Below are 130,525 nucleotides of genomic sequence, written 5' to 3'. Positions count from 1 at the left end.
GGGAGGATAATTATTTTGTTCTCATAGGATGCCGAAGCTACAGCAGATTGCATCACAGTATGGGTATCGATATTACGCAGACTAGGCAGAATGACAAAAATAGAGTGCCATGTAGCCAAAGGTCATGACTGAGCCTTTACTGAACTTTTTTCTGAATCTCTGCAGCTGGAGCTCCACTGTCACAGGAAATGTGACCTCCACAACTCCACCTTTTTTATTTTTAAATTAACTTTAATGTAACAAACAACAAATAGATGAAACTACAGGAAGTGGAGGTCACTTGTTTCCTGTATAATTTCTGTAAAGAGTGGAGCTCCAGTAACTGTAGTCTGCAGCAGATACTGAGGCATCCTCATGGGATTTGCAGAAATACAATATATTTTTGGGAGGTTTTGTACTTTCTGTCCTTAAAGTGGAGAATTCAATCTGGTTTTTTTTTTTTTACCTAAAATCTGGAAAATAATAAAAAAAAATGTTGAAAAAAATTTTTTATACTCACCAGAAAGGGCTGTTGCTATGCGGAAGTAGCTGTTCTGCCTCTTCCTCCACCGTGGTCCTCTTCTTCTTCATCCTCCATCGCAGTGTCTTCTGGTGAATGGGGTGCGCTGCCTTCTGGGAACTGTGTGTATCCCAGGAGGCAGCCGCCCATTCACAAAGTGCCATGCAAGTCGCGCATGCGCAGTAGGAAACGGGCACTTTCCTTAGTCAGGATGGAGGCGACGGACCGAGCAATCGCCGTCAGGGGCCCATCATCGCGGGTGCCTAGGACAGGTAAGTGTCCTTATTAAAAGTCAGCAGCTACAGTGTTTAAAAAAAAAATTGGAATCCCGCTTTAAGTTAACTTTGTAAAAAAATAAAAAATTCCAGTACATCCCACATTCCAGTACAGTTTGTTGGCGCTATCCCTTTCAAGCAAACCAATCATTATACACTTATTGGGATTTTTTGTATAAAAAAAAAGGACCAGAATACACTTAGGACAATATTTATGAACCAATTTATTTTTTTCAGTTTACACTCATGGGTTTCATATGCAGGGTGGATATGGAAAGATATTATTGTTGTGTGAAGTTTCTGCAGTGCGGAAAACACCACTCCCCTCCAATGCTGATCCCATCATCCGCTGCACCTTCTCTAGTGCCAATCCCATCATCCACTGCACCCTCTCCAGTGCCATTCCCATCATAGGGGCCATATTTAATATTGATTGGAACCTGGGCAAACATTTTCTTGGACCCCCCTCCATACAATTTTGCCCTACACCTGCTCTGAGTCACAAGAAATAGCAGCTATACTCAAAATCAGTTGATTAAATAGTATCAGGCATCAATTTTGATTGGTTGTCAGAGGTTACAGTGTATCATTGCAGCTCACTGACTGATTAAATTCCAAGTGATTAAACTTAAAGTGTCCAAAAAAAATCTTCTTAAACAATCTTGCTTGAAACCTTTCACCACACCTTCAATCTTGAATCCTATTGAAGAACTCCTGAGCGACGAAACTGGTCTAGGAGTGGTTACACGGCATACTACTCGTATTCCAGGAAAACGTTCAGAATACCGACCATCGAGTGTGTAGTGCTTTGAAGTGAAGAGGGGAACGAACGGAGCAGGGGGTGAGACTGACGGTTTACCTTAGGTCCACCGAGACCATAATACAACAAGCTTATTGCGAAATTGTCTTTGGTTTGGAGCCCACTGCCGAGTTCATTGTTGAAGTGCCTCTATTTGTTTTGCTAAATGTGAGTGTAACGTGTGAAGGTTTCTTGTGCTGCTTTTAATAAATTAGTTTTGATATACTTCACTATTGGAGCCATTTTTACTTTTACATGAGGAGCAACTTCTAATTTATTTGAACACTGGTGGAATGAATTATTTCGTTTGGAGATTCACTCAGCTATATTGCAAAGCATGCAAATGCAAGGCATATTGTATTGGTAAGCGCAATTCCTTTGGGTGTGGAGTCACTGAGCACTATGGTGTGGTGGAAGGTTTCAAGCAATATTGTTTAAGAAGATTTTTTTTTGGACACTTTGGCCCGGATTCACAGACACTGGCGCATATTTATGTCGCCTTAGCGTATCTCCTTTATGCTACGCCGACGCAGCGCAGAGAGGCAAGCACTGAATTCACAAAGCACTTCCTCCCAAATCTGCGCTGGGTTTCTCAGGCGTAAGTCTGCATAAGTGGAAGTGGGCGTGAGCCATGCCAATGGGGCGTGACCCCATGCAAATGATGGGACAGATACGTATTGCAAACTACGCATGCACCGTCCCGTGGGCGCAAGTCAGTGCGCATGCTCACCATCACGTCGGAACAACTGCCTAAGTAACGTCGGATCACTGCCTACGGCGTGAACGTAACCTACGCCTAGTCATATTCACGTCCTACGTAAACTACATAAAATAAGTCGGCTTGTGTTCCCTGGTGCAGCCCTTTGCATGGATGCTGCTGAGTTACACCTCCTTTATGGGGCATAACTTTACGCCGGACGTATGACTTTACGCACACTGCTCTCACTGGATGAACATTTTTTTTTGGAACATTTTATTATTTATATATTGCTTTTTTCATTGTTTTTCACTTCTCACATATACCTATTATGGTTTAATATGTGTATACTTTGTCACAGATTTATTTTCACATTTATTTAGGATTGTTCAAAATAATTTTTGCACATAGCGCTACTATTTTGTTCATTCAGAATTTTTTACATATTTATAAAATGTATAAAAATGCTTATTGGGAGCGCAGTCATTACCCAAAGGCCTCGATGCGCTCATAGAACCGACATATACAAATACAAACAAAATCTCTTATTACATTCACATTTTTTAAGTAGTTGCTTTTCTTTGGGTTTTTATATTGATTGGCGCAGTGGGGTGGAAGAAGGTTGAAGGGCGCATATAATTTCCTTTTTTCACTATTTGTTTACAGCTCACTGACTGGCTGCTAGAGGTTACAGCACACATTATGGCTCACTTATTATTTGCTAGAGGTTACAGCACATGACTTCTGCCTGTTGATTGGTTGTTAGAGATTACTATACATCAACACTGCTCACTGATTGGTTGCTAGAGATTACTGGACATCCTTACTACGCACCAATTGGTTGCTAGAGGTTACTGCACATTATTACTGCTCAATGATTGGTTGCAAGAGGTTAGTGCACATCATTACTGCTCACTGATTGGTTGCTAAAGGTTACAGCACATCATCTCCTCACTGCCTGCGTAACATAGACTGGGGAGGTGGGGGTGACCCATCAATAGACAGAAAACTCCTAGGGATCCTAGGACTCCTAGGATCAGTGGCAATGCTGGGGGAGGGGGGGTGTGATTAGTGGCAATACAGGGGAGTTGATGGGATCAGTGGCAGTTGTGCACTGTGCAAATTCTGAATCATGTAGAGCAAAGCTGGAAATCTTTGGCAAGTATATAGTGGGGGATTCTACACTGACCACCAATGTAATGGAGAATTTACAATGACCACTAGGGATGAGCCGAACACCCCCTGGTTCAGTTCGCACGTGAGAAATCAAAAGTGCAAATTTTAAAGCCTAATATGCAAGTCATTGCCCTAAAAAGGGTTTGGGGACCCAGGTCCTGCCCCAGGGGACATGTATCAATGCAAAAAAAAGTTTTAAAAACAGCCGTTTTTTCGGGAGCAGTGATTTTAATGATGCTTAAAGTGAAAAAATAAAAGTGAAATATTCCTTTAAATATCCTGCCTGTGGGGTGTCTATAGTATGTCTGTAAAGTGGCACGTGTTTCCTGTGTTTATAACTGTCCCTGCAGAAAATGACATATCTAAAGGAATAAAATTCATTTAAAACTGCTTGCGGCTTTTAAGTAATGTCTGGTCTCGGCAATATGGATGAAAATCATTGAGAAAAACGGCATGGGTAACCCCCCCCCCCCGCGCCCATTACCAGCCCCATTAGGTCTTGTATGGATATTAAGGGGAACCCCACACCCAAATTAAAAAAAGGAAAGGCGTGGGGCCCCCAGACCTTATATACTCTGAACAGCAGTATACAGGCGGTGCAAACAAGACAGGGACTGTAGGTTTGTTCTTAAGTAGAATCTGTTTGTAATTTGGAACAGGTACATATTTTAAGTGTAGCTCCAGCCCAAAAATCTATTGTTAAGTTTTATACTCTGCAAAAATTTGGGCCTTAGGTGTTAGTGTTGCCACAACACTGTAAGCCCTCACAGTTACTTTTGGTGGGCGCAGGAACTGTGAGGGCTTACAGTGTTGTGGCATATTAGATCAAGAATTGTAATTACATGCCTCTGTTGAACTGGGTTAGAAAAATTGGGCCTTTGGTGGTGGACAGTGTGGTGGTGTTGTCACAACACTGTAAGCCCTCACAGTTACTCTTGGTGGGTGCAGGAACGGGCCCTGCTGTGAAATATTAGATCAAGAATTGTAATTACATGCCCCTTTTGAACAGGGGCCAAAAAATTGCCTTAGGCACTGGTGCTGGTGCCACAACACTTCAACCCCTCACAGATACTATATTTGGAGGGCAGGAATGAGCCCTGCTGCAAAGTATTACAGCAAAAATTGTAATTACATGCCCTTGTTAAACAGGGGCAGAAAAATTGGGCCTTAGGCACTGGTGCTGGTGCCACAATACTGCAACCCCACACAGATACTCTAGTTGGACTGCAGGAATGAGCCCTGCTGCAAAGTATTACAGCAAAAATGTTAATTACACGCCCCTGTTGAACAGGGGCAGAAAAATTGGGTCTTAGCCACTAGTGGCGGTGCCCAGAACCAAAAATGTTCTTACAAGCTATCAACATGAACATTGAGGAGGAAGAAGATTGTCACTTGCTTGGTAGTTGGTGATCCAAGACTGATTCATTTTTAGGAAGGTCAGCCGATCGACCGAGTCGGTGAACAGGTGCACCTTGTGATCAGTTACAAAGCCTCCAGCAGCACTGAATGTGCATTCCGAAAGAACGCTGCATGCAGGACAGGCCAGTAGCTCAATTGCATACTGTGCAAGCTCTAGCCTGTGATCCATCCTCAAGACCCAGTAACCCAGAGGATTTTCGGTGGGAAAGGTGTCCAAGTCTTATCTTGCCCCTAGGTATTCCCGCACCATGTAAATCAGACGCTGGCGATGGTTGCTGGAACCGATCATACCTTGGGGCTGCGGACTAAAAAATTGTCTGAACGCATCGGTCAGACGGCCACCTTCTCCACCGCTCCTTCTGTGACTGAACAAAGCCTCAGCAGAACGTTGTTCAGGACCAGGAATTTCTAACCTCCCAGGCTCTGGAAATGCATTGCACAATCCTTTCTGCAAGGCCTCCCGAAGATGTTTCATCCTCTGCTCCCTCTGCGACGGCTGGATAAGGTCCGCAACCTTACCCTTGTAACGTAGATCAAGGAGGTTTGCCAGCCAGTAATGATCCATCTCCTTGATACCACAAATCCCGGGATCCTTCTGCAGGCTTTGCAGGATCAGGGAGGCCATGCAGCGTAGGTTTGCTGAGGCATTCGGTCCAGAGTCCTCTGGGTCACTAAGGATAACATGATCCGCAGTCACCTTCTCCCAGCCATTTAAAGTTCATGGGTTTCTGGGGACTGTAAATGATCCCTTGAAGACTGTTCCTGATGCTGAGTGCTAGGCTCCACCTCCATGTTGACAAAATCCTCCTCCTCTTCCTGTGTGATCGGTGGGCCCGCAGGAACACTGTCTAAATAAAGGGGGCCTTGACAGGTAAGGAAGCCCTCCTCTTCCTCCCTCTGTTCTTCCTCAAGTGCCCTGTCCATTATAATACGCAGCGTGTGCTCCAACAGGTGGAAAAGAGGGATAGTATCACTGATGCATGCAGTGTCACTGCTTACCATCCTTGTGGCCTCCTCAAATAGTGACAGGACAGTGCTTGTATCCCTGATCATGACCCACTGATGTGGCGAAAAAAACAAGCTCCCCTGACCCTGTATTGGTGCCATAGTCGCACAGGTACTCATTGATGGCCCTCTGCTGCGTGTGCAGCTGCTGCAGCATGGCCAACATTGAGTTCCACCTGTTGGGCATGTCACAGATTAGGCAGTTTTTGGGCAGGTTAAATTCCTTTTGGAGGTTAGCCAGCTGAGCACTGGCATTATATGACCGGCGAAAATGCACACAGACTTTCCTGGCCTGCCTCAGGAGATCCTGTAAGCCCGGGTACTTGCCAAAGAACCGCTGCACCACCAAGTTAAGGACGTGAGCCAAACAGGGCACATGGTTCAGGTGTCCCTGTCGGAGGGTGGAGAGGAGGTTGGTGCCATTGTCGCAAACCACCATTCCTGGCTGAAGCTGGCCGGTGAAAGATAGATAACGTCCCTGTCCATGCCTGCTGGACCATGAGTCAGCGGTAATATGCACCTTACCGCTGAACGCCCTGTCCAGCGAGGCCAAGACATTGCCTTCCACATGCCGCTAGAGAGCCGGAATCACCTTCAGTGGTGTTTGGGAAACTGCCACTGTGGTACCGCACATTCCACAAATTCACAGAAGGGGGCAGAGTCTACCAACTTAAAAGGCAGCAGTTGAGGTGCTAGCAATTTAGCCAAGCTAGCATTCAAAAATATTAATAAAAATGCCATAAAACGATCCCCTTTTTTGTAGCTGCTATAACTTTTGCGCAAACCAATCAATAAACGCTTATTGCGATTTTTTTTTACCAAAAATATGTAGAAGAATACGTATCGGCCTAAACTGAGGAAAAAAATATGTTTATATATTTTTTGGGGATATTTATTAATGCAAATATTGCATCTTTTTCTAAATTGATGCTCTATTTGCGCCCACTCCTTAAAATTATCAGTAACCAGGAGTTACTCTACCATTCCTATGCTGATGACACCCAGCTTTATTTTTGCATCAGCGGTAAAAAGGATCATTATCTCGGACTAGAGAAATGCCTTACTTTGATAGAAAATTGGATGACGGAGAGTTACCTTAAACTTAATGGAACAAAAAAAAGAACTTCTGCTGTTCCACGCTAACCGCAAGAGACCAGCGACGGCGTCATGGATGCCCCCGCCCATTTTGGGACAAATCATTACCCCTAGGACCAATGTCAAAAGCCTCGGAGTCACCTTTGACTCCGACATGACAATGGATGCACAAATAGGCTCAGCGGATCTCACCATCTGCTGCGCCTGCTAAGTAGACTCATCCCCTTCATCCCAAAAGAGGACACAGCGGTCGTCGTGGGAACAATAATCAACTCCAGACTCGACTATGCAAACGACCTGTATCTAGGTCTTCCAAAATACTAGGTTGCTCGTCTACAAATCGTCCAGAACACGGTGGCACGACTGATAACAGGGAAAAAACCCTGGGAATCAATCACTCCCTCTCTTAGGTCCCTTTACTGGTTGGCCATGAAGGACCAGATCACGTTTAAGGCCCTCTGCCTGACGTACAAATGTGTTCAAGGAACCGCTCCCCAATATCTATGTGAGAAAATAAAATACCACAACCCCAATCGTGTTCTCAGGTCAACTAACCAAAATCTACTTCAAATCCCAAAGGCCCATTATAAGACAAAAGGAGAACGGTGATTTGCATTTCAAGGACCCCGACTGTGGAAGGCATTACCAACCGATATCCGAATGGAAATTAATCACCAGGCCTCTTCAGAAAGAAACTCAAGACCCATCTATTCTGAAAGGCCAAAATTAGAAGGAAATAGATACCAAGCGCCTTGAGGCAATTCAGTTTGCATATGTAGTGCTATACAAGTTTTTCATTCATTGATTCATTCATTTGTCTATAGCGCAAAAAATAAAAACCACAGAGGTGATTAAATACCATCAAAAGAAAGCTCTATTTGTGGGGAAAAAAAGAATGTCAATTTTGTTTGGAAAACATGTCGCGCGACCGGGCAATTGTCAGTTAAAGCAACGCAGTGCCGAATCGCAAAAAGTGGCCTGGTCTTTGACCAGCAAAATAGTCCGGTGGCTAAAGTGGTTAACAGAAAGTACAAAACCTGCCAAAAATATCTTGAATTTCTGCAAATCCCAACAGAATGGATCAGTATCTGCTGCAGACTGCAGTTACTGGAGCTCCACTCTACACAGAAATCATGTACAGGAAACAAGTGTCCTCCACTTCCTGTAGTATCATCTATTTGTTGTTTGTTAAAGTTCATTTAAAAATAAAAAAGGAGTTGTGGAGGTTACATGTGAAGCTCCAGCTGCAGAGATGTACAATAAGGTTCAGTAAAAAAAGAAGTGGAGTGGAGGTCACATTTTTTTTTCTTTTTAAAGCTTTATTTAAACTTCCACATTATATACATAGTAACATTACTCCATTTGAAGAAAAAATTATTTACAAAGATTTGTACAATGCCATTTTACATACTTTTCCCATATCATTTTTGCAAATCATATTATATACTGGCAAACCAACATTTCCTTTTAGTATGTTTCCAGAAGAGCTCTGCCTTTTCATCTCCCATTTGTTTTTGATCCAGAAAAAAATAAAATTCACATTTACAAATTACAATTTTGCATGCCTTGCTAACAGACATGACTTTTTTTTATGTTGCACTACCCCCGTAGGAGTTGCTGGTTATTTTTGAGTGGCACGTTACCTCTATGTTCTCGCTGTCCAGGGTGAAAGGAGAGTCTGAAGAATTTCAATGTCCACACAATGCACTTGTTTTCTTTGATTTATTTTGCAGAACTTTAAAAAAGAAGGGATAAAGGGTGGAAGGGTAGGTAGGTTCAGGTGCGTAATCACAAATAGGGAAACACTCCTGCTTCCAGCAAATAGTTCTCGTTGCCACTCTAGCCAGAGTGGGTATTGCTCACCTGGATAGGTCCCTCTCACTGGCCTAGCAGCCGGGATGGAGCACAAAGTAAAGTAAAGTAAAGTACAGTCTCTGCCACAGACACTTTGGTCCGGAATCCTCTGCCACAGGATTCACCACCCCGATCTCTCCAGATTAGCTTTGGTAGAACTTTTAGATTCGACAGGCGACACCGTCAAGCCTCTCGGTGCACGGTGCATCCTTCGATTAAGTTTCCAGGCCTTCTCCCAAGGTACCAGCCTCTTGCATGGCCCTCTCCAGGATAGGTCCTCCCCTGGCTTCCTTCATCAAGTGGTTTCCTCCCGCAGGACGGACAGCACAGGATCACCTTTGCACGGCAGGCCCCAGCCAGACTACTGGGCCCACCAACAAAGTCCTAGCCTCGGGCCAACGTGGTCCCGAAACCAGGATTCAGGACATGCACCTCAGGCCAGGCGGGCCATGAGGCGTGTGGGACGACAGACCGACGATGACCCCGCCCTAATGGCGTCTGTCCCATAAGTACCCCTCCCCAGCATGCACAGCGAGCAACCGATCCCACTGTTTTACTGCTGAATATACCTTGACCCTGCTGCTGCCACCCTTGGCCTGGGGTGGTAATGACACCCCCAGGCGAACAATGGTGGATACTTCCAGCACATTCACGGCTGAAACAGAGGCCAAATTGCCCCAATCACTCTTGTCTGAGCCAAATAACAGCTCAAACCCCACTAAATTTAGAGCAGCGCCTGATCAACAGGAGCAGGGCGCTACATTTAAAAACTAAAAGGTTACGGACATCCCATAAAACTTCTTTAAGTATGCAAAAGAAAATCCATGCCGTTCTTGCTTTGTACTTATTCTTAATTTTCAGTGCTGTGTTAAACAAAAAATAATCTAGACACCCCAGCTACTTCTGCCAGAAATGGCTTAAAGTTATCCCTGACTTTGGACGCAAGATCACAGTTCCAGAACAAATGTTTTACAGTTTCTCTCCCCCCAAAATCGGATCTAGGGCATTGCTCTGTTGCAGTAAGGTGTCTGGATTCCAAGAAATTTCTGGTTAGCAAACATTCGTGCAATCCCATCCATACAATGTCCCACTGTCTTTTTGTGACCCCTTTTACCTGTACTTTTTTCCACACTAAACTGCTTTGACTAGAGTTTAATTCCGATATAGGTGACACCAGTTCATATCTTCTTAGCCAGTTCTTGAGAAATAGTTTGTTCCCCATCTTTTCTCCTAGTTCATCCAAATGGTTTACTTCTGTAAATTTCTTGAGAATTTAGTAAAATGGAGGTACCACTAGACATGTGCACACTGAAATATTTTGTTTCGTAATTTCGTTTTTGTCCGAAAAATACATTTATTTAGTTACTCCCGAAAATCGTTTTGATTAATTTCATTTTTCGTTGGGAATAGCTTTCGTCAGAAAATCCAGATATTATACTTAGTTTCTGTCGAATGGTCAAAGAATATTCGACGGAACATCGAAATTTTACGCCGAATCGTACATTTCCGGTCGAATATTCCGCCTACAAGAATTCTAATGTTGTATGACTAGTATTCTGTGTATATAATGTCGAATCTATTCTCTATAATTTTGAATCTATAATCTCTCTATATTTGTGGATGTCGAATCTATTCTCTCTATAATGTCGAATCTTTTCTCTATAATGTCGAATCTTTTCTCTATAATGTCAAATCTTTTCTTTTCTCTATAATGTCGAATCTTTTCTCTATAATGTCGAAAAGTACCGTATGTGTGTAGTAGAATATCAGGTTCGATAGACAGATTGCTATTCAGTCAGCGTCATGTCAAATCTCCTTCTATATCGAATTGTTGTTATTCGCAACGAAAACGAAAATAAAGCATTTTTTATTACGGATCTCTATGTTTTCGTACTCTGCGCTTTCGTTATCGTTTGTTAAAACGATAACGAAAATACCTGAATTTCGGACGAAAATGCATTCGGACGAAAACGAATGCACATGTCTAGGTACCACTAGTGCATATGGTTTAGTTAGATCTTTTTGAACCAGTCCCCATTTAATGAACCACCAACTGCTAAATATCTTATCATAATTGCTGCCCCGATCACCCTCTTTCAACATTTTGAGAATAAGGCACCAGTAGTGTAAGTGTATAAAATTCCTTATAATCGGGAATTCAAAACCACCATTCGATTGTGTCAGCATTATTTTATAGCGGGATAAGCACTCCATTTTAGATCCCCAAAAAAATAAGAATATTTGTCTTGTGATCCTTTGTATCCATAAATCTGAAGGTGGAAACACTAGTGCGGTATACAGGAACAGGGGTAATATAATGGCTTTAACAAATAAAGTCTTCCCAGACAATATAAGTTCTCTTAATTTCCATAGGTTCAGCTTCCTATTTATGTTAGCAGACAACTCCTTTAAACTCGTGTCACCTTTCAAATCCCTATCAATGGTTAAACCCAAAACTTTTGTTTCCTTCACAAAAGAAAATCCTTCTGTCTGGACTTCAACCTCCCGCCCCAGGCTACATAGACTGCTTTTACTCCAATTAACTGCTATTCCTGATGTTGAACAAAATATTTTAACATGTAAATTGGCTCTAATCAGCTCTTGTTGTGTCTACCCCAAGAAGACAAGATCTTTAATATAGGCCATGGCTTTAACCCTTTGTCCACCACTCCCTGGAACAAACATACCTCTAAAAAGTTTGTCTTTTTGAACATTTTTCAATAGCAGTTCGATAACACTTATAAAAACCAAGGGGGAAAGAGGACAGCTCTGTCTTACTCACGATTTAATTATGAAGCTTTCACTTTTTTTTTTTTCATTTATGAGAATCGGGCTTGTTATTTCACTATAAAGACCTTTAATCACTTACAGGAGGTTTGCAGGGATACCCATCTTACGGATAACTTTGAAAAGAATAGTGTGCAATACTGTATCAAAGGCCTTCATCAGATCTATACTTTCAATTACAATTGGCTGGTTATTTATTTGGGCGTAATAAATCAGGTCATGTAAGAGAATAAGGTTTTCTGAGATCCTCCTGCCTGGTACAGCGCGTGTCTGTTCAGGGCCTACCATGTCTTTCACTACACCTCTGATGCGATTTGGAATTATTTTAGCAATAATCTTGTAATCTATGTTAAGCAGTGTTATTGGTCGCCAGTTTTTAAGATCTCTCTTGTCACCTTTTTTTTATATATTAGAGTGATGAAACCCTGCTTCATTGTATCCGAGATATTCCCAGTTAAAAAAATATATTGTACTATTTCCAGGATGTGTTCTGCAATAAAAATCCAGGCTATCTTATAAAATTCAACAGGAAGACCATCTCCCCCTGGGGTTTTCCCTGTCGCCATACTTCCCACAACAGCAAAGATTTCCTCTACTGTAACTGGACTAGACAAGAGTTCTATCCCTTCATGTTATACGTTTGAGTCAAGAATAGAGCAATACTCTGTAATTTTTTCTATACTTCCACCCATATGACCACAAAAGAGCTCCTTATAAAAGTTTACAACTGTTGGTACCATGGCTTCTCCCTTGACTTCCGCTTGTTCTGATGCTACTGATGTGAGTAAATCTTTTGTTTTAAGAGTTTTTCTAAAAAAATATCTAGTACATTTTTCCCCTTCTTCCAAATTCTGTATCTTTGCTTTGAAAATTATACTTTTGCCTCTCTCTGTAATCAATTGTTTTTTTCTCTATCCTCGCTTGTGCCAGTTCTTCCTCCATATCATGGCCCATGTCCCTCAATCTAAATAAAGTTTGAAGCCTCAGATTTATGTTTTTTTCCTTCTTTCGTCTTTCTCTTGCCATTATAAAACTTTGAGTCTGAAAGAATTTTTTAAGTTGTTTTTTACACCAGTCCCACCAGTTTATTATATTAGGGAAGTCACTTTTCCGTAGCACCCATTTAGAAAATCTATACTCCAATTTTCTTGGTTCATTAGCTTCCTCTAGCATTTTGCAATTTAGTTTCCACAAGCCTTTATCGTGAACAGCATCAGGATCTATTTGAAATTCTGCACTTAATGCGTTGTGATCAGAAAATATGTTTTCAACTAGAGAGAAATCAACAAGTTTTAAATTCTTTTAAAACTTACTATACAAAACGTAATCAATCCTAGATTTACACCTGCCACTATCTGCATAAAAGGTATACCTAGTTTTTCCATCTTTACCTGCTTCCCAAGCATCACAGTAGTACAGATCTTCAATTATCTGTGTAAGTAGAGTGGAAGACTTATCCAGCCTACTTTCACTTTTCCCCATACAGTCCTTCAGATCTCTAATTGTATTAAAGTCTCCTGCAATAATTGTGTGCATTTTCCCAGGTAGGTGCATTAATATTTCCTCTAAGAACTAAACTCTCTCCTTATTATCTGCAGGAGCATAAACGTTAAAAAGCCTTATTTTTGCCCCCAAGAACTCTAGCATAACTTGTAAACATCTACCAGGAACAATAGTTGTATAAGATACAATTTTTACAGCAATATTTAAGTTTTAAGTTTATTTTGCAAAGCAAATATACAAAAATCAAATACTTTCAACAGGGTACATTCTCTGTACTGCGACGCAGCGCATAAATACACTACATATCAATACAGTTGCAAGCATACAATTAAATTACATTCATTCAACCCATTCTGCGGTATGATGCCTGATGTGTTGCGCAGAGTTGTGAAACCCCAAAACATCACATCGTGCATGACGCCGCATTACCCTGAAAGCAGTAGTTCAAAAAAAAGCGTGTCAAGAAATGTCAATGTCAGGGGGAAGGGGAAATCTTCAGACGTCCTCTTCCTCCTTAAAGTCCCTCAAGGTATAGTCTCTCAGCAGACTGAAGGTCAGTCTGCGACAGTCCTCAATGGACATCCTCTGCCGGTGGTGTACGCGGCGGTTCCTGGCGTACCATAAAGCGTCTTTAAAGCAACACAGCACCCGCCAGGCACTGTCAATGTCCTCCTGTGAATGAGTTCCACAGAAGAGTCCGTTTAACACACCAAAGTGTGTAATAGCAGTCTGTGGTACAAAGTCTTTAAGTTCAGGTTCCAAGGCCGTCAACAGGCCCTGTGCAAAGGGGCACTCCCAGAAAACATGATAAGATGTTTCCTCCTGGATGATGCAAAAGGGGCAGTGCCTGTATCTGCACAGGTTTCTGGCATGCAAGAATGTCCTGAGTAGCAATCCCCCTTGGATTGCCATCCATGCCTGATCTTTGTGCCTGTTGATGAGTCTCTTTGAAGAAACATTCCTCCAAACCACTTTGCAAGTGGCTGAAGGGAGGCCTGGAATCGACTCCAAGATGTCCGATGCTCTGATCAACTTGTAGATAGTTTTTGGCTTCCACAAGTCAGGCTTAACTCCCTGCAGCCCCAGCTCCTTGATGAACTTAGATACAATTTTTACAGCTCTATTTTTTATCAGTGCCCCCACTCTCTCATTCCTAGAAGAATAAGCAGGTGACCATACAGCCTCCCCACCTGGCCACTCCTGGTACATTCTTGCGAGCAAATAATATTAGCTCTCCAACGTTGTAGCTCATGCATTACCGCCGCTCTTCTAATAGAGGAGCCAATGCTAACATTAACAGAAGTACCCGTAAACCCGTAAACTCATTACAACTATTAAAAAGAAAATATATGATCGATTAACGCTACCATCCATCGTTACACATCACCACCATCCTCACTACCCCTCATGTGTATAACATTTTCAAAAGCAGTTACTTGATCAAATATTACATAATCATTAACAGGCGACCCTGTAACATCAGGGCCCCCAAAAGATTACATAGGAGAGAATCCCCCCACAATGTCAGACAGGCCAGAGGTTCTGTCCTAAAACGTTTGGATGTAGAACCTTCATTGTCTTCCAGTTGGTTCTTAGTACAAGAGTTCTGAGCACAAGGCAAGGAAAAGGGATGAGCCGAACACCCCCCCCCCTTTTGGTTCGCACCAGAACCTTCGAATGGACCGTCCGTTCGCGCAAACATTTAGAACCCCATTGACGTCTATGGGACTCGAATGTTCGAATTCAAAAGTGCTAATTTTAAAGCCTAATATGCAAGTTATTGTTGTAAAACGTCTTTGAGAACCTGGGTCTTGCCCCAGGGAGCATGTATCAATGGAAAAAAAGTTTTAAAAACAGTTGTTTTTTCAGGAGCAGTGATTTTAATGATGCTTAAATAAAAAATAAAAAAAATTAAAAATGTCTTTAAATATTGTACCTGCTGGGTGTCTATAGTATGCCTGTGAAAACGTCTTTGAGAACCCGGGTCTTGCCCCAGGGAACATTTATCAATGGAAAAAAAGTTTTAAAAACGGTCGTTTTTTCAAGAGCAGTGATTTTAATGATGCTTAAATAAAATAAAAAATGAAAAATTCCTTTAAATATTGTACCTGCTGGGTGTCTTTAGTATGCCTGTGAAAACGTCTTTGAGAACCCCGGGTCTTGCCCCAGGGAACATGTATCAATGGAATTTTTTTTTTAAAAACGGTCGTTTTTTCAGGAGCAGTGATTTTAATGATGCTTAAAAAAAAAATATGAAAAATTCCTTTAAAAATTGTACCTGCCGGGTGTCTATAGTATGCCTGTGAAAACGTCTTTGAGAACCCGCGTCTTGCCCCAGGGAACATTTATCAATGGAAAAAAAGTTTTAAAAACGGTCGTTTTTTCAAGAGCAGTGATTTTAATGATGCTTAAATTAAAAAAAAAATGAAAAATTCCTTTAAATATTGTACCTGCTGGGTGTCTTTAGTATGCCTGTGAAAACGTCTTTGAGAACCCTGGGTCTTGCCCCAGGGAACATGTATCAATGGAAAAAAGTTTTAAAAACGGTCGTTTTTTCTGGAGCAGTGATTTTAATGATGCTTAAATAAAAAAAAAATATATGAAAAATTCCTTTAAATATTGTACCTGCTGGGTGTCTATAGTATGCCTGTGAAGTGGCACATGTTTAGAACTGTCCCTGCACAAAATGAGATTACTATAAGAAAAAAGTAATTTACAGCTGCTTGCGGCTTTAATGTAATGTCTGGTCCCTGCAATATGGATGAAAATCATTGAGAAAAATAGCACAGACACAGACAGTACAACACCACGTAGCTTTAGGTGCAAACTACAGAGCACACGTGCAGTACATACCAAGTAGCTTTAGGTGCAAACTACAGAGGACACGTGCAGTACACACCAAGTAGCTTTAGGTGCAAACTACAGAGCACACGTGCAGTACACACCAAATAGCTTTAGGTGCAAACTAAAGAGGACACGGGCAGTACACACCAAGTAGCTTTAAGTGCAAACTACAGAGGACATGGCCAGTACATACCAAGTAGCTTTAGGTGGAAACTACAGAACACACGTGCAGTACATACCAAGTAGCTTTAGGTGCAAACTACAGAGGACACGTGCAGTACACACCAAGTAGCTTTAGGTGCAAACTACAGAGGGCACAGGCAATACACCACGTGAGAATACTGCAGATAGCACAATCACCTGCCTGCCAGTAAATTAGGAAGTGCTGATCTAGCTAAACTATACAGTGTATAAATATATATACAACACCTGGGATGCATATATATCCTCTGAATGAATGAATGAATGAATTTGAATGAATGACTTGTATAGCGCAACTCATGCGAACTGAATCGCCTCTGGGCGCTTTTTCTGCTTGGCTGGTGCGGTCATTTTTCCCCTGTAGGATTGTGACACGCTTGGGACACACAGTCATACACACAGATATACATATATATACTGGGCCAATTTGGACGAGATCCAATTTACCTACCAGCATGTCTTTGGAGTGTGGGAGGAAACCGGAGTACCCGGAGGAAACCCACGCATGCACAGGGAGAACATGCAAACTCCAGGCAGATGGTGTCGTGGTCGGGATTCAAACCAGCAACCCTTTTGCTGCTAGGCGAAAGTGCTACTCACTGTAACTTTAAATGACTAGCCTGCCTGCCTGCCTGCTCTATCTACCTGCAAATAATGACTCTCTCTCTGTCTCTCTCTGTTCTCTCTTAACCACCGCAACACACTACACAAGGCCGACCTGCAGGTGGCCTTTTATTGTGTGGGGCGTGTACTAAACCCCCTGAGCCATTTCCTATGTGTCAGGCGCTCCTCCCCCTTGATATGAAAGCAGTACCAGTATAGGAAAACCTTCAGCATTTGTATATCCATAAAAGGGGTGTAGAGATGTTCTGTCAGTGGGATCTCTCGAAGTTGGAAGAGTGGCTCCACTGTGATCCAGCAGAGTACAGGTAGGTGTTTCTTCTTCTTGCATTCCTCATAAACGTTCAAGCAGGTAGATTCCCATTGAAAAGAAACATTGTAGGTACCATTCTTGGCAAAATCTTGCACAGTGTAAATTTGATGTACATCTAGTTCCAAGGCTTTAATCAGGACTTCTTCCACCATTATATCCGCATCCACATCTTTGATGTGAGCTGGTTCCACATGGAAACTAAGGGTTCTCTCCGCTCCTTTCGCAGCCATCTTGTGCTTATTATTTGGAACCTGTCCCTGGGAGAACCACCTTCGTGATCATGGTGTTTCCCCTGCCAGGTAAGTAGAGGTAAGGAGTGGAGGTCACATAATTCCTGTCATCCGCAGAGCTCCACTCTGCAGCCAGACCACCTTTAGAAAGGTTGCCTTCATGGCTCAGTCTTTATTCAAGCTGGACTAATAGAGATCTTATGGAAAGTAGCAAAGGACAGATGGACGGCCGCACACTAAAGAACTCTTGAGTTGTCTTTATTGAAGAAATATAAGCAAACACCGCAAATACACAGCAGGAATCAAAAACAGCCGACGCGTTTCACACTTAGTTAGTGCTTATTCATGGCCTTCAATAAAGACAACTCAAGAGTTCTTTGGTGTGCGGCCATCCATCCGTTCTTTGCTACTTTCCATTGCCTAGTGCATTGCCAGCACCCACATCTACCTGGACTTATCCACAATTGCACTTCCCTGGATTTCCCTGGAGCAGTGAACCCCACTTCGCTCAGTTCTTTGGATAATAGAGATCTTACATGGAGCTGGCAAAGAAGTCCAGAGCAAGTAGTAAGTCTCATATAGAGAGTCTTGGCTCTCCCTTGAGTCTTAAGGCCCATACACACGGTCTGACTTTTTGCCAACAAACTTCAAAATCAGCAAGTTTTCAAAATAGTCAGACCGTGTGTACGCTCCATCGGACAAACTTATTCGGGTTTCATCGGAGAAAAAGTTTGGTCTGCAAACGGACAAACTTTACGTCAACAAGAGTCCGATGGTGCCTAGTCCGACCATGTGTACAGCAAGCAAATGGACTTTTGGACAAAGTACAAACACGCATGCTCAGAAGCAAAGACCAGCCGGAAGCGTTCTGTCTGGTAGAACTAGCGTTCATATTTGAAAGAGCACATTCGTGACGCGGCAAGTTCTGAAATCAAGAAAAGCAGCGCACATTCTCTTCTTCTTTATAATGTGATAATACTAAAAGCTGCTTTGCTGGTGATACTGACGGAGTAAAAACAAATGTGTTTACTTTGGATTCGTGTATTTTGGTTATATGAATCAAACATATTTCTATATTTTTTTGTGGGTCAAGTTAGCACAACCCCATTGCGCAACATGTCTGCTTGACGAACGGACGTTCAGAAATGAACAAAATTGCACGAAACTGAAAATCTCGAGTGCACACAGACGAAACCTCTACTAACTCTTGATTAGCAGAAGGAGCCCAAAGGGTGACGCCAGAGAATCGAACTTCCTCTTTTAAACTCTCGTCAGTACGTTGAAACGTCACTATGTTCGTGTTTGTTGCCGAAAAAGTCTGAGCGTGTGTATGCTATGGGTGTGACCGGACAACTCCCTTCGGACAAAAATGCAAGGGAAAGTTTGTTTGATGTCCGACCATGTGTACCAGGCTTTAGATGCAGCATCCCATTAAGGTACTGGATGAGTAAAGACCCAAACACACTTGCTACCAGAGTTATTACACACTTTGAATTACGCTTTCTCTAAAGGGTACCTCCCTCCCTCCATGATGGAGGCAACAATTATCATAATTCACAAAGAGGGAAAAGATCAACTTGACCCCTCTTCGTATCGTCCAATTTCACTGCTCTGCACAGACGTAAAAATCCTTGCAAAGGTGCTTGCAACACGACTAAAAGGGTGCATTGAGAGTCTTATTCACCCTGACCAGTCAGGATTTATTCCTAACAGATCAACAAGCCTGAATATAAGAAGGTTTTTTTTAAACATACAGGTTCCCACCGATAACGAGGGCCCCAGGGCACTGTTGGCCTTAGATGCTGCTAAGGCATTTGACAGCCTGGAGTGGACGTATCTATGGTGTGTACTAGAAGGCTTTGGGTTTGGCCCATCCTTTATCAGGTGGGTCAAGCTCTTATATAATAAACCACGCGCAAAAGTTAAGATTAACGGCGAAGCGTCAGACCTATTCGAATTGGAGAGGGGAACGAGACAAGGGTGTCCTCTGTCCCCACTCCTATTCGCACTGGCCATGGAACCCTTAGCTATAAAAACCAGGCTTAAGGAAGACATTCTGGGATTCAAAAGGGGCCTAGTTGAAGACAGGATATCGCTGTTTGCGGACGACATCCTTTTCTTTATAGGGGATGTCAATAACTCATTGGCCCCAGTGGTCCAAATGGTTAGGGAGTTCGGCAGGTTCTCAGGACTAATTATCAATTGGGATAAGTCGGCTCTGCTGCCAATAGATACAGTAGGATATCGGACACAAGCCGATATGCCCCAGTTAAAAATCCTGACTATATTTAAATATTTGGGGATTTGGATTACCCGGGATGTCAGCGAATACATTGGTACAAACATGGCCCCCTTATTATTAAAGCTGAAGCAAAAAAAAGACATTTGGGGCCGCCTCCCTCTCTCGGCGGCCGGGAGATGCAGTCTAATTAAAATGATCTGGCTCCCCCAGATATTATACATTCTCCACAATTCTCCGATTTTGGTTAACCAAGTGTGGTTTAAAAGAGTGGAAATGTTATTTCGCGAACTAATGTGGAAAGGCGGGCAGGCCAGAATCGGGTTGCAGACTATGCAGCTCCCGGTCGGGGAGGGAGGGATGGCGGTTCCACACCCAAGAATGTACTCCCTGGCGTCTCAGCTACAGCATATCGCAGGCTGCGGAATCCCAGACCCAAGAAAGGACTGCTTTAGAATAATGCTAGCAGGGGCCCCACATAGAACGTTAGTAGAAGTCTTGGAGGCAAACTCATTTGCCCATAAGTGCCCGACCATAAATTTACTTAATAAGGTGTGGAGGACAACAAAGGCCCTATTGGGATATCTTGAAGTAACTGAATTTGCTCCCCTTTGGAACAATAAAAACCTCCCAGAAGTTGAGGGGGTGGGAAAATGCAATATTTGGGAGAGACAGGGAATTACGCGCCTGGTCCATTTGTACGAGGGGAATACTATGAAGTCATTTTCAGATTTGAGACAAGAATTCAATATCCCAAATAAAACCTTCTTTAAATACCTTCAGATCAGGCATGCCACTCAGACTCAGTTTAAGACCCAGTCACTAGATAGGACCCAGACCCCTATCCTTAATAAAATAGCCCAAAAAGATTAAACGAAAGGGTTTATTTCAGAGCTATATAATAAATTTGGGGCCAGGGCCATAAATCAATCGGGTACGCTTAGGAGTAGAGAAAGATGGGAACGAGACTTGGGACCGATAACGCAGGAGCAGTGGAGTAGGATTCTAAGCAGAGGGGTTCTAGTATCTATTGCCCCAGCACAGAGACTGTCTACAGGCGACCTTGTCCATATGTTCTGGAGGTGTCCCAAGCTCTTCAGGTATTGGACAGAGGTCATCAACAAACTTAACAACATCTTTAAGACCTCTCTAGAGCCAGATGCTAGAACCTGCCTCTTGGGAGACATGGAAGACTATAGAGTTCCCCCGGGTACATTAGAGGGCGTGTTGCGAGGCCTATTTCAGGCACGCAAATTAATCGCGCAGCGGTGGCAGGCTCATGACCCTCCATCTGTCAGGAACTGGATCGGAACTATAAACATGCTGATTGAGAGTGAGAGAGGGGCCTCTATTAAACAAGGAAATCACAAAAGGTTTGAAAAAGTGTGGGGACCTTGGTTGAGACATATAGGCTTCCCTCTGTAGAGGAAATAGGATTGTTATCACTAGAAATCTCCCCCAACCACAGAAGATAGCAATCCATCAACAGTCAAAAAATGTTTGTATCATATTTTGGTCCCTCCTTAAAAGGCACTATAAGCTAGACTCGGGAAAGAGTCAACTCCCTCTTCCACCTTGGCTGACCTCTCTTCTCTCTGGTAAGAAGACATAAGAGACACACTGGGGGGGTGGGATGAGGTAGGATAATTTATGGTATGTATATCATGACCAGTGTTGGTGATGGATGTTTACCCTGTTGTATGTATTACGCACCTTTTGTATGGGTGCAAGGAACTATGTCAACACTGAATATTGGAAAAAAAATAAAAATAAAGAAGAATTAAGAAAAAAAAAAGAAAGACCCAAACACATGGGCCGAACATCTAGTAGTATCAGCCGGTTCAAAAGAAACCAGCTGACATTCGGCCCGTGTATACAGCCGCTGGTTCAACAACAAACAGCCGAATGTCCGTCTTCTGTTGAAGGGGCATGACCTAAAAAAGTCTGTTAAGCACCCTCCGATCAGCAATCTCAGCCAATAGTTGAGATTGCTGACTGGTGTGTTCTGGCAGGGGCATGCCTCCTTGTCAGAATACAATAGTTCAGAGTTCAGAGATCACTGTAATAAGGATTGTAAGCAGGGCCGATCCACCCTATAGGCTCACTATGGAAGCCACTTAGGGCCCACGCAAAGCTGCGGAGGGCCCCCAAATTACTAGAGACCCCGCCTGGTGAGAAGTCATTTTCGGCTTCTCAACTCGCTGACTGCATGGGAGAAGAGGTAAGAAGCCAGCACCCCCTGCTTCTCACTTTAATGTAAGATGCCATTTTCGACAGCAGAACGCCCCTTCCCCCCGATTCTCAGCTTTAAGCTTTAATGTGACATGTCACTGTCGGCAGCGCCCCCCCCCCCATGTCATTTAGCTTAGGCCACAGGGAGGTCAGGATCGGCACTGACTGTAAGTAAAGCAACTTCTCTTGAGCTCTTCAGTTTTTTGTATTTTTTTCGCTCAGTCGGCTGGGTTGAACAAAAAAAAAAGCTGCTAGTGTGTACCATGCTTTAGGGATAATTCACCCATGAGTCTTTGGACATGACAGGGAATGCAAGAGATTTTCCCTCTAAGAGAGTTGAATAGAATATTCAATAGAAGTGCAGAATGTAACTGACCCAAGGACAGAACCAAAGGAAAACAAAGCAGTCAAAATTGAACAAGCTTCATCAAAATCCTGTTGTAGGAATAATAGATATCAGCTTAGAGGAAAAAACAAACAAGGTTGATCAACTTTTTCCTCTCAGGATGAAAAACTGAAAGGAGATGACCAAGGGTGAAGTATTTTACTTCAGAAGTTCTCATCTGAGAGATAGAAGGATTGAGTCCCAGTAACCTGGAACCGAAAGCAGGAGCCAAGGCCTGTTTGGCCAGTGGGGAATTAGTGTGATAATTGCCATTGTCTTTAATAAAAGCATCCGCTACCAGGCCTTGCTACCAGAGCAAAAGACTTTTCAGCTTTCAATTCTAAGGAGATGCAAGCCAATCTAACTCTGGAATTTTCCCGGAGATGAAAGCCACTGGAAGGAACCTGGATGTAAGAACCACTTGTCAAGTTGGGCCACAGAATATTGATTCCCCCCAGAAGGTTTGAATCCCCAGAATATAGACTTGCTAAAATAATTGAGATATTCCTCTCTACCCAGGAAATGTTCATCTTACCTCTCTCAGTAGACTGAACCTGCAAGTTTCGGCCTGCCTCTTAATATAGTATACTTTGTCATTATAGTATACAGCTGTCATGTTTTTTAGGTTCATTGAGACTAAAGAGTCTACTGTCGGGTGATGAAAGGCACAAATAAGAGCTGGCCAGAAATCTGGAAAGTTCAAAACAACTTCCTGAACAGGGGAGTTCCACTAACCATAGTCCACTAACCAGAAGATTTACCTCTCTCTCTCTCTCTCTCTCTCTCTCTCTCTCTCTCTCTCTCTCTCTCTCTCTCTCTCTCTCTCTCTCTCTCTCTCTCTCTCTCTCTCTCTCTCTCTCTCTCTCTCTCTCTCTCTCTCTCTCTCTCTCAATATGACAAATTCATAAAAATGTATAAAAATCTAAATTTGAATGGAATACACATTTAAAATGGAGTTTCCATCAAAAAAATGTTTTTTCATTATTGTGCTCATTAGACCTAAAAAATAAAAAAATATACCGTATTTGTCGGCGTATAAGGCGACCAGGCGTATAAGACGACCCCCTAATTTTACAGTTTTTTTAAGATTTTTTGCCTGTACTCACCATATAAGACGACCCCCATTCCGATGTTTCATATTTCTTTCTTCTGGAGCTATGGCTTCTTCTTCATTCTTGCTGGAGCTGGAGCCAATCACGGCAAGCGGTGTATTCTATTAATGAATACAAAGCCTGCTTGGATTGGCAGAGGCTGTAACATCATCAGCCCACGCCTCTCTGACTCTCAAAGCCAATCCGAGCAGGCTACTGTATGTAGGCACTCGGATTGGCAGAGGTTGTTATCCCAATCCAAGCAGGCTCTGTATTCATTTGAATACATCGCTCACCGGCATTGGGTAAGCGGTATATTACCGCACATCCAGCAGGCATCTGAGCAGCTGACCCAGCGTATAAGACGACCCCTGCTTTTTGGCCATTTTTTTAAAATGTAAAAGGTAGTCTTATACGCCAGCATATACAGTATATTTTTTACTCACCTGGAAATAAATGCCTCTTGCTATGTGGTCCTGCGAAATCTGCCTTTGGAATCATCTAGGATTCTGACGTCATCTCCCTCGGCTCCTCAGCGCGTTAATGCTCCTGGGAAATGTGTGTCATCATTTCCCAGGATGCAGTGCGCTACCCCTAGCCCTGGAATCGCAGGACTTTGAAACAGGAAGTGCCGCAATTCCGGCTTCTTACACTGTTACACTACGTTGTTGTTGGTTGCCATCACAACGGCGGGGACGTCAGAAGACGCTATTGCAATGCGCATGCGCGAGAATGGGGCAGGGCGGGGGGTCCATTATCACACCCCATCATAGACTTCCAGGAAGTAAGTGCGTGTGGGCTTCACAATGCCCACAAGCAAAATGACAACGGTCTGATTTTAAAATAGTAAGTGACCGGATTTATATCATAAAAACTTATGATGAAAGGACATACATTTAAAAAATGCTAATTATGGTTGGAACCCCGCTTTAATAATTTAAAAACAGGATGTGCAAACAGACAGAAGCGTGAAAATAGTGCAATGAACTCAAAATGTCCAATGTGCCACCTAAGTCACAGATAGCAATCAAAAAATTTGATAGTTTATAGGACAATCAGAAGATGATGGATAAGTGATGATACCCTTCACCATAAACAGTGAATAAATGCCTGATGCCTGGTCAATCCAATAAGGTGACACCTCAGTGTGCATTAGCCTCTCGCCTTACTGCTGTAAGGTAACAGCATAGAGTCAGATGCTCCAGACGGCCTCTCTGGGTGTCCCTCTCCAGTGGGTCTGGCTGATGATGCCTTATGATGGGTAAAGCCTCCTATATAGTTTTCTCTGTGCAAAATAAAGATCCAAAATAAAAATGTGGCTGATACACTCACTTTTAAAATTGTCTCACAAACAAACTATCCACGAGCAGCGATCTCGTACTCCTGTGTCACTTCCGGTGTTGCCTATCGTGCAATCCCAACGCGTAGCGTCACGCCCACCTGACTTCATCAGGGAAACAAGCAATGAAGTTGTTATGTCTTTACCCATCATGAGGCATCACTAGCTGAACGGTGTCTACTGCCACAGTTGGTTACTTATAGACTTAGCTAGCAGATAGCGTGAGAGTACCACTTGCCCATTAGTATTAGTATTATTGTAACAACAATTAAAATAAGGCATGATTTGGTCTTCTACCACAAGAAAAATATCTTGATCTATTTTAATTGATAACCTGAGGTAATCCTCACATCTTTGTGTTTTTTCTTGATGAGTTTTGCATTAAAATCAATGGAAACACTTCAAAAGGTATTTCAATGTATGCATTAAGACAGATAGCATGATACATGTTTGAATAGTATCCCTACTGGGGGTCCTTAAGATCTTCTCAGTCAGAACAGAAATTGGAGTGCCCACTGGGTGAGGTGGGAGTCAGGAATGATTCCATGGAGGAGGATTCCATTGGGACCAGCGCCTCCTGATTTGACTATGCTACATTGTGTAATCAGGGTCTGGGGACCCCCAGTGTCATTCACCCCTGGGAGTGGCATCCTGGGACCCCACTGTATGAAACAGCTCTAGGTCACATTACTAAAGCTTTTATCCTGCACTGCAGGGTAGTGAGCAAAAGCATGACACCAAATAGTGAACAATAAAGTGTACTTATGGTGTGTTATTAATCCCTTCTCCAGTAGAAATTACCCTTCCCTGACCTACTGGGGAGCAAGACTTTTGAAGGGGTATACTTTGTTTTGCATTAAAATATACAAAAACAAATACTTCAATGGGGTACATTCCACCCTGTACTGCTATGCAGCGCATAAATACACTACATAACAATACAATTTTGAAGCATACAATAAATTACATTCATCCTATATCATATACACTTTGAGAAAGTCAGGTGGACAGTGACGCAATGCGTCAGAAAAAGAGCCGGGTGACGTTTACTTCCGGTCGTGGCCGAGATTGGAAGCTTTTCTATGTGATAGACACTGTCTGTTTTTATACATTAACTCTAAGGCCCCGTACACACGAGAGGATCGATCCGCTGAAATTGATCCGTGGATCGGTTTCAGCGGATAGATCCGCTGGTGTGTACGATCCAGCGGATATTTATCCACGGATATATTTCGGGCCGACCGATTTCCAGCTGATAAAAATTTCTTAGCATGCTAATCTATCCGCTGGAATCGGCTCCAGCAGATCGATCCGGTGGTCTGTACAGACTCACCAGATCGATCCGTCCGAAGCCATCCCTCGCATGCGTCGTAATGATTCGACGCATGCGTGGAATTCCTTATATGACAGCGTCGCGCACGTCGCCGCGTCATCATCGCGGCGACGGCACGACATGTCATCGCGATGGGAATTCGGCGCGGATTTCGGTCCGATGGTGTGTACACTCCATCGGATCAAAATCCTCAGAGGATTTATCCGCAGAAACGGTCGGGAGGACCGTGTCCGCGGATAAATCCTATCGTGTGTACTAGGCATTAGGCCTCGTACAGACGGGCAAACATGTACTATGAAAACGGTCCGCCGGACTGTTTTCAGCGTACATGCCCGCCCGGAGATTTCTCTGCCGTCGCGGCGACGATGACGCGGCGACGTGCGCGGCCCTGGTAGTTCAATGCTTCCACGCATGCGTCGAAGTCATTCGACGCATGCGAGGGATGGCAGCCGCTCGGACATGTACGGTAAGTCTGTACAGACGACCGAACATGTACGACGGACAGGATTCCAGCGGGCATGTTTCTAAGCAAGTTTAAAAACATTTGCCCGTTTGAAAACGGTCTGGCGGGCACATGTACACTGGAATCCTGTCCGCTCGGCTGTACAGACGACCGAACATGTCTGCTGAAACTGGTCTGCGGACCAGTTTCAGCAAACATGTTCGGTCGTGTGTACGGGGCCTTAGTTTTATTACATTTTTTATAAAATTTACTTGTCAAAATACTGCACCATGGAGTCCTCCATTTCCTTTACATGCTACTGAGCGGCATTGTCTTAAGAGTCTGAACACCCTTTGGATAGACCTGTCAGAGTGGAAATTGACCTGTCATATGAGCGGTACTGTCTGGGGAGCCTGATTTTACCTGAATGCTCTGGGGACGAATCGGCCAGTGTGGATTTGTCAGTAAGGCATATTGTTCTAAAACATGAGGTAAGAGGCTGGGGTAAACATTACCACACTCACTGGATGGTGGAGATTGGCTGGACGGTGGCACTTGCACTTTATATCCAATGAACTTTATTACACATTTGAAGTGACTATCACAATTATATTGTTATTGCACCGTGTATGGGACTTTTTTTCATACTGGAAAAATTGTTTACTGCGCTGTTCCCCAAAAAATTGTGAATATTATTGCTGCAACTTTTATTTGAGACACACACACAACGAAAAATTATATGCTGCGCAAAATTGATTGATAATACAACTAACATGTGAATGTATATAATGTGCATACACATAAGGTGAAGAAACTAAGTTATAACTGAGTTATCACTGTAATATTAGAAATAAAAATATATTATAAGAAAGTGAGGGATGAAGAGCTTACTGAACACTAATCATACCATAGTCTCTCTGTAAAAAATTTTTATATACATTGAATCTTATATTTTAAAATTTACTACATCATTTTATTATATTTATATATTCATTTTGGCACATTGATTTCTTGCACATTTTCCATTTGATTATAGCTCTGGATTGTTTTTTTCACTTTATCTGCTATTTTTTGTACAACCAAATATGCACTATTTTTGCCAATGTTGCTCAATTATTTGCAATTGTTTTTTCTCTTCTATTTATTGCTGCACTTAATATTTTGCACAGGTTGAATTGTTATTTGCACATGGATCTCACTTTTAATTAAGATTTTAGCTTAATTATTAGGATGAGTAAGCACCACATTCCCTATATTTATCATTTGCGCTCAGTGTGAGAACACCTTTTTATGTTGGCAGCTGCTTTGTTCGTTTTAACGACTTTTTCATGTTACTAAATACATATTACTTAACCACTTCCCGCCCGGTCAATAGTAAATTGACGTCCGGGAAGTGGTTTCGTTATCCTGACTGGACGTCTATTGACGTCCTGCAGGATAGCAGCCGCCGCGCGCCCAGGGGGGCGCGCATCGCGGCGATCGGTGGTGCGGTGTGTCAGTCTGACACACCGCTACACGGATCTCGGTAAAGAGCCTCGACGGAGGCTCTTTACCACGTGATCAGCCGTGTCAAATCATGGCTGATCACAATGTAAAGAGGAAGAGCCGCTGATTGGCTTTTTCTCACTCGCGTCTGGCAGAAGCGAGTAGAGGAGAGCCGATTGGCTGCTCTCCTGACAGGGGGGTATGTGCTGATAGTTTATCAGCGTAGCCCCCCCTCGGATCACCGCACAGGACCACCAGCATGCTGCCCAGGACCACCAGGGATGGGCATCCACACTGGACCACCAGGTATGCCCCCTAGACCACAAGGGAATGCCAATCTGTGCCAAGGCAGCTGCCAATCAATGCCCAGGCAGCTGCCAACCAGTGCCACTCAAAATCCCTGCCAGTGCCCACCCAAAATCCCTGCCAGTGCCAACAGGGATACCCATCAGTGCTGCATATCAGTGCCGCATGTCAGTGCCCATTAGTGCCATTCAGTGCCATGTATCGATGCCCATCAGTGCACAGCAGTGCCGCCTATCAGTGCCCACCAGTGCCCAGCATTGCCGCCTATCAATGCCACCCATATGTACCCACCGTTGCAGCCTTTCAGTGCCCATCAGTGTCACCTATCAGTGCCCATCAGTGCCACCTATCAATGCCCATCAGTGCTGGATATCAGTGCCACCCAACAGTGCTGCCTACCAGTGCCCATCAATGCCACATATCAGTGCCCGTCGGTGCCACCTCATCAGTGCTGCCTTATCACTGCCCGTCAGTGCCATCTTATCAGTGCCCATCAGTAAAGGAGAAAACTTCCTTATTTACAAAATTGTATAACAGGGGAAAAAAACTTTTATTTTTTTTCAAATTTTCGGTATTTTTTTATTTGTATAGCAAAAATTAAAAACCCCGAGGCGATCAAATACCACCAAAAGAAAGCTCTATTTGTGGGAACAAAATGATAAAAAATTCTGTTTGGGTACAGTGAAGCACGACCGCACAATTGTCATTGAGCCTAGGTTCACACTGCTGCGAATTCAAAATCGCGGTAAAATGCGTGATTTTACCGCGATTTCGCGGCTGCGATTTTGCCACGATTTTGCCGCGATTTCGGCCGCAATTTAATGTAACTCGCGGCCCGAAATCGCAAAAAGTAGTACAGGAACTACTTTTTGAAATCGCAGATGCGGCGTCGCACTGATTAGGACAGTGCCATTGCCGACAATTGCCGTGTCAAATCGCATCTCAAATCGTTCCAAATCGTACCCAGTGTGAACCAGGGCTTAAACAGCGACAGCGCAGAAAGTTGAAAATTGGCTTGGTGAGGAAAGGGCGAAAGTGTATGGTATTGAAGTGGTTAAGCAAGTCATCAAACAGATTACAATTCAACAGACAATGAGCTTGATGGGGGGCGGGGAAGAGGGGTAGGGTAAGGGAAATGAGATCTCAGGCCTGTAGCTTTTTAAAAAAGACGAAGACACACAGGATGAGTGGGGGAAGGGGAAGTCAGCAGACCTCCTTCTCCCTATCAGGAGTCTTGTGCCCCGGGGGGGATCAGGGATGACACAACCTATTTGCACTTTTTAGTATGTCTTTCACATGCACTTTTTTGTAGACTATAGTGTTTCGTTTTAGGCTTTAAAAAAATAAATAAAAATAGTGTTTCGTTTTTGTGCACTGCACCGCAGGCTTGAAAAGGAAAAAAAAAAAATATGCATAGGCTTAATTCCAGGTGGAATTAATCAATGGGATAATTTAACACAGATTATGGAAAAGTTGCAATGTGCGTGTTAAATGGGGGGAAAAAAGCATTTCTGTTTAGTAACACTAGTAGAATGAGCTGTATATAACTACTTTATTAGCGTTAACAGTCATTTTGTAGCAATGTAAATGTTGGCAGCAGGTATATTGTGTACAGCGCCATCTATTGATTATACAATTCTATCAGCTGTACGAACAGTGGTAGTAATGGTGTAGTACACAGCGCCATCTATTGGTCTGTATACTATCTGTTGGCTTCCCTGTAAACGACTGTTGCAAGCTCAGTACACACAAGTGCCATCTATTGGTGTTAGATTTCAAATGTCATTAGTAGGAAGGAAAGGTGCTGCCTTAGTACACACAGTGCCATCTATTGGTTTTAGATTTCTAGTGTCAGCCCCATGAAGGAATGTTGCAGACTCAGTACACACAGTGCCATCTATTGGTTTTAGATTTCTAGTGTCAGCCTCATGAAGGAATGTTGCAGACTCAGTACACCCAGTGCCATCTATTGGTTTTACATTTATATTGTCAGTCCTGTGAAGGAATGTTGCAGATTCAGTTTACACAGCGCCATCTATTGGATTATACCTGGATACCCTGTGAACACTTTAGACTCACTATGCACATCGCCAACTATTGGTTTTACAATAAAAGATGTCATGCCTTTGTGGAAAAATATAACAGCCACTTTACACAGCGCCATCTATTGGTTATATAACAGGCTTGTTAGAAGATGCACTATTTATAACCAACACCATTTTCTGGAGTCCACACACAGGTCGAACTGTGGATTGATTTTTCGCGTGGAAGAACGATATGATTGGAAAATGGATTAGGCACCAATCCACAAATTAAACTTGTGGATTGGTCACTTCATGTAATTTTTTTTTTTAAATATACATTATTTTATATAAAATATAGAAAAAAACAAGATACTTTATCACGGTACATTCCACCCTGTTCTGCGACAGGGTGGAATGTACAGCATTACATTACAATACAGTTCGAATCACACGACAAATATATTCACTATGCGGTACGATACATAACAAGTTGCACAAAGCAAAATTCCCTGAACCATCACGGAATGCATGACGCCGCTTATCCCGAAAACATTATGTGGTCCCTAAGGTACCACTGAAATACCTAGCAGCACAATATCAGATGTGCAATGCCTGAGTTAGACCCCTGTGCTGCACATCACTGGTCTGCTTCCTTATTGTCTTGGAGGGGCATACCAGTACATCCTTCGGGAACTGCGCTCCTACGTGTGCAAAGTTCCGTAATCATGCTGTGATTGAGCCAGTGGTGCAGTGCCCAAAAACAAAACAGATGGGTGAACCAAACAAGAGTACACAAGGGTGTGCATTGGTCCCTTCCCTGCAGCTCATAAATACACTACATAACAATACATTCCTAATCATAATTAATTACATTCATTTTGTGGTATGATGCCTGCAGTATGATGTTTTTTTATATATAAACAAATTATATTTTTTTCAACAAAAATAGAGCACCTTACACCTGTCAGGAGCTTTGTGCCCCCGGGAGGTTCAGGGGTAGAGGTCCTTCCTGTTTGGGGGTTTGGCCATTTCTGTACCTTTCATGCAAGTTTTTTGTGCAGTGTGATTTCACAGTTCACTCTTTAGCTCACAAGGGCACCCCTCTCCACACAAAAAAAGCTTACACATTAAAACGGAGCTCCACCCAAAAGGGCAAGCTTGGCTTTTTCGCAACCCCTTCCCTACCACATTTGGCAATTGGGGGAGGACGGAGCGGGCTACCTGGTTTTGAGAGGTACCCACTTCAGAGTAAGATTGCTTACTGGTGATCTATGACATTTCCAGTCCCTTCTCCTTCCCCCTGCTTCTTTCTGGGACACACACAGGTCCCAGAAGACAGTGGGACCATTGAGAATGTGCAGTGTGACTCACGCATGCACAGTAGGAAACCGGCTGTGAAGTCTGAAGTCTTCACTGCCGGATTCCCTTACTTATTATGCCAACACCTGCACCCAAAGCTGATTGAGGAATCAGCTCAGGGGTGACATTACAGGATTCCTAGACAGGTAGGTGTCATTATATTAAAGTGATACTAATGACTCTTTCTTTAGTTAAAAATAACAAATATGTCAGTTTCGGAAGATTTACACCCCTTCCTGACCAGGCCATTTTTTGAAATACAGCACTGTGCGGCGCTGTACCCAGATAAAATATATGTTTTTATTTTTTTCCCACAAAAGAGCTTTATCTTGGTGATTTTTGTCTAGTACTTGGGTGGGTCTGTTTCGGCAGACCTTCCAGAGAACGGGGTCCGTCTGGTTTCGGCCAGATGGACCATGTGAAGTACCTCAATCCCCATCAGGAGCATAACGCCCCATGGGATCAGGGTAAGGTCCTTCCTAGTGGAGGACAAGTGTAAACACCCGTTGCACGTTTTGTGTTACTCTTTATGTGTGTGCACTTTTTTTGGCACCGGGTGGAGTTTTTGGGTGTGTTTCACACGCCATGGGCTTTAAAAAAAAAAAAAAAGAAACATGGTCTAGCACGCCAACTCTCAGTTCACCCAGCTGACAACTCCCCATCCAGCAGGCTGATTGAGGGAATATATGGGGGGCCCGCCCCCTGCCAATCCTATTTGGGGATTGGTCAGAGCTCCTACATGCCACTCCAACTTTCAGCCCTGCCCCCTTTCCAGAACATTCTCACTGGAAACATGGGAGGTGCCCAAAAGCTGAAGTACATGTCAGTCACACTCACTGCTACACTAAACCACTGCCTGCCCCCATATCAAAAACAAACCAGCCTAGCTCGTGGCATAGACCTGCTTAAATTTACCTGCACTGGCAGCTAACACCAAAAACCTCACATCTAGCACCTACCTATGGTAGATGGTGCTACCTAAATATATGGTAATAATATCACTGATAAATGTGAAAGCCTCCTCCTGGTTGTTAGGGAGCCAGCACTCATCAAGTACTCATCCCCATCCAGCACTTTTAGCTATCAGCTTGGGATTCCCAACTGATAGGTAAGTGATTGTAAACAAACAGCATACAAGGCTCTTTAGGTGTGGTATAGATTTTAAGGGGGACCCATTTAAAAAAGACATGCGGTCCCCCCAATTCTATACCAGACCCTTCAATTCTGGTATGCATTTTAGGGAGAATCTTGTGCAAAAGACAAGAAAGAGAAAAGTGTGAGGTCCCCCATAATCCATACCTGACCCTTATCTAAGCATGCAGCCTGGGTGGCCAGGAAAGGGGGAACCCCTGGCAAAGCACCTTACAGCCATGTTATCAAGGACAAGGGCCTCTTCCCTACACAACTGGCCTAGTGATTGTTGGTGTATGTGACTAGAGGATTAGGGGCCCTCTTAAAAAGGAGGGCCCCTAGATACTGTCCTCCCATGTGAATACTACACCTACTCATTCACAAAAAAGAATGTACCCTAGAAATAAACACACCCAAAATGTTTGACAAGTCCTTTTTATCCCACAATGTACATCCATCCATCATCAACCATGTTGAACTTTTGTCTTATACAACCATTGTGCCTGGGAGATGTTTATAAGTGATTTGGGAGGTTTTTTTTGGGTTAACGTGAGACTCTTTAATGCTAAAGCTCCTGCAGAAAAAAAAAAAAATTACAAAGGTTTTCAAGGAATTTATACATAGTTACATAGCTAGTAAGCTTGAATAAAGACACCAGTTCATCCAGTTCAACCTGTGTGGGTGTTGGTGTGTTTATGTCAAATTAAAAGATCTGTGAAGGACCATGACTCTGTAAGTGGGCTGTGCAGGCTGACGTTGGATCTGTGAGGGACCATGACTCTGTGTGGGTTGTGCGGGCTGTGTGGGTTGATGCTGGATCTGTGAGTAGGCTGAGCACAGGATCTCTGAGAGCACACTGGGCACAGGAGAACCCTGCAGGATACACTGAGAGGACATAGGAACTACAGGACACGCTGAGAGGTTAGAGGAAGCTGTGTGAGGCTGGGCAGCGGGAGCTGAGCTAAGTGGTGAACCCAGTGGTAATTGGCGGTGCTTTGAATTAGTGGCAGGAGGGAGAGCTGAGGCTTTGTGAGAGGATTGTGGGAGCTGGGACTGAGTACTGAGGAATATGACTAACTGGGAGCATTGTAAGTACTGAGGAATGTGAGTATCTGGGAGCATTGTGAGTACTGAGGACTGAGTAACTGGGAGCATTGTGAGTACTGAGGACTGAGTAACTGGAAGCATTGTGCGTACCAAGGACTGAGTAACTGGGAGCATTGTGAGTATTGAGGACTGAGTAACTGGGAGCATTGTGAGTACTGAGGACTGAGTAACTGGGAACATTGTGAGTACCAAGGGCTGTAAGTTACTAGAAGCATTGTGAGTACTGAGGGCTTTAAGTAATTGGAAGCATTGTGAGGATTGAGGGCTGTGAGTAACTGGGAGTTACTGGGAGCATTATGAGTATTGAGTGCTGTGAGTACTGAGGACTGTAAATAATTGGGAAGTGAGAATTGAGTAACTGGGAGCACTGAAGACTGTGAGGACTGTGTGTAATTGGGAGCATTGTAAGTACTAAGGAGTGTGAACATTAGGAGCGTTGTACTGAAAACTGTGGGTAACTGGGAGCATTGTGAGTACTAAGGGCTATGAGTACTGGGAGTATTGTGAGTACTGAGAACTTTAGGTACCGGGAAGCATTGTGAGTACTGAGGACTGAGTAATTGGGAGTATTGCACTGAGGTCTGAGTAACAGGAAGCATTGTGAGTTCTGAGGAATATGAGTAACTGGGAAACTTTATGAGTACTGAGGACTCTTTGTGAGTACTGAGGGCTGTGAGTATGGAACTGTGAGTACTGGAACGCTATGAGAGTGGAGGCACAGTGAGTAATTAGAAAGGATGTCTGATCAGGAAGAGAGGACTCCGGAGGTCAAGTAATGAGCAAGCAGGAGCATTAAGAGCGGACACCAGAGGTCATGTGAGTGGGTGCATAAGGAAGAGCACACCCCACAATGAGAAGGAGAAGCGGACACCAGGTGGCGTGTGGTCAGTGAGCAGGAGCAAGGGGAAAGATTGGGAACACTCATAGAATGTGACAGCAAAGTGTACCAGAGCAGGACCCGGGCATGTTGAAAACTTTTGTCTTCAAAGGTTCCAAAAGAATTAGGACAGGAGAGTAGGACATAGGGGGCCGTGTAATCAGTGATTGGGAAATCCCAAACAGCTTGGGAACAACTAGTGCTTAGAATACAATAAAGTCAGGAAGGAAGATTAATACTAAATTGTGTAAAATATAATTCCTAATCTTCATGGAATGGTCCAAAGGAAATGGTATTGTGGCTCAGTGAATATTTCATGTATATGTTCTTTGAACAACCTTGCGAGGGAGAAAACTGCTATGCAAAATGTGAGCAAGTTGTTTCCTTGGAAAACAAGATCCTGAATCTAAGAAAGCAACTGACAACACTTTAAAGCATTATCGATCTGAAAAGGAGTTTGGACTGTACCTGTCAGGGGCCAATACAGTGGAGGGTTGAGATGTGGAGGTGCAGGCAACAGAACAGAGTAGTGTGGCGACAGTTAGATGGAGCAGAGGGGAAAGCGTTATGGATATCAGTCCTGAGCTGACACATCCCAACCAATAGATACGCCCGGTTGGCTGATGTTGGGGATATCTGTCAAGGAGTGGGATTGCTGAAGCAGAGTGACTACTCTACTGCCAGGGGAACAACTCCTCCAGTGAGGATGGGGACAAGGTTAAAGGAAATGCAGATACTAGTGGTAGGGGGCAAAATTATTAGAAGGCCAGATAGGGCAATCTGTGACAAAGACAGTGATTGCCAAACAGTATGTTATTTACCAGGTGCTCGGGTTTGGCACATCTCAGATCAGATGGACAGATTGTTAGGTGGGGCTAGGGAGGACCTAGCTGGCATAGTCCATTTTGGCACCAATGACAAAGTTAGAGGAATAGGGAGCGTCCTAAAAATATATTTCAGGGACTTAGGGGGTGTATTAAAAAAAATATTCTTCAGGGCAGTATCCTCAGAAGTACTGCATGTACCTCAAGCAGAACCAGAGAGGCAGCAGGGGAATAGAGAACCTAACTAATGGCTGAGGAACTGGTGCAGAAAGGAGGGGTGTGGGTTCATGGAGACCTGAGCTGAGTTTTTGGTCAGTTACTGGCACTTTAGCAGGGAGGAGACAGAATCCCTCTGATTGGAGCTTTAAATGAAATAAATAAATGGAAAATGAATAGTGGGTGTATGCTATAGGCTCTCTTAAGTATAAGGAGAAGTCTGGTCCCCTGTCACAGTTGGGATTGGCAGCATGGCAGAGCAATGTTAACATAGTGGGGAACTTTAAAGGGGTTGTAAAAGTATTTTTTTCCCCTAAAGAGCTTCCTCCACACCGTAATGCGAGGCTTTCTCCCTGGTGTGGAGAAAGCCTCTTGAGGGGGGAGGGGGCGAGCAGGAGTGTCAGGACGCCCACTAACACACAGCTCCTTTCTCTATCTGCAAAGTAGAGAGTGTCCTGACCCTCCTGCTCGCCCCCTCCCCCCTCAACTGGCTTTTTCCACATCAGGGGGAAAACCTTGCATTACTGTGTTTATTTACAGACAGAAGAACAGGAAGTGAGGATTTCTCAGAAGAAATAAGGACATTTAAAAGAAAAATGGAAGGATGAGGTAAGTGAAGGAGGACTGCACTAAGGCAAAGGAAGCTATTTAGGATTTTTTTTTAACCTTTACAACCCCTTTAATTATCCAGATATCGACTGGGCTGACAAAACTGCTTACTCATTTAAGGCAGTGGATGCTCTGACTAAAAAATAATACATTGCTAGATTTACTAATTACAAATAACACAGATCTGATTGCAGATGTGGAAACATGGGACAACTTAGGAAACAGAGATCACAGGGTAATAATGTGAAGTATGGTAGCTGCGCTGTGGGGGAGGGAATGGGAAGTGAAAAGGGAATGCGAAGTAAAGGGATCGTGGGTGAACTAAACAGTGAAATAATATTTTTTTTTTTAAGGTATCTGATGATACTACAATGAACAATACAGATGAAAGTGAACAAACACCTATACTCCTGTAACGATTTAACAGTGAAAATACAAAGTAAAATGGCTACTACATATACAAACACCAAAAATAGAATAAAATAAGTGGGGGGAAAAAAATTTGCAAAACTATCAAAAATCACACATGTGATAAAGTACTGTCCATAAATAAGGATCAAATCTAGCAGTCCAGTAATTTCTCCACAGAACACTGTCTAGATAAAACACCTCCACCTCCTTTTTCTAGACAGTGTTCTGTGGAGGAATTACTGTACTGCTAGATTTGATCCTTATTTATGGATAGGACTTCATCACATGTGTGATTTTTGATAGTTTTTCACATGCCCCCCCACTTATTATTATTATTATTATTATTATTATTATTATTATTATTATTCTTGTTCAATATATTTATTGAGTTTTACATGAAGAAAAAAAAACAACAAAAAAAAGCAAACAAAATGTAATAAGCAACATATTATGAGATACATATACAGTAAGTAGAAACATGTCAATGCTTCCGTAACTCCATGCAACTCAAAACTAACAGGGGAGTAGGAAGAAAACTTCATGAGTAGCACATAGTTAACCACTTAACCACTGGGCACGAAAACCCCCTTAATCACCAGACCAATTTTCAGCTTTCAGTGCTCTCACAATTTGAATGACAATTACTCAGTCATACAACATTGTACCCATCTGAAATTTTTGTCCTTTTTTTCACACAAATAGAGCTTTCTTTTGGTGGTATTTGATCACCTCTGCGGTTTTAATTTTTTGCGCTATAAAAGAAAATAGACTGAAAATTCTGTAAAAAAAAAAAATCTAGTTTCTGTCATATTAGCAGGTTATTTCTCACACACAGCATATGCATACTACAAATTACACCCCAAAACACATTCTGCTATTCCTCCCGAGTATAGCGATACCACATGTGTGCGACTTTTACACAGCGTGGCCACATAGAGAGGCCCAACATGCAGGGAGCACCATCAGGCGTTCTGGAGCACCCAGGCCAATTTTGACATTTCTCTCCTACATGTAAAAATCATCATTTATTTGCTAAAAAAATACATAGAAACCCAAAACATTATATATGCTTCTTTTTCAAAGACCCTAGAGAATACAATGGCGGTTGTTGCAACTTTTTATCTTGCACGGTATTTTCGCAGCAATTTTTTGAACGCGTGTTTTTAAAAAAAAACAGTTTTGTGCTTAAAAAAAAACAAAACAGTAAAGTTAGCTCAATGTTTTTGCATAATATGAAAGATGAAGTTACGCCGAGTAAATAGATACCCAACATGTCACCCTTCAAAATTGCACACGCTCGTGAAATTGCGCCAAACGTTGCTACTTAAAAATCCCCATAGGCGACGTATTGCAAGGTATTGGAGTATTGAGGGTATTGCAGAGTATGGCGGGGGGGTATTGCAGAGTATGGCGGGGGGGTATTGCAGAGTATGGCGGGGGGGTATTGCAGAGTATGGCGGGGGGGTATTGCAGAGTATGGGGGGGGGGGTATTGCAGAGTATGGGGGGGTATTGCAGAGTATGGGGGGGTGGGTATTGCAGAGTATGGGGGGGTGGGTATTGCAGAGTATGGGGTGGGGTATTGCAGAGTATGGGGTGGGGTATTGCAGAGTATTGCACTCATACTTTAGCGCTTATTATTTTTATATTGCAGAGTATTGCGCAGGGATGGCTGGATCTGTGACTGCAATTGTCACAGATCCAGCCCACAGTGCCGCCCGCTCCCCCCCCCCCTCCCTCTCCTCTCACACTGTACCGAACGGTACAGAGAGGAGAGGGAGGAACCGGCGTCATTACATGACGCCGGTTTGTTTACAAGTGATCGCGCCGTCATTGGACGGCGCGATCACGTGGTAAGGAGCCGCTTCCATTGGCTCCTTACCGCGATTCGTGTAGCTGCGGGTCCCGTGGACCCGCCGAGCGCCGGTGATCGCGTGTGCGCGCCCACTCGGGCGCGCAATTCTGACTCTCTGGGAGGACGTATATTGACGCCCTCCTAGAGTTAGGGAACCACCTTGTAGCCGTATTTCGGCTATAGGGCGGTTACCAAGTGGTTAAACAACAAATGAGAGGACCCAATAATGGGTCAGATATTTTGGTAAATTTCTGTAGAGCATGCCTCCTGACCACTCAACCACCCCAAATGGGTTCAAACTGTAGATGAGTGGGGGCACGCTCAGTAAATGTACGAGTAATTAACTTAATTGAATAGTAAACCATGCGTTATGGAAAAGGGATAAAATGTTCCCCTAACAAATTATAATTTCTATAGTGGAGAGTTTATAGCTATCATACCACTGACTTGTGGGAACAATAAATTGAAAGTGGAAATACAAAACGTAAGAGTATTGATCTATCACACCGTCTAAATATAATTCTTCAGTGGTAGGATATGCCTCAAAAAAAAAGAGAGAAATAGGTATCCCTATATTATAAGTAACATATAGGGAAGGAGAGAAAAGAGAAAGAAAAAAATATGAGATTCACTGACATGTTTGATTATATCCCCCCACTTATTTTATGCTATTTTTGGTGTTTGTATATGTAGTAGCCATTTTACTTTGTATTTTCACTGTTAAATCTTTCACTTCCACCTTCCCATTCCCTTCCCCACAGCGCAGCTACCATACTTCAAAATATTATCACTTTTTCTGTTAGGATCAGATCCACAGGTGCTGCTGCAGTCCTCCCCCCCCCCCCCCCCCCCCCCCCCCCCCCCCCCCCTTACTTTCAGTATAGGCACTCTGTTAAAGTTAGTAGGGAATGGGAGAGTTACCTTGCTCCCATTCACTATTTGGTCAAATTTGGGGACTTCTGTCATTCCATAAATGTCCACTGGGTCAGTCTGTGGTCCAGGGATGCAATATCATCCCTAGCCAGCAGTTGGTACCAGAGGGGTTCTGGCAGAGTAAGTTTCTCCAGCAGCCAATCAGAGGAGTTTTTACCTCGCAGGGAGTGCTGGAGAGGAGTATATCTGTGACAGGTGTCATGTGTTCTAAAATCTTCGCGGGGTCCCGGTTCCAGATGTGGCATCCACCTTCAGGGTGCGCACATCCATGGACCATGCCGGCGTGGCCCACCTGGCCATGATTGCAGACTACTTGGGGCCTCACCCGGAGGTACCAGGGGACCCTAGCGACTTGCTGGGTTCCCGATTCCACTGAGAGGATCCCAGGCTGGGTGCCGTTCGATTGGGGAGTCGGTTTGAGGGGGACCCCGAAGCAGGTCGTCCAACAGAGCCTGAACAAACCAATTGGGGATCCGGTGACCAGAGTGCTGACAGGTATGTTTGCTGTCATCTGGTGACCGATGCAGAAATCTACTGGGAGGATTCGCTCCATCTATCTATCTAGCTCAGTTACTGTAATTGGCCTGTGGCAGAGGCCCGAGCCGGGCCTGTGAGAGTGGCCTGTTCCTTCCAGAAATCCTAAGTGGCATCTTGGCTGCCAGGCCTGTAAAGAGAGGTCTGTCCGGGGGCACTTTACCCACTCAGTCGGAGTGGCGACGAGGTACAAATTGGTACTTATCAGAGCAGTATTGACTGCTCTATTTAATATCGTAGCCATCCCCGCTGCCAGGGAGTTTGGCCCAACTCTTAGCCAAGCTAAAAGATTGGGTTTCCAAGAATCTTCCAAATTTTCCAAGAATTGTCTCTTTAGCTAACCTGTCTCTCCCTCCGTTCTCTGGATCCTGATCTACTCGGGGTAGTTGAGCTTTGAAAAAACATTGGGTTACACAGTAACATAATCATTTTCTTTAACATGTTAATAATTGACAAAGATATAGGATACATATACACTGTGGTTCTGTTTTGTTGTCAGACATGGATGTCCTCACGCTGTCTCTCTGTTCATTGCTGCTCCTCTACTTCATTATAACTGTATGGAGAATACAGAAGACACGGCTCCGACTTCCTCCAGGACCGACTCCATTGCCATTTATAGGTAATCTGCTTCAAGTGAGCTTCGCATTGTACCGGGTTTATCCCAAGGTGAGTCCTAAACACAAGCGTAGAAAAGCCAAGCACCCAAATACCTGAGTGTAGAGGGATTATCATTGATAAAATGGAACTGGATAAGTAGAAACTCTTTAGTTGATTTGGATAAAAGTCTCTCCAATAGAGGCTGCTGAGCTTACCTCTGCTACGTGCATTATATAGAAATTGTTATTATCTATTGTTAATTAATTCTTACTTTCCCTTTAAATGTTTTCTTTCTTTTCCCTCAATGTCTTACTCAGCTAGTTCATTTTCAGTAGGCATTGTTTAATTACAGTAGTTACACTTCATAATTCTATGGAGAGTTAGAGGACCATTCCTAGCAAAAACAACATTAAAACTATAGGTAGAGTCTGGTGAATGGTGTCGCTCACTAGCTTCTTATGTAAATCTGGGATGTGAGTGGCAACAGATTGTAGCTGTAGTTCCATCTGTCAGTATTGTGTTTTTCCCTCTTCTAAAGCAGGCCATAGATGGTGCAAATTTATTTCCTGCAACCACGGGTTGCACAATTTCCCATCAACACAGACAGAACTGAGGGGTTCCCTCCTGCCAAGACAGTGATTATTGCTAGCCGCTATAGCAGTTGTTAGCAATAATTGCAATTAAAATCTGGCAGGCTGGTTGTACCCAAATCCATTGATGGATCAACTTGGTACATTCAGCCTGCCCATACACGGTTCAAATATTGTCCAGTTCCTGCTGAAGAGATTTGAATCGTCTATGGCATTATGGTACCACCTTAATGGTATTGTCTGTGATACAACAGAATTTATTTTGCCTTTCTTCTCAGCCCCAACACCAAGGAGTAGTTTATAAGTGTAGCACTGGTCTCCCAATGAGTCCGACGCTATTGTAAATTTAGGGGTGTCCGAGCCATAGTTGGGCTCAGATTCTGTTAATTCTATTTAAAATTCGCCTCTGTTCTGGCTGTGGTTGTGCTCGGTAGAAGTTTTTCCTTGTTGCCTGTGGGTGGCGTTACCACTTCAGGCCCATGTTGGAACTCGGGCAAACCATTGTGTGTTAAGTGACCCTTCTCGGCAGAAGCCCAGTGGGAGTGGTGCTCCAATGTGCATGCTGGGAGGGGGTATTTAAGGGGAAGACAACGTTTTCTGGGGTCCCCTGTCTCGTGGCCCTCCTGGCGCGAGGTGGGTGTGCGGGATTCCAGTCTCGAGACCATGTTGGTCTGAGGCTGTGTTCCTATCAAGTAGGCCCAGCTATGCTGGCTGGGGCCTATGGTTCTACAGGGGATCCCAAGCTGTCCATCCAAGTGGAGGAAGCGTCTTAGTGAAGGAAACCGGGGGAGGACCTGCCCTGGAGGAGACAAGCAAGGCAAGCTGATGTCTCGGGATAGGCCTGGTGACCTTGTTAAGGAAAAGGGATCCATTACGCAAATTGTCTTACAGTCTGCCGGATTGGCTTAAAGGCTCTTTGGCTGTAAAGCAGGAAGTTCAGGACTTTAAATCCTGTGGCAGAGGATTCCTGACTATCCATTCCGTGTTTTCAGAAGGTCTGTGGCAGAGACTGTTTCTATACTGTCCGTGCATCATTACGGCTGCTAGGCCATGTGAGAGGGGTCTATTCGGATTAGCAATACCCACTCAGGAGTGAGTGGTGAATACTGGAACTTTGAATACTTTTTGTGCATTCTGTACCGTGTACCTGAACCTTCCCCTTCTCTCTATACTCTCTGCTTTCTTCACAAGTTTATGCAGCAAAAATAAAACCGAACAATCGAAGGTTTTACATCTTGTGTGGACATTGCAATTACTAAAGACTTCCTCCCCTAGACAACGAACTTAGAGGTAACGTGCAAAAACCAAATCTAAACCAGCAGCTCCTTCAGGTGTAGTGCTACATAAGCATCAGATTTTAGAAAGGGGAGCATACTTTAAAGCATATTCATGATATGACCATGCATCTCAAAATGAAAGGTTTGTTTTTAGCTCCCTCTTTCCAGCATGTTTCCTTCTTCCCCGCTGCTGTATTCAGCAACCAGCAGAGAAGAAAATTCCCAGGTATTGATGAGACAGTAATTCATTCAATATGACTGCGCTGGGCCAGTCACTACACAGCAGCACTGTCACATGTGGAGATTCCAAATCCATGTGTAAACTTTTACTTGACTGATGTTACTGCAGATATACTTGATAACATGGTTAGAGATTGTGGCCCGGATTCACGTAGATGCGCGTATCTTTGTGCGGGCGTAGCGTATCCTATTTACGTTACGCCTCCGCAACTTTTACAGGCAAGTGCCGTATTCTCAAAAGAAAGTTGCGGCGGCGTAGCGTAAATAGGCCGGCGTAAGCCCGCCTAATTCAAATGTGGTAGATGTGGGCGTGTGTTATTTAAATTTTATGTGACCCCACGTAAATGACGCTTTTTACGAACGGCGCATGCACCGTCTGTAAAAGTATCCCAGTGCGCATGCTCCAAATTAACCCGCAAGAAGCCAATGCTTTCAACGTGAACGTAAACGACGCCCAGCCCTATTCGAGAACGACTTACCCAAACTACGTAAAATTTTAAAAATTCGACATGGGAATGACGTCCATACTTTAATTTTTTAATTTCAATGTTTTTTAATTGTTGTTTGCGTATAAAAAGATACAAAAAGTGTTACACCATCGTATGTAATATAAACAATACACAACCATACGTTTTTCCCTATTTTCCCCTTATCTTTTCCTACCCTCGTTCTTTATAACATTGTGAATAAATGAAAGAACACTTGTTTCTGAACTGTCATACCTCGCCTCCCCTCCCCCACCCCGCAAATCCTCGTCCGCCCTCCCACCCTCCCATCACACCGTGAGCCGGTTTTTGAAGTTAATGTACTTCGTTAAATACGTCTTCCCCATAAAGGGATACCCGATAGGTTAAGATATTTATTGAATTTGAATGGCGATTTTTATACAGAACATCCTGTTTCGTCTAGCCAGGGTTTCCACATCCTCACAAACTTACTATAATTCCCCTGTCGAGTAAGTGTCACTCTCTCACTCCAAATCATTGTGTTAATAGTTTCAACCCAAGATTTGACAGTGGGTGGCATCTGGGCCTGCCACCTCAACGCAATTAACTTCCTTGCCTGGAAGAGGCATCTCAGTACCACTTCAAGGGAACTGGCTGACACTCTATTCTCCTCTATGCTGCCTAACAAGCATGTCTTAGACTCAGCTTCTAACTTAGTTTTAAACGTTTTATTTATTATGGTAACCACCTCCTCCCAGTATCTAAATAACTTTGGGCATTTCCACATCATGTGGATAAGATTGCCTGTCGCTCTGCACCTTGGGCATTCGTCAGTACTTCTCCACCCGAGATTGAACATTCTCCTGGGGGTATAGTATACTCTATGCAAGAGAAACAAGTGTGATACCTTCTGAGATGGGGAGATCGAAACCAATACCCCCCTCCTCAAGATCGCAATCCACTGTTCCGTGGTCATTTGACCTAAGTCTTTCTCCCATCCTGTCCTGCTCTTAATGGGGCCTGCCCTACTTTAGCTCCTAATCTAGAGTACAACTCAGATATCAGGCCTTTGGTTGTTTTTGGAGAGGTTATTTTCAGGAGGGTGGGGGCCGAGGACCATACAATGGGTTGTAACCCAAACTGAGCTTGGATAGCATGTCGTATCTGTAGATATCTGTAAAATGTTTTATTTGTTATATTAAATTCCTGTCGCAAGTCTGCGAAGGATTTCATCTGTTCTCCATTGCAAAGTTGGTTTAAACGGTTTATCCCTTGTCTCTCCCATTCTTTACATCTCTCAATGTCTTTTAATTCTCTTAAGTTTTGGTTGCACCAGAGGGGGGCGAATATTGTTATTCCCTTGTAGCCCATCAATGCTTTTGTTGTTTGCCACACTTTAAGGCTAAGTTTTATAGTTGGACATCTATGGACGAACGAACCAGCCTCAAGTGCCTCCACTATTGTCCTGTGTGGTGCCCCAGTTAGCATCAATCTACCGGAGTTCCCACCTCCCTCCAGTCCGCAGTTCGCAAGCTGTTGTAGCTGTGAGGCTAGAAAGTATGTTTTCAGGTGTGGTACTGCCATTCCCCCCTCTTTAGCTGGTAACTGCATGGTCTGGAGACAAATCCTAGCTTGTCCCTTCTTCCAAATTAACTCTCTGAAGAGGGATTCTATCTTTTTGAACCATTTTTGAGCTATCCAGACTGGGGAGTTATGGAGGATATAGAGTAACTGGGGCAACCATAGCATCTTTATCAGATCGTCCCGCTATGGATAATGGTAGTGTACACCAGACATCTCTTTTATGTTCCCATTTAGACAAAAGAGGAATCAAGTTATTTTGGACAAAGCTATTAATGTCCCTCGTGGTCCATATCCCGAGATATTTCATCATAACTACTACTTTTAACTGAGGGATTCCATGAGGCATCTGGGCACCAAGGGGGTCAATTGGCAGTAGTGCTGACTTTTCCCAATTAATGACCAACCCGGAGCATAGCCCAAACTCGCCCACTACTTTGATCACATTTTTTAACGAGGTTTCAACGTCTCCCAAAAAGAAGAGGACATCGTCCGCAAACAGTGCGATCTTATCCTCTATAGGCTGTCTGTGGAACCCCTGTATATCTTTAGTTTTCCTAATTTTAATGGCTAATGGTTCCATCGCCAAAGCGAACAGTAGAGGAGAAAGGGGACAGCCCTGTCGCGTTCCTCTCTCTAGTTGAAAAATTTCTGAAAATTCATTGTTAATTTTAATTTTTGCTCTTGGCTGATTGTATAACAACTTCACCCAACTCATGAACCTGGGGCCAAACCCGAATTTCTCTAGGACCTTCCATAGGTAGTCCCATTCCAGACTGTCAAAAGCCTTGGCAGCATCCAGGGCTAAGACGGCTCTAGAGCCCTCTCCCTCTGTTGGAATTTGCATATTCAGGAACACTCTTCTGATGTTGGTACTGGTTGACCTATTGGGGATAAAGCCGGATTGGTCAGGATGTATAAGCGCTTGGATATACCGGTTAAGGCGTGTGGCTAACACTTTGGCCAAGATCTTGGCATCAGTACATAGGAGTGAGATAGGGCGATACGATGAAGCCTCTCTTGGATCCTTCCCCTCCTTATGCAAGACAATGATAGTAGCTTCTGTCATAGAGATGGGAAGTATTACCTGAGTCAATGCCCAATTTAGTGTCTTTTGGAGTTCTGGTAGCAGGATATCCCCATATCTTTTATAGATCTCTACGGGCATCCCATCTGGGCCTGGTGACTTTTGAGTTGACATCCCCGCCACTGCATGTTTTAATTCTCCTAGAGTAATTGGCGCCTCCATGTTAATGTTTTCTTCCTCCGATAGGGTTGGGACGGGCAGTCCCTGGAAAAATGTTTCCAGTCCTTCAGTCCCCTCCCTTCTCTTGGAGCTATAAAGGGATACAAAGAATTCTCTAAAGGTATTTAATATCATGGTTTTATCGAAGGAGATTTCACCGCTTGATAACTTAACTGCTGTAACAGTGGAGGGGGGAATTGGTTCTAATAAGCAGAGATAATAAACGCCCCACTCGCTCTCCCTCTCCAAACTGATTCTAAGTCCATTCTAAGTCCATACTTAACATTGGTACTCCGCATGTACGCCTCATATAGCAGGGGTAACTTTACACCGGGAAAAGCCTAACGTAAACGGCGTATCTGTACTGCGTCGGCCGGGTGTACGTTCGTGAATTTGCGTATCTAGCTGATTTACATATTTCTAGGCGTAAATCAGCGTACACGCCCCTAGCGTAAATAGATTGTTACCTTATGTTGCACTGGACCCACAGGATGACAGATAGACCGCACACAGATTTTCACTTAACCAAAGGGGACTTTACTTGGTAAACAAAAAAGTAAAGAACAATGGTAAACAGGTAATAGACTACTTACAGGGCCCTGCAAAAGTCAAAAGAATAGTAACAATAAATGCAGGTTGAATTATAACAATTATGCAGACCTGTATAAGTGCACAGCCCAAGGGATACCCTCAGTAAGATATTCACACTGAAGCACCTCTTAGCCAGGCCTCACCCAGCTCCCACTGATAACAATGTTGGGCAATTTAATATAAACAAATACTTGTCTAAAAGAGTATATGTGGGTATTAACAACTCACTTTACCTAATAGGCAGTCTTTAAATCAGACCAAACGTCAATACGATTGTTTTTAACTGTTGCGCGTATATTAGTTGCATGCGTTGGTGCACAATGGTTGATTTGTAATCCGAGACGGGGAACAAATTAACTGATGATTGTTGCTCGGGGTACTCAAATCACAATTGGCAAGTCTAAACGATCCACCCTCCTGCAATACAGTCAGTATGCTTGGGCAAGTGCCCGTCTAACCCAACCAGACTAGGCCTTGCCTTTCCGGGTTACTCTGTCTGCGAACACCATCCGATCACTCCGTTAGGGACCCTCTCTGTATCTCAGTGGGCGATCTGCACAGGCGTGGATAGGCCTCGAGACTCAGGCCTAGGCTTTCGGAGAGGCACCGCACACAGACGTCCTCCTTGGTTGAAGAGGTGGTCCAGATAGAGCGCGCCAAAGACATCCTCTCTCTTAAATTCCTTCCCCCAGCAGGCTGTGCGAGGTGCAAAGCATTGTGGGATTGCACAGTTGCTCTCTGGGTATTGTAGTCTCTCAATTAACCAGGGCAATGGAGTCTTTTATCTCCCTGTACTTGGTTTCCCAACATTCCCCGCTACACAAATGTAAAACCAGATAGAAGGAGGCTATCCAATAATTGGCCACAGGAGGGCGCTGAGTTCCATCCGTATCTGCAAATGTTAGTCTTTTAACCCAGTGTTTCTCAACTCCAGTCCTCGGGGCGCACCAACAGGTCATGTTTTCAGGCTTTCCATTATTGTGCACAGGTGATTTTATCAGTTTCACTGCCTTAGTAATTACCACAGCAGTTTGATCTGAGGGAAATCCTGAAAACATGACCTGTTGGTGCACCCCGAGGACTGGAGTTGAGAAACACTGTTTTAACCATATAGAAAATGATACTCTGCTACAGATATATTAGAGAAGATAGTCAAAGACTGCAGACATACTACAGGAGATGGCCAGCAGATAGAGCACAGGGGTCACGACCACATAGTGTACAACATAGCATACAGAGCACAGGGGTACAACACAGAATAAAAGCGCAGGGTCAGGCCAGTGAAACATACAACACAAAATATACAGTAGGGAACAAGGGTCAAGTCTATTTAAGATAAAAAATAACAAATATAGTCCAGTGGTCAAGAAAATGGAACATTGGCCCTTACATTTCTGGAATCCCCCAGTGTTGGTGGTCAGTGGAATGAAAAAATGCCCTGAATTCTGTGGTCAGTAGGAATAAAAATGCCCCAGTGCTCAAACAAGACATCTGTCACCATAGAAATAAATGGGCAGTTGCTCAGACAAGCATTTCATTTCTATGGTGGGACATGTATTTGACCCAGAAGACAGTGGGATTCTGCTCAAATACTGGGACAATCCTGAACAGTTGAAGAATATACTCCTAGTAAGCCAGTCAAAAGGAGTGACATGTATCAGACGCTTGGTGGAGAAAGTACATGTAGGCAAAAAGTGAGAGAAAGAGATTGGAGGAGATTAAGCAGCACTGAGATGCAAAATTATAAAAAACATGACCAAAGAATTTTTCTCTTTTGCAGCTAACTAAGCAGTATGGACCTATCTTCACTGTCTGGTTGGGTCCTAGACCAGTGGTTGTACTTTCTGGATATGCAGTTATTAAAGAGGCCCTGATTAATTATTCTCATCAATTTGGTGCTCGTGGATCCTTACCAGTAACAAGACGACTCACAGAAGGTTATGGTAAGGAAAAAAAATATATATATACAGTATCTCAAAAAAGTACATCCCTCACATTTTTGTAAATATTTTATTCTATCTTTTCGTGTGACAACACTGAAGAAATGACACTTTGCTACAATGTAAAGTAGTGAGTGTACAGCTTGTATAACAGTGTAAATTTGCTATCCCCTCAAAATAACTCAACACACAGCCATTAATGTCTAAACTGCTGGCAACAAAAGTGAGTACACCCCAAGTGCAAATGTCCAAATTGGGCCCGATTAGCTATTTTCCCTCCCTGGTGTCATGTGACTCGTTAGTGTTACAAGGTCTCAGGTGTGAATGGGGAGCAGGTGTGTTAAATTTGGTATTATCGCTCTCACTCTCTCTTACTGGTCACTGGAAGTTCAACATGGCACCTCATGGCAAAAAACTCTCTGAGGATCTGAAAAATGAATTGTTTCTCCACATAAATATGGCTTAGGCTATAAGTAGATTGCCAAGACCCTGAAACTGAGCTGCAGCATGGTAGACAAGACCATACAGCGGTTTTAACAGGACAGGTTCATCTCAGAACAGGCCTCACCACGGTTGACCAAAGAAGTTGAGTTCACGTGCTCATGTCCAGATGTTGTTTTTGGGAAATAGACGTATGAATGCTGCCAGCATTGCTGCAGAGGTTGAAGGGGTGGGGGGTCAGCCTGTCAGTGCTGAGACCATACGCCGCACACTGCATCAAATTGGTCTGCATGGCTGTCATCCCAGAAGGAAGCCTCTTCTAAAGATGATGCATAAGAAAGCCCGCAACCCGTTTTCTGAAGACAAGCAGACTAAGGACATGGATTACTGGAACCATGTCCTGTGGTCTGATGAGACCAAGATAAACTTATTTGCTTTAGATGGTGTCAAGCGTGTGTTACAACAACCAGGTGAGGAGGAGTACAAAGACAAGTGTGTCTTGCTAACAATCAAGCATGGTGGTGGGAATGTCATGGTCTGGGGCTGCACTGGGGAGCTTCAGTTCATTGATGGAACTGCAAATGCCAACATGTACTGTGACATACTGAAGCAGAGGACGATCCCCTCCCTTCGGAGATTGAGCAACATGATAATGACCTCGCTAAAAAAGCTGAGGGTAAAGGTGATGGCATGGCCAAACATGTCTCCAGACCTAAACCCTATTGAGCAGTGGTGGCTGGTGCTCAAAGATTTTATGGGGGAATGCAAACAAACTGAAAAATTCAGAAAAAAAACATCAATTGCAGCCACACTGTGCCCATCAAATGCAGCCACTGTGCCCATTAATTGCAGCTACTGTGCCATCAAACGCAGCCACTGTGCCATCAAACGCAGCCACTGTGCCATCAAACGCAGCCACTGTCCCCATCAAATGCAGCCACTGTCCCCATCAAATGCAGCCACTGTGCCATCAAACGCAGCCACCGTCCCATCAAAAGTTGTCACTGTGACCCCCCCGCCTGCTCGTCATCTGCCCGGCACTTACCCTATCTCGTGGCGGGTCAGGCAGCGGGTGAAGGCGGCGAGCTGTGGAATCTTGCAGTGGCGAGCTGTGTCCTCCATGCGTCTCCTTCCCTCCTCCTGATAGGTGTCCAATCGCAGCGCCTGTCCTTTTCAGCCAATCAGGTGACGGTATCAGACCCGCACTACCTGATTGGCTGAGAGGCGGTTTAGTGTTAGAACAGCAAATATTAATTTGATTTTGTAACACACCTGGGTGAACTGCAAGCGCAATGCTTTGTGCCATGAGCCCACCTTTTTTGAAGCCTATTAGAACCTATGGCTCTAATCAGGTGTTTCAAAAATACACCCCCACCACTGTAATTCAGGCGCCCAGTGTCCAAAAAGGTGCCAGACGCCTGAATATGGGGTGGCAGCGGTGGCTATTGATAGATTCATGCAATGCATAAATCTATCCATTAGTATTAGAGGGGGTTGGCTGGAGAGAGGGGGAGAGAGGGGGCCCTTAATGGACACACCGCCACTGGTATTGAGCATCTGTGGGGCATCCTATGCTGCATTGTATATAACTGCTAACAGAGTTTTCTATCTTTTGGAGACTACTGGTGAGATCTCTGCACTGAGTTCCGGAATCTTCACTACTTTTGTACCTATTATAAGGTGATCCCACCCTCCTTGCTGGGTATTTTAGAGATAGTAATGTCTATGCTGGAGTATCCAAGACATATAAGAATCCAGTGGCTGATTCAGCCCAGCTATACCTAAAATATCACTTTTGGGTGGACTGACTCTTGAACTTTTCACCTACGCAAAAGAGGGGAAATGTTATTACAGCTCAGTACTACCTCTGGCATACTAAAGGTCTGCTAAAAATGTTTTCACTGTTAAAAATACATTATTATTGAAAATTTTTAATTCTAGGATTCTTTCTTCTCAGCGTGTTAGCTGGATCCTTGTGCAGCTCTCTCCATATTGCTAAACTGATGAACAAATAATTTTCCAGCTGTGGGACAGTGTATAGCAGTGTTTCTCAATTCCAGTCCTCAGGCCCCCCCAACAGGTCAGGTTTTCAGGATTTCCATTATTTTGCACAGGTGATTTGATCAGTTTGCCTTAGTAATCACCACAGCCTTTTCATCTGAGGGAAATCCTGAAAACCTGACCTGTTGGGGGGGCCTGAGGACTGGAATTGAGAAACACTGGTGTATAGGAACTCTGCAGAGGTTACACCAAAGCTATTATGCCTAGATTCTGAAGCCATAACAGTATTTTGCAAGAAGCAACACCAATTAGATTAATCTTTTATTTCCATATTTAGGTATTGTCACCACCAATGGAGAACGCTGGCAGCAGGTTAGACGGTTTGCTGTGACGACATTAAGGAATTTCGGAATGGGGAAGCGTTCAATGGAGGAGAGGGTTCAGGAGGAATCCCGTCACCTAATAAAGGCTATAGAGGATACTGGAGGTGAGATCAGGAGGAAGGAAGTCATTGAAATGTCATGATGTAACAGGCAGTCCAAGGCTCTGTTATAATATGAATTTTCAGTAGATGTTTTGAAAGGCACATAAAGGAGTAAATCTTATTAAGATTGAATTGAATATGTCTGAGGTTGCTCATGAAGCAAGCAGTCATATTAGGCTCTTTAGAAAAGCCTCTTAAACAGCCATGAATGAGCTCATAAAGTCAAAGTAAAGTAAAGTAAAAGAGCTTGATAAGTAATCCATAGTAACTTAAAAATCCCAACTGGTTTTAAAGATTTTACAGGTACCCCTTCTTTGGGGCTCCTAAAATCTTGAGAAAATGTTGCCTTTTTGGAGTAGTGTGGGCTTAAAACAGACCTGGGCAAACTACGGCCCGAGGGCCGTATACGGCCCGGCGGACCTTTTAATCCGGCCCCCGGGCGGAGCGCTAGTTACGGCAATGTAGTAGCTGGCGGCGCAGGGCGAATTACATTGCGCAACGTCTCCTGCATGATGGTCAGTGGCTGGGCCGGCCATCAGCTAGTGGGGGGGCGGGGCTACGGCTTGAGCCGTACGTGCAGACGCACACAGGGAGTTGACATCACGTCAGATGACGTCAGCTCCTTTCCGCGCGCCTGTGAGGAGCGATTGATGCGGCGTGGTGGATGTGACTGGCCCTCCTAGGACGGTGCAGGAAAACTTCACAGTCATCGTACTTTGGATCTGTTGTGATGGTGAGTGATGTTTTGTTGCTGTGCTCACAGACTGATGAATACCATCGTATCTCTGACTTACACTGGTCCTATCTATGCGCCTGATTCATAGATAGGGCTAAGATCTGACAGTGTTACACTGTGTTACACTGTCGGATCTTTTTTTAAATTTAAAAATGGCGCCGGGGGCGTTCCCGCTGATTTACGATAAATAATATGTAAATCAGCGAGATACGCAAATTCACGAACGTACGCGGACCCGATGCAGTCTTCTTACGACGTTTCCGTAGCGGCGTACCCGTCGTATACTTACCCCTGCTTTCATCACGCGCAGCCAATGTTAAGTATAGCCGGGCGTTCCCGCGTCGAATTTGAATTTTTTAACGTCGTTTGCGTAAGTCGTTCTAGAATACGGATGGACGTCGTTTACGTAAGCGTCGAAACCACTGACGTCCTAGCGACGTCAGTGGGAGCAATGCACGCCGGGAAATTCCCCGGACGGCGCATGCGGGAACGCGCTTGATTTAAATACTACACTCCCCCTAGCCGCGGAATTTGAATTCCGCCGGGGCATTTAGGATCCGCCTTCGCAAGTTTGGAGGTAAGTGGTTTGTGAATTAGCCACTTGCCTCTTAAACTTGCGGGAGTGGATCTTAAATCACGTAGATCGAGCGGATCTATAGATCTGCTGAGCTACGTGAATCTGGCCCGAGAAGTATATAATATGGATGGTATTCATCAGTCTGTGAGCAGTGGCGTCTCCAGATTTCATATTTAGGGGGGGCACATGGGGGGACAGGGACAAAAGTAGGGGGGCCAACTATAAAATGCAATTATATATATATATATATCCTGGGGCCCTTTACTACGATCCCACTATGGGCCCTTTCACATGTTCTGCAGTGAGCTCCCTTCCTACTATACTGGGGCCCCCCAGGGTGGCAGAAAACAAGAGATATGTCACCAGCACACCAAGAAAATATAAGGGTCCAAAGCAGTGGGAGAACTATCAGGGTTGCAAAGGTTGTCTTGCCACCGGGCCCTGGTGTTCTGCCACTCTAGGGTTCCCCAGCTGTCCTGTCCCTGCTATTTACAGAGCTGGTCTGGCGTCTGTCTCCTTGGCAGCGGCGGCAGTCTATTAGGACCTAGTGCTGGTGACATTATGGGTGCATGCAGGGGAAGGCTGGCACTATTGGTTATAGATAGCCGAGCCCCCAGCTGGTCACCTAGCTGCAGTAATGCTGTATAACCTTCTCTGTTGACATTCTGATCGGGATGTGATCCAGGTGATGCTCCCAGTCAGATCTAATAAACACAGTATTTATTAGCATCAAGAGTACAACCACATAAATATAATCAACCGTATGATCAGCAGCCATGTGGGCTCTGTGCCTGTAAAGTGTGGGCTTTGATCAATAAAATCTCTGATATTTATGACTAGGATTTGACTAAGAGCATCACCTGGATTGCATCCCGATCAGCATGTCAGAGAAGGGTCCACTGCTGCTAAGCAACCTGCAGGGAGCTCAACTGTCTACAACCAATAGAGATGGGCTCGGGTGTGTTTGAAATCCCACATGCCCGATCCCGCCAGGAAGCCGACACTCCACAGTGCTAATCAATGTATGGGCTGCCTAAGAGCTAAGACCAGCCATAGACAGTTTAAATCTCAGCTGGTTCAGCAGAAACTGGCTGAGATTTGAACCATTAATGAGCAGATTCTCTTATAATTATCACTAGTGGTTGCTGTATAGTCACTAGTGATAGTCACTGTTTGTCGGGAGAATATAATTGCTGGGCAGGAGGGATATTCCCCTGTCACCACTGTCTGTTGATGGGGGAATCATGCAAGTTTCTTTCCTGCAATCTGTGGATGCAGGAAAGAAATTTGCACCGTATATTATCTGCCTAACTGAAAGTGAAAGTAAATTGTGAATGTTTTGAAAGAACAGAAGAGGGGGAGGGAGACAGATGGGGGGAGAGAAGGGATGGAGATAATGTAGTTCAGTGATTACAGTGTACTGCAGTCTGCAGTGCACACACTTATTGTCATTTGGCCATGATGGCTTTGTAAAATATCTTTTATCATTATGAAAGTCAACCACATTTCAAGAAGATAATTCGAGTGTCAGAGTTAACACAACATTTGGCAGCTACTCCTGTTCCGTTCGCACCAGCTCCATGTACTTTTTCATCTTCACAGTCATCCAAAGTGGAACGACAAATTGCTTCAATTCATCTAGCCTCAGCTCCAACGAGTCTCTATACTCATCAGTGGTTGCTAAATCTAGAATATCTTGGTCCAAAAGAAGGTACACCATTTTGCCACCTGTGGCTTTCATGTGCTGCTGTTCTGTCAGCCACTGTTTGTCCTGGGCATCAGCTGCATACTTAAACAGCTCTGGGTGTTTGGTATAAATCCGACCCCTGGTCCCTCCCATGCCTAGAGCCTTATTGGCACGTGATCCCAGCACAAATGTCGTTTTCTCATCCAGTCTAGATGGATCCCACTTTGGCCCTTCACGTCGAATGGGATCGACCGTCTTGATTTTCAGCGATGCGAGTACCAAGGAATTTCGGTCATTGTGGGAGGTCTGTACAGGGGGGGCGCCCCTTTCTCTTTTTGGGTATTGGACTCCTCCGCATGTTTGACTCCTCATCTACTTGCCTCGGTTGCTTCATTGCGGGAACCTCTATGCCAGTCTTCATTATCTTCTTGTCTGTAAAGAGACCCTTAGCCTGCTCAAGACAACTGTGGCATGTGTCACGGATTAGCTGCTCGGGGTCTACCTGATCCCCAACATTTTCCCTCACATTCAAAGCAGCTTTCTGAAAGAACATCATGTACTTATTAAAAACATTCTGAATTTCCTCATTAATGCTTGGCTGTAGAACAGCACGAAGAAGATCCATGGACACAGCTGGGTCAGTAAAGCTGACTGATACATGAGCACGCCGTCCTCTGCGCTGAACCTGATGATGTTTAATCATGATGTTCCAGGGGCTCGGTGAGGATCTCTCGGCGGGGTCCCCATCCTCCTCGCCCCCACTCTGGCTCCTCAGCTCTGGGTCTCGGCCGGTTCCCATCATCAGTGTCAGAAATCAGCAACCAACCCCGGACATCAATCACAACACGGGCACGATGATGCAGTGCACACACTTAAACACGGTCCAGGCTAGACTATCTGGTTGTGTGAGCGCTCGCATTATGCAGTGTCGGCGTAATTTTTTTTTTGGGGGGGCACATGGTGGGGCACAGCATGATGTTGGGGGGGTCAGGGCCCCCTCTGGCCCCCCCCTAGGGACGCCTCTGTCTGTGAGCAGTCCATGTGCAAGCTTGCAACATTATTCATACAATGGTAAATGTAAGGGTAGGGGTGTTGGCGCTGCCTACGTGGACACTTGTCCACTGAGCACCCTTAGGTGGTCTATCTGCTAAAATCGGTAAGTGAAAAATCAAATATCTGCTAGAAGAGGTAAGTGAAAAATCAAATATCTGCTAGAAGTGGTAGGTGTGGCATAGATGTAACAAGTACTCGTACCAGTTGTCCAACAATGATATTTACTGCTTTTTATAAAGAAATACAATTGATTTTATGCAGTATTGAGTTTAGCCTTTTGGCTCCAAAATATTTTTAGTTTCTCATGTGGCCCCATCGAAAAAATAATTGCCCACCCCTGGCTTAAAATGTTCTGGTGACTTGAATCCCTGAAGAAGGAGTCCCTCAAGCCCCTGAAAAATGATAGTAATTTATTGAGTTACTATCAATATAAAAATTGATTTATCATGCTCTTTTGACCCATAGTTGTGTAAGGTACACCATGTGAATGTCAGTACCTTCCTTTCACAGGAACTGGTACAGTGGATTGATACACGAGAGCAATCAATAGAATCACAAATTCAACAGTGACAGTTACATACACCATCTTTTGGTGAATCTTTCCTACTTGCTTAATTAATACATATTTACAAATTTACTTTTCTCAAGGGAGCCTGCAATATTACATTTAAAACTGAATTTTAAAAAAAAATTGCTTAGGGTCCATTTTATGTTTTCCCCCTGTCACTTTCCTTTTGGTTGAAGCTTTTTATGGAGACATTTGAAGGGAGCGGGAGAGAATCTTTTTTTTTATTATTTCAACAAGGTGAAAAGTATTAGAACCAATTTCTTAAAGAAATTGACTCGTTTGGCTAGACCTTGGCACTGAATTAAAAGAAATTGTGGGTGAGTTTGGGGGAATTATAGTGAGCCGATTTAAGTGGGCCTTAAATATTTTTGATAGAAACCTCCACAAATGGTTTCTGTGTTTGCAGATTAGCTGTACACTCCTCGGCGATCTGGTAAAAAGAGTACTCATAATGCTGAAAAGGTTAAGACAAATTTAGGCAGAATTCCTTCTATAATAAAAAGCTACCCCGGCAGTGGGGCTTCCCCACATATTGCAAGGGTTAAATTAAATACTCATTCTGCTCTAGTGGGGACATAAACAGGTGTTTTAATTGCCACATCTCTCACCCCACCAGCAGTTGGTGCTCTCCTCTTCTCTTTGATGCTGCTGGTTATGGGTAGGCTCTTGGTGTCCTTACAATGCAGGATTGCAGGTGACATCAGAGTGCCTACCACCCAGGGACTGAGGCTTTACATACATTATTCTTTTTTTTTTTTTTTCATTCAACTAGCAGGGTGAGGCTGAGAGTGTCATTGTCACATATCAGTGATGGTGTGGTATGAGTTTTGACCAGGAATATGTCACAAGTTGGTAAAGGTGGTCAGGGTCTGATGCCATGTTTGTCACAAAGATGACTACAAAAACACACAAGGACTGCACCACCCTAGAGGATTCTTGGTAAATGCATTATTGACTAAAACACTCCAGAATGCTTCACTAGAGGCATTTAACAAGATGTTACCTACGGTGGGACCATGACTTGAAGTGCTTTCCTTTCAAAAACCTGATCCTGACTGGACAAGAGATCAACTATGCTTTGCAAAAGTGCCAAGGTTGGACCAAGAGACTACCTTGAAAATGTAGTCTGCAGAGGGATCTTGAAAGAGCTCTTGAGAAGTGAGCTCTGACATGGAAAGAACAGGATTTCTCTGCATGGGTTTAAGTCAAAATGATGGCTGTGTAATCACTGAGCTATGGTGGACTATCAAGCTTTTCCTCGTTTGTTAGGTCCACTGAAAAGCATGCACAGTGAATTGGCTCTTCTGAAGTGCCTGGTGCTTTTGATGCATTGAATAATGCATTTGTGCATGTTGAAAGGGGCTAATTTGGTCTCTATTATATGTAGAATTCTGACAAAAACAGGGAAGTACCACATCTTGATTTGTATGGAAATTAGTTACCATTTTTCAAGTTTTAGGGGCAGATTCACGTAGCTTGGGCGCAGCGTAACGTAACCCGTTTACGTTACACCGCCGCAAGTTTTCCGATTTAGTGCCCGATCCACAAAGCACTTACCTGGAAATTTGCGGCGGTGTATCGTAAACACGTCCGGCGCAAGGCGGCCAAATTCAAATGGGGCGGGTACCATTTAAATTAGGCGCGCTCCCGCGCCGGACGTACTGCGCATGCTATCGTCACAAATTTCCCGACGTGCTTTGCGCGAAATTATGACGCGCCAACGTTTTGTGAATCGCGACGTGATCAAATGACTTACGCCGGGAAAAAGAAAAAAATTAAAAATTATTCAAAAGCGACGTGGGAAAGACGGGCATACTTTAACATGGTGGAGTACTTTTCCACCATATTAAAGGTGCCCTATCTTTGCGACGGAAGTCTAACACTTGCGACGACGTAACGACGGGAAAAATCTTCGTGGATCGCCGTAACTCCTAATTTGCATAACCGACGCTGGTTTACGATGCAAACTCCCTCCAGCGGCGGCCGCGGTATTGCATCCTAAGATCTGACAGTGTAAGTCCATTACACCTGTCAGAACTTCTGGCTATCTATGCGTAACTGATTCTATGAATCAGTCGCATAGATACTCTGAGAGATACGACGGAGTATCTGAGATACTCCGTCGTATCTCTTTTGTGAATCTGCCCCTTAGTTCTGTTCTATGTATTAACCACTTAAGCCCCGGACCTTTAGGCAGCTAAATGCCCAGGCCAGGTTTTGCGATTCGGCACGGCGTTGCTTTAACAGACAATTGCGCGGTCGTGCGACGTGGCTCCCAAACAAAATTGGCGTCCTTTTTTTCCCACAAATAGAGCTTTCTTTTGGTGGTATTTGATCACCTCTGCGGTTTTTATTTTTTGCGCTATAAACAAAAATAGAGCGACAATTTTGAAAAAAATTCAATATTTTTTACTTTTTGTTATAATAAATATCGCCCAAAACCATATCTAAAAAAAAAAATTTCCCTCAGTTTAGGCCGATACGTATTCTTCGACCTATTTTTAGTAAAAAAAAATTGCAATAAGCGTTTATCGATTGGTTTGCGCAAAATTTATAGCGTTTACAAAATAGGGGATAGTTTTATTGCATTTTTATTAATAATTTTTTTTTTACTACTAATGGCGGCGATCAGCGATTTTTTTCATGACTGCGACATTATGACAATAATTACGTCAATTTTGACACATTTTTGGGACCATTGTCATTTTCACAGCAAAAAATGCATTTAAATTGCATTGTATATTGTGAAAATGACAGTTGCAGTTTGGGAGTTAACCACAGGGGGCGCTGTAGGAGTTAGGGTACACCTAGTGTGTGTTTACAACTGTAGGGGGGTGTGGCAGTAGGACTGACGTCATCGATCGAGTCTCCCTTATATAAGGGATCAATCGATCGATACGCCGCCACACTGAAGCACGGGGAAGCCGTGTTTACACACGTCTCTCCCCGTTCTTCAGCTCCGGGGAGCGATCGCGACAGAGCGGCTATAAACAAATAGCCGCGCCGTCGTCCTGGATCGCTCCCCGAGGGAACCCGACCGCCACATGTAGCGGGGGTCCCGATCGGACCCCCACCCGCTAGAAGGCAAGGACGTACCTGTACGCCCATTTGCCTGTACGTGCCATTCTGTGGACGTACATATACATGAGGCGGTCGGGAAGTGGTTAATGTATCTTGTTTTAGAGTGAGGAACAATTCCTTAAATGAAACTCCCTGACCTGGGGTGAAAAAATGATAGTTACTTGGAATAGACCAGCCCTCAAAATTGCACTCGCCTCCTCGCATTTGGCGAGGGAATTTATGTGCAGTGCGAGTGAGGAGCAGGGGTGGACCAGTCTGACAGCTTTCTGACTGAAGCAGTGCAGGCTTTTTTTTTTTTTTTAAAGGACATCAGAGCGGCCAGAGGGGGATTCCCTGATCGATACCGCAACCCCCCCCAGGGGGTGCGGGGGGGGGGCGTGCCGCTCCAGGTGCCACACACTGGGGGGTGTCAGGCCGGCTCCCCCCCCTGCAAATGAAAAAAGACAGCGCCGCCGCGGGTTTAACATTGCGCCGATGATAGACTACATCTGTAATTGAGAGCCCGAGCGGAGCAGGTAGTGGCTTTGCGGGGGGGGGGGGGGGCGGGCAGAAGGGGGGTGTTGCGAGCTGTACCCGAGCCAGTCGGCACATCTGAGACTGGCGCAACGATCCCCTTCTCTCACGTCTCAGTCTCGGGCAGCGGCTGTCAGCAGAGAAGCCGCCTCCCCCGCTCCTCCTTTATGTCTATACAGTGCTCTGCATGCAGGAGGAGGGGGAGGTGGCTTCTCTGCTCGGCTGACAGCCGCTGCCTGAGACTGATTAGAGCCGTGAGAGAAGGGGATTGTTGCATCAGTCACAGATGTGCCGACTCGCAGCCCCCCCCCCGCCAAGCCACTACCTCTGGCTCTTTGTCTGCGGTGGGTTCTGAGCCAGGTACATTATAGGTCTGAATGGGGGGGGGGGTCTCGGGTCTGTATTGTAAGAAGGGGGGTCTGTATTGTAGGAAGGGGGGTCTGTATGGTAGGAAGGGGGGGTCTGTATGGTAGGAAGGGGGGGGGGTCTGTATGGTAGGAAGGGGGGGTCTGTATGGTAGGAAGGGGGGGGTCTGTATTGTAGGAAGGGGGGCTCTGTACTGTAGAGGGGGTCTGTATGGTAGGAAGGGGGGGGTCTGTATGGTAGGAAGGGGGGGGTCTGTATGGTAGGAAGGGGGGGTCTGTATGGTAGGAAGAGGGGGGGGTCTGTATGGTAGGAAGGGGGGGTCTGTATTGTAGGAAGGTGGGTCTGTACTGTAGGAAGGGGGGGTCTGTATGGTAGGAAGGGGGGGTCTGTATGGTAGGAAGGGGGTCTGTATTGTAGGAAGGGGGGGTCTGTATTGTAGGGGGGTCTTCCCCGTAGCGGGGGTCTGTACTGTAGCGGGGGTCTGTACTGTAGGGGGGTCTGTACTGTAGAGGGGGTCTGTACTGTAGAGGGGGTCTGTATGGTAGGAAGGGGGGGTCTGTATGGTAGGAAGGGGGGGTCTGTATTGTAGGAAGGGGGGTCTGTATTGTAGGAAGGGGGGGGGTCTGTATTGTAGGGGGGTCTTCACCGTAGCGGGGGTCTGTACTGTAGTGGGGGTCTGTACTGTAGGGGATTCTGTACTGTAGCGGGGGGGAGGGTCTGTATGGTAGGAAGGGGGGGTCTGTATGGTAGGAAGGGGGGTCTGTATTGTAGGAAGGGGGGGGTCTTCACCGTAGCGGGGGTCTGTACTGTAGGGGGGCCTGTACTATAAAGGGGGTCTTCACTGCAGGTGGGCCTGCACTGTAGCCGGGGCCTGCACTGTAGGGAGGGGGTCTGCACTGTAGGGGGGTCTGTGTAACATGTAGGGGGCCCAGAACTGTTAAGGGGGGTGTCTGTGTAACATACAGGCATCTAGAGGTGCAGGGTGCTGTGTAATGTAAAGGGGTCCAGAGGTGCAGGGTGCAGTGTAATGTAAAGGGGTTCATAGGTGAAGGGTGCTGTGTAATGTAAAGGGGTCCAGGGTGCAGTGTAATGTAAAGGGGTCCAGGGTGCAGTGTAATGTAAAGGGGTCCAGAGGTGCAGTGTAGTGTAAAGGGGTGCTGTGTAATGTAAAGGGTCCAGGGGTACAAGGGCTTTGTAATGTAAAGGGGTCCAGAGGTGCAGGGTGCTGTGTAATGTAAAGGGGTCCAGAGGTACAAGGGCTGTGTAATGTAAAGGGGTCCAGAGTGCTGTGTAATGTAAAGGGGTCCAGAGGTGCAGGGTGCCGTGTAATGTAAAGGGGTCCAGAGGTACAAGGGCTGTGTAATGTAAAGGGGTCCAGAGTGCTGTGTAATGTAAAGGGGTCCAGAGGTGCAGGGTGCCGTGTAATGTAAAGGGGTCCAGAGGTACAAGGGCTGTGTAATGTAAAGGGGTCCAGAGTGCTGTGTAATGTAAAGGGGTCCAGAGGTGCAGGGTGCCGTGTAATGTAAAGGGGTCCAGAGGTGCAGTGTAGTGTAAAGGGGTGCAGGGTGCTGTGTAATGTAAAGGGTCCAGAGGTACAAGGGCTGTGTAATGTAATATTGTTGTTAATATTTATTTTTGTAACTTCATTCTGCATAAAACATTTAACAATGTAATTTCATGAGATCGTTTATGAGGGTGTGTTTAGGGGCAGACTTAGGGGCGGGGCAGGGGAGGGGTTGGGTGGGGCAACTGGTGGCGAGTAACTTTCAAGGCCTGGCTAGTGGCTCGTGACTTCAAATTTTGAGCCCTGGAATAGACTACTATGTAGGAGTGTGGAAATAACCCTCTCTGATAGACATTTTCTCTAAAGGGTTTCCCATTAAGATCCAGAGGTCAACAGGAGTGGTTGAACAATGTGATGATGTAGAGGGATATCCCTCCTGCAGAGAAGGATCGTCAGTAGGGTTCCACCGATACTGATACTAGTATTGGCATTGGTGCCGATACCAAGTATTTGCCTGAGTACTTGTACTCGGGCAAATGCTCCCGATGCTTCACCCGATACCTTTGCATGAAGAGGCTCCTGGAAGTCAGTGGTCGGAGAGGACGGAGTGTGAGTCCTGGCAGCAGTGGAGAGCGAGTCCTGGCAGTGGAAGGTAAGCTGGCTGAGGGCAGGGGTGTGGGTCTGAATGAATGAATGAATGAAAAACTTATATAGCGCAGCACATGCGAACTGAATCGCCTCTGGGCGCTAGTTGTTCGTGTCTCAAGACATCAGAAGAGCAGAGTTTTGATCTGCTTTCTGAAAGACAGGTGGTTTTCCTCCAACCGAATGCTGGTTGGTAAAGCATTCCATAGCCTGGGACCTTGAAAAGCAAACCTTCTTTCTCCTTTGGACTTGTATTTGGTTTTTGGAACCTTGACCAGATTTTGGTCGGTGGATCGCAGAATGCGGTTGGAATTGTGAGGTTTGATCTTGTCGCAAAGATATCGCGGAGCCTTCCCATGGATGCACTTATGTGTCAGGCAGAGTGCTTTGAATGCAATTCTGTCTTTCACTGGCAACCAGTGAAGGGATCTCAGTGAAGGTGAGATTGATTCCCATGATTTTTTTCCAGTCACAAGTCTTGCGGCCGTATTCTGTACGACTTGTAGACGAGCAATTTGGTACTTAGGGAGCCCGAGGTAAAGGGCATTTGCATAGTCCAGTCTGGAATTCACAATTGTTCCCACCACGACTGCTACGTCTTCTTTGGGGATAAATGGAATAAGTCTGCGTAGTAGGCGCATCAAATGGTGCGATCCGCTGACTACTGACCCTATTTGTGCGTCCATTGTCATGAAGGTGTCAAAAGTGACTCCTAGACTTTTGACTTTGGAGCTAGGGGAGATGATTTGTCCCAGAATGGGCGGTGGTATCCAGTTTGTTGCCAGTTGACTCTTCCGACTGGCGTGAAACATAAAAAGTTCTGTTTTAGAGCTGTTGAGTTTAAGATAACTCTTAGTCATCCAGTTTTCTATTGAAGAGAGACATTTCTCTAATCTGAGATGATGATCCTTTTTGTTGCAGATACGAAAATACAGTTGCGTGTCGTCTGCATAAGAGTGATAGAGTAGTTCTTGGCTACTGATAATATCAAAAAGAGGACGAAGATAGATGTTGAACAGCACCGGTGATAGGGGGGATCCTTGGGGGACCCCACATGGCACTGTGCGTTTTTCCGACGTGAAAGATCCCAGTTTCACTGTTTGTGATCGGTTTCCAAGAAAAGAGGAAAACCATGGTAAATCACCTTCTGCGACTCTGGCTACTTCTGCTAGTCGCCTCAGTAACAATTTATGGTCTACTGTGTCGAAGGCTGCGCTTAGGTCCAGCAGAACAAGGAGACAGGATTCTCCTTCGTCTGCGGCCTCGAGCGCACCGTCCCATATTTTAAGTAAGGCCGTTTCCGTCCCGTGTCCGGGACGGAAACCGGATTGAAATGGATCAAGTAGGTTGTGGGTATCCAGATGCTGTTGCAGCTGTTGTACCACTACTTTCTCCATTATCTTGGAGAGAACATTTAGGCCTGTTATGGGACGGGGGTGAGTTGGGTCCATGGGATCCAAATTAGGTTTTTTCAAGATGGGCTGGATTGTGCCCTCTTTCAGCAGGGATGGCACTATGCCTTCCTTAAATGACTGATTTATAAGCTGTGTGATGGGAGGCGCCAGGATGTCGGCACATTCCTTCAGTAGCTTGGTGGGAATGATGTCATTGGGTGCTGTGCTGTTCCGCAACGCACCAATGATATTTTTGGTGGTATTGACGGAGATTGGTTCCAGAATGAACTTTGTTGATTGTAGAAGGTTTCTGTCGGTGTTTTGTAGTTGATTGAAGGGGGGGCTGAGTGGAGTATTGTTTTGCAGAATACTTACCCGGATTCTTTCAATTTTGTTGATGAAGAAATCCGATAGTTCATTACAGAACTCTTGGGTGTCTGAAGTGGGGACTTCAAGACATCCCGGATTCATGGTCTGGGTGACCATCCTGAAGAGTTCTCGGGGGCGGTTAATGGCGCTGTTAATCACCATGGAAAAATGATGTTTTTTGGCTTTGAAGATTTCTTTGTGATATCGTGTTGTTATTGCCTTGTAGATGGTGAGGCGATCTTCTGAAGGGCTTCTTTTCCAGGCGGCTTCCGCCCTTCTGCGCTCTTGCTTCAGTAGCGACAGCTGGTTATTGAACCAGCTGGACTTTTTTTCCCGGATGCGGACTTTGCGTTTTGGTGCTACTAAGTCGGCTGACTGTAGCAGAGCTGCATTTATGGCATCCAGTGTATCTGAGGCTGCTAACTGAGGAGGAATAGCCACAATTCGGTTTCCCAGGGTAGATTTGAAGAGTTCCGAGTGGAGCTTCTTCTGAGATCTAGCCCAGTGTATTGTCACCGGCTTGGGTGCTTTTATAACTAGTGGAATTTTGGAAATTGTGAAACTAATTGCATGGTGGTCTATCCATGGCAAAGGTTCATTACCCAAAATGTTTATTTTCAGATTTTGTCTGAAAATTAGGTCGAGTGTGTGACCTGAAGCATGCGTGGGTCCGCATATAAGTTGCTGTAGTCCTAACCCTTCCAGGTGGTCGATGCAGGCATCCGCGATGGGATCCTGTGAGGAGTTGGCCCACAGATTGAAATCCCCGAGCAGCAAAAGATGATTGCTGTTAAGGGAGTAAGTGGATGTGAACTCCGTTAATGATGGTAGAAACTGCGATTTGGGTCCAGGTGGCCTGTAGCAGAGGAGAATGTGCACAGTCTCCTGGGAGTTAGTTTGAAGTTGAAGAGTAAGGGTTTCCATAAACGGTAGAGGATTTTGAAGGACCGGCTTAGTGATTGCAATATGAGACTTATGAATCACCGCAAGGCCTCCTCCTCTTTGCCCTATTCTGTTTTCCGTTAAGATGCGATAATTTTCTGGCACCAGTTCTCCGAGAATGGTGTTGCAGTCGTCTGAAAGCCAACTTTCTGTAATAAAGAGGCAGTCTAGATCATTGTGTAGTAAGAAATCGTGGATTTCTGATCGGTGTTTTACTGCCGATCTAGTGTTAATCAAAGCACATGATATGTGCTTGAGCTGTGTTGAATGGTTGAAATTTTTGATGGTCGATCGTCGATCGAATCTCAAAAGTTGATCTATTTTTAAGGCCTTTTTGGTGACGGCAGGTAATACTGTTGCGAATTGTCTCAGACCCCAAATAGTTTCTGCAGAGTATCGCATTTTAACCATTGTTGCCAGTCACCGGGGAGGGGGGTGCAGGTGTTGCGTGAGAATGGAGAGAGGATTCTCTGAATCCTCACTCTCGGCTTTTGGTCCAGAGGAAGGCAAAAAAAACCTGGCCGTGCTGGCCAATGTGCTGCGGCAGGGAAAAAAATTCCTTCCTGATCCCTGAAAGGCGATCGGATCAATCCCTGGATCAAACACTGTTAGATTGTGGAGGGGAAAAGGGGGGGATGCGGGGTGTCACTGTTGCTGGGGTGTACCAAGATGGCCGCCAGACAAAACACAGGACCCAGGCTTGGGGGGCTGTCAGCTGGGTACAAAGCTGATTTTGCCGATCTGGTTGCTGATCAGGGGATGGTGGGGACCTCTAGGGATGCGGGGGAAATAGTCCTAAGAAATCTGCACTGTTTGGTGGCGTGTGCAGGGTGTATGGTCGGCGCGCCGGTAGGCCGCGGCTGAAGCCGCGGACTTTCCTGAGGCGTAGCGGCCGCGAAAAGGACTAGGCTGGCGCGGGCGTGTAAAAGACGCCAAAATGCGCCGAAAATTCACCCAGGGGGGGTGGCTGGGGGCCACCACAATCGTGGGTGGCCGTAGGGGCGGTGATGCCGAGAGAAAGCGGGGCAGAGAGCCGCAGTGAGGGGCCTGTGTGACGGCTGTCCTGAGAAGGACGGTCGTCAATGGTTCCCCAGGATGGCAGGCCCTGAGAGACAGGGTCTTACCTGCGGAGAAGAGGGAGTCCACGGGGAGAGAGGAGCTGGTTCCTGGTTCCTGAGAGCTGCGGTTTTCCTCGTGCAGCACAAGGTATGCAAAGCCTGCCTAGCTTCTGACTGCCAGGTCTGGGTGAGAGCAGGCTCGTAGCGGAAGGTCCGGAGTGCCCTACTCCACCACTGACACTGACACTGAAGGAAGCGGTGGACGCAGTCCTGTGAGTCTGAATTGTTAACGGAAATGACAGCCCGCGTCTCCATCAGAGACTGTACACCGTGGGCTGGGTGTAACAGGCCTACTGAGGCCGAGTGCAGGGTGTACTAAGATGGACTCTTGTATACTCTTTATCTTTCTCTTCATTGATTTAATTTTTTCATGGCAGGCTGCCAGCAATTATCAGTGCTGCATTTCAGTGCCACTGCCTACCAATCAGTTCCACCTATCATTGCCCATAAGTGCCCCCTATCAGTGCCCATCAGTCAGTTCCACATACCAGTGTCACCTATCATTGCGCATAAGTGCCACCTATCAGTGCCAGCCATCAGTGCCAACCATCAGTGCCGCATATCAGTGCCACATACCAGTGCCACTTATCAGTGCCCATCAGTGCCGCATATCAGGGCCAATCAGTCATTGTCACCTATCAGTGCTGCAAATCAGTGCCCATCAGTAAGTGCCAAATATCAGTGCCACCTATCAGTGCCAGACATCAGTGCCAAAACTGTTACTTGACATTAAAAAAGTATCGGTAATCTGTATCAGCTTATACTTGAAAAAGGTATCAGTACTTGCACTGTCTTAAAAAAGTGGTATCGGTGCAACCCCAATCATCAGAGGTTCCTCTGCCAGCAGTTGGCCAAAAGGGGGCTACCAGGATCAATCTGCAGTGTTCTGAGGTGACTTTCCTTAAAATATTCCTTAGTAGAATAATAAGCAAAAATGCTTATACTGGGTCTAATGCCGCGTACACACGACCGTTTTAAGGGTTGTAAAAAATTACGTTTTTTTTATGTCATTAAAAACGATCGTGTGTGGGCTCCAGAGCATTTTTCACGATGTAAAAAATGGCCATTAAAAATTTAGAACATGCTCTAATTTTTCGCAACGTTTTTAACGTTGTCGTTTTTAACATCGTAAAAAATGATCGTGTGTGGGCTTTAACGACGTGAAAAAAACGTGCATGCTCAGAAGCAAGTTATGAGACGGGAGCGCTCGTTCTGGTAAAACTAGCGTTCGTAAGGGAGTAAGCACATTCATCACGCTGTAACAGACTGAAAAGCACGAATTGTCTTTTACTAACACGAAATCAGCAAAAGTAGCCCAAAGGGTGGCGCCATCCGAATGGAACTTCTAATTTTTAGTGCCGTTTTATGTGTTGTATGTTACCGTGCTTTGCTAGAGCATTTTTTTCACGATCGTGTGTAGGCAAGGCCGTTTTAACGATTGGGCCGTTTTAACGATTGGGTTGAAAAAAAACTTTGTTTTTTTCTAGACCATTAAAAATTTCATTTTTTACAACCCGAAAAAAACGGTCGTGTGTATGCGGCATAAGTCTCATTGCTCGGAAATAGTATTCAAGCTTTTTTGGATCTCCTTAAAGGGCTCGAGCTTGTTATTTTTGAACTTCACAAAAAAATGCTTGTGGGTGCCCCATGGGTTGCTTAGAAAATGAAAGTCCTCTGATAAAGCTTCTATTCTCTTTATTTAAAGATATCTCTGTTTGAAACTTCTGCTTTGTGGCTCTTTATCCCTTTGATGTACATTGGCAAAATAGAAGCTAGATTCTCTTCTCTCCTCTGCCCAGTGGATGATGGGTTTTGCTGTCTTCCTAATGTTTATGGCATTCTTTCCCCTTCACAATTTGAGTGAGAGACTGTCATAAAATTGAGAGTACTAACACGTTTATTAGGGTGATTATGCAATATGGTGATTGTGTACTTGAAATGGAGGAGAGCTTCTCCCACTGCCTGTAGTTGAAGCAAGAGATAAGAGGTCCATTTCCTTTGAGCAATGTCTTCCCTCAGGTGTGCTCAGGCCCAGAAACTGGTGTTTGTAATGATTTTTTGCTTGGAATGAGTAACTCCATAGTAAGCCTTGTCGCAGGTGTTATTCTTTGGTCAACAATTTTAGGGATATTTTACCCAGATTGAAAGGCAGATGGTTTGTTCAGGTCTTCCCTTCAATCGGACCACTTTTTTAATACTAGGCGTAATACTTAGTCTTGAGCCCAAATTACTCCAAATGTGACATGGTAACTAGAATTTACATGGCCTTCTTGATAGTTTGGGGGTCTTACTCACCCGCCTTATCTGGTTCACAATTCTGAGCACCATCTTTTTTATCAGAAAAGATTTTATGTATTGAATCGAGGAGGTACCTTAGAAACAGAATTTACTGTTTTGAGGTAAACTATGTTTTTTCCCAGTTTGGGGTCCAGGTTAGATCCAGAAATAGGTTTTCAGTTACCTAAAGGTTCTTTCAAATAGCAGGAAGTTATCCTGGCATGAAATAATGACAGTCCTTTGCTTCTAAGGATCCCTATCTGTTCTGTCATGAATATGCTCGGCACAGAGGCCAACCTGAAAAGTAAGGTTTGAAACTAGAAATGGCATGTTCTCTTTGAGCCCTGCAATATGAAGTGCAATATGAAGTGCAAGAACTGCTGCTGATCCTGATAGTTGGGGGAGTGACAATAATGAAAAGCGATAAACCCCAAACTGTATGGAGGTAATGGGGAAGTTATACTAAACACAATCTCGCCCTTATTTCTCCAAATTTAAATCTCATGTCTGTTCTAGGCATTTTAAGGCAGCGAAACCTTTGATGAAACAGAATTCCACAATCGATACAGCAGAGAAAGTTAATAGAAAGAAGCAGTGTTATAAAAGCTCCTCTAGCAGGGTCTGCAAAAGTCTCATAGAGCAACCTAAAACAAGCAATATCCTGAGTAATTTTTTTATATCTACCAGAGACTTTATACATACAGTCCTGCTTCTACTTTCATGAAAAGGAGTTACATGAATGTATAAGAAGTTACCAATAAGGTTAACACCAAACATGCCTAACTTACAAGATACAAAAAGGCTAATAAAATACATTAGGTATCCTAAGAGAAATATTCATAGTATCTATATCATAGTTAATCTCTAACAAATCTTAATTTCATCTGTTGAAAAATATCTTGCTTGTTGGATTGTGAAATCTTTCCATGTAAAAACATATATGTATTCATGATGGTGGCCATTGAGGGCTTGTCAACTGAGTAGATGATTGTATTAGGGTATGAGGTAGCTGTAAAGAAATGGGGGAGCATTTCTGGGTTATAGCGTTCAAGAGGAGGTGTGCAAGTGGAATGGTAATGAGTATAAGTGTCCAATAAATTGATGTATGGCTCACTGGAACTATAAGAACATAGTCCTCCTTGACCTCCCTCTCACTGTACCAATCAGAAGACTCGCTCTCACACCCCAAATCGAACAGCAAAGTGAAGACGTAATCCTTTCCTTTATTTAACCTATGAGTTTCTTCCTTTGTCTGTATTGCAGATAGATTGTGTATATTAGTCTAGGCCTCCTTACTATTTACCAACAAATTCTTGTTATTGTGTTAAAGCTTTCACTCAGGGTCAAAGAACTCTCATTAACCCAAATCATATCTGAGAGATATTAAATCTCAAATATAACTTTTGGGTAACATAATTGGTGACCACAACAAGACTCAAGCCCTTCATCTTCTACACAAGTTACCCACAGAGGCAGTCACAGTCACCCCTTCCTTCTGCTGCCTGCCCCCCGCATGTGTACCCCTGATCACCCCCTCCTTGCAGCACTGCAGGCTTTCCTGCACCACTCTACATATGTGGGAGGAGCAGTCCAGGGTCGGCAAGGAAGGGATGCAAACTACCCATCTCCTGAAACTGACTGGTATATCACAATCCATGGGTTGCAAACCCCACTTTAGAGCAATCAAAAATCATCTTACTAAGTTTATGTGGGAAGAAAAAGGACAGCCATTACATCTTACCCAAATAGCACTGGTAGGATCTAAATCTTCAAATTGTCCAATTATGTCCATCTTGTCCAATTGTAACTGTGTCCAATTGTTAGGGATCCAAATATAAGAGTAATAGTTTCAACTGTATTTCCGGTATGCATAGATATCAATACTAATTCTTTACCCCTAGCAGACCCAGTACCAATGTAAAAAGACAAATATTAATAACTCCCATATTTTAACCATAAAGCTGGCACATCTTCTCTCTGAACAATCAGGCTTTTGCAGAAAGTTTTCTGAATGCACTGCACGGGCTGAAACTTATTTTGACGTTTCAAAATTTTTGAAGATTGGAATAAAGATTTGTTTCAAAGTCTAGGTGAGATTTTACACCTAGTTTATGCTAATGTGTAATGGCAAATGTACTGTCTGGTGTTCAGTGAGGAATGTGAAAGATCTAGAAAATCAGACATTTGGCCTCTCTTCCACACTGAATAGCTAAAATATTATGTTTATTCTGTGTTAACTGTTTTCCTGGCTTCATCATGCTTGTGATGTTAATATGTTTATGAAAATAAGTGAAAATATTATTTGGACATTTTTGCTCTTGGCTGTATTCTAACAACCTTTATTCCTTGCATCTCCAGGTGAAGTGTTCGATCCTTTGACAATTCTTGGACGTGCTGTTAACAATGTGATAAACTTGGTGATGTTCGGCCGGCGCTGGGGCTATGAGGATGAAACCTTTCTGAAATTTGTCTCTGTCATTAACAATCTGTTTACTTTCATCCGAAGTCCACTAGGATTGGTCAGTGCTTTTTAACATCATTGATATAAAGAACATTAGTGCTTTTTTAGGGCCCATTCAAACCACTAGGCCGCGTACACACAGTCGGACAAAACCGATGAGAATGGACCGAGGTTCAGTTTCATCGGTCCAAACCGACCATGTGTATAGCCCAGTGTTTCTCAACCTTTTTCCAGTTGGGGCACCCTTAAAAAGTATTTTCAGTCTTGAGGCACCCCAGTCCAAGGCTTGGTTCACATTACGGTGTGTTGCAGAACACGCGCAAAATCGCGCTCATTCCTGACACACAGACAAATGCTCTGCTCTTTAGGGGTACCATTAATTCTTAATGGTACACCCACACATTGGAAAATGTGGGGTGCTTTTGCTGCAGTCCAATTAAAAAAAAAGAAGAAGGTTGGGGACTTGTTTCCCTGCATTTTTGTGGGTACAGAAGCCCATTGAAATGAATGGTCTGCACAGATGTGAACCAAGGGCTTGTTAACATGTCAAAGGGGCGGTAAAACCCACATGGTTGAGCCATTTTTACCACCCCCAACTTCTCTACCTTTAGCTGCAGAGGCAGCAGCTGGGGTGTTCACATGCTGTGGCTGCAACTGGAGGTATATCGAGGGTGAATGGGGGTGCACTGCAACTACCCCGCAACTGTGTGCATTGCCCGGTTGCGGTGCAGTGATGCTGCATTTACGGGCTTAAAACAGGTAGTAAAGAGGCAACATAATGCCTCTTTACGGCCTGTCAAATGCCTCTGAAAAGCGATCTGTGCATGGATTGCTTTTCAGAGAAGCAGCGGTCCTTGCTATCAAACAAGCCCTACAAAATCCATTGTCATGGTACAGGAATGGGGGGGGGGGGGGGGGGGGGGGTCAGGATTAAAAGTAACATACATATAGACACAGGCTTACACATGCATACACATACATACCAGGGTTGCCAACTTTCAGTAAATTTACGAACAGTTTGTAAAATCCGTACTTTTTATATCTGTCCTTGAATGTCCATTGCGGACATGTAGGCTGCATGTCTGTAACTGACATTCATGGACAGATGCAAAAAGTATGGATTTTACAAACTGTTCGTAAATTTACTGAAAGTTGGCAACCCTGATACATACATACACATAAACACACACACACACACACACACACACACACACACACAGACACATACACACACATACAAACAGACAGACACATGTGTGCACACACACACACACACACACATACAGGCAGACAGTCTACATGCGCACACACACACACACACATATAGACAGACAGTCTACATGCGCACACACACACACACACATACAAACAGACAGTCTACATGCGCACACACACACAGTCACATGTGCACACACATACAGACACAGTCACATGTGCACACACACATACAGACAGTCACATGTGCACACATACAGACAGTCACATGCGTGCGCACACACACAGACAGACAGTCACATGTGCACACACACACACAGACAGTCACATGTGCACACACACATACAGACAGGCAGTCACATGTGCACACACACACACAGTCACATGTGCACACACACATACATACATACATACATACAGTCACATGTGCACACACACACACACACACACATACAGACAGTCACATGTGCACACACACATACATACATACAGTCACATGTGCACACACACACACACACACACATACAGACAGTCACATGTGCACACACACACATACAGACAGTCACATGTGCACACACACACATACAGACAGTCACATGTGCACACACACACAGACAGACAGTCACATGTGCACACACACACATACAGTCACATGCACGCACACACACACATACAGACAGTCACATGTGCACACACACACAGACAGACAGTCACATGTGCACACACACACATACAGTCACATGCACGCACACACATACAGACAGTCACATGTGCACACACACAGACACATGTATAAAGCCATTTAAAAAAAAAATAATGTAGCTTCTAGCTCAGTACCTTTCCAGATTTCTCTTTACCCGGGTACTGCACTCTAGGGGGAAGCAGAGAGCACAGCACACTCCTCTGCACTTTACTTTTTTTTACTCATTTTTGAAGCCGACAGAGCTTCTCACAGTTCGGCAGGAGAGCTCATCTGACAGCCTTCTCTCCACTGACCCCCGCGGCACACCTGAGAGCCTCTGACGGCACACCAGTGTGCCGCGGCACACTGGTTGACAAAGGCTGGTATAGCCCATCGGTCTGTTGTCCTTCGGTCCAAAATTTTAAAACATGCTTTAAAATCGAACCGATTGCCCGCTGCCCGATCGGTCCAAACCAATGGTTAGTACAGAAAGCATCGGTTCAAAACCTGCGCATGCTCAGAATCAAGCCGACACATGCTTGGAAGCATTGAACTGTAAGTTACATTAAGGCGGCCCATATATGTACAGTATATACAATACCTTGAAAAAGTATTCATACCCCTTGAAATTTTCCACATTTTGTCATGTTACAACCAATGTATTTTATTGGGATTTTATGTGATTGACCAACACAAAGTGGCACATAATTGTGAGGTGAAAGGAAAATAATAAATGGTTTTCCAAATTATTTACAAATAAATATGTGAAAAGTGCGGCGTGCATTTGTATTCAGCCCCCCTGTGTCAATACTTTGTAGAACCACCTTTCGCTGCAATTCCAGCTGCAAGTCTTTTTGGGGATGTCTCTACCAGCTTTTCACATCTAGAGAGTGACATTTTTGCCCATTGTTCTTTTCAAAATAGCTCAAGCTCTGTCAGATTGGATGGAGAGTGTTTGTGAACAGCAATTTTCAAGTCTTGCTACAGATTCTCAATAGGATTTAGGTCTGGACTTTGACTGGGCCATTCTAAAACATGAATATGCTTTGATCTAAACCCTTCCATTGTGGCTCTGTCTGTATTTGTAGGGTTGTTGTCCTGCTGAAAGGTGAACCTCTGCCCTAGTCTCAAGTCTTTTGCAGACTCTAATGGCTCATTTACACTTGCTTTGGCTTCAACGGCAACGCACACTAAAGCTCTTTTATGATGTGTTTTTGAGGCTTCGGTAGTGCTTAAATGAGGCTTCGGTGGTGCTTCAGTGATGCTCTTTTGAAGCTTTGTTGAAGCTTGTCGATATCTCACACTTGCAATTTCACCAAAACAAAGCGAAGCTAAAGCTGAACTAAAACCTCTCAAAAGCTGCAAGTACTTCAAGCGAGCTTCAAACAAGCTTTCTCATAGACATCTATGGAGGCTTTGAAGACACTTTGAAGCACCACTAAAGCTACATGGGGTATCATTTTTGAAGCAAAGCCTAAGCAAAGCAAACACAAGGTGTAAACAGGACTGTAAGCTAACCATTTTATTTAGTGACGAGCTTTAACTGGCTTTGAGAGACCATTAACAAAGCCTGTCTAAATCCTTGTTTTGAAGCAAGTGTAAACTAGCCTTAGGGACTCATTTACACTTGCTTCGGCTTCAACACACATTAAGGACTAACTTACACTTGCTTCAAAACAAGGCTTCAGACACACTTTGTTAATGCTCCCTGAATGCTAGTCAAAGCTCATGTCACTAAATAAAATGGTTAGCTTACAGCTTTTGCTTTGTTTTGCTTTAAAAAGTATATCCCATGTTGCTTTAGTTGTGCTTCAAAGCATCTTCAAAGCCTCCATAGAAGCTTGATTGAAGCCCCACCGAAGCCTCATCGAAGCTCCATCATAGCACCACCAAAGCCTCATCAAAGCCCCACCAAAGCCTCATCGAAGCCCAATGAAGAACTAAGCAAAAGCAAGGTGTAAATAGGACTGTAACATTTATTTAGTGACAGAAGCTTTGACTGGCGTTCAGAGATCTTTAACAAAGTGTGTCCGAAGCCTTGTTTTGAAGCAAGTGTAAACTAGCCCTAACCAGTTTTCTTCTAAGAGTGCCCTGTTTTGTTTTTGTCTCTATCCATCTTCACATTAACTCTGGCCAGCTTCCCTGTGCCTGCTGAAGAAAAGCATCCCCACAACAAGATGCTGCCACCACCATGTTTCACGGTGGGGATGGTGTGTTCAGGGAGATGTGCAGTGTTAGTTTTCCGCCACACAAAGCGTTTTGCTTTTAGTCCAAAAAGTTATATTTTGGTCTCATCTGACCAGAGCACCTTCTTCCACATTACTTGCTGTGTCCCCCACATAGCTTCTCAAAAAATTGCTAATAGGCCTTATTATGGCTTTCTTTCAACAATGGCTTTCTTCTTGCCACTCTTCCATAAAGGCCAGATTTGTGGAGTGCCCGAATAATAGTTGTCCTGTGCACAGATTTTCCCACCTAATCTGTGGATCTCTGCAGCTCCTCCAGAGTTACCATGGGCCTCTTGGCTTCTTCTCTGATTAATGCTCTCCTAGCCCGGCCTGTCAGTTTAGGTGGACGGCCATGTCTTGGTAGGTTTGCAGTTGTGCCATACTCTTTCCATTTTTGGATGATGGATTGAACAGTGCTCTGTGAAATGTTCAAAACTTGGGACATTTTTATATAACCTAACCCTGCTTCAAACTTCTTCACAACTTTATCCCCGACCTGACTAGTGTGTTTCTTGGTCTTCATGATGCTGATTGTTCACTAAGGGCTTCAAAGAACAGCTGTATTTATACTGAGATTAAATGACACACAGGTGGACTCTATTTACTAATTAGGTGACTTCTGAAGGCAATTGGTTCTACTAGATCTTAGTTAGGGTTATCAGAGTAAAGGGAGCTGAATACAAATGCATGCCACACTTTTAAGATATTTATTTGAAAAAAAAAATTGAAAACCATTTATCATTTTCCTTCCACTTCGCAATTATGTGCCACTTTGTGTTGACCTAATATATAAAATCCCAATAAAATACATTCAAGTTTTTGGTTGTAACTAGGGTTGTCCCGATACCACTTTTTTAGGACTGAGTACAAGTACCGATACTTTTTTTTATGTACTCGCCGATACCGAATACCGATACTTTTTTTTAAATGTGTCCCCAAATGCAGCCATGTCCCCCGTATAACAGCCATGTCCCCCGTATAGCAGCCATGTCCCCCGTATAGCAGCCATGTCCCCCGTATAGCAGCCATGTCCCCCGTATAGCAGCCATGTCCCCCGTATAGCAGCCATGTCCCCCGTACAGCAGCCATGTCCCCAGTACAGCAGCCATGTCCCCAGTATAGCAGCCATGTCCCCAGTATAGCAGCCATGTCCCCCGTACAGCAGCCATGTCCCCAGTACAGCAGCCATGTCCCCAGTACATCAGCCATGTCCCCAGTACATCAGCCATGTCCCCAGTACATCAGCCATGTCCCCAGTACAGCAGCCATTGTCCCCCGTACAGCAGCCATTGTCCCCCGTACAGCAGCCATTGTCCCCCGTACAGCAGCCATTGTCCCCCGTACCTACTGTTATCACCGCGGCGGGGAACATTACAGACAGCGGTCGTTTGAACAGCTGTTTTCCCCGCTGCGCATAGACACTCCCCCTTGGACGGATCTGTCCAATCGCGAGCAATGGGGGAGTGTCTATGTGACTCCCCCTTGCTCGCGATTGGACAGATCCGTCCAAGGGGGAGTGTCTATGCGCGGCGGGGAAAACAGCTGTTCAAACGAACGCTGTCTGTAATGTTCCCCGCCGCGGTGATTAACGTGGCGGTGGCGGTGGTTTCGGCGGTGGGGGGGGAAGTATTCTATTTTAGTATCGGGGGTATTAGCGGGAGTACGAGTACTCCCGCTAATACTCGGTATCGGTCCCGATACCGATACTGGTATCGGTATCGGGACAACTCTAGTTGTAAGTAACATAACAAAATGTGGAAAATGTCAAGGGGTGTGAATACTTTTTCAAGGCACCGTATGCTATGGTCAACAATAATAAACTATTAAACATAGAAACACTTGCCTAACAATCCATGCTTCTGGCCTGTATTTAGCAGCAGCTCTGCCATGGACAGAACATGTCCTTAGTAGCCAGAGGGAGGAGATGGAGACAGCACAACAACCATCTCCTTCTATTTCTCTCCTCTCCACTTGCCACTCTGGCCACTGAATAGCAATGTAGCACCCTGGAGTTTAGGCAGAGTTGCTCCTCACAAATGTGATTGCCAGGAGTAGTTATCCCGGTTAATTGGTAGAGATCTATTGATTTCTCCCTAAGTTTGGCCTTGTACTTTTCTCTTCTACCACTAGGTGGCCGGGTACTTGGTGGTACTAGATACGACAAGGGCAACACAAAGGTCAGGTTTTTGGGTATATAGGGTATCTCAGCCAATGGGCAGGAGTTTTCTTGAAACCCTAGGCCTGCTGAGAGAGCCTATAAATTCGGGTGGAGTCAGGTGTTCTATGTTCTGTGCCACCTGGACGGCTGTCTGGGTGGACTTATGTCATATTGCCCAGGCTGCTAGGCTGAAGATAGGACCAATCCCAGGCACATCTGGCGGCTATGCTGTCTTGGGGCCTATCCAGGAGCAGGGTTGGCACTGTGGCTTGCAGTTAAACCAAAAGTGATGGTTCTGCCAGCCAGGGAACCTGTCGTGGTCGGAGGTAGAGGGTAAGCTGTCGCCAGTAAGAGACTATCTGCCTAATTATCAGGGACCACAGTGAGTAACTGAAGCAAGTACCGGAGCAGTATACTCACCGAACAGGCACGGTGGAACTTCAGTGGGTTTCAAGCCAGGGACTCAGCCAGCGGAGGTGACACTTGCAGAGCAGCCTTGTGTGTCACACCAGGCGATCGAGCAGGCCAGCGGGGGTGAAGCTTGAGCAGTATCTAGAGTGCCAAGCTAGGGACCAAGCAGAGAAGTGGGGGTGACACTTGAGGAAGATACCACCATGAAGACTGGAGGAGCTCAGTGGCAGTGAATCGGTGGGTCTAGTGAGAGACCGGGAGCTCGGTGTGCTGAAAAACTACAAGGCGCGATTGTAGTGAAAGTGAAAGAAACTGTTGAGCTTTTTAAAGCTTTATTTAAAACTCCACATATATACATAGTCACATTACATTACATTTCAAGAAAAAAATATTTACAAAGATTTGTACAATGCCATTTTACATACTTTTCCATATCGTTTTGCAAATCAATGCCTCACAACCCACTACATACAGAAGGATGTCAGCTATCTCTGGCCCTGGAGGTTCACATTGGATCAAATGAGACCTTGTTACAGCAAGTAAAGAGACATTGTCAGTCAGTCAGTCAGTCAGTCAATCAGTAGTTGAGCCAAAGAAAATGTCCTGGAGACCACGTAATTAAACCTTTAAGATTGAGTCTCAGGGCCAAAGCCATAAAGTTCCCAGCAATGGCATCGAACCAGCATATGAGAAAAATGCATTATTTTTTGTTCTGCATTCATAAATAACGTTTGTAATACATTAATATAATCATCATTTAACCCAAACATATTGGACGTTGTAGCCCTATGGATGAAGGACTGGTGGATGGCTAGCCTATAACAAGATCAATGCTATAATTTTGCTATCTTTTCACAACCTGTACTAATAGTAAGGTAAACTGTCTTACCCTCTTAGGCTGGGTACACACAGGACAGCCATACAGGGATCGAAGTTCAGCTGGTTCAGCAGGGACTGGATGAATTTTGATCCATGTATCTGCATGCTGGTTGTACACAAGTCAGTCTATCAATCAACTTGTGTACAACCAGCCTGCCAGGTTTTCCCCAAATGATAAGTGCTGCCGGCTATTTATGCTGCTTGCATTTAAAAAATACCTTTACTGATATATTAATGATTACAAAGAAGCATTGACATTCAGTCTTCCATATCTTTGTTCTTCACCCCACTCAGGCGTATGTTTCGTTTGCTAGTGTAATGAAATATCTTCCGGGCCACCATCAGAAGGTGTTTGCAGACAGTGAGCATGTGAAATCTTTCATCAGGGAGGAAATCAACTCCCACCGGAGATCCCTTGATCCAGAGTTCCCCCGTGATTTCATAGACTGCTTCCTCATCCAGGCCAGCAAGGTAACAGAACATATACACCAGACTGTACTGCAAAGTATCTGTAAATCCTACAACAGAAAATGTTGAGATTATGGTTAAAGCTGATCATACATGACTTAAATTTCACGCAGATTCACTAGGAATCAAAACAGAAATTTGAGCTGTAGGCCCCACCCGGCTCAACAAAAGTTGGTTTCAAAACCAAAGGACCTGGGTGAAAACTTGTTGGAGCGAACAGTGACTGCCTCCAATCAGATGCACTCACTTTTCTGACATTCAAACAGCTCTGGGTATCTCAATACAATAGTCATCAGTATATTCTACAAGCATAGTTGCCAACAGTCCTGATTTGCCCGAGACATTCACAGAATTCAAACCCATGTCCCGTCTGAAAGTGTCCTGGGCAGAATCCCGGAAAATATTCTTTGTCCCAGACGGCCCCATGGGCCGCTCTGATTCCCCTGTAAAAAGGCTGCAGCATCTGCCGCAGACAGCGGCCACTCATAAAAACATGGCCACTGGACAACTTTGGAACAGCACATGCACTGCTCGGGCTCAGGCAAGCTCAGGCAAACTCAGGCAAGCTTGGCCATGCTCGGCTGTCTACAGTCAGGCTCGGGCGGGGGGCGTATGCACAATGACATAATGGTGCCACCCTTTTATGAATGAAGTGGGCACGACCCCTGGTGACACCGGTAAATGGATCAGCCAGGATGTTAAAAAGGGCTGTCCAATACATTTTCATTAATATACAGTGACAATACAGAAAGTGACATATATTGATTAGGCAAATGGTGTATCATACAATTCTATCCAGCTTGGACCACTCACTTATGTAAATAAATTATACTATATACATGACATCAAAAAGAAAAAAGAAAAATGTTCATAAATGTAGCGGGCAGCTGTTTTCTCTGCTGGCCCTGCTCTAAATTTAGAGGATAAGTTACCTCTGACCTATTTGTTTTCAAATTTGGACCTCTGTTCCAGCCATGGCTGTACTGCAGGTGACCACTATTGTTGTCTGAGGTGTCAGTTCCACCCCAGGCCAAGGGTGGCAGCAGTCAGATCCAGGTGTGTTGGGTATTCTTTCCCACCGGCCAATCAGTGAGGGTTGATCGCCTCGCGGTGCATGCTGGGGAGGGGTATTTAAGGGACAGACGTCACAGGTTCTGGGTCGTAGTCCGCCCTGGGCAGTCGTCCCACCACCTCTGTGTTTACAGATTCTGGCTTCAGGACCACATTGGTCTGGAATCATGTCTTGCTGAGCAGGCCCAGTATCCAGACTGGGTTTGCATTGACAAAGTGGTCCTGCGCTATCCATTCTAGAGGGAGGAAGCCACCAAATGAAGTACCTGTCTGAAGAGCACCCAGCAACGAGGCTGGTACACTCAGGGGAGGCCTAAACTTCATTAAAGGAGACATCACTACTGAAAGGCTGAGCAGTGATCGCCTGTCAATTTCCTGATTTCACAAGTAACTACTTTGAGAAGAGATCCGGGTGCCTAATCCTAAAGTATTCTGGACCGAATGTGTCTCCACCTTTGGGAAGGCTAGTGGCAGAGACTGTACCAAGGTTCCGTGTAGCATCCTGGCTGCTAGGACTAGTGAGAGAGGCCTATCCAGGGGGAAAATTCCCACTCTGGCTAGAGTGGCGACGAGAGTTCGTGTCTGGAGGCAGGAGTGCTTGCGATTAAGTTATTCGCCTGAACCTACTACCTATACCTTATTTCACCTCTTCAATCTATCATTCATTCTTTTACCACGTTTGGTAAACAAAGCAGAGAAAAAGCAACGCAATGTGTGGACATTGTCTTTGTTTCAGCTCTCATCCAGTACCCTAGACGGAGGAAAAATAGAGGTAACATGCCACCCAAATTAAACCAGCAGCTCCTTTGGGGGTAGTGATACATAAATATAAAAAGCCCAAAGAGTATCAAACTTAAATATTGATAGAAGAAAGCCTTTATATCCTGAAGATCACCACGGTGCATAAGCCAATCACCAGTATATACAGTAGGTTCAAATGCGCTTAACGGATAGTGTGGACTCAAATGTTATTAACATAGAGTCAGATGGGCATCAGGAGACTAAGCTCTCCCAGACTTTAACCACTTGCCTACCAGGCCTATTCTGACATTTCTCTCCTACATGTAAAAATCATAATTTTTTTGATAGAAAATGACATTGAATCCTTAAAAAATCACATAGAATTATATATGTTTTAGCAGAGACCATAGGGAATAAAATGGCAGTCGTTGTTTGGGGGGGAAAACTGTTTAATGCATTAAAAAATAAACAGTGAATTTAGCCCAATTTTTTTTGCATAATGTGAAAGATGATGTTACGCCGAGTAAATAGATGACTAACATGTCACGCTTCAAAATTGCACACACTCATGGAATGGCACCAAACTTCTCTACTTGAAAATCCCCATAGGTAAAGATTTAATTTTTTTTAAAGGTTACATGTTTTGAGTTACAGAGGAGGTCTAAGGCTAGCATGATTGCAGATGTAAACAGATGTAAATGGACGATCATCCATTTACATCCGTCCCTTTTTCATCTGTCAACAAATGGATGAAAAACAGAAAAACGGTTTGCATGTGAGATAGGGCCTTGAAAACTTACCTGTCCAACGGTTTCTCATTCGTGTCATCTTCTTCTGGGTGCTGGTTTTCAGCCTTATCATTGGCTGGTGAAGGATGACGTCACTCCTGCACATACATAGGAGCTAGTCATCTCGGCTAGACTAGTCCAACACTGTAAGCTGAGCTATGCATACAGCAAGGAGACAGGTAAGGGTATTTTATTATAGAAGAAATGTAGGCCACAGGCAGGAAAAAAAAACTGACAGTGGATTTACCAGTTTCCTGATGAAATGTATCAGTACGTGGCCATCTTTAGAGGTGCCGAAAACCACACTGCTGGGAAAAGTGACCAGAAGTGAGCCTTGCACAAACTAAAATTCACAATTCTTGTTCTTAATTGCAGGAGAAAGATGTGAAAAATAGTGAATTTTGCCAGGAGAACCTGCAGGCTTCTGTGTTTGAAATGTTCATTGCTGGAACAGATACCACAGCCAACAATTTGCAGTTCAGCCTGTTGGTGATGATAAAATATCCAGACATCCAAGGTAAGGCTTGACTGGTCAATGAAGAAAGGATCACAATGCATTCAGCACATCAGTATTTTAAGTGAGTGTGGCACTTGGAAGGTGAAGACTTCTATATTCTCACTGCACTTTTCTCACCCAGAATTGTATGACTTTTGGCTCCTTCAGCCTGTGCATGGCCAGCCAGCATGCCCCGGAAAGCTGTTTTCACCCATCAGCAAATCAGGCACACCATAATTTTCTATAACAACACCAACTCTTAAAGGCATACCATCATTTTTAAATGTTTGGTTTCAAATCTATTTTTAATATCTACGATTCAAAATGTAGTTAATGAAAAAGGATTCCCACAGCACTATGGGTTTTTAAAAAGAAGAGTAGATATCCTTTAATGCATTCTGTCCCTCACTGAACCCTTCAGTGTAGCCATATTGAGGGAAGACAGCGGGTGGGAGTCACTGAGTCACTGCTATGAATCATTCACTCATTATAAATTTATCATTTAAGGGGCCTAAGCATTCCTGATGAAGCAGTGAGTGCCGTTAGTACATTGGGGTTTTAAGAGACACTGTAGAAATAGACTGGGCTTGCTGAAATAACCTTAGTTGAGTGTAGCCTATTGGCAATTAAAGACCCACTGTCACCTTGGCCATGCAGGGCGAAGTGACAGTATCTTTTCAATGTCTACCCTTCCCTCCACCATTTATACTTCCCATGCCTTCTCTTCCTTGCCACTCATTCCTCCATCATAGCCGACATTGAAATCACTGTTTATGGATTGGTGAAATAATGTTCCCTCGGTCATATGGCAATGCTTTTGGCTGCTTGGCCCTAGCACTATTACAAGGGAGGAGGCTACATGCTTGTCAATACTGGGAGGTTTAGGGTACTGTTGCTGGGTGGGGCCAGCTGTATGGTACCCAACATGAGGAAACAACACACTCATAGCCCAAGGCAGTTTCACAGTATTGTATTTTGTTGACTGCAGTTCCAAAAAAAAAACACTGTAACGCACACAAGTGAGTACTAGCAGCTTTGTCTTACACAAGTCCAATATCTTTTGGGGTAATAGGCACAGCAGCACTCTGTAACAGGTTCAGTGATACTAGTAACAGGTTCAGTAACTTACAGTAATAGATTCAGTAATACTCAGTAACCAGTACTAAAATCACTCCACATGGGCACAATGCAGGTGCCAGACAAATGCTACACCGTCCTTAGAGCACAGGAGTGGCAGAGCAATATAGCTACAGTAGGTTGGCTGATACAGGAAGGTTGCACTCCAGTATCATTGTACAAAAGTGTATTCTCAGCACACTGGATAAAAACACAGCCTGAGTTGATCTTACTGGGGCAGCATCTGGTGGGCTGGCAGGTAGCTGACATAAGTGGCAGCAGCAGTACTGGAGATCAGTGCTGACTACAGCATGCATGACGTGTCCTATGCTCTGTCCCTTCTCAGACTGGAACCTTTCCCTGATTCTTGTTCTCCATCTCTGCCAGACAGGTTCCTCTCCCTACACTAACCACTTACAAACTGGGCACCAAACTCATCAGGGCACTGCTATATATTAGCACTACCTTCAACCATAATGGCCACGGAAGGTCACTAGGAGTTTTTAGATATCTGCCTGTAACACCTATGAAGGCTGCAGAGGAACATCATTCCCCTTAGGATTCTTCTCCTTCATCCCCAAAGTAGCACGGCACTACCAGCTGGCTAGAGTAGGAACTACACTTGCCAATATTAGGTGTCCAATCATGAAGGTTCATATTTTAGGAAGGCTACACACAATTTCTCTCTAAGTTCTTGCTTAATATGGTCCCAAGGTTCCTACACAGCATTAAAGATGTCCAAGATTTTATGAGCTTTGACTAACAAGTGCTCCATCGATTGCACATTCCAATGCTATTAAGTAGTTTCCACTTTCAGGGTGAAGTATGTTTCCAATGATTCACTAGTAGGCATTTTGCTAAGTTCAGAATATGGGCTAGGAATTGGTTTCTTCACATTTGGGAGAGGCACCCCTAGGAGATAGTATAGGAGGTCAGGAGGCAGCAGATTATCTGTGAGTTTGCAAACTCTGGCACTGCATGTCTTATTAGTCATCATATCGCTGAGTGAATTTATTTGAGTGAACTGTATTGTTATGTGGTGTACCATATTTTAGAGGTAGAAGAAAGAATATATTGTGTGTGGGGGCGCAATTTTGAAGTGATATAAACCCTTTGGAGGTATCATCCCTTATGTAACCAATATATAGAAAATGTAAAGGAATGGGACTTTGTGTAAGATACAGACATACCATAGAAATATAACATTGAACAATTTATTTAGCATTTATTATTATTATACAGGATTTATATAGAGCCGGTATATAGACAGTACAAATACAATAAATTTTAATACAGTTGGAATCAGAGGCCCTGCTCCTTAGAGCTTACAATCTAAAAGGGAAGGTCAAGAGATACAAGAGGTAATAACTGTGGGGGGTGTGTTGATGGAGAAAATAAATGTACAGTTGTTAGGTAGGGGCCAGATAGGCTTCTCTGAAGAGATGAGTTTTCAGGGATCGTCTGAAAGTCGACAAAGTAGGAGAATGTCAGGCAGTTTGGGGTAGAGCATTCCAGAGGATGGTAGAGGCCCTGGAGAAGTCATGAAGGCAAGCATGGGAAGAGGTGACAAGGGGGTAGGGAGCAGGAGGTCTTGGGAGGAGTAAAGAGAACGATTAGCTTCGTTTTTTAAGACTAGGTTAGTGATGTAGCTGGGGGCCAGGTTGTGGATGGCTTTGTAAGTTATTGTTTGTATCTTGAATTGAATTTATTGGTTGAGCGGCAGCCAATTAAGGGATTGGCAGAGGGGTATAACAGACGCTGAGAGGTTTGTGAGGTGGATTAGCCTGGCAGCAGCATTCATGATGGACTAAAGTGGAGATAGCCTATTTAGAGGTAAGCCAATGAGGAGGGAGTCAAGGCAAGAGATGACCAGGGAGTGAATTAGAAGCTTTGTGGTGACATAGGTTAGGAAGGGGCGTATCTTGGAGATGTTGCGGAGGTTGAGGCGGCAAATTTGGATAGCGAAAGGATGTTGGGCCGAAAGGTTAGTTCAGAATCCAGGATTACAACTTGGTGTAGATTGAGAAAAGGGAGGTGGTGTAGACTGAGAAAAGGAGAGGTCCAAGAACAGAATCTGGAGACCCCGACAGAGAAAAGAAGAGAAGAGGAGGAAGTAGAGTTGTAACTGAGACTGAAGGTGGAATAAGTTAGATGAGAACCAGTGAAGAGTACAGTCACAGAGACCAAATGAGTGGAGTTTTTTTTTTTTTTGAAGAGGAGGGGGTGGTCCACTGTGTCAAAGGCAGCAGAGAGGTCCAAGAGAAGTAGTACAGAATAGAGTCCATTGGTTTTAGCCGTTAGTAGATCATTTGTGAGATTAAGAAGAGCAGTTTCTGTGGAGTGTTGAAGGTGAAATTTGGACTGAAGTTTGTACATGGTCAGATGGTCACTTAGTAGGTTGTAGACCAGTCTTCCAAGAAGTTAAGAGGAGATGGTGAGTAAGGAGATGGGGCGTAGGTTAAGATTGGTGAGGTCCAGTGAGGGCTTTTTAATTATAGGGATAACTAAGGCATGTTTTAGGCCCCGTACACACGACCGGATCTGTCCGCTGATATTTGTCCGACGGACAGTTCCAGCGGACAGATCCGGTCGTGTGTAGGCCCGACCGGACAATTGTCCGGCGGATCGGACAGTTTCCAGCGGACAAAAATTGCTTAGCATGCTAAGCAATCTGTCCGCTGGAAACCTGTCCGTCGGACGTGTTCGGTCATCTGTACAGACTCACCGGACACGTCCGACCGACCGCCATCCCTCGCATGCGTCATACTGATTCGACGCATGCGTGGAAGCTTTGACCTTCCAGGGCCGCCCACGTCGCCGTGTCATCGTCGTGGCGACGGCGCGGTCACGCCCCGCGTATTGTTTACGCGCGGATTTCTGTCTGATGGTGTGTACAACCATCAGACAGAAATCCGGCAGCGGGCGCAGCGGATCTGTCCGCTGAAAACGGTCTGGCGGACCGTTTTCATCGGATAGATCCGCTGGTGTGTACGCGGCCTTAGAGAGTTTGGGAAGATGCCACAAGAAAGGGAGATGTTGAAAATGTGAGTTAGAGAGTGTAGAATCGAGTCAGTGGGTGAGCATAGCATTTGTGAGGGAGCAGGATCCAGGGAGCAGGTGGTTAGATGAGTGTTAGATAAAAGTTTAGCAACCTCATTAATACTAGCAGGGTTGAATGAGGGAAGTAATGATTGTATTTATGGACATGAATTGTATCAATCTTACTTTTGAAGTGATTGCCGATCTCCTGGGCAGTGAGTTAATTAGAGAATGGAGTCAGTGAAGGACACAGTAGAGTGTTAAAAGTAGAGAAGAGTTGACGTTTACTGGATGAGGAGTTTGATAAAATAGGTCTGTTTGGCAATGTGGAGGCAGGAATAGTATTTTAGGAGATCAGATTTATATTGTTTAAAGTCTTCCTGGAACTTAGTCTTATGCCACAGATGCTCAAGAGCGCGGCTACGTTTTCTGAGACTTCTGGTGTCGTCTGTTTGCCAGGGTTGTATCGGTCGGGGTCTGATTCTACGTGTAGTGAGGGGGGCAAGCTTTTCTAGGGAGGAGACAGTGAGCTGTTGTAGATGAAAGTGACTAGGTTGGGGCAGGACAGGGGTGAGAATTTGTCATAGAGGTGATCAGTAGCAGTGTAGAGAAGAGAAGGTTTAAGGTGGTGAAGGTTTCTACGGGTAACTGTTGGGTGGTTGGAGAGTGAGGAGGTGGAAGACAGGGAGAGAACAACATTTATAAGGTGGTGATCATAGAGTGGGAGATGATTGTTGGGGAGGTTGCACGGAGTGTACAGATAGAAGAAGACAAGGTCAAGGGTGTTGCCGTTCGAGTGAGTAGGAGCCTATATCCATTGATTCAGTTCAAGAGATGAGGTTAGACTGAGAAGTTTAGAAGTAATAGTAGTATTAATGTTAACAGGGATGTTAAAGTCACTGAGAATAATTGTGGGGATTTCAGAAGAAAGAAAGTAGGGTAGCCAGGCAAAAAAGTCATCAAGGAAGGTTGATACTGGTCCAGGGGGCCGGTAGATGACAGAAACTCTTAGGCCTTGTACACACGGTCGGACAAAACCGATGAGAATGGTCCGACGGACCGTTTTCATTGGTTCACCGCTGAAGTAGCCTGATGGTCTGATGTGTGTACCATCAGTTCAAAATCCGATCGGGTCAGAACGCGGTGACGTAAAACACAACGACGTGCTGAAAAAACGTTCAATGCTTCCAAGCATGCGTCGACTTGATTCTGAGCATGCGCGGGTTTTGAACCAATGCTTTTGTGTACTAACCATCGGTTTGGATCGATCGGGCAGCGGTCCATCGGTTCGGTTTTGAAGCATGTTTTAACATTTTGGACCGAAGGAAAACAGACCGATGGGCCGTACACACGGTCGGTTTGAACCGATGAAACTGAACCTCGGTCCATTCTCATTGGTTTTGTCCGACCGTGTGTACGGGGCCTTAGAGAAATAGAGGAATTTGTGATAAAGAGGTTGTGGAGGGCAGTGAGTTTGTTACAGACAGAGCGTGCATTCCAGCCGGCACAGAAGAAGGGGAAGCTGGTTTGGGGAAGAAGAAGAATAGTGACTAGGTTCTGTGGGTTGCGGCTGCTGCCAGAAGGTATAGTCAGATGGGAGCTTCGGGCAAAGATAGATGATAGAGGCCCAGGGTTTGGGGATATGTCACCAGAGGTTAGGAGAAGCAGGAGTACTGGAGATTTTTTCAGTATATGGATGTAGAATGAGCAAGAGTTGGTAGGAGCAGTAATAGGGAAAGGACAGAAGGCAGGGTGATAAGTATAAGCAGTGGGATGGAGAAGAGGGGTGAACTTAAGAGAGTTTGAGGCGAGAGGACACAACTGTCAGAAGGAGTGGTAAAGAGCGCATGTTTCAGAGTGGAAGGAGAGCTGAATAAAGAGACAGGGACACCTGCAGCCTGTTAGGTGCTTTCCAGTGCAGTTTGCTTTGTGAAATCTCTGAAGTGCAGAGCTTGAAGTGCATATCACTTGTAGAAAAAATCACTTAAAGAAAGAAGCCTTAAGGATAGAAGCTCCTGCAACATGCTCCCCCAGCAACGTGCTGATCCCTTAAGGGTACTCAAATTTATACTGTTATAAGGGTGGGGGTGGAAGTTTGTTAATTAATCACGAGTGAATATAAATATAGTGGCCTCCCGGACCTCTAAAGGCCTAATGGGGACCTCCAGAGTCAAGGAGAGCTGACATCCTTCTTGGTAGAGTAGGTTTACGAAGCATGGTGGGTGTAATGCAGCGTTTCTCAATTCCAGTCCTCAGGCCCCCCCAACAGGTCAGGTTTTCAGGATTTCCATTATTTTGAACAGGTGATTTGATCAGTTTCACTGCCTTAGTAATCACCACAGCCTTTTCATCTGAGGGAAATCCTGAAAACCTGACCTGTTGGGGGGGCCTGAGGACTGGAATTGAGAAACACTGGTGGGATTGGGCACCAGTCACTTTTTGAATGCGAACAAAACAGATATATTGTCTCTTAACAAAATCTGTAGGAGAGAGGATTAGGACCAGGACACCGTTAAGCAGATGCAATAGTAATTGGCAGACTCCGAGACACAATAGGTATACAGCTATACAGTTGAAAGCCTCCAGTCAGATGCAACTTCTGTATTGGTAGGGCCGCTGTCTCCTAAGGGTAACTGAACTTATAACAGTCAGTAGAGATATTCACACATAACTCTTGGTAACACCGGATAGTTTTGTTCTTATCTCACAGTATCCCACTGTAGGTCTGCACTCACTGAGCTCCCAGTCTCGCACTAGACATTCAGATCCCAGTTGTCATGGGATCCCCTGAGCTCTTCCACAGCTAACCTGCTGTATACTCTTTAAAGTGGAGGTTCACCCAAAAACTAAATTTTTAACATTAGATTGAGGCTCATTTTGGGAAGCAGAATCAGGTGTTTTTTTTTTTTTAAATCAAAGCAGTACTTACCGTTTTAGAGAGAGATGTTCTCCGCCGCTTCCGGGTAAGAGCTGCGGGACTGGGCGTTCCTATTTGATTGACAGGCTTCCGACAGGCTTCCGACGGTCGCATACAGCGTGTCACGATTTTCCGAAAGTAGCCGAACGTCGGTGCGCAGGCGCCGTATAGAGCCGCACCGACGTTCGGCTTCTTTCGGCTACTCGTGACGCGATGTATGCGACCGTCGGAAGCCTGTCGGAAGCCCGTCAATCAAATAGGAACGCCCAGTCCCGAAGACCATACCCGGAAGCGGCGGAGAAGATCTATCTCTAAACCGGTAAGTACTGCTTCGATTTAAAAAAAAAAAATTCGGGTGAACTCCCGCTTTAAGTATTACCCCTGCTAAGCCGCTGGGTCCCTGGCTTGGCACTCACTGAAGCTTTCCCACTTCTTCACTTTCCCCGGGTGGTGAGAAGTCTGCTCTGGTACTTCTTTAGGTTTACTCAAAGTAGTCTCTGGTAATAAGGCCGATTGTCCCTTAGTGGCGACTGCTTCCCCTTTACCTCCAACCACGACTGGTTCTGCACCCTGCTCAACCGGTGCAAAACTCTGTTGGACTCCAATCCTGAAGTCCCAGCCCTATGCTGCTTCTCCTTCTCCTGGATAGGCCTCAGGCAGCCTAGCAGCCAGGTGTCCCCATGATAGGCCTCAGGCTTCTAGCCTAGCCGCCCAGGACGACATAACACACCTCCACTCAGACAGCCATTCAGGTTGCACAGAACACCAATCATCTGACTCAACCTGAATAAATAGGCTCTCCCAGCAGGCCAAGGGACTAAAGAAATCCCTGCCAATTTGCTAAGACACCCCATCCACTCATAATCAGACCTTGCTATGCTCTTGTCAATCTAATGTCACCAGCAGCAGTGCCACCTAGTGACAGAAGAGAGAGGTGCAGCAAATCCAGACTTAGGAAAGAATTTGTGGATTTTCTAACAATTAACCACGACAATTACCACCTGGTGAACTAAATTTGTTAGCAACACCAGGGTGCTACATCAGGATTCCTAACAATCAAAGTGCACCCTTCACTTCTAAAGTCAGAATAGCAAGAGGCCAGAGGTAAAGATAAGATCAACACATAAAACTTAGGTCAGATAGTCCAGAGCAACAAAAAGGTGGAAGATGTGGTTGAGCTGACACATAACAAAAGCACATACACAGAAATATAACATATTCATTAAAAAGACTTAAAACCATGTGTGCAAGTTAGCCGTCTGAAGTCACTGTTCATATGGCCTTGAGATTAGCTTGTAACGGTCGACATGTTTTACGGGAAACCCTGCTTTATCAGGACCTCGAATCTCAATATAAAAGTGCTGTAACAGAACACAGATTATCATTATTATACAGAATCTCAAAAATACATATATGCCACATATCAAACATCATAACGAATAAATGACATTTCATTTTTATCAGACCCATACTGGATAGAGAAGAGGGTATGTGAAAAGGGATAAACAAAATAGTACAAAAAATATGTTTATGTGAAACAACCTTAATTATAAAAAAAATAAAGAAAATATTCACCTTCAAGTAGGCTGAGAAGGGAATGGTTGGTGGTATAAATATGCCGGGAACATGAGGAGAAACCAATTCCAAAGCTAAATGCTAAACATCAGAAAGAAATGATCTATATGCCATGGCTCCTCCCCAAGGAATGCAAAACCTTGCGTAACCCCATCACCAAATATTTTCTATCTTTATGGGACAAACTCAAATTCAAACACCAACTACAATCTCCCCACAACCGTTTATTATCATTCTCCAAAAAACCCTCGTTCTACCCAGCATAGGTCTTTCCCAAATCATTCAAGGTCTGGACCTCTCTGAACATTACACTGCTTAGTAACCTAATATCTTCTACGTCCTTCCTTACATTTCCTACCCTTCGCGACACCTATAATTTACCAAATTCTTTAGATATCTCCAGATCAAAAATTTCTATGCACCATTACTAAGTACTACTACCTCCCCGTCACATACCACACACTTTGAATCAGCCTGTCTGAAGGATCCCCACTCAAGAGGTATGATATCTTCTTTATACTCCCAAATTTCAACTTACCCTGGTCTTGATAAACCCCCATATGCCCGTAAATGGAAGGAGGACCTGGATAGAACATTTGATATGGCTGACTGGTCTAAAATTTGGTCCGCAACAAAATCTTCCTCTTCAAACATCCTGGCGGTAGAAACCAACTATAAGGTTTTAACTCATTGGTACCTCGTCCCTTCCTGATTGGCCAAATTTATTCCAAACCAAACGGCGCAAAGCTTTCAAGGCTGCCTTGACCCGGGCACCCACTTACACATATGGTGGTTCTGCCCATTGTCACAGATATATTGTAAGAAAATATTTGGAGTTTCCTCCAGAATGTTTAATCTCAATGTTCAACCTGACCCAGCCACAGCCTTGCTCAATCTAAGACCGGACTGTATTACTTATAGACAATTTAAACTTCTTACCCAACTCCGCACAGCGGCTAAGCAAACAATCGCAAATCCGTGGAGGACCCCTGACCTAAAGGTACCCGAGACTGAATCCAGACTAAATGTTTTCATGTCTCATGCCAAAATGCTAGCAATAGGAAGGGATAAAATTCCAGCTTTCGAAAAAACCTGGAATCCTTGGATCAAATACCACTTATCATCACTCTGTGATAAAACAATTCTCATGCCATGGTAGCTGACAACCCTACTCAGATAAAAGTGATTTGCAATCCCAAACCCAAACTTTCAGTGCCTTTGTGCTACCCTACTTTCTGTTGTGATACGTCGGCGTAAGTGCTTTGTGAATCTGGGCCATAATATGTATTTTTGAGATTCTGTATAAAATTATTTAATGATAATCTATCTATGTGTACTGTTACAGCACTTTTATATTGAGATCTGAGGCACTAATAAAGCAGGGTTTTCCTGTGAAACACGTCAACCTTTAAAAGCTGATCTCAAGGCCATAGGACAAGTGACTTTGAATGGCTAACTTGCACACATAGTTTTAAGTGTTCCAAAATGTCACAATATTGGAGCATATCCAAAAAAGGTACCCAGCTCCCCTCTACACCTCCAATATAGGTTAGAAGTGAATGGCACATACAATGGAGATGCTCAGGGGTGTAATACCAGCAAGATAAGATCGTATAAGAATGTTCCTTGTACAGGGAGCATATGAAACTTTTGCTGGCTTTATTCAACAGAGTTTTTTTTGTAAATGCCCTCTAAACCAGAAGTAGTTGGAAAGGGACAACAGTGAAAATTAAAATATAAAAAAAGTTAAAGTAACACTAAAGCCTTGTTTTGTTTTTGTTAAAAATAACAAACATGTTATACTTACCTGCTCTGTGAAGTGGTTTTGCACAGAGCAGCCCAGAGCCTCCCTTTCTCAAGTCCCTCTTTGGTGCTCCTGGCCCCTCCCTGTTGAGTGCCCCCACAGCAAGCAGCTTGCTATGGGGGCACCTGAGCCAAGTCACAGCTCCCTGTGTCCATTTAGACATGGAGCCATGGCCTGGTCCCATCCTCTCTCTCCTCATTGGCTCACTGACTTTGATTGACAGCAGATGAAGCTTGGAGGGAGAGTCCCAGACAGCTGAGTCTCTCGTGCAACATCGCTGGATCTAGATGGGGCTCAGGTAATTATTAGGGGGCTAAGAGGGGTTGCTGCACACAGAAGGCTTGTTATCTAAATGCATAGACTGCATTAAGAAAATAAAATCTTCTGACTTTACAACCACTTTAAAGTAGGCCTTTCAGAATCTACATTCCTGACATTCCTACATTCTATTTCTTTTTTTTTTTTACTAAAAATCAGTCCTTGAGGTGAACTCCAATATGTATGCCTAACTGTAGATGATGTCATTAGTCTGCTGCAAAAGTGTTTCCTCTCCCCCAGTGATCAGACTGCACAGTGTAACTTTGTAACAAGTCACAAGGTAAAAGACTGCAGTAAGGGTTATTCTGTGCCAGACATTTGTGAACACAGTCAAGAACTGCACAGGCATCATGATTTACATAACTGTGACTTTCTCTTACTCATGATAAGCAAATTGCATTTTTTCTGCCTAATATCTGCATGCAGGGCCGGCCCTACCATGGGACCTGATGGTACCATTGTACCAGGCAGCACTTTCAGGGGGGCAGCAAATTTCCTGCCCGCACACCATCCCATTCCACCAGCTCCACTCTCCACTCCACTGTGGGGCAAATTGTCGCCCGACCGCTCCTCCCGTTCTGCTCTCTGCTCCACTGTGGGGTTAATTGCATGAATAGAGCCATAACAGGTCCTTTTTAAATAATGGATGTGGGGGCATTTTGGTGGGCGTAATTTTTTTTTGGGGGTGGCAGCATTTCATTCTTGGTACCAGGCAGCACAATGTCTTCGGCCGGCACTGTCTGCATGGCATGTTCAGTCGGTAAAGAATCCTACAATTCACAAATCATGATTTCAGGAGTTCTGAATCTATGTGATTTCTTCATATCAGGGGACTCTACATTTAAATATACAAATGAAAAAAAGGAAATTGGTCTGTTTCTGAATTCAATAATCACTCATCACGAAAAATGACTACAGTAAATTTTAGATAATTTACAACTGTACTTTTTTATTAATTCCCCTTATGAATAAACATTGGTATGTTTTACTTTTTTTCTTAGAGAGGATACAGGAGGAGATAGATGCAGTCATTGGAACAGACAGACTGCCCAGCATGACCGACCGCTTCCAAATGCCGTATACCAATGCCGTCATGCATGAGTTTATGAGATATATAGACCTTACTCCAATGGGGCTTCCTCGTGTAGTGACTGAAGACACCACTTTCCGAGGCTTTATTCTCCCCAAGGTGAGAACCATCTGGGCACTTTTCTAGATGAGTGTTAGGGCAGTGTCTTGATTAAACTAGGCTGTTATTCAGCGCGTATATGTAATACGATAAATATCACACTACTGTATAACTAAATTCCTCTATGTTTTCACATTTATTATAGGTTTAGCTGGATATTGGTTTATATGGGTCAAGAGTATGAGAACATACCTTACCATTTAATCACAATCCAAACTGATTGACTTGGTCTGATTCTCCTCTGGGGTTAAGATATGAGAATTGCAGTGTGCCCACCATTACGTTCTAGTCTTTGGCTATGTTTTAAGTTATGAAAAGTTTTCCCCTAGTTTACTGCAATAAAGTGTCCCACTGATGAAAAAGAAAATATACCTGATATCATATCATTTGTAGCTGCAACTGGTCTTCAAATCTCTAGTGTGATGGTCTTGCTTAGGTAGCCCAACCACTTGTAGTAAACTGTACCCTCTTTCTCAAGAACCGCACATATACATGAGCCTAGCAAAGTCCACCAATAACTGCAATATCACCTTGTGTGGATTGTCCCTTTAAAAAATGGAATCCATGGGTCTTGCTATGTAACTCTCATGTTGGCTAATCTCTTCTTGAAAATTACTCCTCTGCAAAAAAAATCTGAGGGGTGCAGGGTGCCGCCTTTACTTTTTGGTCTGTGGTCACATTTTTATTCATTGGGGTTGTAGGCTATCTAGTGGATATTATTTATTTATTTATTTAAAATGCTTATTGGGAGCGCAGTCATTACCCAAAGGCCTCTATGCGCTCATAGAACCAACATATACAAATACAAAACACATCTCTCATTACTATAAGATAACAATATAAAACCACATAATAACATTTAAAAGAGCTAAAAATACTAATATCTTACCCTAACTAGGGCCATACACTTGAAAAAATAGAAAAGTTTTTAAAAACGTCCTAAATTTTAATAACTCCTTCTCACGTCTTATGTATAGAGGTAGAGAGTCCCAGAATAATAAACCCTGTGCATCCAGCGTCCTCCCTCCACATTTAGTTCTTCTAAATTTAGGGACAGTCAGATTGACCTGATCAGCAGATCTCAGTGATCTGTTGGGAACGTAACAGGTACATTTTTCCTGCAGATACCCTGGGCCTATCTTATGGATAGCTTTGTGGACGATACAACCCACTTTGAACAAGACCCGTTCAGCAAACGGTAGCCAATGCAGGGCTTTCAAAGAAGGTGTAATATGGTCCAGACGACCCACACCCGTTAATAGCCTGGCTGCGGCATTTTGGATCAGTTGAAGCTTATGCAGAAGGGTTTTTGGACACCCTATGTATAGCGCGTTACAATAGTCCAGCCGACTACCAATAAAAGCATTGATCACCTGGACTTTGTCCACCTCGTCAATGAAATGCAATGTAGAGCGCAGGAGTTTCAGTTGGTAGTAACATGCACTTACCACCTGATTTACCTGCGCCTTCAATGACAATTTGGAATCCACAATGATTCCCAAGTCCCGAACCTGGGTAGCCAGGGTCGGGGATGGCATAAACAAAACCGGCCAAGAAGGAAAATCAGTCAAACTGATAATAATACATTCTGTTTTTGAGCCATTAAGTTTTAAATAATTGGCTCCCATCCAGGACTGTATTTCCTCCAGGCAGGATGCCAAATCTACCTGGACTTCCTCATTTTTAGGTAGCTTAAAATATTAGTAAGAATCAATCACAATTGTTGTTTTTGGTGGGAAATATTTTAATGCTCACCTGAGTGGCTTGTTCAGTCCAACTAAAGTGAAGAAATTCCCCAGAATGTAAACCTTTTTGGGTAATCTGGTCCCTGTAACAGCATACACACATGGGCAATTGGGCATAGATTCTTTTTTTCTGAGTAGGGTTCAACACTGAAGGGTACAACTGCCAGCATGCCCGACACATGACTGGCAGGGTAAGCTGCAGTGTCACAACACAATGTGGGTAATAGCTGCATACTGGAGTGTCATTTCCACTCTCACTCCCTTGCTGGGGTTAAACCCCTTCCCTCCAATTTCCAGTAGCTAAGGTTTCCACCCCCACAATCCATTGGAAGGTGTGCTTAGCTTGAACTGACTCAGTCATGTTTACACCAACCTAACCACTCCAAAGAAAAATCAAAACTGCTCCACTGTACTGAGAAACTTTAAGAACATTTGGTTAAACAAAACGATTGTTCCAAAGTACACACACCCCAAGGTGTTTCACTCAATCAAGAGCTTACTCATAACTCTTCATTGAGTGAAAAACGCTGAGGGTGTGTGAACCTTGGATAGGTAGATTTGTTTTTTGGATGGATTAATAAACTTTTTTGAGCCTACCAACGATACACTGTGGTTGAGTATTGAATCAGCCTTAGTGCCAAGCCCAGATGTCTATACATTTCTGACACTCATACTCTGCTTGCCTACTCAAGCCTATTTGCTTACTTGGAGACTTTTTCAGTCCTCCTCAACACAAAAATAACATCCCCAATCTCAGTCTCATTCTTAGATTTATTTATTCCGCATTTCTCTCAACTAAAATGTTGTCACATATTATCTTTGCCGACGTGCTACAGGAATCTACATCCAAACAGGTAGTGGACCTGCTGGAGGAATCTGGGCTTTTGAAATCTGAATACTTTACTATTATACACATTTCCTACTTCCTCTCTTCCCACCCGCTACCAACACTCTCTATCCATCATAAAGTATGAAAATTATTCACTTCCTCCTCACAAATCAATAAAGGCCTTTCCCTTTTTTACAATCTGCTACAAGACAAACTATTGTTCGTTGTTAAAACTGCACCTTTACTTAAATGGGAAACAGACCTGAACCATAGCTTCACTCCTACTCAATGGACCATAGCATTTCAATCTGTGTATGATGCTTCACACTGTGTTAACCATTAAGAACTGGAGCAGAAAATACTGTAAGTGGCTGTTGGTATCTCACCCCTCTAGTCTAGCCCAAATATCCCTTGTCCACTCTCTCCACTTTGCTGGTGGGAGCGTGGGACCGATAGGTAATTTGATCCATATTTTATGGTCATGTAAAAGTCTGAGCAGCTATTAGCGAAAAAAAATAAATTATTGTATGTTACAGGGATTCTTATGCCTTTCTGCCCAGCTTTAGCTCTTCTAAATCTGGGAATTGATAACTATCCAACTAAGTGCTGCACCATAGTCACCCGCATACTATAGGCAGCAAATTATACCATAGTAAGATGGTGGAAATCACAGTTCTAACCTAATCTGTCTAACACTGTAACCTTAATCAGCACACACTATGCTTTTGAAAAATCCTTTTTTAGTTTGAATAACTTCACAGCTTTTGATTGCTCTTGGAAACCTTGGATTGACTGCTGTAACCTTAACCGTATCCAAATATAACTGCTGAATATATCCTATACCTGCAACACAAACATATCAAACCAGTTTCTTCTTTTTTTTTTTTTTTGCTCCTTTTTGTCACCTCAGTTGAGCAGTTTTCTGGCTGCTATTTGTATATTTTTTGTCTGAAAACCCCCAAAAAATTACTGTTGTAAAATAAACATTCTTGAGGCTTTTCAATTGGCTGAAGCGGTTCTCCTCTTTACTTCGGTTATAGACACTACCTAGTGGTCTACAACTACAGAGGACCAGCTCCATTTGTGGAAGCCTGGGAAATAAAGCCTGTAGCAGGATATCTTTTCTTTTGTTTACACATGTGTTTTTTTTTCTAGTACCATGTACATCATAGATCAGCTAGGCTGTCCTTTATATTGGCAAAACGCATAATGACCTTTTTTTTACCACATTTAAACACTCTTTCTAATCAAACTAGTTCTACAACTTTCATTGGTAGACATGGTCTATGGACCATCCTGAGGACTCCACCCATTAAAAGGGGGTGACATAGTCAAGTCTCTTGCAGTGTACATGGTAGTTATGCGATAGCAGATTGGATTGTTTCCCTGGTCACTGACAATGTCAGTAGCATGCTAGTGCCTAGCTGCTATGCCTTAAAAAACCTGGGGGTGGAGTTAGGACCCCTATATCTCCACCTCCCATATTTATGAGATAGCACACACCTTAGGCCGCGTACAGACGAGCATACATGTATGATGAAACCGGTCCGCCGGACCGTTTTCACCGTACATGTATGCCCGGGGATTTCTGTATGGTGGCTGTACTCACCATCATACAGAAATCCGCGTGTAAACAATACGCGGGGCGTGTCCGCGCCGTCGCCGCGACGATGACGCGGCGACGTGGGCGGCCCTGCCAGTTAAATGCTTCCACGCATGCGTCGAAGTCATTCGACGCATGCGAGGGATGGCGGGAGCTCGGACATGTACGGTAGGTCTGTACAGACGACCGAACATGTCCGAGCGGGCAGGATTCTAGCGGGCTGTTTTAAAACAAGTCCAGAAATATTTGCCCGCTGAGAAAAGGCCCGGCGGGCAAATGTTTGCTGGAATCCTGCCCGCTCGGGCCTACACACGACCGAACATGTCTGCTGAAACTGGTCCGCGGACCAGTTTCAGCAGACATGTTCGGTCGTCTGTACGGGGCCTTAGGCGTTGCACAATAGAAGGTGGGAAAGAGGCACAGGCAGTGTTGAGATATGTCTGTGAATGATCACATTTATCCAGGTCATGTTATAGCTAGTAGTAGTTAGTCACATTCAACTGAACTTTTTCTGTAATGTTGAAGACATTTTGCTACTTATCCAAGTTGGGTAAGTCTCCTGAATCTGGTTACTATCAATTATATATACAGCACCTACACTGTATATTATGACATGTCAGGAATGTATTAATGGAAACTTGAAAGTTCAACTATATTTATAATTCTGTCTTAAAATTAAGTGTGTGCACCTGTGTTCTTTTTTGTTTCTGAGGCTCTGTTGTCACAAACCATTTGGAGCTTACCAGCTCTGTGGTGCTGTGCTTATCAAAACCCTGTGAACAAAAAAATGAAATCACAATGTACAGAAAAATGTGTACCAGGGTAGAGTAATTGGCACTCAATACCAGAACTCCCCTGGGGTACAAGGATCTTGACATGAGCAGACCACTCTAGTCCACCTAAGTCAAAACCAGGTGGACTCTACTCCCTAGGGACCAACCAACGCCTGACCAAGTACTTGGTTAGGGTAGAAAGATCCCCAAGGGGAAGAAGAAGAATACCTGATGGCCAGAGATCCTTTCCCTGAAATCAGGGCACCTGTTATCTATGTGACTAAAAGAAAAACAAACTTGGGAGTAAGTGCAGTAAACAAGAGAGGCCTTTGGTCACTATACAAATTTAAGTAAAAACCATATATTTTTTATAGAACAATTTCATGGGTCAGTTTGTAAATGCTCCAACTACAAACAAAACGTTACTAGACCTACTGATTACCAACAATACAGACCTGATCATGGATGTGGAAATACGGGGCAATTTAGGAAACAGTGGTTACAGGTTATTTAGTTTCAGACTAATAGGAAATATAAGGGGCATACAAAGACACTAAATTTCAAAACAGCCAACTTCCCTATACTACAAGTCTTGCTAGAAGATACTAATTGGGATATAATCTTACGAACAAAGAATACGGAGGAGAAATGGGTATGCTTTAGGAGAATATTAAATAAGGGCATTAGCCAGTGCATCCCAATGGAAAATAAATGTAAAAGAGCTAATAAAAGTCCTGGGTGGTTTAACTCCAACATACAAATACATATAAAAGCAAAGAAGAAGGCCTTCAAAAAATACAAGGCTGAGGGATCATCAGCATTCCAACTTTACAAAGAATGCAACAAGAAATGTAAGGGTGCAATCAGGGTGGCTAAGATAGAACACAAAGGGGTCAATCCACAGAGCGAGTACGCCGGCATATCTACTGATACGCCGGCGTATCTACTGATACGCCGGCGTACTTTCAAATTACCCGCGTTGTATCTTTAGTTTGAATTCTCAAACAAAGATACGACGGCATCTGGGTTTGATCCGACAGGCGTACGGCTTCGTACGCCTTCGGATCGTAGATGCAATACTTCGGCATCCGCTGGGTGGAGTTTGCGTCGTTTTCCGCGTTGGGTATGCAAATTAGCTATTTCCGACGATCCACGAACGTACGCGCGGCCGTCGCATTCTCTTACGTCGTCTCTATTCGGCTTTTTCTGGCGTATAGTTAAAGCTGGTATTTTGCGGCATATAGTTAGATTTGCCATGTTAAGTATGGCTGTCGTTCCCGCGTCGAAATTTTATTTTTTTCGCGTAACTCGTCTGTGAATCGGGATGGACGTAAGTTACGTCTAAGTTTAAAAAATTACTTCCTTGCGACGTCATTTCGCGCAATGAACGGCGGGAAAATTCAAAACGGAGCATGCACAGTTCATTCGGCGCGGGGACGCGCTTCATTTAAATGAAACACGCCCCCTAATCGCCGATTTGAATTCCGCCGCCAGAAATACACTATGCCGCCGTAACTTACGGCGCAAAATCTTTGAGGATTCGAAAGAACGCCAGGTAAGGTATGGCGGCGTAGCGTATCTCTGATACGCTGCGCCGATCCATTTCTATGTGGATCTGGCCCAAAATGCACATAGCGGAGGAGAGTAAAAAAATACCAAGAAATTACCTAAATAGTAAATCAGATCATATTGGTCCCATAAAGAATGATGGAGGGAATCTGGGTTACTAAGGATGGAGAGATGGCGAAGGTATTGAATTTATTCTTCTCCTCAGTCTTCACAAGGGAATCAGGTGGGCTTCAGTAACCAAAATTGCAACGTTTATCCTCAGGAAGCACCCTCATGGCCAACAGAGGACAGAATTAGTAATAGACTTGAAAACCCTAACATTAATAAGTCACCTGGACCAGATGGCTTGCACCGAGGATCCTTAACCACTTAAGACCCGGACCAAAATGCAGCTAAAGGACCCGGCCAGGTTTTGCGATTCGGCACTGCGTTTCTTTAACAGACAATTGCGCGGTCGTGCGACGTGGCTCCCAAACAAAATTGGCATCCTTTTTTCCCACAAATAGAGCTTTCTTTTGGTGGTATTTGATCACCTCTGTGGTTTTTATTTTTTTTGCGCTATAAACAAAAATAGAGCGACAATTTTGAAAAAAAATCAATATTTTTTACTTTTTGCTATAATAAATATTCCCCAAAAATATATAAAAAACATTTTTTTTCCTCAGTTTAGGCCAATATGCATTCTTCTACCTATTTTTGGTAAAAAAAATCGCAATAAGCGTTTATCGGTTGGTTTGCGCAAAATGTATAGCGTTTACAAAATAGGGGATAGTTTTATTGCATTTTTCTAAAAAAATATGTTTTTACTACTTATGGCTGCGATTAGCAATTTTTTTCATGACTGCGACATTATGGCGGACACTTCGGACAATTTTGACACATTTTTGGGACCATTGTCATTTTCACAGCAAAAAATGCATTTAAAATGCATTGTTTACTGTGAAAATGACAGTTGCAGTTTGGGAGTTAACCACAGGGGGCGCTGATGGGGTTATGTGTGACCTCATGTGTGTTTACAACTGTAGGGGGGTGTGGCTGTAGGTGTGACGTCATCGATTGTGTATCCCTATAAAAGGGATCACACGATCGATGACGCGCCACAGTGAAGAACGGGGAAGCTGTGTTTACACACGGCTCTCCCCGTTCTTCAGCTCCGGGGGACTCCAGCGGCGATCGGGTCCGCGGGTCCCGCGGTCCTGGTCACGGAGCTTCGGACCGGGTTGCGCACGCGACCCATGGCTGGACAATAGCACAGCACGTACCTGTACGCGCATGTGCCCAGCCGTGCCATTCTGCCAATGTAAATGTGCAGGAGGCGGTCCTTAAGTGGTTAAGGAACACAGTCAAGTAATTGCCAGATCATTGTTTCAAGTTTTTACGAACAGTCTACAGACTGAAATGGTACCAGCTTATTGGAGAAAAGCCAATGTAGCACCAATATTAAAAAAAGAGCCAAGATACATCCCTGGGAATTACAGACCAGTTAGCCTAACATCAATTGTATACAAGCCTTTGGAGGGGATGATAAGGTACTATATACAAGATTTTATCATTAGCAGAAATCAGCATTTATTCATAAAGACTTGTTGTTGCCAAACCAATCTATTAACCTTCTATGAGGAGGTGAGCTGCCATCTAGATAAAGGAAGGCCCGTAGACGTGGTGTATCTGGATTTTGCAAAAGCATTTAATACAGTTCCCCATAAACATTTACTGTACAAAGTAAGGTCCATTGGCATGGGCCATAGGGTGAGTACATGGATTGAAAGCTGACTACAGGGACTAGTTCACAAGGTAGTGATAAATGTAGATTTCTCGGAATGGTCAGGGGTGGAAAGTTGGGTCCCCCAGGGTTCTGTCCTAGGACCAATCCTATTTATTTTATTCTGAAATGACATGGAGCATGGGATAAACAGTTCAATCTCTGTATTTGCGGACAATACTAAGCTAAGCAGGGCAATAACTCCTCAATAGCAGGGAGATCAGGCATAGCAAGCATTGCAGTAGTACAGTTCAGAAGGTTGTACTGTTTCTGGAATGCCTCTTATTTTAACATTATTCCTTCTGGACCTGTCTTCTAAATCTACAAATTTTACTTTGATCCATGTTTGTTCTTCCTCTGCTGTGTCATGTGTGTCTACTAAATCATTTATGGTCATGGCATACTAGTTTGAATATGGTCAACTCTGCCACCCACTGCAGTAAGTTCTGTACTGAATTGTCTCATACAGGCCATCATGTTAGTGTGGATAGTGCTTCTCAATGAGATAAGCATATCTTTAAGTGTTGTGTCCAAAACTGGCTGGTGCAGCGTGGGGAATAAGACTATGGGGTCAGGGAGTTCTCTGGTATCCTCCTGTGAGTCTGCATTAGACCTTACCTCACATTGCTGTAGCCCTGGATCATCCACCCTAAAGCAAGCTTTAGCTGGGCTTCTGTTGAGGGGTGAGGAGGTCTGTATTGTCTCCCCAGAGTCAGAAGCTCATCTGAATGCCTGATCGTTGTGGCTCTGGGGACGTCTGTGAGCCGTTCGCTGGGAAGTGGAAGAGCCGGTGCCATCTTTCCCATGAGGTGGCAGCGGCTGTGTATAGTAATCTGTCAGATTCCTCGGGCGGTGTTCCGCCTGTCGCTTCCTGTGCATATTGTTGGGATGCTGGGGAAGCAAACCGCCATATAGAGCGCTTTGTTTGATGCCTCTGGTCGCTGTGAGCCGCTGTGTTATCCCGCTGTGTGCTGGAGCTTAGGGATCACACCGCCATCTTGGTGGAGTCTAAGCCCTGCCCCCCAGCAGGTCAATAACTTCTCTGCAGGATGTGGAAACCTTGCAAGAAGATCTGAACAACATAATGTGATGGGCAACTACATGGCAAATGAGTTTTAATGTGGGAAAAATGGAAAATAATGCATATGGTTGGCGAAAAATGAATGAAATCTACTCACTGTGGTTGGAAATCTCTGGAGGAATCTAGGGTGAAAAAGGACCTGGGGGTCCTAGTAGATGACAGGCTCAGCAATAGCATGCAATGCCAAGCTGTTTCAAGCAAAGCATGACATGCGTAAAAAAGGGGTTAACTCCAGAGATAAAATTATAATTCTCCCACTCTACAAGACTCTGGTCTGGCCGCACCTAGAGTATGCTGTACAGTTCTGGGCATCAGTCCTCAGGAAGGATATGCTGGAACTGTAGAGAGTAAGAGAAGAGCAACAAAATTAATAAAGGGACTGGAGGACATTAGTTATGAGGAAAGGTTACAAATACTGAACTTCTTCTCTCTGGAGAAGAGATGCTTGAGAGGGGACATGATTTCAATGTACAAATACCATACTGGTGACCCCACAATAGGGATAAAACTTTTCCGCGTAATGGAATTTAATAAGACACATGGCCATTCACTAAAATTAGAAGAAAAGCGATTTAACCTTAAACTGCGTAAATGATTTTTTACTGTATGAGTGGTAAGGATATGGAATTCCCTTCCACAGGCAGTGGTTAAAGCGGGAGCATCGATAATTTCAAAAAACTATTATATAAGCCCCCGAATTACCTCAACATACAGGGATATACAAGGTAATACTGACATATGATTACACACATAGGTTGGACTTGATAGTCTTTTTTCAACCTAACTTACTATGTAACTATGTAAGTATATGTCCTTGAAAACATTTAAAAAATGTTGGGGTATGCAAATTAGTCATAGTGTTACAGTCCAACAACACAGCTAAATATAGTCTGGGCATCTACACATCAATAACATAGAAAGAGTTAACAGGCTGATCATGCTGAAACGAGTTGGCGAGATATATAAGGAAAGACTATAGTGAACTTTAAATGGCTTGGTCAGCATTTCTGCATGTCTCTGTGCTGGATATGGATACAGAATGTTCTAGTAAACTATTAACTTTTAAACAATTTGACCTTATTTTAAAAACTATACATTTACCTGCCTATCACCCCGTGGAAATGTACTGTATATCTGACTAGAGGAGGAGATAATAAACCCAAGGATTAAAATGTTATATGCTGCAGCTTAACAGTTTGTAAGAGGGGCCAAATGTTTGGTACCCAATTGGAGTAAATGCAAATGCAGGTCAAGGAATGCAGCACAATGTAATAACTCAAAGTTCTAAAAGCGTGGCAAGAGGACCTGAAAATCAAGGCTGAACCCAGTACGGCAGTACTTTACAGGAGAATTCGTAGAACACAGTCCCAATACTGTAGAAGACATGTTAGCTAGTTTATGATACCCAACAGTATTTGACAAAGAAAGTGGTTGGTAAGAGGTGTGGCAACAAGGGCTTCCAAGAGGCAAAAGAAAAGAGGTCCAAGGCAGCATCTCAGGCATAAGATCCCTAATCTGTCCCTTCTCTATCCCTCAAACCTTTTCTTATGCAAGCCACACTGTCCCACACCAGCGGGTTCCTGTTGCTGACCTAACCATTTCACAAATGTGCACCAACTGCAGTGAAAATAGTGCTATTAATTAGAACTGCCCTCACTAAAGATGACCACAGAGGTCATACAGCGCAGCTGCATTCAATCAGATGGCTGCCACCCTGATGATGCCCACAAAGGCCTCAGAGAAACAATAGACTCTCTTCTCCACCATCCTCTCTGCATAACAACTGCTGTTACCACGCCACTTATGCATGGAGGGTGATGGAGGTTGAACTACACCTGCCCACAAGTTGATGACTTGTTTTCTCTTCTTTTATTTTCTTCTTGCGATCCTGCCAGGAATACACTTCCTGTCTTAGGCTCACAACGTTCACTAACTGTACGGTATCTATTAAAGTATAGCATTGTCACCCTAGGCAGGTCTGGATTAATGTAGGGGCTATTGGAGCTGCAGCTCCAGGCCCCTACCTTAATGTAGTCCCAGCAGGAGCAAACTGACCATTTGAGCACTTGGACACTGCCGAGGACCTGGGGCCAGTAGGGGGCCCCAGGAAAATCTCCTGGTACCTCTTGCAGTAAGGGGGTGGGGGGAAATTACAAGCAGCAATCTACCTCTATGGCTTTCCATGAAGCAGCTGATAGCCGCTTCTCCATCTCCCACTCCCATGTCTTTCAGCTGCTTCATGAAAAACAATAGAGAGAGATTGGTACTTGTAATTGCTCCCCCTGCACTGATCACCCCCGACTGTCCATCACATTTCCCTTGCTCTCTTCACCCAAAGGCTGCTGCTGGGGATATGTCAGGATGGAGAGCATGTCATTTATCTGTCCCTTCTTTGTCTGAATGAACTGAGTCCATGGTCGGTACTGATCACTGGCTTTGTTCATTCATAAGTGAAGTATAGTAAACAGAGTTTACACATAGGTAGAAGGACAAAGGAGGAGAAATGGTTCTCACAGGGGGTGGGACAGATGATGACAAATGATCCATATGAGGATCAAATGTGTTTTTTTTTACATAAACTCTGGCTGAAATTAAGCAAGCTAAACTTGTGTGGTGACTGACTCAGCACAGTCCTGCACTATGCCCGCTGCACAGTGCCACCTAGACACTTTTTTTTTTGGGGAACCCTAAAGCTACTTTATTATTACCACTGAAGGATCTAAAAATACAAATGTACTCAAATTTCCCAAAGTTGTTTATTGCACTACAAGATGCAATACATTTGTTTCCAAGACCTACACATAGATCTAATGCTGGGCTCAATATGAAAAAATGCTTGTGCCATAAATGTCTTCCTTGTCACTGTGTTACAGGGGACCACTGTATTTCCTCTCCTTTGCTCTGCTCTATCAGACCCAGAGTACTGGAAGTCACCTTATGACTTTAATCCAGAGAATTTCCTGGATGAAAATGGAAAGTTCCATCCACAGGAAGCTTTGATCCCTTTCTCCACAGGTAAGAAACAGAGAGAGAAAAAAAATCATAGTGGTTTGTAATGTGGCCATGTGATATCTTCTATCTGCTTCTCTTTGGTTGTTACAGGAAAGAGGATCTGCCCAGGGGAAGGTTTGGCCCGGATGGAGATCTTCCTATTCCTCACTGCTCTGCTCCAAAAATTCTCTTTCCAACGTGCAAACCCCACCGACACACTGAACCTGGAGGTGCTTCGACGTGCCTTCCATAAACAGGGGCTCACCTATAATCTGAGAGCCATTCCCAGAACAAAAAAATGAATGAACACAAAAGACGAAGACTGGAAGACTTACTCCAATGAACAAGGAAAATACTGCTCTTTCCAGCTCTTAATAATGATCACTTGATTCTGTAGGTTCTTACATTCTTTACTCAAAAGACTGAGACTCCCATTTCCTCATTACTATTCCTCATTATCATATTCCCAAATACATATTTTTTTTCTCAAGAAGTCTTATAACTTTCTCCTGATACCACTTTTTATTTACTTTGTCTATGGCGGATACTACAACTTGAGTGTTGGTGGTGATCAAAAAAATAAAAATAAAAGATTTCAAATGACCACTAATACTTAAGCCATAGTGTTGAAGTCAGTCAAAGCATGTAAATAAAAATTACTGCTTCTTTCCCAGTTAGGATATTGTATCGATCACTCAATCAATAATCATCTTCCAGAAGCCTCAAAGGTAGTGAGATTTCAGCTTGTGTGCTGGGAATATAGGGCCAGATTCACAGAAGAGATACGACGGCGTATCTCCTGATACACCGTCGTATCTCTTGTCGTATCTATGCGGCTGATTCATAGAATCAGTTCCGCATAGATAGCCCTAAGATCCGACAGGTGTAATTGACTTACACCGTCGGATCTTAGGATGCAATACTTCGGCTGCCACTGGGGGGATTTTGCGTCGTATTCCAGCGTTGGGTATGCAAATGAGGTTTTACGGCGATCCACAAAGGTTTTCGCGTTCCTTACGTCGTCGCAAGTCTTTTGTTCCCGTCGCAAAGTTAGTCATGTTTTTTCATGCCTTAACTTTACACAGCCCATGTTAAATTATGGCCGTCGTTCCCGCGTCGAATTTGAATTTTTTTTTTCGGTGTAAGTACGTTACGCACGTCACGATTCACAAACACGTCGGGCCGCCGTAATTTCGTGCAAAGCACGTCGGGAAAATTGCGAACGGAGCATGCGCAGAAGGTCCGGCGCGGGAGCGTGCCTAATTTAAATGGTACACGCCCCATTTGAATTGGGCGGGCTTGTGCCGGACGGCTTTATGTTACACTGCCGCAAGTTTACAGGTAAGTGCTTTGAGGATCAGGCACTTACACTAAAAATTTGCGGCGGTGTAACGTAAAGACGATACGTTACGCCGCCGGAGTTTTTTGTGAATCTGGCCCAATATGAGAAAAAATTATACATAAAGAAACCCAGGTATAAAAGGGGTGGGATCAAATGTTCTCTTTTTCTTTGTATTAAATGATGTATATACAGAATATGTTTGATTTAATTATGTACTCGTATTATAATATATCATTTTCTATTCTTTGGTTACTTCAATGGTCATCGGATCGCAATGAAGCTATTTTTATGGCAAAACATGTAGACCCATGATGCCTATTTAGGATTGTGGTTTTGGAGCTATGACTTGCGCAAGTCATGATGTGATATTTATCACTATTCTGGTGGAAAGTTGGCATTGATGTACTATTACTACTTTTTATGATGCCTTTAGACTTGTAATAAAGTTTGATTATTTTTATTTTGATTTGTATATTTCTTTTCTATAAGGCACACTAAAAATATATATTTTTTTAAGTCTTTATCTGCTCCCCAGTATGGGATTGATAGGAGATAGATAGTTACGCAATGAACATTTTCAACCGTAGCAATGAGAAAATTCTAAAGAGCAGGATGGAAAATTTTCCTTGAAAAAAGGAAAATCTGTGAATATAATTTCAGGAAAAATTGTACATATTGTAATGCTTGTGTTCTAAGATAAGTTGGTCTTGCACCCCTAGAATTTTATTTGAAACCGTTCGTTTTTAGACCTCTCGCTTGATTTTCTAAGAGCTATTGGGGAAAAATTATTTTGGACCAGAGTGAACCAAAACTTTGAAGGAAAAATGGAAATGGAAATTTGAATGGAAAAAATTGATTAAACCTTATGTAAATTAACAAAGTTATTAGAGGTCCTTCTCACAAATGCCAGTCAATGACGCTTCTCTAAAAAAGCCATGTTGGATCATTTGACAGGTAGAGGGTGTTCAACAGGTGATTGGGCTGAACCATGGCACCCCAAGGGTGTGCCTTACATACGGTTGCAGGGAGGTTGTGAAGCATCCCTATACATTTAAATGGGTGGTACCAAATGCAACATATGGTTTAATTTTTGCAGCATGCATGATGCTTTGCTGGCAGATATACAAGTCTTAAGAGCTGTATGCTGTGACAGATTAATAAGAGGGCAAAAGGCTTCCCCTATGAAAAAATGAAATGTATTTTCCCTTGAGACTTCAGCAGTGTGTTCGTTCAGGAAATTGCCCAGTTTGCAGCCTTTGCCAAGCTCCGTTCATGTCAAACTCCATCTCAACAGGCATTTTTATTACATGACGAAGGGTTTGTTCATACTTTTTCAGGTGTTAATGTAGCTCTTAGAATATATTTGAGCATGATGGTCACTAGTTGTTTGGGAGAAAGGTCGTTCAACAAATTTGCACTGATAAAGAATTATCTGAGAACCATGATGACCCATAAAAGTCTAAAGTCAACCATAGATGATGTGATTTTATTTCCTACAACCACGGATTGCAGTAAAGAAAATCGCTTGATTTTCAGTGTCAGTGTTGATAGGAGAAACCCTCTAACAGAGCTGGGGAGGGGAGTGGGAAGCCACCCCTGCCAGGAGAACACACAGTGGCAATAATCGCATGTTGAAAATATGACATGCTGGTTGTAGCCAAGTCGATCAATGGATCGACTTGGGTACAATCAGTCAGCCCATAGTGGATCAAATCTCAGCTGGTTCCTGCAGAACCGACTGAGATTCAAACCATCTATGGCTGGCTTAAGTGCTCTGTGCCTACTGGCTGTCAGTGTCCTCAAGATGATACAGTTTTTTTAGTTAGTTAAAGATTTTGCAGATGCTAAATACAGGAAGAAATACGTTTTGTAAATATTGTAGTGTGATGTATGACCTGCCAGTTCCAGTTACCAGTGCAATATACTGTATATGCTTACAGTGATATACACCTGTATAATGCACTGCAGATGCATTATCCAGGTACATGTGTTTTAAATTACACTAATTTATTTACTACCAGTGAATGTTTGGGGAATGTCACATTCTCTGATTTATAAATGTGCCCTGTAGCATCCCTGGGCTTGGTGGCTTTCCTAGAGGAAATTATGTCCTAGGCCATGACCTACAGTAAGTGATGCAGTTGAAAATATTGCACAGTCAGACAAGCTGTATTTGGGTTTTACACAACAACTATTACGTAAGTACAGCACAGCTTGGTACCTCTGGTTGTAGAGGATGACAGAAGGGGTTTTATCAGAGACATAGTTTGAAGCTTGTTGGCTCCGATGCAAAAGTTGACCTGGGCCCCCCTCCCACTACCACCTACCACTTCCACCGCATGTGCAGATACATCCACTGCACGCCAAGATACTTAGATCAGGGAGGGCAAAGCCACATGACTCAAAATCTAGAGCCTGTAGCCCTTCAAGGCCCCCCTGAATGGGTGTTTAGGGATTTGTTTTAGCAAATTATGAAGGTTTCTCTGTCAGTGTTGGCAGGTGTTGGGAGAGGGTCACCTCCCGGTGGTGTATGTCTTTTCTCCAGTTGTCAGGGAAGTGGGGTAATCGAACACCTGAGGGTGGGGGTACAGAGAATCTTAGCTGGTAACTAGGAGACACTGAGTGGTGTCTTACCTAAACAGTGACATGGGTCCCATCGTGGCTACAGGACGGCACTCTCCTCCTCTTGCCTTGCTGAGTTTGTTTTCGATTCCATGTTGCCAGCACACAGCACAGACAACATCCTGGGCTGTTCTCGCCCCGTGCTCCTCTCCATTTAGGAAATGGCTCACAGCTTTTCCTCAGCCAATGAGAACGAAGGGGTGTAGACTGTGGAAGGCAAAGAAGAAGCCCAGTAGTGGAGCGTGGCTGTGGGGCCCTATGGCAGATCGAGCTGGACTTTGTGGAGGATATGATAACATGACAGGGAGGTTTCAGGGGCAGGGGTGCGATTGTGACCCCTGCAACCCCTTATGCTACGCCCATGGGTTTTATAATCTGGTCGCCTGATTGCATTTATATACTGTATATTAGGTTCTATTTAAGGTGAACTTGCATAGCCCATGCAAGGCAAAGCAAATGGTTTAACGTAATACAACTCTTCTCTGCCTCGGCAGCTTTTGTGGTTGAAAGGGGTGAATGCCACATGGTCTCCCATATTCCGAAATAGAAGATTTTTAGCTTCATTACAGCTGGCTAAAGGAGCAGTGCGTGGAGCAAAGGGAACATACAGTAAGTATATGCAGTGTATGTGAGATGGGCATCTAAAGCATATGCAGTACCAGGACAAGGTCATCCACCCAGTGCCTGGGAGAAAATGCTAATTTGTGCCCCCCACAGTTTATTACAAATCACTCTGTGTCTTTTAAAGACAACAAAATATTTAAAACATTATAAAATAGGTTTGATTCATTCCTTCCAAAACTCAATAATAACTTAATAATAAACCATAACATCGGTGCCAGTTTCTGCAATAATAACCCCCAGCATTGGTGCCATTTCCATAACAACCCCCAACACTAGTGCCAGTTTCTGCAGTAATACCCCCCAGCATTGGAGCTGAACGAAGAACAGAGCTGAAATGGTTAATAGCTCGTAGCATTAGTGCCAGTTTCCACAGTAATAAACCATTTTTACAGTAATTAAACCCAGCATTGCTGCCAGTTATGCAGTAATAACCAATAGCATTGGTGCCAGTTTCCACAAAAACTCACAGCATTGGTGCCAGTTTCTGCAATAATAACCCACAGCATTGGTGCCAATTTCCACAATTATCCCCCAAATTAGTGCCAGTTTAAATAATCCCTTACTAATGCAGAATGAAGGGGTTAATTAACACCGCAAATGGCCACCTATGCAGCAATAACCAGTGGCAGTGTTAATTAATCCCTTCATGCTGTATTAGTGGCCATTGGCAGTGTTTCATAACCCCTTTGTACAGCATTACTGGAGAGTGGCAGTGTTAGTTAAGCCTTTACTCCCCCCAAGTTAATAATTTCTCTGTACAAAACTATTTATCAGTAAATTACATTCGGAATCTGACTCTGTTGACTTAAATGCTAACCTCAACCTGCTGCTTCCAAGTACTCTGTCTTTAATTAACTACCCTACTTTTATCCTTACCCAGTGTGGTGCCACTCTCTTCATGGCCTGGGAATGACTTCATTTTTTTTTTTTGAAAAGCCTATGGCGTGTGAACACACCCAAAAAACTCCACCCGGTGCAGAAAAAATGTGCACACACATAAAGAGTGTTCACAAAAACGTGCAGACAGGTGCAACGTCAAGTGGTCCTCGCTGACAGAGATAGCACTTACACCAGCCAGCCAGAAGGCCAGACTAGAACTTGGCAAAAAGACCAAGACCAAGTGCAGCACCCATCCTCACCAGGAGCACCCTTCCAGATGGCTCAGACTCAACCATGGGTCGGCCCCCAGTAACTGTCGGGCAGCACGGTGTAGTCCCTGCTGAAACCATCCTTCCAGGTGCAATGACGTCATTGGATTGCATCCACCCTCCCCATGTAGGAGTTGCTTCAGCGCTCCGCTGACATCTGATAAGAACAGATACTACACCTGATCCTAGCCAAAAGGCCGAGAAGCGGCAGGGAAGACACCACGATCAGCACGGCCAGAGTGCAATGGCCGAGCCTCGTCCTGGGAGAACCACCTTCATGATCATGGTGTCTCCCCTGCCAGACGGGGACTGAGATACTGTGGTCCGAGCAGCCGAAGCCGACACGGACCCAACTTCCTTGGAGGGTCTGTCGAAACAGAACCCTCCCAGTACTAGGTGGGGCTCCCCCGAAGGGAGACCCCATGAGAGCAGGCGAACTAAGCCAGAAGGCCATGTCCACCCACTCCCAAGATGTTCAGGGCTGGCCCGAGGACCGGCACCCGACTAATCACACAGTGAACAAATAACGTGCACAAACAAAAACATGACAAACATAGGCTAATAAATTAAATAAAATGGGGGAAAGGGATAGTGGAGAGGAGAGTGAATGAAGTCGTCATTGCGTTATACAATGACCAGGCCCTCCAGCCAGGAATAAAAAATTCCTTCGGTCCTAGCCAAAAGGCCCGGCCCAGGAGGCAGATGCTACAAAAAAAACGTGTTGCTGGTGCAGTGACTGTGGTATCTTTAAATCAAAGTGACCCTCACTCATAGTGATTCTAAGATACCCCTGGACTGCCACTCCAGGGGCACATGCACCATAGGCTTTTCGTTCCAAATCCAACCCCCCGACCAGCCAGTGCCGCCCTGCACCCCTGCTAGCTAGAGAGCCCTTCAAGGTTTTCATAGGGAGAACTGCCGCTCAGGTAGCAGCCTCCACCAATACTAGCCCTTCCAGACCCTCCGTCAACCCAGCGGATTTGCATGGTCCTACCCCGTCTTATCCCAGGGCATTACCAGCTCCTCCAACCGGATCGCTGACAGAGATAGCACTTACACCAGCCAGCCAGAAGGCCAGACTAGAACTCGGCAAAAAGACCAGACCAGTGCAGCACCCATCTTCACCAGGAGCATCCTTCCAGATGGCTCAGACTCCACCATGGGCCGGCCCCCAGTATCTGTCGGGCAGCACGGCGTAGTCACTGCTGAAACCATCCTTCCAGGTGCAATGACGTCATTGCATCCACCCTCCCCATGTGGAAGGTGCTTCAGCGCTCCGCTGACAACTGATAAGAACAGATACTACACCTGATCCTAGCCAAAAGGCCGAGAAGCGGCAGGGAAGACACCACACGATCAGCACGACCAGAGTGCAATGGCCGAGCATCGTCCTGGGAGATCCACCTTCATGATCATGGTGTCTCCCCTGCCAGGTGAAATATTTGTTGTTAACCAGTTAGCAACCGCCCTATAGACGAAATACGTCTACAAGGCGGTTGCTTAACTCTAGGAGGGCGTCAATGTACGTCCTCCTAGAATCGCGCTCCCGCGCGCCCTGTGGGGCGCGCACACGGGAGTCTCCGTGACTGCCGGGTCCTCCGGACCCGGCTGATCACGGATCACGGTAAATCGCCGCTGATAGCGGCGGTTTACCACGTGATCGCTCCGTCCAATGACGGAGCGATCACTAGTAAACAAACCGGCGTCATGTGATGACGCCGGTTCCTCCCTCTCCTCTCTGTACCGAACGGCTGCTGCTGCTGCTGCTGCGGGCTGGATCTGTGACACATGCAGTCACAGATCCAGCCATCGATCCCTCCCTGTGCAATACTCTGGAGTACCAGCCATACTCTGCAATGCCCCCACACTCTGCAATGCCCCCACACTCTGCAATGCCCCCACACTGTGCAATACCCCAAAATACTCTGCAATGCCCCCACACTCTGCAATGCCCCCACACTGTGCAATACCCCAAAATACTCTGCAATACCCCAAAATACTCTGCAATGCCCGCAATACTCCGCAATGCCCCGCAATACTCCGCAATGCCCCGCAATACTCCGCAATGCCCCACAATACCCCGCAATACTCCGCAATACCCCGCAATACCCCGCAATACTCCCCAATACCCCACAATACTCCGCAATACCCCGCAATACCCCGCAATACTCCGCAATACCCCACAATACCCCGCAATACTCCGCAATACTCCGCAATACCCCACAATACCCCACAATACCCGGCAATACCCCGCAATACTCCGCTGCACAGGCGCCGAATAGAGCCGAGCCGACCCGAGCTTCCTTCGAGAAGTCGTGACGCGCTGTGTGCACCGTCGTTTAGCATGTCAATCAATTGGCATGTCAATAGGAACGCCCACTCCCGCGGGATTCCCTACCCGGAAGCCGCGGTGAATTCTAAGGCTAAACGCTATCTACGGCAAAAAAAAAAAAGGTCAGTGTAATTTTATATGCAGAACTGGGCTGGATGTAGTGTTAGAAATGTTTTATAGGGTGAACCTCCCCTTTAAGCTTGCAGTAATGCACTGAACTATGTTGTGTCAAATGGAAGATAACACACTGAAATGTACTGCTTTAAACGCAGGTAACGCACTGAAGAGAGGAGGTTTATCAGTCTGCTTTTGATAACAACAAAGTCAAAAGAGAAGTGTGGGTTTCACAAAAAAAAAATTATTACACTCCTTTTAGGTGGATGCAGTTCCCCAGGCACCGATCGCTCAGTTCACAGGCTTCGGGGTGCAGAGAACCGGTGACAATCTTGATCTGTCCCTCATCATTCACCGAAGCGTAGTAGTGGGAGGGGGGACTCAGAATTTCAGTGATTCGTCCTAGAGGCTGAGCCAGCTGCCATTCCAAGAATGTCGGTGGATTCCAACCATATGGTCAGGATCTTTCCTTAGCCTGGACAGGCTCTGTGATGCCAGCTGACAGCAGGCTTTTGCCTGCTGTCAGCTGAAAACGGGTCACAGAAGTACAGAACAAACTGCACTCTTATGATCCATAGGAGTAGTACAGCCAATAGCTAGAAATAGCCTAGCCTGAAAACCACCTCCCCATTCATTTCAGTGTGTTTTTTCACACTGGGCCGGTGCGTTTGCGGGACATTCTTCGGGGCGGTTTTGGAGCGGTGTATACACCACCACAACCTTTTCTTTGGCCGCTAGTGGGGGTTAAAAGCGCCCTGCTAGCAGCTGAAAAGAGCCGCTAAAACTACGGTATCGCGCCACTAAAACTAGCGGCGCCCAGCGCTTTGGTGTGAAAGTAGCCTTAATTCTAAATTACTGCGCTTTTAAAACATAACCTATAAATGACTTTGGCTATTGAAGTTTGTTGCAGTTTCATGAGTGGACACAATGACATTCAGTATCTATTTACTTAATGCAACCTTGTTTTCTATATTTTACCAAAAATTGTATTGTATTTTGTGTGCACTAAAATTAATTTGAGCATTTTTTTTTTACTGAAACTGCATTTGATAATCAGCTGTGCGTGTGTGACATACAAAATTGTAACTGACACCCTTTCATTCTCCAGGGTCTCTGATTTCAGAAACGATATAAGGTTTGGGAGTTTTGAGTATTTTCAGGCCTTAAATGCACATTTAACATGTGTGCAAAAATGAACAAAAAAATTGGGTAATGAAAGGGTTAAGCAGGCTAGAACAGCACAGTACAAAATGGGTGAGGTTAGCTTTCTAGGAACAGTCCGCAGGGTGTTTGGAGATGTGGTCATGTGGCGCCATCTATCTACTTTATACTGTAAATTGTAGGCAGTGAATGCAGGATGTTATTTTCAGCGCCACCTGTTGGTTGTTTAGAAGCAGCAGCCCAGCACATGTGGTCTTAATCCAGTGCGCCCTCTGTTGGTTATATAATGCATTGAAAACCAGGCATCGCAAGATGTAATCATGTAGTTAGAAGATGCATTGCGCCATCTATTGGTTACTATTTCAGCAAACGCACACTGACAAAATACTCAGGATGATGGCGCTTTGTGCCACAAAGCACTGCGCTATCTATTGGCAGTATTATGTATTGCAGCATGCTCTGGTTTCTGAAATAATGCACAGTGCCATCTATTGGTATAAAGCAGCACAGTGAACACATGATGAATATTACACATCGCCATCTATTGGTTGTGTTCCAACATTGTGTAAGTTAGCTGGAGCATTTACAGCGCCATCTATCGGGTGTTTCTCTTTATCTCAGCACCGTGTTAATTGATTGTAGCCAGCACAGTGCCATCTTTCAGTTGTAGTCTGTATTGCAAAGCACTGTGTAGTTTCGAGTCAATTCAGCGCCATCTTTCGTTTTTTTACTATATACATGGACTGTAGTGAGCACAGCGCCATCTGGCGGCTGCACGTTAGTTAGTTTTTTTTCGCAAGGAAAACATATTTTTTTAGTTGGAAAAAATATATATTGTATTTATACATAAATAAAAAAATATATATAAAGTACAATTCACCCCATACTGCATCACATCACCAGAATATACCACATAATACCCTCCAATCATACAAGAAAGCACTAGGAGTTCAGATACATTAACTCAATAAACATAGAAAAGAAGTGCAGTGCTGTGGAAATTGAAACTGTTTCCATCAAAAATGCCACGAAAAATTAAAGTGCTCAAATCATCAGTGTAATAAACATTGGGTGTTACAGAAAATAATAAAATGTCTTATAAGATAACAATTGAGCAAACATTTAGTCTGCAAATAATGCATATAAGCAAAAAGAAAAGACTTCTGTGTGATAAAACAGAAAACACCAAATGCTTCAAAGAAATCTGTGGACCAGAAACTCACCACAGTAAACGGTGCACCCAATCCATATATTTCACCGCAGCTCCTTACCAGATAACATTGACCTGTGACAACAGATGGTCAAACAGCGCTTAACCCCTTCAGCTCTGGAAGGTTTTACCCCCTAATGACCAGAGCATTTTTGCGATACTGCACTGCGTAGCTTTAACTGATAATTGCGCGGTCGTGCGGCGCTGTACCGAAAAAAAAAATTGATGTCCTTTTTTCTCCACAAATAGAGCTTTTTTTGCGGTGGTATTTGATCACCGCTACGGTTTATATTTTTTGCGCTATAAACAAAAAAAGGCGACAACTTAGAGATTTTATTTCAACTTTCTGATATAAATCCCCAAAAAAATATTTATTCATCAGTTTAGGCCAATATATATTTTTCTACATATTTTTGGTTAAATTGCTTGGTTATCGTATCTACAAACTATGGGATCGATTTAGGGACTTTTGTTTTTTATTGTTTTTACTGGTAATGGCAGTGATCTGAGATTTTTAGCGGGACTGCGACATTGTGGCAGACAAATCTGACCCCCAAATGACACTTTTTGAGGACCAGTGACATTATTACATTGATCAGTGCTATCAAAATGCACTAATCAATGTAAAAATGACACTCGCAGGGAAGGGGTTTACACTAACCAGCGATCAAGGGGTTAAGCTTGTTCCCTTAGTGTGTTCTAACTGTAGGTGGGATGGGCTTACTGGGACGTGACAGAGATCACTGCTCCTGATCACTGGGAGCAGTATATCCCTGTCATGTCACTAGGCAGAATGGGAAAATGCCTTTTTTACATGGGCAGTTCCACGTTCTGCCTCTCCTCGCCGTGATCGCCGGCCACCGGTGGACATCAAGTCCGCGGGGACCCACGGGCACACTCCCGCGACGCACGCCCGATATCCTTCTTTTTACAGACTAACGTACAGGTACGTCAGTTTGCGCAGGAGAGACATTCTGAGTTGGTCGGGCAAGTGGTTAAAGAGCTTATCTCCCAAGTGACAACACCTAAGAAGAAACGCGTAGAGTGGGACTTACGACAGTGACGTCATCACGCATGAGAAGTCAGGACGGCAGCAACCTATACTTTATTACATGCTTGAGAAGCCTGTTGGCTGATTTTTAAATATGACTTAATACCTTTGCTTAATAAATAAAATTGTCCTTATGGTTTTGCACTGTGAGAATGTTTGTCTCATCTTGTCTTTGAGCAAATCTGTTGGCATAAACCATACTATTTACCAAAAGAATAAAGAAAGTGGAGCCATCTGCTGGCACAAGAGTCAATGTTATCGGGTAAGGAGCTGTGGCGTGACTTAAGGATCAAACTGGGCCTAAAGCTAAGATTGGGACTTTGAATGAGGCAATAAATATATTAACCTCCATCCCCGATAGTTTGAACAGTGTAAACATACAGGCGGGGAAGGGGAAATCTTCAGACGTCCTCTTCCTCCTTAAAGTCCATCAAGGTATAGTCTCTCAGCAGGCTGAAGATCAGTCTGCGACAGTCCTCGATGGACATCCTCCGCCGGTGGTGAACGCGGCGGTTTCTGGCATACCATAAAGCGTCCTTAAAGCAACACAGCACCCGCCAGGCACTGTCAATGTCCTCCTGTGAATGAGTTCCACAGAAGAGTCCGTTTAACACACCAAAGTGTGTAATAGCAGTCTGTGGTACAAAGTCTTTTAGTTCAGGTTCCAAGGCCCTCAACAGGCCCTGTGCAAAGGGGCACTCCCAGAAACATGATATGATGTTTCCTCCTGGATGATACAAAAGGGGCAGTGCCTGTATCTGCACAGGTGTCTGGCATTCAAGAATGTCCTGAGCAGCAATCCCCCTTGGATTGCCATCCATGCCTGATCTTTGTGCCTGTTGGTGAGTCTCTTTGAAGAAACATTCCTCCAGACCACTTTGCAAGTGGCTGAAGGGAGGCCTGGAATAGACCCCAAGATGTCCGATGCTCTGATCAACTTGTAGATAGTTTTTGGCTTCCACAAGTCGGGCTTAACTCCATGCAGCCCCAGCTCCTTGATGAACTTGAAAGTATCCAAGTAATACCATGGAGGGTCCCAGTTGTAGGGGATGGAACTGTCCCATTTGTCCCATCCAAGAGACTTCCAAAGAGGCAGGAGGAAAAAACGGGACATGGAGTTACCGCCAGAGTCCACTGTTCTGTCAACCAAAGTCCTGCGGATGCAGTTACAGGCAAAGAACACCCTCAGTTGTGTAGCGATGTCGGGCATGCCCTTACCGCCCTTGAGAGGTTCCTTGAACATAACAGTCCGCTTTACTCTGTCCATTTTGGAGCCCCAGATGAAGTGAAACACCGCCCTGGTGATGGCCTTGCAGGTGTTGTCCTGGGGGGGCCAGGCCTGGGCGAGGTACTGCAACACAGGGAGAATCTCGCTGCGGAGTACCAGTGTTTTCCCTTCGATGGTAAGTTCTCTGTTGCTCCAAAGTCCAAACTTCTGTCTCATCTTAGCCAGTCTTTCCTCCCAGGACTTCAGGGCTGCGCCCTCCACTCCAAACCAGACCCCAAGAATTTTGATGAAGTCCGCTTTGAGGCTGAACGGTATGGGTGCAGAAGAAGGCAGGAACCACTTTCAGAAGAGCATGACTTCCGACTTCCCGCAGTTGACCTTTGCCCCTGAAGCTTGGCCGAAGTCCTCGCACGTCTGGACGAGTGTGTTGATGGAGCGCCGGTCGGCACAGAACACAGTCACGTCATCCATGTAGAGCGAGCACTTGACCTCCCCTGCCAGGAATAAAAAATTCCTCCGGTCCTAGCCAAAAGGCCCGGCCCAAGAGGCAGGTGCTAAAAAAAGCGTGTATCTGGTGCAGTGACCGTGGTATCTTAAATCAATGTGTCCCTCACACACAGTGATCTTCAGACACCCCTGGACTGCCACTCCAGGGGCACATGCACCATAGGCTTTTTGTTCCATATCCGACCCCCCGACCAGCCAGTGCAGCCCTCCACCCCTACCAGCCAACCTGGCAGATTTGCATGGTCCTACCCCATCCACCACAGGGCATTACCAGCTCCTCCTACCGGATCGCTGACAGAGATAGCACTTACACCAGCCAGCTAGAAGGCCAGACTAGAACTCGGCAAAAAGAACAAGACCAAAAACAGCACCCATCCTCACCAGGAGCACCCTTCCAGATGGCTCAGACTCAACCATGGGCCGGCCCCCAGTAACTGTCGGGCAGCACAGCGTAGTCCCTGCTGAAACCATCCTTCCAGGTGCAATGACGTCATTGGATTGCATCCACCCTCCCCATGTAGGAGGTGCTTCAGCGCTCCGCTGACAACTGATAAGAACAGATACTACACTAGATCCTAGCCAAAAGGCCGAGAAGCGACAGGGAAGACACCACGATCAGCACGGCCAGAGCGCAATGGCCGAGCCTCGCCCTGGGAGAACCACCTTCATGATCATGGTGTCTTCCCTGCCAGGTAAGTGATTAATGTATCATTTCCTTTAGCTGAGAAAGCTCCACTGCCTCCTGCATCATCCTGTCTCCTCCTCTACGCGTGTCGATTCCAGGATTAACTCATATCTTCCTCATTAGGGATGGCAAACATTTTCAAGTCGGGCATCCCATAATTTCCCTACCCCATTCAAGTTATCATCCCCAAATAAACAGAGTGGTGGCTGTTTCCACACCCTTGTCACACACAACCTTTCCTGGCATAAAATGGTAAAGAAACAGCCACCACTTGGTCTGATCCTGAATAGCTGAATCTCTGCTGCATTGTGGCCTCTGTCACTAGGCATTCCAGATACAAATCAACATGGCAGATTTTTTTCTGGGCCATTGTGTAGGCTCTTGGTCACTTGTGAGAAATTGATGGTTCTGATGAGATACCAGATGAGGCCATTGCGGAGTAATGGGTAGCAGTGACTGACATGTCACCTTAACCATATTGCAACACACAGGGCAACCCCTCTTGCTCTAGTGATGTGCCCCATCTTGCATTCTTCTTTGGTCATCAGCAAATGTACCCAGTGCACCTTACACCCCACCCTGTGTAGCACACAATACTGCAGTTCATGTAAAAAAAAGTAGCAGCAGCACTATGGGCCTGGGAAATCCACTGTGTGAATGAGCACAAGGTCACGTCATCACTCATTTTTTCCTAGCCAATGCACCTGCACTGGTACTATTAATTTCATAAATTTTTCTCTCACATTTGGGGGGTTTATCAGTTTCAGCTGACCATGAGGATAGGGGTCTGCCAGGCTTTGTGTCTAGGTCGGCCAAGTTGAGCCATGCTTCTGTCAGGATCCTTGCACCCTGGGGGGTGGGGGGGGGGGAGGAGAAGAACTAGAGACACACCCTTAATCATAGATTCCCAACTGTCCCTGATTTGGAGCAATGTCCCTCATTCCTCGTCATTTGTCCCTCATTTTGGTCTGATCTATATAGTTGTATATAAAATGAACTTTTTATCTATCAAATAGTGTTTCCCAGTGCTAAATCTTTCATCTGATTTCTAAATTGCTGCATTTGTAAATTCCAAAAACCAATATAAAAGAATATTAGTAGTAAAAAAAGCACTTGTGAGTTTAACCAATCTTGTTTTTTTTTTACAATTCTCCTTTAAGGGGGCATGGCAAGGGGTGTTTCCGATGCCTACATACTTTCGCTGATAGGTGTCCCTTATTCCCATCCCAAAAAGTTGGGAGGAATGCCTCTTTTGTGCCTTTTTCACATGTACCGCTTTGTACTCTTAATTATTTTATTTTTTGTGGACCACCAAAGGTTCCATAACAAAAGAGGCATTAGGCCATGACAGCACTGTATATGGTTTGGTATCTAACATTGTACAGCAGTAATTATTTTGCCTTAAAATGACTCTGACTCTTAGCTTTCCCTATCCACGCCAACATGCACTAACAAAAGGCTAATGGGAGCGAAAAGACGGGGTACCAAACTTACAACCCCCCCCCCCATTATTGGCCATACTCAGCTACCTTACCACAGTTTACAGTTCATGAAACGCATGACTGCTGAGGCGCAATACGCCCAGGTACCCCTTAATACAAACTTAGCCCATAAACCTTCCCCCTTGCCCCTTCATCCAATAAATAAACACTCTTACAACCATTAAGTTGGAAAGGGCAAGGCCACAGCTTTATTAAAACAACATAACAATTTTAACCATTTGTAACCCGTGCCAGTCACAGTTCTACTGTGAGCACCATTCCAGACGGGAAGGGGAGGGGCCTGTCCTTACCATAAGTGCTGGACAGGCCGCCTACTTCCGGTGTCCATAAAGGGGCATGGCCCACTACGGCCATTTTATGAAAACTCACCGCCCGACGCTTGGACCCATTCGTCCCACACCCGACAGTACGACGACCATGTTTGCGGGGACAACGACGCCCGGAGGAGATCTAGCAAACCTCGGAAACGAGGTTCCACAAGTAGGCCGGACAGGGGAGGCCCTCCAGGGAAGCCGACGGAGCCAGGGAGCGGAACCGATCGACCTGCGAACGGGAGAGAGCATCAGCGATATCATTATCCACCCCGGGGACATGCTTGGCCCTAAAACAAATGTTAAATTGCAAACATTTTAAAACCAAAAAACGCAGCAGCGACACGACGGGAGGGGAGCTGGCTGACTGTCGGTTGACCACCTGAACCACGCTCATGTTGTCAGTCCAGAAAACGACCTGGTGGTTGCGCAACCGGTCACCCCACAGCTCCACGGCGACAACGATCGGGAAAAGCTCCAGCAGGGTGAGATTGCGCAACAAATCCATGCGGGCCCATGAGGCCGGCCAACACTCGGCAGACCACTCCCCCTGGAAGAAGGCACCGAAACCGCAGGAGCCAGCCGCGTCCGTGTACAGCTCCAGCTGCGAGTTCGGCACCTCCTCCCTAAGCCAACAGGACTGGCCGTTGTAGGCCTGGAGAAAAGACAACCACACCCCCAAGTCGTCCCGCATGGGCTTCGTGATACGGACATAGTGGTGGGGGGCAGCCACCCCTTTCATGGCCCAAGCTAGGCGTCTGCAGAAAGCCCTTCCCATGCGGATGACCCTACAGGCAAAAACCAGATGGCCCAGCAAAGACTGCAGCTGCTTTAATTGCAGTTTTTTGGCCCCTCTTGCCAAGCGGACCAGAGAAAGGAGCCTGGCCAGCTTGTCACTGGGCAATCGAAAGACCATAGCAACCGTGTCTATTTCTATGCCCAAAAAGGCCAGAACAGTCACGGGACCCTCGGTCTTGTCAGCGGACAGCGGAACGGCAAACCGTCTGCAGGTGTTCTGAAAAACAGAGAGGAGACGCTGGCACCGATCGCTGTGCGCTGGGCCCACGAAGAGGAAGTCATCCAAATAATGCAGCGTGGACTGGCAACCAGCCTCCTGGGCAACCACCCATTCGAGAAAGCTACTAAACAACTCAAAGAAATAACAAGAGATGGCGCAGCCCATGGGCAGGCACATGTCGAAAAAGTAGCTGTCCCGAAAGTAGCAGCCCAGGAGGTGGAAACAGTCCGGGTGAACCGGGAGGAGGCGAAAGGCGGACTCGATGTCCGCCTTTGCCAACAACGCCGACTGGCCGGCAGCCCTAACCAGCTGAAGAGCCCTGTCAAAGGAGGCGTAGTGGACCCGAGATTCCTCTTTATCGATGCCGTCGTTGACCGAGGATCCAGAAGGGTAGGACAGGTGGTGGATGAGGCGAAATTTCCCCTCCGACTTTTTGGGAACCACACCGAGGGGGGACACCCTAAGGTTGTGGAAAGGGGGAAAATCAAATGGGCCCGCCATCCGCCCAAGCTCCAGTTCCTTCTGGAGCTTCTCAGCTACGACGGATTCGAACTCAATTGCGGATTTTAAATTTGGTGACATGGTAGGCACGTCCGAAGGAGTGAAGGGAATCCAAAAACCGCGGTCCAAGCCGTCCCTCAAGATCAAAGCCTCCCTATGAAGGGGGTACCGGTCTAGCCAGGGAAGAATCCCTGGCACGTTCACCGGTGACCTCTGGTTTAGGTAGGTCAGGCTTGGCTCCCGGCCGGACAAGGGGTTGCTTACCCTTCCGGAAGCACCGGCTGGCGGGGTGAGCGCCGCCGCAACTGGCGCACTCGTGCTTAAAGCGGCACGCGGTGTACCATTTGCAGTGGCTCTCGTTGAAGAGCCAGCAGATACCCTTCTTGGGAGCAGCCGACGCTCCGGGAGGAGCGCCGGCCGGGGACTGAAAGGACGAAGGCCTGTGGGGACACATAAGCAGCAACCACAGGCTACCGTCCTGACAATCGAAACGGAATTCCTTCCGCGCCGCCATTTTTTGGCGAAACTGCGTGTCATAATTGAACCAACACTGCCCCCCATAAACTTTGTACGCGCCCCAAATAAGGTCCAAATAACAAAAAAGGGGTGCGGCCAACTCCGGGAACCGCTCGCAAAGCACGCCCGCGTAAGCGCAAAACCCCTGCAGCCAGTTCCCAAACGTTCGAGGAAGCTGCTTAGATTTCTCGCCTTGCAATGTGACATCCACCCGACGAAATTTGTCGATCGACTCCCTGTCCGGAGGGACGAGCGCGATAAAATCAACAAACTCGCGACGCCAGATTTTAGCTTTCACCTCATCCGTCAAGTGCGCGCCAGTAGGAGAAACCGCCCACAAGGCACCGCCCGAGACGGAGCCCGAACTAGCCGCGGAACCCGAGACCCCCATCTGGGACAAAACCGACTTCACGACCGTGGCTATGCGATCATCTGGTGGGCCCGATACGGGAGCGTCATTAGGTCTACCCCAAATCAAATCGCAGTCATACTCACTGATACGCGGCGGCAGAGATGATGGAGGGCAACCGGCAGCAGGTCCAGGCTGGGCGTCCGGAGCAGGATCAACCACGGCGGGAGCTGAACGGCAGGAAAGGTCCAGGGGCGGGGATCCGACCACCGACCCTGAGGGGCCCGGTTGGCCAAGGACAGCGGCCGAGCAGCAACAGGAGCAAACGTGGACCCCCGAACCCGCGGCAGGAGCAGCAGACAGACCGGGACCGGTGGAGGAGTCTCCCGCCCTTCCGGGCGCAGGGAGACGAGGTCGGGCGGAGGTGGCAGGCAGGACACGGTAACCTCCCGCCCAGCCGGGCGCAGGGAGGTGCGGGTCCCCGTGAGCCTGCGGTGAGGAGGCAGAAGCAGGACGTACATCCCCCGCCCAGCCGGGCGCCAAGGGATGCTGGCGTGAAGCTGGCAGATGCACGGTGTGGGAGGCGGCAGCGGGGTAGGTGACGTGAGCTCCCACCCGGCCGGGTGCGGGGAGATCCGAGGCTGACAGCACTGTCAGGGCAGCTGAGTGGGACTCATTTAAATCTCCCGCCCAGTAGGGCGCAGGGAGATCTTGTCCGGCCACCAGAGGCAGTGCAGAGGACAGGGGCATGCACAAATCTCCCGCCCAGCCGGGCGCGGGGAGATCCTGTGAATTATTCATAGCCAGGGTAGAGGGCCTGGGCATGACCAACCCCCCCGCCCTGCAGGGCGCAGGGAGAGCGTGTCCAGTCACCTCATGACTGGCAGAGATCAGTGCCACATTCAAATCTCCCGCCCTGCAGGGCGCAGGGAGAGCAGGAGCCACTGGGGGCAGCAGCGCGCCCACGGCGTGAGCCGCGGAACCGCCGACTGAAGGCTGGGAGCAGGCACCCAGCGGGGACCCAGGAGGGACTCCCCGACCACGTCCACTACGCCGGAGCCCAGGAGGGGACGCCCGGCCAGAGCGGCGCGGAGCGCCGCCAGCCGACATCCCCCCACGAGCCGCGGGAGCGGAACCGCGCCTGGACGCCCGCGAGTGCGGGGGGGGGCCAACCGCGACGCCGCATCGACGAGGGGCACAGGTAAGGAGCTGTGCAATGAGGCCGGAGGTGCCCGGGGGCTCCGCGAACGGGCGGGGCGGGGGGAACCACGGACCACCGCCGCATCAGGGGATGGGGATGCCCGCCGGGCGAGGCCCCGGCGGCGACAGGCCGCACTACCAGGCCTCCCCTGAGGGGAGAGGACGGGGCCGGTGGGAGCGACAGCATCAGGTTGAGGGAGGGGGGGGTTAATGCTGGGGGCACTGGAAGAACTGGGGCTCCAGCGCGAAGGAGGGCGAACTCTCCTCCTGGCCCTGGGGGCCCCAGTCGGTAGTGGGGGGGGAGGGGGGGCCACCGCAGGGGAGAGAAGGGCAAAAAGCCAGTCAGCCTGACCCTGGAGGGCAAGTTCACGGACCCTGGCCAAAAGCAGCTCGGTGTCCATGGCTGAGGGACTAAGGCTAAGCTAGGACTGGGTTAAACTGGTCAGTAAGGGGTCAGTACTTCCCTCAGCTCTTCCCAGCGGGCTTCCAAAAGACCCAGAATTCCCTGGGGGGGTGCCTTTTATTTGAACTCCGGCCCGACCCCACCCCCCTAGTAGCCAATCCTGCCATGGCCACCGCCTTGTCCAGTACCTGGCCATGCCCCCATCAGTCAAGGCTCTCTTTCCCTAGGGGGGGTCAAGAGGCCTTCATTATGATTATTGGGTTCAGCATAGTGGCAAACTCTCATTCATTCACCATTTTCCCAAATAGGAGATGTGCAAAAGTCAAACTCTACCCCAATGCAAACGCAAATCTTATCCCTACTTCTGACCCATGTGTAATGCTACTGAACCCTGCACTCTCTACTAAACACTACCGACCTCTAAATTCCAAGATACTCCGAACTCTGCACTCTGCGGTAAATACTATTGACCTCTGAACTCTGCATTACTCCCTCCGGACCTGTAGTGTGCGTTACATAGAAATGATCTGTTTACAGTGCCGATTCTGACCTCCCTGGGGCCCTAAGCAAAATGACACGGCACATTAAAAATGAGAAGCGGGGGGGCGCTGACGACAGTGACATGTCACATTAAAGAAAGTTGAGAAGCGAGGGGGAGGGGGTGTTCTGCTGTCGGAAATTACATCTTACATTAAAGTGAGAAGCGGGGGTGCTGACTTCTTACCTCTTCTCCCATGCAGTCAGCGAGTGAGGGGGCGAAAATTACTTCTCACCAGGCGGGGCCTCTAGTAATTTGGGGGGCCCTTCGCAGCTTTTCGGGGCCCTAAGCGCCTTGCATAGTGAGCCTTTAGGGCGGGTCGGCCCTGTCTGGTTATTTTGTGTCACACACTAATGACCTGTGAACTATGCCAACTTACTTCTGACCCTTGAACTGTGCATTACATACTACTGATCTCTGCACACCTCATTACATATTACTGACCCCTGCGTTACTTACTACTGACCTCGGAATCTCAGGGTAAAGGTTTTTTTTTTCTAACAGGCGAGTATAATGTTGTTGGGTACATATGTGAGATGAGCCACGTGATGTTGTGCGTTCCATCTCGTGCAGACGCAGTCACACTATATTGCAAGGATTACAAAATGGTGATGTGGGAGGGAAGGCACAGGCAGCAGAGTGGCAAAATAAAATGGAGAAAAAGAGATGGAAAGGTAGAGAAGTGTACCTATTTATGTTTGGGGACATCTTCATGATGTTTCTTTAAAAGGGGTGGGGGTGCACTTTTTGTGTGCTGCATTTTCAAGGTTCACTTGTTATAATCAGAGTGTTTTTTTTATTGTTATATTTTTTTTTTAGAGCTCTGTTAAAAATAAATAAATAACATAAATGGGGTAGGGGGGTCTTCCTTTAATACTGATTCATAAACTCTGCATTACTTACTATTGACCTCTGCACTGTAAAATCCATCTATTGGTTGTGTCATTTATTGTAGGACTAGGAATAATTGAACCGTCTGTTGAAGGTTTCTCTTATAAACTGCTAAAGGAATATTACAGCGCCATCTGCCGGATATTTTAGTGTTTGCAGGTCTAAGTGAATCACTTTATTACAGCTATAAGCACCAGTCAGAGCAGCTGGGAGTTCAGGAAATATTCTTAACAATTCGCTTAGCAATCGTGTGTTATTCAGGACAGTTAATTTCCCTCTCTCTGGCTGTTTTTTATCTGTTCTTATTACAAATAATATAATGATCATAATTATATATGTGAGCAAACCTTGTTACTGGCGCTTAATGGAGTGACACACGGAGTGCAGCGCCATCTATTGGTTATTATAAAAAAAATCAGCTAAGCCAACCATACTGCACCACCTATTGGAAATATTTGAAAGTGCGGGAAAATAAATGAGCTCCGCGACATCTATTGGATGTATTTCTCATTCAAGCTAATTACATTAGATCATTGCCATCTATCGCATGTAGTTGTTATTGCAGCTAACTATTGTAGATCATCGCCATCTATTGGATGCAGTTGTTATTGTAGTAAACTACCAGTATTCTAGATCCCGCCATCTATTGGATGTAGATATCATTGCCGTTAACTATGGTATCTTATTGCCATCTGGTGTATATAGTTGTCATTGCAGTTAACTATCGTAGATCATCGCCATCTATTGGATGTAGTTGTTATTGTAGTAAACTACCGGTATTCTAGATCCCGCCATCTATTGGATGTAAATATCATTGCAGTTAACTATGGTATCTTATTGCCATCTGGCGTATATAGTTGTCATTGCAGTTAACTATCGTAGATCATCGCCATCTATTGCATGTAGTTGTTATTGCAGTAAACTATTCAAGATCCTGCCATCTATTGGATGTAATATTCATTGCAGTTAACTATAGTATCTTATCGCCATCTGGTGGATGTAGTTGTCATTGTAGTTAACGATTGTAGATCATTAAATGTATATAGAATGAACCTGGAAAAGGGGGATTTTTAGGGTGCTACAAATATGACCATAATTTGATTTAAAAAAAAGTGAAATATTTTATTAATATAAAAATAGAAAAAGGAGTAATCAAATGTTGACGCTCATAAACAGACAATCATATATAAAAGTATCACCTCACCTATTGTTTGATAACAAACAATATAATGATTATTTACCCGATAAAGCTATATAAATGCCTGTTGGCTCAACATGTGTGGGAATTTCAGGGACCTGGTTCAATAGCTCTCATGATTGGCTGGCAACCATTCAAATGTATTCCCTTTATTGCAGGGATAGGGTGGGTTAATAAAGGGGGAGGGATATGCCTGTATATCAAGAATAATGTACAATTGAATGTGAGCGATGACATCACTAAGGGCGCTAGGGAGGAGGTAGATTCGTTATGGGTAGAGCTCCAAAGGGATGAAACTAAGTGGAAGGTAATACTCAGAGTATTTCTAGGCCCCCTAAACTGAGGGGGTGGAGGGCTGGATTAGGAACGGAAAAGCCTATGGTGCATGTGCCCCTGGAGTGGCAGTCCAGGGGTACCGGAAGAATCACTGTGAGTGTTGGTCACTTTGATTTGATTGATACCACGGTCACTGCACCAATAACACACTCTTTTTTCTTTTTTTTTATAGCACCTGCCTCCTGGGAAGGGCCTTTTGGCTGGGACCGGAGGAATTTGTTATTCCTGGCTGGAGGACCTTGTCATTGTACAACATAATGACCACTTCTTTCCCTCTCCCTATCCCTCTCCCTTTCCCCCACTTTATTTAATCTATTGCCTATGTTTGTCACGTTTTTGTCTTTTTTCATTTGTGCACGTTATTTGTTCACTGTGTGATTAGCAGGGTGCCGGTCCTCGGGCCAGCCCTGAACATTTTGGGAGTGGGTGGACATGGCCTTCTGGCTTAGTACGCCTGCTCTCATGGGGTCTCCCTTCGGGGGAGCCCCACCTAGTACTGGGAGGGTTCTGTTTCGGCAGTTCCTCCAAGGAAGTTGGATCAGTGGCCTCTGCCATGATGTTGTCTCTGTTATCTTGCTATGACCTTTCTCTGATGGTCATTTTGGGTCTAAGACATGCGGCCTGCAGAGGCCTAGCGCCCTTTACATCTGGAGCTAAGCCAGCAAGGACTTTAAAGTACAGATAATGCATTGTTTTTTTGAATGCTTAAAATTTTGAATTTTTGAGGAAGATTGGCCTGTGAAAGGATTGGCCCAGAAGGCACAGCGTGTTGGCAATGGAGGGAGTTTGAATGAGTTTTGTAAAAAGGGTTTGTAACCCAGAGCTCAGCCTCTTTGACTGCAAGGTCCTCTGCCATGAGGTTGTCTCTGTTATCTTGCTGGGACCTTGATGGCCATTTTGGGTCTAAGACATGCGGCCTGCAGAAGCCTACAGAGGCTTGGCGCTCTTTACATCTGGAGCTCAGCCAGCAAGGACTTTGCCTCGAGGAGGGGATGAGTTGCGTTCATTATTAGTATTATCGGTATAGGCTTTATAGATCTCTGTTAGTATATGACATACCTACTTTTAAAGGAAATAAATGTAATAATATTTTCTGAGCAACTGTGTCTGTCTTCATAGTTAACATTGTATCATTCATTAGGCCTAGCATACTTCGATTATATTAGTTAATGAAGGGACATACAAATACACTAATACATTTATGCGATAGCTATATATTATAGGGTACAATAGAGTGTATATTATTGCATCGCAGCATGATTGACAAGGTTTATTCCCCCCCCATGTGACATCACACAGTCACATGGAGCATAACAGGAAGTAGAAAACCCTGCAGTCTCACGAGCTTAAAAGGCTGTGCCGCTGGGAGAGAAAAGGGAAGCGCATGCACTGGTGACTTCTTTAATCAAAACAGGACGGATTACAGCAAAAAAATCAAGTGAGGAGACAATCGTGAGTGTTTTAGATCGCACGGTGCCACATGCGCCAATTCCATAATCCTAAAGGTGACCAA

General features: G+C 44.8%; 2 protein-coding genes and 3 pseudogenes across 3 annotated transcripts; 1 reads left to right on the top strand and 4 right to left on the bottom strand.

Moving 5' to 3' along the window:
- The first annotated feature begins 33,406 nt into the window (after positions 1–33,406).
- Positions 33,407–107,056, top strand: LOC120936220 (cytochrome P450 2G1-like). 2 transcript variants are annotated; one of them, XM_040348412.1, is made up of 10 exons: positions 33,409–33,605; positions 40,549–40,718; positions 48,401–48,563; positions 51,340–51,489; positions 70,675–70,835; positions 78,645–78,821; positions 81,794–81,935; positions 93,685–93,872; positions 106,108–106,249; positions 106,337–107,056. In XM_040348412.1, the coding sequence occupies exons 2-10, from the start codon at positions 40,551–40,553 to the stop codon at positions 106,525–106,527; spliced, it is 1,482 nt and encodes a 493-aa protein (XP_040204346.1). In that variant the 5' UTR covers positions 33,409–33,605; positions 40,549–40,550; the 3' UTR covers positions 106,528–107,056. The 2 variants fall into 2 exon arrangements, with proteins under 2 accessions (XP_040204347.1, XP_040204346.1); XM_040348413.1 differs by lacking the exon at positions 78,645–78,821 and having other exon boundaries at positions 33,407–33,605.
- LOC120936221 (deoxynucleotidyltransferase terminal-interacting protein 1-like) lies at positions 54,321–55,321 on the bottom strand. Its single transcript, XM_040348415.1, is given in 2 exon segments — positions 54,321–54,804; positions 54,806–55,321. Coding segments are annotated over 2 exon segments (936 nt in total). The 5' UTR covers positions 55,289–55,321; the 3' UTR covers positions 54,321–54,351.
- Positions 107,057–112,094: 5,038 nt separating the features above from the next.
- Positions 112,095–112,271, bottom strand: LOC120938512 (annotated as a pseudogene).
- Positions 112,272–113,223: 952 nt separating this feature from the next.
- LOC120938504 lies at positions 113,224–113,403 on the bottom strand (annotated as a pseudogene).
- A 6,684-nt stretch (positions 113,404–120,087) lies between these two features.
- On the bottom strand, positions 120,088–120,264 carry LOC120938481 (annotated as a pseudogene).
- Positions 120,265–130,525: the final 10,261 nt, after the last annotated feature.

This window comes from Rana temporaria, chromosome 4 (assembly GCF_905171775.1).
Source record: "Rana temporaria chromosome 4, aRanTem1.1, whole genome shotgun sequence".
Classification (NCBI taxonomy): Eukaryota; Metazoa; Chordata; class Amphibia; order Anura; family Ranidae; genus Rana; species Rana temporaria.
The sequence above is the reverse complement of the archived record's forward strand: the minus strand, read 5'-3'. Positions and strand labels throughout refer to the sequence as shown.

Excerpts from the sequence above, each read along its gene's own strand:
- LOC120936220 (XM_040348412.1), top strand. The coding sequence starts at position 40,551 with ATGGATGTCCTCACGCTGTCTCTCTGTTCATTGCTGCTCCTCTACTTC. Across the intron at positions 93,873-106,107 it reads GAGGCTTTATTCTCCCCAAG|GGGACCACTGTATTTCCTCT; the intron begins GTGAGAACCATC and ends ACTGTGTTACAG. Across the intron at positions 106,250-106,336 it reads TTTGATCCCTTTCTCCACAG|GAAAGAGGATCTGCCCAGGG; the intron begins GTAAGAAACAGA and ends TGGTTGTTACAG.